The sequence below is a fragment of the Apostichopus japonicus genome, chromosome 19 (assembly GCF_037975245.1).
Source record: "Apostichopus japonicus isolate 1M-3 chromosome 19, ASM3797524v1, whole genome shotgun sequence".
In the NCBI taxonomy this organism is placed as follows: domain Eukaryota; kingdom Metazoa; phylum Echinodermata; class Holothuroidea; order Aspidochirotida; family Stichopodidae; genus Apostichopus; species Apostichopus japonicus.
Genome location: NC_092579.1, coordinates 1,824,852 through 1,957,145, shown reverse-complemented (window position 1 = coordinate 1,957,145; position 132,294 = coordinate 1,824,852). Strand labels below are relative to the sequence as shown.

Genomic DNA, 132,294 nt, shown 5'->3' with positions numbered 1-132,294 from the left:
AAGCCAATAACAGCCAAATTGTTTACTGAATGACTGTATACCTTAAACATGCAGTTTTACCATCCCATCTCAGGCTAGCAAAGTCAATATTGAAGCCAGTATTGGGCAATAGCCTATAGCCTACCTAACCATTGTTGATGTATTTAGGATGTATAATAATTACGGTACGTTCCAAATTGTGGACGTTTTCTAGCTCTCTTTTGGTAAATGATCGAAATTGTCCTATAAACCACGAGATGGCCGATCCAAATCAGGCTCAGTAGCGAATCATGGACACAGTGCATGTATACTGCGGTAACTATGTGACACGGATAAAAGCTGTCCACCTCGTGGTTTGGCCTATCAGTGGCTATAAAAGATTACCTCGAGTACAATATTAATTTGTATATACTGTGGACTATACTAAAACTCACTTCGATAGTCCCGGTTGGAATTCTATACCACATTTAATCTTTGAGGAATGACTCGATAAATCCTTTGGGGTTCATCAGTCAAAGCGACTGGACCGTGTAGTCTAATACACAGATCATTCGATCAGTTCCTCAGAAGGAACACAAACCAAAACTCAATCAGAAACTTTTGATGGTCTCAAATGACATCTTTGTAATGTGTTACAACTTTTTCAATTTACAAATGCCGGATGCGTGTTGAATGCCATCTATGGATCTTTTTTTGCTCATGTGAAGTTTTAAAAAAATGTTTTGATTGGGTTAATTAAAACTACTACAGGTTAGCAACGTATATACATTAACTGCAAGGCCTGCCTACTAAAAAGCTGACGTCATCAGTTTAGCATTAAAGGAGCGTTCCGGAGATGAAGCATAAATTTAAAGGTGACGATTTTGAAAACCGGAATCATTAGCCACATAGCCACAGGAAACATTATACTAGCAGTTAATTCCTCCTCCTTTTTTCTTTCTTTGACTATGATATATCAAATCTAAAATTCTGCCTAAAGTCAAGCTTTTATGATGGTTGGCTGAAATATCATACCTGTTTCCATGTGTTGTGCCTGCGCCCCTTGCCCGTATTAGAGATTACAATTGAACGTGTTGAGATTGTCTTCTCATATATGAAATATCATATATAAATTATCATCTCATAACAATAATTCTCCTTCATGAAATGAGACCCCATCCCTGCCTCCATCCTACCTAACGCTCTAGTCCCACTCTTACCCCCCCCCTCCCATACCCTCATCATAGAACGATTCCACCCATCACCTTCAGTGCCCACCTTCAATGTTAAATTAAAAATCCATCTGAAACGTGTAGCGCATGCTCAGATAGACCTTAACTTTACATGTGATGCACATGTCCTATATATCTTGCCGGCAAGTCCGAAATGGATTACACCTATGAATACGAGGGAAAAACTTAAACATACATATAGAGTCGGTTTCCCCGTACAACATATCTACTTAGTAGTTACAGTAATATTAAAAAGTAGGCTAGCCCGCTATGAAGTGCATTAACACATATGATTATTTACAATCAATATACAACAAATAGGGTATAAGACTTCTAGCTATAACTCTGCTGTATTCATTATATACTGTATACATTATACTTTAAGGAGTGTTAGCTCAGTGGTTAACGCCGGTGCCTTCCAATCATAAGGTCCCGGGTTCGAGTCAGTCCAAGATTACTGTATGTCCTCCAGTTACAGAGTTGTTGACAATTCATAATCATGGTCGTTAAAATATGAATCTAAGAGACTGCCTTCGGTCAGCTTGTGGCTTTGATAAGCCAATGAGGCTTCTTCGCGAGTTCCTGATTGCAGGAGGATCTAAAATACATACATACATATATTATAGTTTTGATTGACTGATGACCGATTCTACTGCACTAGTTAGATCGTCAAGTATTCTGTTACATCCAATAATAATAAAATGAATAAGCTTTAGTAAATGCATTGTAGTAAATTATAGCCGAAGTATACAATAGTATAGCAATGAATTCGAGATATTTTGCAATACAAAGTGGTGTTTAGTTTGCCTGATCAGCGTGACTATTTTGTTCTTCAGTTTCATCAGGAGTTACTGTCTGTTTTCTGAGAATTTGTCACACAATTATCTGACGTCGATCGATAAAATAAATACGTTACTTTGGTCAAAAAACGACGCTGATTTGGCTGAGAACTATATAGGCATGAACTTTGAAAGAGTGCAAATGACACAAACACATAATATTAAATATTGTGAGACACAAACAATATATTAAGATTCCAGTGTTAGTGTACTTGGACCACACGAAGGGTTAATGATGAACCCCCCCCCCCCCAATATAGGGAACAAAAGATTATTAATCACATCTCTTAGACTATAGAGGAACCCAAACATGTGCCACGAAAACACCAAACGTGCAAATATGATGCAATGGAAATAAAACAATGCCGAAAGTCCTGAGCAATATAGACGTAACTATTCCGTTATTTAACTGAACTAGACAGAGAACTGACCTGGGAATATAATGCCTCAATTATGAGCCGATTTAGCTCTATTATAAATGTGTCTATAAGCATCAATTGTTGATGTAGACGCAGTTTCATCATAATACCATAACCAATTGACTTGTCAACTAAAGTTCCTGTACCCTCATTGCTATGTATTGCTTCGAAAATAATGGAAAGGAAACAATATTTCTCAGTGCATTGTTCGAGCGCCGACATACAATGCAAATTAGAACATTTATTTCTTTTGGTTCAAAAAAGAGTTACTTGACATTGTTTGTCATTGTACCTGACGTTGTTTGTCCAAACTTTGTTACTTTTTTTCACATATTTTTTTATTATATTAAAATAATGAAACATTCATTACATTGCATAAGAAGAGCAAATTTCGCGGAAGTGATATAATACGACAAAGACCGACAATTTTGAATCTGCCATTCCATTGTTTTAATTTCATCAAAATGCAATTTTATGTTCATGTATGCAGTTTAGACTAAAATACCAGCTGTTTGGGACTTTCTATTGCAATCGTTGATGATTAACTGTCCTTTGTTTCTACGATACCAACTTTTTATCCCATTGTGTGACAAACTATCGGTGCTTACATTCCAAAGAAATGAACTTACAACAAACATTTCATTTAACGTTAACTTTTTGTCGTAGTGTACACCCGCCCCCCCCCCCCTCTCCCGCGCCCCTCCATCACCCAGAAAAGTCACGTGTACAAAACTCTTTCTTCTAAGATTGAAAGAAGAAGAAATATTTCTTGATATACTTTCCTTCATCAATTGGAGATGTGATAAATTAAGAATATTTAGAAGAAAAAAAACTGTGAATAAAACCTTTAAAATTGAGCTCCTTAGCTTTCTGCACTGTTATAACTCTACTGCGCATGTGTAGAATTTTCAGTTTACCCAGTAAATCACAAGATGTTTGCGTTTTCTCTCTCGCTTTACTTTAGATGTGTGTTTGTTATTGCATTGTTAAAATTGATAATTGTTTTGATTGTTGCCATAAGCACTACACCACGCATGTGCAGAATCAGTCAAGGTCTACAAGTGTCACATGCTGAGGAAAGTTGCATGTGATGTGTGGATGATGTAATACATAGGAAGAAAAAAGACATACCTTGCAAAAATTTGGGGATAAACAAAGTTATCCATATATATTATAGGTCAGTCTTATCCGAGATACGGGCTGGGTTCAAACCTTTCCAAGGTCACAAAGGAAATTGAAATGTTCAACTTTTCGTCTTTGAAAATTGCATGATAAGCCTATTTCATCTCAAATATATACCGGTTTGACTTCACACGTTCCAATTATACGTATACTAATATATTGTTATTGCATATTTATCAATTTCAGGATCAAGAATATTTTGTTTTCTTTTCATATTTGTCAAGGTAGAATGTTAACAGTGTTGACTAGAAACCAAATTTGGCGTTCTATTAGGGTTGTACAGCGCTATTGAATATTTCGTAGATTTTAGCGCTTTATAAGTTCATTTATTATTATTATTATTATTAATGTCGTCATTAGGTCATGTTATGAGGTTCAATATTTTAACTTTGGCAAATCCGATTTCCATTACAGAAAATATACATTATCATAAAGAAAGACAGTCGTAAGAAACAATTCAAGTATCTGATGTCACATTTAGACTTCAGCCTTGTTTTGTTTGATGATATTTCACGAATAGAATTAGATTTTTTTGTTTCTTAGCTGTTTGGTGCAGTTCATGATATCAGTTACTTCTGTCATTTACAGATTGATATTGATGGCTGGGTTTGTCTCCATTTTTACCCAATTTAAATGTTCATGTCAAATTCTCTTCATATTTCATTATGGCATATGATATATATGTAGAATTAGTACACAATTAAGCAACCACTTACGTGATTTGACAAGTAATCCGGTGAAGAGCATGTTTTAACATTACATCATGCCAATCGATAACAGAAAACTTTAAAAAAACAATCTGTGTGAGTGTGTCTTGTTTTTAATATTTTTTAGTCTGAATAAAATTATCAAAAATTGTTAATGGGTAAAATTGCCAATATTAATCATTTGTATTCAATATAATAAATAGATTAACATGGGAAGTTTAAAAGCGAAGCTACGAAATTATGTATAAAACGAGAGTCTAATAATTCAGAAAACAGACCTTCGTTCACGGGAAAGGTGAAAGGGTGAAAGAACATTCGCAGACCGGGCCGTGAGAGACACATCAACTAAGAAAAGGTCTCAGTTTTTGTCCTGAAAATTATTTTCAAAAAGTTTTTGAACCTGGTATATAAGTCCCGGAAGTAACAAAGTTTAATGAGAAGTGTTCTGTGATATCTATGTTTTTCTATTCTTTTATTTCTTTCTCTTGTTCACCAGGTATATAGAGAGGTCATATGCAACACCATGTGGAACTTGGTTTGTTTTTGTTTTTATGCGAAGGAAACTGAAGTATCCGCTTTAGTCTCCAGCGTGGTAGGACGGATTGCACCATCACTCTTGTCACGAGACAGTGTTTATATCATGTGCTGAAATCCCGGGGATAACCCTGGTAACAATTTGTAATAGTGACGACGATTTATGACGTCGTGGATATTTTCGAAATACATTCACTGAAAAATGATTAATTATATATAATTATGCACTGGGTGTTAGTATGGTACATTCTAGACCCCCCCCCCCTTGATAATGTTTGTGCAAACAGATATAAAACAAGTGACTATAATGCTTGTGTTTGTTCAAATCTGAGTAATTTCGGGCAAACCCTCTTCCTCTCCAGAACACAATTTTCCTCTCTAAGCTTGTTTTCTATTTTGTTTTTATCTGCATTGACATTTTTTTTTTTTTGCATTGACATTTTTTTGCAGTCCTCCGTCTTTTAGTTGTTTTCGAAGTATGCGCTCACAGTGTAGATATATTAAGGTTTATACAGTACTGTAGGGATATAATCATTAAGTGCATGGATGGATATACAAAATAACGTAGAACGTTTTCTATAAGCCTGTGACGTAAAACTGTATAAGGAGCTAATTTACTTGAGTAAACATCACTTGTCTTGCAATAGACGGCTATCATATAAGATAAATTCTTTATATAATTCTTGACATACGGATCTATACCTTAGTTAATATTGTAGAAACCCATGCACCCATATAGCAATGTTATGCCAACAAGCCTGCCAACCAAAGCAATAGGTGGTCATTGCATTCTTTTCACTGCCGGTACCATTGTTTCAAAGTAAAAAATATTCACATTGTTTGCGTAAAAGTTCATACAAGGTTCTAAAGAGTTACCAAAGTTCAAAGGACACATTTAGCAAAGAACAATCTCTCAATATTTTAGCACGACCTGTTGATATAACATAACGTGAATGGAACAGTAATTCGTTCTTACGCCGTGCGCCATTTTGTTTTTCAACGTACTACTAACCACATGTACGTATATATTTGGGGATACCAATCCGTTACATTGAGGCCCATACAATATGGAAGTCATATACCAGATACACGGTATACATCATCTTGACGTGGAGACAAACGGTATAGTACATGAATCAGTGCAAACTCAATAGCGCATGTATGTAGGATGAAAACTGATGAAACGACTGGACTAATGGCGGTGCCGTATTGGCCTACGCATGCTGACAAGTATTTGAGTAACCACATTGTTATATATGGACCCAATTTTGAGGCCACAAAAAACGTACTTCCTAAGAAAAGTCACCCAACATGTTACCAGGGTGCGAAAAACAACCAACAAGACCAATCGACTAGATCCACTCTCAACCCCAGTCCCCTTTCATCGAGACTGTAACCCTATGATCATAGTTAAAAGTTCAAGAACGATCTGAACCGTAGTCCTGTGTATCTACAAAGAACACATATTGCATATGAACTTGCCAAAATCTACGGCGTCACGCCGAGAACTTTCTATAGCAGGTTGTTCATGCTTGCTTGCGCAAACTGCAAGATAAAATCCAGTGGCCAATGAAACTAATGCTATTTATAGTTAGCACTGATTTCAAAGAATTCGTTGTTGATCTTGCGTGTCCGGGAACGCAAATAATAGCTCCCACAACTACGGAAGCGTAGAAGGGACGTTGCATTGACGAGTTACCAACTTGACAAAACGACAATTTTCTGCAAATTGACGAGTTGTCGAGATGGTAACGTGACAAAATTCAGAAAATTGACGTTTTGACGAGATAGCGGATCTCGTCAATGCAGCAATTTTCTGCAAATTGACGAGTTGCACACTTACTACCATCTCGACAAAACGACAAAATTCAGAAAATTGATGTTTTGACGAGATAGCGGATCTCGTCAATGCAGCAATTTTCTGCAAATTGACGAGTTGCACACTTACTACCATCTCGACAAAACGACAAAATTCAGAAAATTGATGTTTTGACGAGATAACGGATCTCGTCAATGCAACAATTTTCTGCAAATTGACGAGTTGCACACTTACTACGTATACCATCTCGACAAGATGACAAAATTCAGAAAATTGATGCATTGACGAGATCCGTTATCTCGTCAAAACATCAATTTTCTGATTTTTGTCACGTTACCATCTCGTCAACTCGTCAATTTGCAGATAATTGTCGTTTTGTCAAGTTGGTAACGCGTCAATGCAATGTCCCTTCTACGCTTCCGTACACAACAGATATAGATGTGAGTGCCAATGAACCATTCAAGAGAGGATACTTAATTTGTCGCTGTAAAGACGAAAACAAAACATACAACGTATATACCTGTACTCTTTACAGATTCTGTACATTAATCTTCATCGTCATCCCATGTTTTAATGGTACAACAAACCCTGTACAACGTTTTCAACCCTGCGCATGAGCTGATCGTATGCATACATTAGGAGGTATAGCTGAATCAGACTGGTTTGGCAAGCTATAAATAAACATTTCCATAGTAACGACATTAAATGTTTCCTGTAATTTAATAAGACTGCAATTCATATTATACCGCTTTGTAAATACAGTGAATACAATTATTATTATTATTATTATTCACAACTATAAAGAGGACAATCGGGGTTTACACTGCCGCATCCCACGCCTTCAAGTTAAGTCGGCAGGCCTATACGTCTTAAATTGTACAACCATGTATACCATGAGTCTCTCGTAGCGATATTCAATGCTGGAACTAAATAGACGATATGCTTTTGACCAATCAGGTAACGTTTGTGTGTGACGTATGTGTCATGTTGATTAACAGTTCCCAAAATACTATACCACAATTAGAATAATGCACATCCATCGAAATGGTTAAATATTCTCGGGCAAATTCCCTACATTTATTGTGTGTGTGTGTGTGTGTGTGTGTGGGCGGGGGGGGGGGGGGTACATGTTTCAATTTTTCGTCATTATTTATGATGCTTGGATGTAGAAATAAATCATTGTTGTTGGGGAGCTGACGTATGGTTTGGGGAGTACATATATACTATGCTTTGCTTTCACCTTCTAGCTCAAAATATGAAGATTCATGCTGGGTAAATTTGCAAAATGCCTTGTTATTCCAAGCCATCAGAAAATCCACTGGCATGCTGGAGGGGTAAGGGGCGGTGGGGGGGGGGGTAGAACATGTCAGTGAAACACTTCTGTACTTTAGTAATCTTGGATAAAGATGAAATTTATATATACCGAAACAATTCTTTGTAGAACGACATCCGAACGATCTGCAGTTTAAAATATCGGTGTGGTCTGATCCTTATCATCAGAAACAAATTTATCGATATTGGTCACGGATCTTGCTACTTTCATGGGGTAATGGTTGTCTCATGTCGCTAGTATAAACATACGAACAAACAGTTATCCTATCAGTGACACCAACCTCCTTCCTGCACTCATCTCATATTTCCTATCACAAAATAAATGATAAATTATAGATCTAGGTGATGAGGATATGAACCTTTTATAACCCTGTGCGTCCCGATAATGTAGAAACAGTAGCACGGGGGTGGGTGCATGGGGGTGGGGGACGCCCAAATGTTAACACAGATAGGATATCAGAGTGTTAGTATTGTACTTTACAGTCCCTTTTTGTGATAATGATTATGATGTTGAACTAATAATTATTTCTAACAATATTTCATATTTTGATTTTCTCAAGGTCATTGCAACGATTATTTTCCATTCATTGTGCGAATCCGCTCATAATACTATTTGAAAGATTCCTAAAGGGATCAAATCTGCACGTAACACACTATCTTATATTGCAGTTATGAAAATCAAAATAGCTATTGGTGACACATAAAACCGCTATTATGTATTATACATAGCCGTATATATAGAAGCAATTCTGGTCCTGACTTCAGAGGAGTACACTTAAAATGGGAAACGCCCTCATTTTCTTAGAACTTTTCATTTAAAGACGATATTTTTTAAAAGTATGGCAAGAAAAGGGTAACATAAAATGAGAACCCCACGTTAAACCCCAAATAATTTCTGGTAGGAACTTCGACAAATAGTGTTACGATATTTCCTTTGTTTAATCTAAGAATAACTCCACCCACTATTTTGAATAAATTGACAACTTTCATTGTTTGATTGGATGTTGTTTTTCTGTAAAACGTACTTTGCAGTTACAAAGAAAATATGACAAACCCTGGTGGAAATATCGTTCCGGTTCATTTGTGGTATAATTCCATTTTCTTTTCTATATTGAGATATTTAGTTTACGTCATATACGTTGTGCTGCTGTGACGTCATACACGGCAACTTCTTTCATAGAATTTTTGTTGGTGTTGTTTTTGTGCATGCTCTTGTTCGAGAGCGCATTCATTTTAATGCTGATTTGAATACTTAATAAATGACGTGTAGTAGTGTTACTCGTGGAGGTTACAATGTCGATACCAATAACAACCCTTTGACATTTCAAGTTTTGGCGAATGGGCAAAATCTAGACAAAACTGAGAATTTGTAGTTACTTTCTGACACGGTTCACCTGGAACTGAGCGCCCGAGATCTTTAATGACTATTATAAAATATAGCAAACAATATAATATTGAATTAATACAACTTCGTAACGAGGACAGTCAAATAATTGAAATCAGAGACAACCCTTGCATTTCTTTTTTTTTAATTAACCTTTCAGCCAAAGTGTGTTTACAGAAGTTTCCAGTTAAGAGTATAGGATAATAATTTGACAAGTAATCGCCTAACGCCTAACACATGGTCTGATTTACCTAAATCAGGTTATCAAAGTAAATGCGTGGTGCAGGGATTATAGTATCCGCCTGGCGATCTCCCGGTTCAAAACCTCACACCAGGACACAGATTCTAATGACCTGTTCGGAATGGCAGTATTTTGAGCCCAGTCTTCCTGTGGGACTTGCTGTTTTAGCTTTCAAGTTTGGTTTTTGTTCTTGTTGAGTGGTTTATGTGTCCAAACAGTCGAACTAACATTGTAATCGAGCAAATCCAATGACTTCAATACGCAACGTTGAAAAATAAAAGCAATGAACATTTTTTGCTGAACTCAGAACAGTCTGCGCATGCGTCTGATGATTTTTTTGGTTCGACTATTTTTGTACACAAAATAGGATGCTTTGGGTTAGAATTTGTCATTCAATGGATCTCTGGGAATGGGCCAAACGTTTGGCAAGAAAACGAAATATATCGTAGTGATTTTATGTGATTATATACGCCACAATAGTACTAAAAACGGAATACATAAAGAGGTTTCAATGCTAACGAATTACCTCGACCAATTCTTCTTCCTCTTCGTGTTAATTCTAGTGATCTCCGACCCTCTCCCACCTCACCTCACCTTTCTATTCAAAGTGCAGCACCAAATTCGGTTATTACCACGAGTATACCCCAAAGTCAAAGTTCGTGTGATTGCAAGATATTGATACTGAAATTAATTAGTTTTATATAAGTGTAATAGTAATACAGTTTGTAACGCAGTCGCGGAACAATGAATTGAGTGTAGTTTATTCCAGTTTTCAACCAGATACAAAGCAAATTTGGTTTAAATGTTCATCAGAATGCACCATTAGACCATTAATAAAGTCTAATTGTTATTTTTATATCTGTACATATTTTGTTTTGGGAGAATATATTCCTAACCTCCTAGGTTACAGAATCGGTTTTGAACGAAACAGGGTCACACCCCTCCCTGCCCATGTTTATGAAATCCAGGATCATCCAATGTGACACCATTAATTGAACTGCTGAATAAAGCAGGGTCTCGGTGTGGGAAACACAAATCGCATTCTAGATCTTTTCAACGGTTTGAATTTTTCTTTCAAACGTTTTTGTTTATTTTTTATTAAGCGCTATTGTTTGCAGCTCCTGAGTGGGTAGTAAGTTTTTTTCCACGTGTCTATCATTGATTGCATAAATCAATACTATTTGTTTTTCAGATTTTTGTTATTTTTCTATTGATGGGATTTTGCTACGTTAGATTAATTCGTTAACATCTACAGACAAAAATTGGTGTGGGCTGAGGCAGGCGGGAAGGGGGGGGGGGTTGGCCATGATGGTCATGGAAGAGAATATACAGTAAGTTGATTTCTCACTGCAGAACATGTACTTCATAAACAGGTCGCTGGCATATATAAACTTGGTTGAAGAATTAACGTCAACTTCTTTTGTTGTATGTTTTCTTTTGCAAAAGTCTTGAAACAGTTGACCCAAAATCCCATAACATCGTCGTTCGTTATAGTTTAACTAGTCCAAGTGTACTTAATATGCTGAAGCTACAGTCAAAACTGTAGAATTTACCCAGTTTCCTCTTGAATATGATTCATTAGTGACATGAACAACATTGTTGAAACATGAACAACATTGTTGAAACTATAGTAACAATGAAACTCGAAATTGGATGAACGTGGTAGACACATCTGGGATCGCATCTTAAGTTCGCCTTCATTATTTTCTCAATCAGTATTTTGCATTTAGTGGACAAACGGAGGACGTCTTAGTTCCAATTAGTTTATTTAATTACTCAACTATACTAGTAGTAATTACTTAGTATACATATTTAGAGTGGTGTCTTAGTCACAATTCGTTTAAACTGCAGTGTCTCTTAACCTTTTCCACTTCTCATGATACCCTTTAGCAATTGAACACAAACTGATACATCCGTTTACAAATATATAGCGGGCACTGGTTAGGCTCCAGAGACTGATTTAGATGGTACACACCAGTACCGGACATTGCGCTTTGGGACCTACGTAACATACAGGAATTTTGTTGTTTAATAATACGGATAATTTTTGTAAACTTATTTATTTTATCATATTAATTACAAACACAAACTATATGTTACCTGCTGACTTTCTTATATCTGTTTATGAGAGAAGTTGGTCGATTGGAGTTGTTATTACCGCCTTTCATTAACTGGCCAGAAATTAAATATGTACTTGAAATTGGTATTAAACAAATATGTTGAGGCGTCTGGATATGGTTATGGGTTTTTGAAATGAGTTGTTAAGCTTGCGATGAATTCTGTGGTACTGCTTTTTCTCGATCAGGAAACATTTCGTTTTCTGTACATAGCTTCGCATCTCCTAGAGCCCTGCATGACACCACAGAAGTTATGTACCCCCCCCCCCCCCCCAAGGAAAGTAACAAAGTAACTGTTTATAGGTTGAGACTTTTCATCTATTCATTCCCATTGATGCAATCGAAAAGCTGCCAGTATATGTAAGGTAGGTCTGTGTTCCTACCTATAGATATAGATTGTATGAAAGAAATTGTTGCCAGATTCATAAAAATCTTTCTACGCCAGAATGGAACAAAGTGTTTATTATATGTAGTGACTTTTAACTATTTATAGGTTGAGGCTGTTCATCTATTCATCTTCTAATTGATGCAATCGAAAATCTTCTAGTATATAAAAGTAAGGTAGGTCTGTGTTCCTACCTACAGATATAGATTGTATGAAAGAAATTGTTGCAAGATTCATAAATATCTTTCTACGCCAGAAATGGAACCAAGCGTTTAATATTTGTAGTGACTTCTAGTCCTTACCTATATTACTTTCCTGTTTCGTTTATATCGCAAGCAAATGCAAAACATTGAAACATTTGCAAAATACAGAGTTTTTTGGTTTACAAGATTATTAACATTCTCTGTAGATGAAACAATTTGTAAGTGATAGAAACGAACTCTATAATCTAAATGATGGTTTCATTCACTCAGTTGTAGCCAGATAAATGACTTCCTTAAAATATCAATGGGTTTTTTTTTCTTCAAATGTTTATCTTTTTTCCGTCGAAAATTATTTATTATTATAAAATTGAGATGAACAAAAATTAATTCGCACAAAAAGAGTCTACACTAGTTCGCTTGTTTTCTTGTTTCGGGTATTTTCAATATGTACAGTTTTGGAAAGTGCCTCACAGGCGTAACTACACAGTCCGCACCAATGGAGCGAGACGGTTCTGTGTCGAACAGGCGTCCGTTACCTCAACGAGGATGTATAACATGGCTAGGCAACGCATACTAGTTAAAACCCTGCAATAATTTAATTGGCTTTTCGTGTTCCTAATAGTCTACACAATATCCAAACGGTGTGGGTGGAATACGTAACACAGTATAATTTAATTTATTACAAAATGTAACAAAATATAACGAAACCAACTTACAGGCAGAACTCTTTTGTAAGCCTGCAGTTAACACTCGAGATATTATTCTCACACAGGATGCATAGGTATATGAGCTCCCCGCCCTTTATAGTAGCTAAACCTAAACTCTTGCTTCTTAACGTGTAATAGTCCACCCAGTATGAACGCACAAGCCTTTGTTAACAAACTTAGGCATTTAAAAAGCAAAACTACCAAAATATACCACAATAATCTACCAAAAAACAAAAAAATGTTCCTATTAAACATCTGCATTGACTGGACATGTGACACAACCACCCCCTCCCCTTCCCACACCCTTCTCTCACAAGGGGATTGTTTACAATTATCCAGCACATAAATACAAGTTCAGTTCAGGCATGTGACTAACTGGTAAAAGACTAATTTCGGGATTGAACTGATTTCATTCACTCTGCTGTTGCCAGACACATTGATGAAACATTAAAAAATAAACTTGACTAAAAGTCAGTATTTTGTTTTTATCAAATGTTGTAGGAAATTTTATAGACCTTTTTCTGCAATTAACTTGTCATATCATAATTTACATCAATGTGCATGATTAAGTATAAATGTCAATTTCCAATGCAATATTTCCATTGTTTATAAATTTATGACGTGATTTAGAAGACAGAGATATTACATACCGGTATTGATCAACTGGTTATTCCGTATCGGTATAGGCTATAACAGCCTACCATGATATGACACAACTTGTGTCATATAAAATACTAGATATCTAGACAAGCCTCTGTCATGATTTTACAACGCTAAATTAACCTATAAAGCTAATATTCCAATCATGACTGCAAGCCATAACATTGTTGATTTGCTAATTCATGGCATAATCATCTCTCTTGAACAATTTATACTTTTATATTTCATTTTAACGGAATTCAGTGATAGCCTGTTCAGCAAATCGGATACATTAATCTAAATAAGCCAGTTTCCTCCAGTAGGAAAAAAAGAATGAAAATTAAAACTATTGAGTTCTCCTCTTTGTCTCTCAATAAAGAAACATAGATGTAAATATTATCCATATTTAAAGGAAGCGCTACAGGAGGCTTCTTACCATTTCCTGACAAGGTTCTTATTGATCTTACTCCAGGCTCTCACCCTTCTTACTTTTTCCGCCACATTTCTTTTTTTCTGTTTTAATGAAAGGAGTATATACAGCATTAAGTTTCCTTTTGTTTATTTGCGAGGTATGTTGGTATTAATTTCACGTGGGCCATTATTTCCTTATTGTCTGTCAAAATAAAATATGAAATATATTATTATATGGAGTCAAGCGATAAACTCATGAACTATCGCGGTGACGCTTCAAATATAAATCTATAAAAAAAACAAGAGGGGGGGGGGGGGACAAAACTAAGAACTTGTGTCCGGCGGTAAATTGCTAATTGTCAAAATCTTGTGGACTAATAATTCAAGATTAAAATGTTTCGCCGATATATCCTTTTAACATTTTAAAATAATTTAAGCCAGGAATTATTAGTTAAAGCTTTAAAAATATAGAACATGAGCAAAAATGGCTTGTTTATGACTGTATATCAGAAAGATATTAGCTATCAAACTAAGCCAAGGGTATATTACAATGGATTGCCACTATCGGGGTCTGGACACTGCTTTATTTTGAAATAAGATCAAGCAAGATGGATCTTTAAAGGCCCCTAGTTGTGATATCACGGCAAAATTGCCAAAGTAAACTATATTTTACGCCAAAGACAACCTTCTTCGGAGACACTAATGGATACATATATCATTGATAGATGATGGTTCGTTTGAACTGTCCAAGTAGAATGTCAAAGATTCAACATGGCCTATGAATTTTCTTCGAACTTCAAAGCTCACGTTTTGAAGGAACTTATATTTTATTCTATCTCTAAGTGATAATTCTAATTTTCGATGTTATTGGAATCAGCTGGGTAAATTTATAAGTTTGAAATGATTTATTTTTTCTGCAATCAGGAGGCGCAATTCACTTGTGTCACTGACAGGCGTAACGTTTCAAAATTCATCCTATTAACAAAACGTGGAGGAATATGTTGCCCTCAATAAGCATGATAACAAGTGTAGCAGCAGATTTAACCGTGGAAAACTGTTTGATAGGTTCAAATTTATCTCAATATTTGAATAAAAACCAAAACTATATTGGCTGTTCCGCGTTCCATACTTAAATTAATTAAGTTCCATATTTGAAAATACTAAAAAGTAGATCTTTGTCAATCGCTGCACCGCGATTGTGGAATACCTTATGTTACCCCTTGAAATCAAGATGGCTTAAAGTGTTTTATTCCTTTAAAAAGAAGCTAAACACTCGTCCTTTGCGCCTTGAGCGCCCTTTTCTGTGTGGATACGCGCGCATTATAAATCTTTGTTGCTTAATTAATATCTTGTTGTATAGGCCTAAGTCCAGAAAAGTTCAGATATTTTCGTATAATTTACGTTCTTCCAGCAAAGTTAAATATTAATATATTTACGGTTAAATATTCATTCTGATTATTTCAGTTTTCCTCTGCAAGCCGAACGTAAAATAAATTATTTCAAGTCATTTCTTCACTAGTTTAACGAAATATATCAGGTTTTTGCTTAAAATGTTGCATTTTTTTTAATGGTGGGTGGTGGGGGCTGTAGACCGTCAAATGTATCTGCATAGCAAGAACCTCACTGACTGGTAACAGTGTCGAAAATCTGTATTATTTTGGTCTTCACCCCGGGTATTCAAAGCTGGTGGGGGGGGGGGGGGGCGTGACCCTGTTTTGAGACGCCAAATAATTTGGTCGGTCGGTAAAGGAAAATTCGCCAAAAAAAATTAAATTGCCTAATTTGCTAGCTAAAAAAGATGTGCTAACAACAAAAAAATCTTAAACATAAATGACACCATTTTGCATTAATCATATAAAATTTTCTCAAATGGGGTTGATATTAACATTTGCCTATGAACGAGAGTCGCCAACATGACTGATTCACTTGTGCTCGAAAATTCGATCATATCACCGATATTATGATGGCGCTTCATTGGCTACCGGTTCAACAAAGGATAAATTATAAATTACTACTAATTGTTTACAAACTTTTTCATGGCCTGGCATCTATAGTTACTTATCTTCTTTCGAGAAAAATAAAATTCGCATTCGGAAATTGCGTGCATGAGAGGAAACCATTGCTTTAAGCTAAGTCTGTAAGACAGTCCATATCATTCGGTAACAGTCCTAAAGCATTGTATAGTGATCGCGTGTTCGAAAATTTGGCGCTGCGTTTGTGGAACGATCTACCCGAGAATAGTCGTCTATCAGCCCTTCCCTTCAAACATTTAAAAAGAGACTTAAAACTTGCTTTTTTAACGCAGTTATGGATTGTATGTATGTATGTATTTTAGATCCTCCTGCAAGCAGGAACTCGCGAAGAAGCCTCATTGGCTTATCAAAACCGCAAGCTGACCGAAGTCAGTCTCTTACATTCATATTTAACGTCCATGATTATGAATGTCAATTGTCAACAACTCTGTAAATGAACGACATACATTAATCTTGGAGTGACTCAAACCCGGGACCTTATGATTGGAAGGCACCGGCGTTAACCACTGAGCTAGCACTCCACATTGTAGGCCTAATTGTTGTTTTACACGTTTTTACTGATTTTTTTATCACCTATTTATTTATCTATTTGATTGATTGATTAATTTATTTTTGTTTACTAGCCTTTGTGCCTTTTGATATTGTTATATTTAATGTATTTGGATTTTAATTAACTATGTTTTTTTTAATGGCTTTAGGTTTATTTTCAGTTTTAGTATTACCTTCTTCTTCTGTATTATATATAAATTTTATTTTTTGTAGCGCCTTTGATCATGTTTTAATGCAATTGTGTGCGCTTTATAAATATATTTTATTTATTTATTGTTATTAAGTGCCACATTCCTGAATGTGACTTTTTTTAATAACTTTATGCCTAGATACCTAGCAGACGTTTGCGCGTGAGTACATAGAGTAACAATGAGTCTCTTCGGACACGGATGTGTTGGACCCGACTATACAAACTTATTCTCTTTGGATATGTTTTTTGAAGCATTTCCCAACCATAACAACAAAAGAAGGTGATATACTTGTTGTGAGTGATTTTGGCCTGTTTGAAGAATAAAAACAATAAACTTGAAGATAATCTATGGGTTTAGTATGGACACATGAGTCCAGATGTAATTAACACGACAATGATACGATATTAGTTTGACAATATTTCCCCTGTATTATTAATATACAAAGAGTATAGTTCTGTAGATATATACGCCTAAACATTACATTGTCATAACCACATTCGGTTTTCTAATGGGAGAATGTTCGTCATAATATAAAAGCCCAGAGACCTTGAGTAAGGCAATTATAGTATGAGCGTGGAATACTTTTATAAAATATATCATAGGCGTGCAAAGAGGGGGGAAGAGTGGGACAGCGGGGACCTCCCCTCCCGTCCCTCACTTTCAATTTATGAATGCTCTTCGTACGTCAGTTATCATTAAACTGGAGTCTTTGTAATAGCAAGGGGGGGGGGGGGCTGGGGTGGTGTGCGGTGGGGCAATCAATTAATTCCGTTCCATATACTTCACAAAACGTCCACTATTGAATTTTCTCTCTCGAAATTCCGACCAAAATTCGAAATTTTCAAATGAAATTCGAAAAGGTTGCCATAAACATTAGAAATATGGATATGAAAATTATCCAAATATTCAATGTCCCATCTGAGCCGCAATAGGGGTCCCCACCAGTTTTTTGACCCCTCACTTTCGATTGCTACCTATACAACACTGTATGTACGTCATTATTAACATTGCTCTTTTTATATATGCATTAAAGTGCAAGTATCTTAATTAAACGATACTACCTAGCATATCTACAACACACCCCACACTTATAAATATTTAACATATAAAGTAATATTATTTGAGTATATGAACATTAGAACTATTGTCTACAATAGCTAATTCAACAGCTTATTTTAGGCAATCATCCCGTCATACTGTATAGCTGTTTGAACTTAGAAAATTTTCAAATCTTTTATAAAAATATCTATCATTATTATTATTTTTTTTTCTACACTTATAGTGCATGTTCAGTCCAAGATATTGTTCTTGATTTCCTGCACAAAATTGTTCCTTTTTCGTTCAATCACAGATCTATAAAGCAATCATGAAACATTCAAGTCACATCGACGCGCATCATGGTATATATATATATATATATATATATATATATATATATATATATATATATATATATATATATATATATATATATATATATATATATATATATATATATATGTATATATATATATATATATATATATATATATATATATATATATATATATATATATATGTATATATATATGTATATATATATATATATATAAATGAAAATCATAATGGGTTGGAAAATCAAGAACAGTGTAAAAACTTCCAGCCTCCTATATATAAAAATTTCTATAGAAACTAGTTCCTATCGCGAATACTTCCGAAAGTAGTTCCTCTTCTGCAGGGCTTAATCCGGGTTCGGAGAGTTACCGCTATTTTCGGCGGTGATAGTTCCCTGGTGTACCAGTCGGCTCACTTTCACCTCACCTTCACATTCACCTTCACGTTCTCTCCCTCTCCTTCTCCCTCTCATTCTCCCTCCACCTCTCCCTCTCCAACTCCCTCTCCATCTCCTTACTCAAGTTTGGCCCTGCTTTTCGTTCTGAAGACTGCCGATGTAACGAAAATGTCCAATGAGAGGCATTATCTGTCAATAATGCTATTTAGATAGCGACCAAATCATCCTACATTCAATATTGTACGTTGTGTCAAATCTGTTACATTCTGGTTATATTTTGGACTTCAAAGAAGAAAAGTCACTACACATACCGCATGAGTGAATGCACCTCATGGTTATGAGTGAATGCAACATGGTTATGAATGATGCAACATGGTTATGAGTGAATGTAACATGGTTATGAGTGAATGCAACATGGTTATGAGTGAATGCAACATGGTTATGAGTGAATGCAACATTGTTATGAGTGAATGCAACATGGTTATGCGTGAATGCAACATGGTTATGAGTGAATGCAACATGGTTTTGAGTGAATGCAACATGGTTTCATCAGAAGACACAAAAAGTTAAAGCCCGATGCAACTTACAGTTTTAACAAATCAAGTCCTGTAAATAGGTGTTGACAGCTGAAATATCAGGGAATTTTTCATTGATTTTGGTGACGAAATCAAACGATCTGATAAACCGTGTTTTCCTCAGAAAACATGGTAACATTCGCTTGTGAAAACGAAAGTAACCCGAAAGGAGCTTTAGCAAACAAACAATAAGTGGCTTTTGAGGTTTTAGCTAGAAGTCTTTCCACCCCCCCCCCCCTTTTTCTACCCTTTTCTTCGATCAGATTAGCTTGTTTATCTCTTAATTCGTTTTACCCTAACTAGGGTATAAGACTGGTACTGTTTTCGACTGTCCAGCGAATAATTGTGAAATCCGCTTTCTCTTTATCGCGAGGCCAGGTCATTCTTTTCCCCATAATATTCTTCCGTTTACATTAATAACACAGTTAATGCGTGATGTGTGTATACTAACTCGACAGAGTAAATTGTTATTACAACTGCTTGCGGTATAATCAAAACTAACGAGACCTGTAGTAACACAAAACCGCATTGTAAGCTAAAGGATAGAAAAAAAAAACATATATATAAATATATTCTTAATAAGTAACAACTAGTTGTCCATGATTTCCGAATTTTAGCATGTCTATTTTCAATATATTCATTATTTTCAAAGAATAATTGCCATGCACCATCAAACAATCCTATATAGATTATTGCGACAATAAATTAACAAACGCATCGTGAACGACGTGTACGCCAAGGTACTTTGAGGCAATTTGAGGTCATGTAGGAAACAAATTTATTCATAACATTTCCACAGAAACAAAATCAATTTATTAATTTCTTGACTAATTTTGTCAAAATAAGAACTATTTAGTACAGACCTTCATTGTATGCACATTTTAAAAAGACGTACCGTGACGGCCAAGCGCGTCACTCTTCCCTCCACTTCGCTTACTCCTTCCCCCCCCCCTCCCCTTTCCATCCCTCTGCCCCTTTCAATTTGTAGCGTTATTGTCAATCTCAACTTCAACTTGCTGTTTAGCGAAGGGCGATTGATTTGCAAATTTATGCAAAACATGTCAGAAACTAAGAAAAACAGTTCATTAATGTTATAGTTTAGTAAATCTCGCTACTATAATTTTTCGAGAAGTTGTTAGCCCGAAGTTAGTTGACATAGTGCTCACCTATATAAAACAAGACCATGATTGTTTTGTTTTTTTCTTCTCAACACCTTCTTCTTTAAACGTGCGTTGCATAAAGCCATATGCGAGATGTCCTTCTCCCCACAATTTATTACTAGTTCTGGTAAATATTAATTATCTTATTATATATTATTCCATATCTTAAATACTCTCTAAGTTTGATTAAGAAATACCATTGCAATATTTCGTCACTGAAATGTGCAAAGTGTGAAAACCAACCTTTCAATTCAATGTCGGTTGTCAAAAGTAATAATTCTCCACGAGGCAATAATGGGTTTGATGTCTCCTGGTTTCGCCAACAAATTGTATAACCTTCCCTCTCTGAAGTAAAACGAGATTGCCTTGCAGGTAAAAATACTGATTAAACCTCTTTACAAGATTTCTACCCTGTTTCTGCTGATGTGTAACTTCTAGGTGGCCAGTTATTGTTCACTTTAAATTCTATTTCACTTGCTGTTATAGTGGACTGCTGACTAAAGTACACCTATTCTAAAGACATCCTGGAAGGTTTTGCTAAGGAAAGCTAATTTCATAAATATCAGTGAATTTATTTCAAGAGCAAAACTAATGCACATTCTATCCACAGAAGAAGTTTATGGCTTCATATATGCTTACTTCAGTGGCCTAGCGTTATTGTATCTATAAATGTAGACCTACCAACAACGTTATAGCAATAACAACAAAATGGTGAAAGTGGAAACGTAACCATTTGTGGTTAGATCATGTGAAAACATGGAATCAATGTCCAGAACATCATATGACCTTGATATATTATAAAAGTGACTTTGCGATTTGGGGGACGGTAGTGACCAGATCAGTAGAGAATAGGACATCCGGCGCATCCGCCAACGTGGAACGCGAAACCTCAGAGATGGAAAAGTATTAAACCAGACGAGAACTGATTTTTCGGTACAAACTCTTAAAATATGACCAAAAAATAGTGGAATTTATAATAATATTATATTTAAATTCAGATAAACTGCACTGTAAGTGAAACGACACATAATGCAGCAGTGAATCCAGGTAACTGCAGGAAACGAGCCCTCTTCTGAAATTTGCTGAATTAAAAATAAAATGATACATAGCTTCAAGGCCATAGTGTTGCCCAAAACGAAGGAACTTATATTAACAAAGATTAACACGCTATAACGTGCGAGCATGCTGTACTTTTTATGCCGTAACGTCGCGTGATCATATACCGTTAGTTTCGGTAGATACTGTTTTTAAGGACGGTACTTCAAAACACTTTACCACTCTGATTTCCGATAAATTTTTGGGATCCGACTCTGTTATAAAGTACTAAATGTTCATTATTTTTGTCATTATTATTATTTTTTTATTTTTGAGATATGCAACTAAAAAGAATTAAAATTATTAAAAGCTGAGTACTTCATGTTACACGAAGACGAAACTTATAACTAATAATAAAAATTGTAACTATAGAGCGCTATATCACCCATTAGTTATATTCAACATGATGTAGGCTATACTCATATAATACCGTACCTATTGAAAAGGTTGGATGTCATTCTTATAATACCTATTAAACTGGGTGTATGCCCTTAATAATAGCCAATTAGTATACGATGAGGTAATTTCCCCACTTTCAGTACCCTTGCCAATATGCTTAGTCCTATACACCTACACGTTCAGTTTAGCAATAATAGGCAAATAAAGTCAACATGGTGTTAGTCATTGCTATAAACAACTTAAATCAAACCATCGGTCGATACAGAAATACGACCAATCTCACAGCTGTATATATTAAAGCATAGACGAAGAAAAAATTATATATTATTAGTTTTCACAAGCAAAACTCTTAAATATGATCATTCAATTAAAACTTCCAAAACATGTATTTAGAAAGGAAAAGGAATGTTAAGCTAACTCAAGACGGCTCCCCTTGTTTTTATTTTAATGTGTTATAGTATTGATGTATTTGCTACAAGTGTTGTTGATACTACTGTTGATGTTGCTGTTGCAGAGAAAATAATGTTATTTGTTTTCACTACTACAAGAAAGAAGTATGTATAATCATTCAATTTAAACCAACAAAACATGTACTTAGAATGGAAAGGAATGTAAATCAAAATTAAAACGGTCTCCTGTTTTTGATTTTCGTTTTTATAATATTTTATATATTTGAAGTTTTTTTTAATGTGTTATATATTGATGTATTTGTATTTGATGCTATATACAACTGAAGTTGTCGTTGCAGAGAAAATAATATGTTGTAAGTTTTCACTTACTGCAAGAAACAAGCAAAACTCTTAAATATGATCATTCAATTAAAACCACAAAACATGTACTTAGAATGGAAAAGGAATGTTAAGCAAAATCACGACGGTCCCCTGTTTAATTTTTTTTTTTTTTTAAATGTGTTATATATTTGATGTATTTGCTACAATTGTTGTTGATACTACTGCTGCTGTTGTTGCAGCGAAAATGATATGTTATTAGTTTTCACTTACTATATACAAGAGACAAGCAAAACTCTTAAATAAGATCATGCAATTAAAACCCCCAGAATATGTACTTAAAAAGGAAACGGAATGTTAAGCAAAGTCACGACGGTCCTCTGTTTTTGTTTTTTCTGGTTTTTTTTTAATATTTTATATATTTGATGAATATGCTAAATTGTTGTTGATACTACTGCTGCTGATGTTGATGTTGCCAGTTTTAATTGTTCATTTTTTCTCTTGAACTTTCTGTAACATTACTCATCTCGATGAACTGATTTAGGACGGGGTTATATTTGCTTTTAACGATTCCTTTTGGCATTTCCTTATTTTATTTCCTTCTATTATCAAGTTGATTGATTATATTTCATGAATTTTTGTGTTTAAACGGTCATGTCAACAACCGCCTGTGTTGTGGTTTTTGAAGACAGAACTATATGTGAAGTTGAAGGACAAAAGCTGCATAAGTACGAAGAGAATGTATACCCATCATTGTACACCAAGCGTGACAACTTTGTACACCAAATTCTTGAAATCGACATGTGTCGAATTATATTGCCAACGGCTTACATCAGTGTATCGTGCGAGAAATCGACATCTGACGACCTCCCCACAATCGACAGTTCCATTGATAATTAAAATTATTGAGTGTTGTTCTTTTCATTTTTTTTTCTTGTCATTGGAGGACTGTGTCACATGTCCATCTATATAACGCTCTTAATTGGAAGAAACTCTCTTTTGTGAGAGAAATCGAAACATGTCGAATTATGTCCTCCAAACGGGAGTGCGAGAAACTGGCAGGTGACAGTTGAATTCGACATATGCCGATTTCTTAATTCGAATCAGAATCTCTGAATTTTAAAAGAGCCAATGAAAACACGAGAAACACCCTGATTGTTATCGTAACTATGAAGATTTTGTCCAATGAGAGCACGAGAAACTGAAATATACCAATGTATTGGACATATGTCGACTTCAAGACGTAGGGCACGCTATAGGCTCACCATGCACACAGACATTGTGTACAGTGTCGAATTTTACTATATGATATAGGCACAACTTCCACTATAATGAAACTCGCCATTACTTTTTTGCAGGTTCAGACATTTATGCATCATATTTCGGTGTGAACGCGAATTGCTACGTTGAATACTTAGATTTCCCTTAGTTTGGGTTTTCCTCAGTTTTATGCAATCCTCAGCATTGGAGTTCCCTTGAAAGGAGTTTTATTGCAGGACACATGCACTCACATTCATATGCATCAAGTCACATATACAACTTGTAACATATTTAAACATATGTACTGACTGACAAGACTGACAAGATTACTTTTCGTAAGACAAATGACAAGGTTAAAGACATGAACAGTCCCAACAGTTGATGATAGTGTAGAATCTACTTAATCACTTAACACAGACAGACATCATATCCCCCATTAAATGAAGTCTTCAATGAATTCATAGCAATATTTCCTTTCGCTTTGGTTCAAGGTATAGTAATATTTCTTTTGTTTTAGTCCAAAGCTATTTTTTTTTTGTCTGCCATTGTCGAGAATCTGCCGACTTATAAGTACCTCTATTCCCGATACCCTTGTCTTTCGAGTACACGAATTTGTACAGGAACAATAAGTGGAAACTATCGATAGTTGAATTATAAAGTTATGACATTATAAGAGCTGAAGGCCCGAATAATAGCACCGCACTCAATACAGTATCGTTTTGTTTGTCTATTTTCTTAATTGGCCAAATCAACCATTCAGCCCGTCTCACATTACATATAAAAATGCAAAAGATATTAAATCTTATCACCATAAACTGGTAGAATGTGAGCCTTTATGGAAGCCAAAGGAAGGAAATGTTTTTTGCGTGTGTTAAATTCTGCAAGTCTCAACTTGTTTGAAAGTAATGACATGGCAAACTACCGTGGTCATCTTAAATCTATGGTGACTTGAAAAAAAAAAAGATGTCCTGCCGAGATATAGGTCTACTGGTGAAGTATTTCTATTTAAAAACTCATATTCACGAAACTTGATACAGACTAAATCATCAAAAATTTGGAAACTTTTCGTTTCATTGCAATGCGAAATTTTCCTGACATTTCCTCCCTTTATCAAGCTCTTCTAGTAGGCTAAAGCCTTATGTGATAATATGGACTGAAATATTAATGCAGTCGGTTGTGTTTCCAATCTGTGACTTCCTTTGTCACCCAAATACGCTCAAACCAAACCTGTACTTTGGGGGGGGGGGGGGACTGCAGTATTATTACAAATTACGTATCAGACGCAACATCAATGTTAACTTAGAGCCTACCGTACATGTTTCATGTAGATGATCCTAGCCTAATTGGTATAATAGGAATGCAGTTACGCGCTAATTAGAAAGCTTATTTACTCTTTTAGAAGCAACAATGTTTCCTCATACAGTTCGAACAAAACATCGTGCTAGTGGGCCTGACTATATGGGAGGGGCTTTCAGGGGGGTGCAAACCCTGAAAATGGGTTGGTAAGTAAGCTCACAAAATATGGAGTGGCCTGGAAAAGCGAAATATGAAAAGTTGTCCTCCAGTAGTCTACTCAACAGGGTTATTACGGAGAACAGTATAGTTGAATCTATCAGGTGAACAAACCACACAACAGAAAGGATCATAGACAATCATATTTGTTTGTAAACCAGTTCTGGCGTTTCTATTAAAATTCCTTGCTGTATTAAATCACAAGTGGTAACATATATATACTGTATAGAAGGTACGTGACCAGCACCATACCAACCTGTTCGACTAATAACACGTTCATATTATATACATAGCAAAATTTGATCGTCGATAAGAAAACATATATAATAACACCGAACATAAAGAACAAAATTCTACCAGAGAATAATATCCTCCTTAGAATACCAACCCCCCCCCCCCTCCCCCCCAAAAAAAAACCTTAAGTAAATATAGAGGTTTTCTTTACATGTGGGATTCAAATGAGAGCAAAACAAGAAGAAAAGTATTTAAAACCAAACAATAAACAATTGAAAATAAATGAATTCTAACATTACAGTATACGGGAACTAGTGGGCTTTTTTTTTTCTTTCTTCTTTTAAGAAACAAAACAAAAGTTATAGAATACCAAGCTGGGACTTGGATGGCACCCACTGTCAAAGTAATACTTTCTTTACCCAAAACTTAAGATTTTGTAAATATAGGCTTCTCCAAATTTAAAAATAAACCGTCATGTTTCGAGTTTATTTACATGTTTCCTTTCCTTCCTTCCTATCTCTCTTTCTTTAATTTTAATTCAGTTTAAAGTTTGAAATTTTCTCGAAATCCTAAGAGTCTCTAACATGAAGTATCATCAAGTTATATATTTGATGATGAAGACGTCCTGCCAGTTATTTGATTTCTTTGATTTCTAGGACAGTCTTTGCTCAGTGTCCTGCTAAACTCTACATACAGTATATAAAACAATGAGAAGATAATCTGATAACCAAGGCACAGGCAATGTCAATAGATTAAAATAAAACGGCCCAAAAGACAAAACCAAAAAATCTCAAATCCACACTTTTCACGGAATTTTTGCTCTTTCTAAAGTTCACAAATTCACAACAAGTGGAGTTATTATTATTATTTTATTATTCTTGGTTCTAACACTATTCAGAACTTTATAAAAAATGACTTTGCAATGAGATAAATTGATATAAATAGTACTGACATTTACCCACATTACTGATATAAATAAAATAACTGCGATGTAAATCAACTTTGTATACATCAAATGGATGACACTTGAAAGGGTAAGTCCAACAAAAAGAGTTTTTAATCATAAATGTTATCAAGTTTACATTACTCAAATCATGTCTTCGGAATGAAATTGATGCACAAGCACTCAAAAAAAAAATAAGAAAAATAAATACATGTTTAGCAATTGCGCTACACCAATTTTCACACCCATTTTTTACGGTTAATATAACTATAGTTTGTATCTCCCTAATGGGGTAAAATCGTTTCACTGAAACTACAACATTTTTTCCAAACAGTTAACTTTTCCATTTTACTGTGTCTATTATGAGAAAAAAAAAGAAACATTCTTTGAATATTTCACAAACGGAATCAGTTTTGAAATTTGCATAGCAGTATTAAAGTTGATGAATTTTTATTGTGTTATTTACAGACAAAGAAAAATACAACATTGCAAGTGTAACGGCACTGCAATATTTTGTATTTTCTAGATTATCTCCAAATTTATTTTGGACAGCAAGCAGGCGACCGAGCTAAATAGATGGATTTTGCTTTGTTTTACCAATGGAATCTAAATTGACAATTAATAGAAGCTATTATATAGCTGATACATACATGCATATTTTATGCTTCATTACAGCGGATACCGGTCGCAAGGCTTAATTTACGCAAACGAAACTATCATTAAAAGCAGTCAATATTCGTCTGAGTGTTTGATATTTTAAACACGGTTTGACTGGTCGATATTTTCTATACACAAGCAGCAGGACTAAAAACTAACAAAATATTCAATCTGTGGTAAAAAAGATCGCTATACGCCATCAATTTGTAAAAACCATATCTGACTGTAAAGCAAGGTGACAATTAAAAGGGATTTAATTTCTGTATTTATTTTTTACTTATTTATTCATTTTATTTTATTGTATTCTTTCTCCTGGCTTTTTGTTTCTCCTATTTTAATAAATTGGTCTGCAATTCCCTGCAGTGTGTGCCACGCTCATCATGCAATGCTCACCCTGCAGTACTTCAACGAGACGGCGACAGGCAGACCCCGCGATGTTCTACGCGATTGCTAAGCATTAATACGTTCCATTGCTATTTCATGCCCGACATATTTTCATGTGACATTGAATTCAAATATAACAACCAAAAAATTATACAAGGCGTTTTTGGTTGATATCGGTCAATACAAATGAATAACAAATTGTTATTGAAGTTTATACCTAATATGTGACTAAATGAGAAAGAGGTTCTTTCTTTCATTTTTTTGTGACTAGTGAATCTTAAATCAAGCCGTTTCATTACATATTGAACAAACTTATGAGATTCCTTCACCCTGTAATACGTAAAAATCATTCCTGGTGACTAAAAGGACCAAATACTAGTGGTGAAGTACAGTAGACAAAAATGCCAACATTTGTGAATGAAAACACATGAAGGAAAATAAATATGAGATATCTGTTAGAAGTTACACCCCAACTACAGGCATTGCCTTCGTCGTAAATTCATTCTGCCATTCTTAGCAAATATATACCGCTTTTGGTTTTGGTGATAGGGACCTTCAAATCAATTTTTTTTTCTGTGGGCAGTTTTTGGAAATTCACTGGTGTATGTATATATATATATATATGTATATGTTTGAATTATTTTATGATCCTTCCCATCTGCATTTACAACTTTTGACTTGATGATAGAAATAAACTTAAATAAATTCAGCAAAAAAACTGGATCTGGTTTTGCAAGAAAATACGGTATTTTATAGCATGTGTGAAACCAAGATCAAACTATCATCTCAAATCCACAACTGGGCAATTACAGTAGATTCCATTCATGCCTACAGAATTAAATATGTGCTGATACGTCTCGGTACGAACACCATTTTACAGACAATTACAAAGGCCATTAATTACCAGATAGTGGTATAGTTTCTTGCACGTGTTTCAATGACTGGAAAAAAACAATCTCATTAAACAATCAACGAAATGGGAAGACATTGGGGAAAGGTCACTTCTATATTTTCTAATTTAGTTTTTCCTTCTTCTCTGTCATCTGTTTTATAATATTAGATTTCACCACTTTAGTCTTTTTCTAACCAATTATGCGAAGCTTTCAAATTTATGTAAGATATGCCTGTAGGGAAAACTTGATATATTTAGTAGGCACATGTTTCCCAACCACTTTCAATGACAAGATTGTCTTTTTGCTTATTTTCGAAAGGGCTCTCAAAGAATAAACAAGCAATGTAAGCACAATGTAGTAATATCCATCCTGCACTGAGTGGGAGTTTGTTAATGTAACTATCAAACCTAGCATAATATGTTGGCAAAAGTATCTGTTTTAAGGTTGACACAAGGTCTAATTGGAATGTACAGGTACAACCTGTGACAAACAGACAGACCGTTCAACAAATCACAACTTTCAAACTCTTGAGCAAACTTACCTCTAATAATGAATATCCTCAGTTTTGATGACACAGACTGTTAGCTTCTTAAAACCTCGTTTCATTTCTTGACAAAAACACAGTTCTTGGACACTAGACATACATGAACAGTATTATATACAGTACAATAAAACACTGTGATATTGAAAGTCCACTCTTTGTACTCAGATTCTTATGGAATTAATGGTCATACTGTAGGAACAGAAGGGGGGAGGGAGGGAGTGGGAAAAGGCGGGGAGGGGAGACTAGCGTCGACTCTGGTATAACGTGTCATACACGGATCAGCCAGCGATTTGTACTTGTTACTGAGTTTGTATATATATATAGTTTTATTTTATGTATAAAGACACTTCTCAGAATCCAGGCTCTTGCTTGAGTGATAAGTTCATATCTGTCTTAAGATCCAGGGATAGATCTGAATCGAGTAAACTTGAAGCACGCTCTGACGCATCCGTACTCTCTCTGCCCCTGATAGCTTCTGCGACCGTGGCGAGTGTTTCCACTCCGGGGGCCCTCTGGAGAAACGTGGAAGTGTCAAGGAGTGTGTTGCTCATTGCAAACTTTAACAGAGCCTTGTATTTGAAGTTAAGATTCTCCAACTCATCTTTCTGCTCGGCGTTTTCTTCTCTCAAGTCTGAGACTGTGTCCTGTAATTTCTTTGCGACACTCTCTAAGGAATCTTTCTGGGTGATTCTCTTCTCCCGACAATTTGCGGCGTAACCACGGTTCTTCAGGGTCCTCCTCCTCTGCTTCAGGAGTGACACGGTCTCCTTGGAGAGGGTCCGTAGTCGCCTGTTCAATTCTCGCACCGAGCAAGCCACCAAATCGCTGTCGCTGATATACTGTTCGGAATTAAAGGAGCCAGCATCTTTTCTGGTCACTGGAGTCTGATGAGGTAAAAAACCAAAAGGAAACGAAAAGGTGAAAATAAATGGGAATTTTCACAAAAATTGTTCTATGGTGACGAAAAATAAAAATAAATAATAACTTTGTCTGATGTTCAAACTCCAGTACAAAACTTAATTGAAATTTAGATATAATACAGTGCATGCTGGATGAACTTGAGATTTGCACCAAACTAATCTCATTTCAACACTAAATGAATTTCATATTTTATCACAAATAATGTACAATGTGAAAGGTTCATTGCAACACACAATTGGTTTTTTTTCTTTTCCTTTTTCTCTCCTCCGATTAAACATTCAAATTCCAAGAAGGAAAGTTTGATACTAAAGAGACAGAAATGGGTACTTAGAGAAGTTGAGTAGCTTATACAGTTACAACTGTACAGTATCCTAGCTACCTATACAGTTATTTACTCATGAAAAATTCTGCTGTCTCACTCCAATAATATATATAGTAATATAATACTTTACATCAACAAATTTACTGTATGAGGGGTTTCATTTAAACTGAGTTAATTAAGCAACATTGTCATGGATTTTAAGTACTTGTTTATAACCCAGTTGGTTGAATGTTTTTTTGTTTTTTTTTACAGATCCCTACAGCATATCAGCAAATATACCCTGATGTGTTGATGTGCACTAATGGGCTAAGTTCTGAAAAATTCAATGCTAGATGAATTATATATATTTCTTTCAAAACATTCACTTTGACTTACAGTAAAATAACTTCTTCTTTTTTTAGAAATATTATATAACATCTAGCAAGATCACCTCTCAGAATCACATGTTGGCATGTTTTTATTTGCTTTGTTTCTTTGTTCTATTTTGATTTATCTTTTTTGATTTAATTTTAAGTGCAGGAATCATAACTATGAAAACCAACATATTATTACACAGTACAAACACTTACTTAGTAAAGTATAATATGAAGTAAAACCATGGTATGTTTGTCAGATCATAAAATAGGTTATTTTAGTAATTATTTTAATTCAATATAAAGCTAATTATGTTTATATCTGACAGAAAGATATGAAGGAAACTCTGTTTATTTATTGTTTTGCATAATTATTCAATAATCTCTTTCTTAAATCAAGTCGGCTGATTTCCTGATGTGTTATAACTGAAAGATTTGTGAGAAGTGCATTGTTTTCTACATAATGTACAGTAGTACGTACTGTATATATGGTATTTTTATACCTGGTTTCTTTGAGGATGCAACAAACAATGCTAAGTTTGGTCAAATCTGCCAGAAATATTAGCCTGAGACTAATTCAGTGGTTCATATTTTGTGTAGCTGTTTAGAAGGCTCTTATCATTGTCCCTTGTTAACAATACTACATTGTTCCTGTGAAAAAATACTGCTTAGCAAAATTTGGACTCGTACGAAGAAAATTTGACCGTTTCGCGTAGCGTCTTGCGATGTGAAGCAAACGATTCGCCACTTGTTTGCTTTTTCTTGTACTTTAATTGTCACAATTTGCTTTTGTTTTGTACTTTAATTGTCACAATTAGGCTACTTGTAGGCTGTGCTATTTTATGTTTCATTTTGTTCCCCACTCACTATACAGTATCAGAAAATGAAAGAGCAACAACAACACTAACTGACAAGTAAATAAACAACAGAAAATGGCAAAGAAACATGTTACAGTACTTAGTACTACTGTAGAACAGGATTCACACTACTGTACATACAGTTTGATAGTTAAACTCAGGGTTACAAGACATCTGCTCCACCAACAAAGCTAAACAGGCTAGCCAAAGATATCATTTACTCATTTCATGTATTTGCACTCTAACAGTAAATTAATTCACTGCTTGACAGTCGGCTTCTTTTCTGCTTGTTAACTATAGTCAGTTTGCTAAAAAAAAATGTTCAAATGATTTTATTTTGAAATTTGAAAGAAATGAAAGTCTTACAGCAGACACTTCAGGAAAGATTAGCTGCTGATAAATAAACTTGTACTACAGTCCTAGAATTAAGTGTGCAGCATAGTAGAATTTAAAAGATATCTCTTAGCAGTGTTGGCAAGGTATATTAGTAAAGATTATATCTTTAATTTTGTATAAAAATCATGGTGCATTTGATCAATTCTGATGAATGACCGTGATAAATATTGTAATCGTAATTTACAAGATAAAATTGTTTAACAATTTTTGTCTGAATACTGATGGCAAACTGGCAAAGAAACCCTCTCTCCAAGTCCACAAAACATGAATTAATGTAAACAAAGCATGTGTGTAGTTCGAGCAATAGATGGTGTTTGAAACAACTATGCACAAAACCTTGTCAATTTCTGGAGATGTAGCCACAACCAAAATGACACCAAAATTAAACTTTCTAAGTATTTCTCAGATTTAGAAGAAATCGCAGTTAAATTAAAAATGCATTCTGGGAAAAAGAAAGGTTGAGTAAACACAAATTTGGCAAGAGTATAAAATTTCTGGAGATGAATTTAAAACATCCGAAATGATACAAATGTTATTTCTGACACAAAAAAAAACAATCCAATCAAAATTAAAAGGTTAACTGGGAACGTAAAAAGCTGAGTAAACACAAAATTTGGCATGAGTATATCGTCGCAAAAACCTGTTACAAATAAAACATTTTCAATATACTTATGAATAAAATATATCATTAGAAAGACCAAAACAGAATCAACTTTATCATGAAAAATTAATTAATGAAAAAAACCATAACTTAGCTAAATTTTGCACAATGTTGAAAAGACAAAACATTTCAAAATTATACTATAACTCTCTTTTCTGAAAATTAGTGGAAAAAAAACTTTATCCCATAAAAATCATGAAATTTGCAAATTTGACTTAAAGAATTTACCTGAGGTATGGTAAGAGGTGGTTGATATGCTGGTTGCATGGGGTAGGCAGGTTCCTGCTGGTAGTTACACTGCTGGGGTGGGGGAGGGGATGGGTACAACTGCTGTGGTTGCCCATACATGCACTGCTGAGGGTATGGGAATGATGTTGGTTGTTGACCAAAGTACATGCTCGAATCGAAGGTATCCATTTATCACTGCTAAAAAGTGAACTTCACAATTCCCAATGGAAACCAAAAAAATTGTATTTAAAATTCCCACAAATATTGGAGCAGCTCAACTTTAAATATGAAAATTGTACAGGAATTGCACAGAGTTTTTCTGATGGAGTGAGAGTATGTGTCCAAAGTCAGTTTCAGAAGTGCCGCAGTCATAAAACCAAACAGGACTTTAAAAAGCACGCAAAACTTTTCAAACAATAAACTTCATCAACTCGACTGTGCTCTCTGATCTGCCTTCATACAATCGCCAAAACAGGGCATGATTGGCTACTTCTACTCTCCAACAGCCAATAAGGAACTTACGTCAAATGACCTCAATCGCTGTGACTCAAATGAAAGAAGGATATATTTAGTCAGTGGGTGGCTGGCTTGCTCTGTACACTAAAGCTAAAGCTATCTACGTAAGTACATGCTTACACAGGAACTCGAAAAAGGAAACAAAGGCACCATACATGGAGATAGTCTATTTATATCGGCATTCACAACCAAATGCTTCGGTGGGTCTCTGCTGTCTATTCTCAGAATATTTTCAATGGTTGGAATGTACTATATATGTAATACTCCAGGATTCAACTCAAAATCGAGCTACTTTTGTTTAACTATTTTTAATACAGCGCGGAAGTTGAAAAAACTTGCTGTAAACAACTTCACCTTGTGGGCAGCTATGCACAGTTTGCGGTTTATAAAACCATATACAGTAAATACGTCCGAGCCTTAATCTATAATTAGCATTTAATCTTCTGTTCCCTTGTGGGTGGGTGTGTTGTCCCACGATATACAGTACTAATATCTCAACCCAATCTGTTTAATACACAACATTGTACCCGACGAGAACAAGCCATTTTGTTTAAGTCGCACTGATTTGCACGTACTTTTCTATAGGTACAGTAGTTGTACACAGAGAAAACTTAGAAGTTACAGAATCTTGCGACATTTCAATTTTATAAAAATGGAGGTTATATTATAATGTCTGCTTCCCACTCCACTTCAAAGTTTAAACCCTAGAACTGTTATGCTAGGTGTGGCTAAAGGTTGTTAACCTCAACAGTACAGTATATATGACACTGCTCTGAATGCAACATGAGACCATTACAATCATAAACATCCTTTTCTACAATACTTTATCACATATCCATGACATGGTGATTAGAAGAAATGTACAAATCAGTTGCAGATTTCCTTACAACTTCTAGCAGAAATATTGAAATCTGGTAACAACAGCAACATTCTTAACAGGTGTTACTGTACAATCTAGAGTCGTACCACAGTGGGGCAATCTTTTAGGCCCATGAGCCAGGATTTCCCAGGCAGAGTGGGTCACAACCCACCAGCCCACCAATCCTCAGAGTCAATGTTCAAAAAATACATGAAAGCTACAGTAGTTGGGACTATGGGATCTTCACATCAAAGAAAATTAACTTAATAATTAATGTCAAACTCCAAAAACTGTACTAGACAGTTTTGTGTTTTCAAATGTCTGGCAAAACTCCAGCGGCCGACCCCAAAGATATTCCCAACCCACCTATTGGTCTCGCCCCATACAGTAGTTTGTGGTCTGTTAAATACTGTACTTATTTATTATACAGTATTGATGAGGCACTGGCTAAGTTACTTGAAGACGATACAGATCCTAACAAAGTTATAACCATTCGCTTGAAGAGAATCATATCACTTAGATCGACAAAGTAAAGTTTAAATATCAAAAGTTTGCCAAAAAGACATAAGTCGACCTCTTGGATGATATTTCGAGAGACACTGTACCAGGAAACTATTTAGTCTGCATTAATTACATCATGGTATAATTTTTATTCTGATGATGTAGATCTGAATGATATCGTGTCAATCCTTGTAAAACTTCTTCCCTTTGCAACCCAGTACTTCCTCAAATTTTAATTTTACATTTATTCACCAAAAAGTGACGAATAAGTGTGCCAGAAGCTATATTGCCTAAGTTTTCTCTCGCTTGTCCTTGCAAAATTAAAAAATACAAAGAATATACCGGATGGTTTTTAAACCGAATACTTCTATGTGGTGCAGGTTGTTGTGATGAGAAAATCAGATCATTTCCACGTTTTAACACAGAGGTTTAAGTTTCTACAAAAGATCCTTAAGTTGTTGGTATTAACAAGCAAAGAAATCAATAAAGTTTGGCAAGTCTGCTAACAAATGAGTTTCATCAAACACATCTGTTCTTTAAGAGTCAGGGCTTATTCAAGGCATTATAAACATCAGGTGGCACAAAGAAATTTACAACCTGATCAAAAAATCCCACTTTAAGCGCCTTTTTCAAAAAACATAGGGAATGCCTACAGTACAGTATCGGTCAAAGTGCTTACTCAGCATATTTCTGACTAACAGGTACGGTTAGTGTCCAGACTTCAGCAACTGTTATCAGCCAAACAAAGCTCATTTCCAGCAGTAAGGCTTCATTGCACTGCATGAATTGGGAAAAGGTTTCCACATGAATGGGTAATCAACAGGAACAGCATCCTTGTCAACGCAGACGAAGGCTGGTGACAAGTAAACTACAGTACCACACTGTTTGAACTTACAACTGCGGTTTGACTGAATCACACCTCTCTGTGTTCGCTGTACAATTGATATGACGTCAATCAACACTGTGTGCGTAATACACCAGTGCCATAATAATACCTTACATGGTCAGAGCTGTGTCTACAGTAATGGATCTAAGATTATCCACACTATAAAAGGCTGAATGCTCAGCTCACAACAACCATTAATGGAAGAGACATCTTTTAGACAATTTAGACAGTTCTTAAGAATTCCCTACTGTACACAATTTACTGTACATAGCAGCATGCATAGCACTTCTTAAGAATTCCCTACTGTACAATTGACTGTACACAGCAGCATGCATAGCACTAAGAGTACTAGAGTACATCGCCGTTTATCGATCAAATCAACTCTTCTCGTTTCAAGAAGATTGAAAAAAAAATCATCATAATAATAATCTGACAAAACTTGCTACTTCCTCAGCTCTCACTTTGAGAGACCTAGCTGAAACTTAGTTATATTTGAGATTAAATAGTTTATACAAGTCCTAAAATAAGTCTGCAAATTTTTTAAATTAATTTTGGTAATTTTCTGACACTGAATAATGACAGAGAAATGTACTAAATCAAGGAAAAACACGATCGGAAAACACACATTTCTGTGTATAAAATACAGTTTTATACAGTTTTTTACATCTGAAGACAATACAATTTGTACAATTTTGCTCACAGTTGTGTACAACAAAATGTACACTTAATACTGTATGTGCATGCCAAGGTACAGAAATTTTTTGTCATATCCTATTTAACAAGTGGACCAAGTCAATTTTGAAAGAAATATTTCCCCCCCACGATTTCCCCTGTCCACATGAAGGACAGTAAACTGAAACAGCTGGAGGTGGGATTATACTCTCATAATGTTGTTAAATATTGTCAATGTAAATGTCAGTTTACTTTTTGAAAGACAAAAGGGATTTAACAGGAAGAGAAAGAGCTTTCAAACTGCGGCATTTTTGTAAATGTCATACACTGTAGAATTATTTGATAATTATGTGGGAGGGAGGGAAAGGTGTGGTAATTTGATTACTTTCATTCCTTCTGAGTCACTTTTCTACTCCTTGGTTTTTTATTCATATTTCTCGCCCATAAATTCATTACTTGCACGCGAAATCGTTAGAGACGTTACTTCCTTGATCGTTAACGACTTCCATAAGACAATGAGAATAAATGATCGTCTCTCAGGTAAGAAAATACGGATTTTCTTTATAGTAGATAGATACATGTATGCAAGTTGCTGGCCAATAAAAACCTGCCAGATTTTTCCCTCCCACTTAACGATAATGAGTCAAGAAACCTGTACACCTTTTATAAACTGAACTCTTAAACTTGTGAGTAACTGCGGAGCCCTACTATTAGATTAGTTAGATACTAAGAAAATTCCATAAAGTTCTCAAATAAACAGTGCTGGAGAATTTCACAGGGTTTCGAATCCAGTCTCAGACATCGAGACGTGTTAATCAGAAAAAACAATACAGAAAGAGGGAAGTACTGTACAAACCCATCAGTTTAAATTATAATGATCTTTCTTTCCTTTTTCTATTGTACGGGATACAAAGCGAGATTTCAGTTCTCAAGATAACCACCTTTTTTTTTACGAGGGTTAAAACAAAAGCTCACCTGAAATCTTTGATAGATTTTCAATGCCGTATGAGAGTGAGAGCAGTCTTAGAATACATGGGAACAGCACACATTGCACTATTATAACTGATACAATGGCCGGGAAATTAAATCAACTTCCCATTGTCTATTAAATCGCACTTGAGAAAGCTTTACAGTATGAATCGAAGAAGTGGAGAAAACTATTTCAAAAGAGAAGTACTTTTCTTCAGACAACACAAGAGTGCATGCAAAGAAATTAAAAAAAGAAAGAAAAAGTAGCCTGAGAAAAAAAATCATCTCACTGGATTGTTAAATCAAAAGGAAAGTTTGACTTCCAGTGAAAGGAAAACTGTCAAGGAAACGAGCTTTTACAGAGAACTGCTTCCTGTGCAGAATAGAATGGACGTCAATAGATGCCATGATTTCCTGCTATGCGCAGAGTAGTGTGTACCTGTGTGAGAGTTAGAGAGAGAGTGCCGTTTCCAAATAAGGCATTGGGTTCCCCATTCACAAAATTCAAATTGCAAACAATGACGGCTGCGATCATCAAAAGAGGTTTCAAGTGGCGCAGTTTCCGCTTATGTCTGATAAATCATTAACGAGGGGTTTTTATTACGAGATCGTTCGGCTTTAATGGATGGGTTGAAACACAGGAAACTTACAACAGTTTGCCGTGGTGTATATAATTAGGGTAGACTATGATTGAGATTGGTCATTAATGTCCCATTTTCTTTTTTTTTGTTAAACCTGTGTGAAACTTCCTTGTTACTGTTGTTATGTACACTTTTTAGTACTTCATATCCATTCTTCCCAGCCTCAATTTGAATGACAGTTTGTCAGATGACAAGGAGAGGTACTTATGATGAATTCTGCTGTTCAGTAACTGCAGTTAAATTTAGCTCAGATCAATCACAATTCCGTTGACCTTGGCTTTGTTAACCCAAAATAAAGCCAATCATTTCTTTTTCTCTTTTTTTTTCTCTCTTCAATTCATGTTTTCTTTCTAAAACTAATCTGACATGTGAACATTGATTATTTGCACTGTATTCCCTAAATTGTTTTACAATATTACTTTTGACAAAAGCATCTTCAACTAAAACAGAAGTGAAATGGACAGAAGTGCCCACAGAGGCACACTCACAGAACAGAGAATACAGTACTGCATATATAGCTGGATAATAAGGCGCTATGGCAGGGGTGTAACAGTTACCCCATTGTACTTCCACAGTTCAACACTTTAACAAACTCCATGCAGAGTATAGAGAAAATCAACTTTCAGACTACTTTCTTAAACACTATGAAGAGATGCAATGACCTATTCATGAGCAGATGTGAGGATAATACTGATAAACCAACCAAAGAATCAGCCAAAAATCTTGAAAAGTTTTCATTTTGGGGACAAAGTTCAACACAGTGTTTGTCCAAGAAATCTTGAAAGCTGTTAACCTAGACTCTGGGACTAAGCTGTTAACCTGTACTCTGGGACTACGCTTGTTAACCTAGACTCGGGGACTAAGCTGTTAACCTGTACTCTGGGACTAAGCTTGTTAACCTAGACTCGGGGACTAAGCTGTTAACCTGGACTCTTGAAATAAGCTGTTAACCTGGACTCTGGGACTAAGCTGTTAACCTGGACTCTGGGACTAAGCTATTAACCTGGACTCTGGGCCTACAGTAGCAATAAACCTGGAGTCAGCAACATAGCAGCCCACCCACAATCTGAGGCCTACAGTGGCAGCAAAGATGGGAGTCCAGGACAAAGCAATAAACCAGGACTCTGGGACCTAGCACCAAAGCTGGACTCTGGGATACAGTATAACACAGCAAAATCTTTTTATAGAATGTGCAGAAGAAACAGCATAATCACAAATATAAAAACAATAATCCCAAAATATTTATTAAGTTCTCCTAAAATCAGATGAAGAAAACATAAGAGGCAAGGATTGGTCCAGCCATAAATGAAACAGGAGTCATTTTGGCCTTTCTATTGAACGAATCTTGATCTAGATATAAAGAAAAACAACTCTAAAAAAAAAGGTTTCATACTGTGCAAAAACCATCCAGCTCTGGTATAAAAATGTACAACGTGAATGCCACGGAAAATTTCATTGATGTGATAAAATGAAAAGATTCTTTTACAGGACTATCTGCAGCATACTAAGAATCTGGGCGGTCTGGCACATAGCCGGAAAAGAAGACTTTGGGACCCTTGCTGTAAACCTGGACTCTCGGATCTAGTAAACCTGTACTGTCAAGGCAGTACAATCAGTGCGGACCAAATGTCCATGTATTCAATAAAGTATTTGAGACACATACTTACCATTAGTGTTAAACATTAATGTTATATAGTAAATCAAACTCCTATGTAGGATAGTCAACTTGCTGCACAAATATCAAGTGCCTATGAAGCAATTTTCTTTCTTTTTTTTGGGGGGGGGGAGGTATACTCTTGCATACTCTAAAATTGTATGAGAAATGCAAACTTTTACAAAACTCAATACTTGCTAAGTTCTTGAAGTCTACTCACTATATGGGTTCATGGTAAATGACTAGTCATCTGAAATTACCATATGCAGATGAGTACACTAATACGGTTGTTACTCAAAGCAAACGTTTTCCAGCGACAATATCCCTGTTCACGTCAACTCACAGATCCTCGAGGTGATCGGCCATTACATCTCATCATTCCTAACCTTCTTCCGTCCAGAATTTGATAAGCATAAATTAGGATAAAAATTTGTATGAAAATAGAGCCTTCTTTGTTTGTGGCAAACAATGAAAAGTATGAAGTATATAACTAACCTTTGACTTTTGACCTGTAGGACCTGCCTTTCTGACCATCTTTCCTTCAAAGGGAGACAGACTTGCTATAATTTCAAGTATTTCACAGGATAGATGAGAAAACTTCTCTCCGAATATTCACCAGGTTATCCTGTCTGAAACAAACAAAAATAATGAAAGGAAATGGGTCAAAATTTGCAGACTTTTTCTGTTACCTTTAGCCACAAAGTCCAGGTCAATAAAGCATATACAGTGTGTCCTTTTATATTGGCAGAGATTGTTAGAACTGTTGCAAACCCTGTGATGACAACTCAGTTCATTAACACTAGGCTATACATCCCAATCTTCATGTAGCTCACTTGGTACAGAATTTGTACCTTGGACATTCACAGTTGGTGATACAGTGTATCAAAACAGCAAGGAACCATATGATGTAATGTGTTATAAAGGATTTGTACTAAATAAAGGAGCACTAAACTTATGCTATAATCAAGGCATCAAGCCCTGTGCATAAAGACAGTGCTACTGTATGCATATGATCCCGTGATGAAGTATAGGAGGGTCTCTGGGTTGACAGTCAGGCTAAAAAAGATGTTTATTGTATAATAGCATGGAATTAAACCCTTGAAAGGAACTGTTTAATGAAATACAAGGGACCGATAAAATTATGTAATGCCACGAACAGTTCACTGATATTTCCCCCATTCTTTTTGGACTTTACTCCGCAGTTTTTAAAAGCCAGACGGAACACTTTTCAAACTATGCTCTCTTTCTGATTTAAATTTGAAGGCAATTTCCTTAGACAGTCTTTGTCTTTCACAAAAATGACCCTCACTCGTTTTAAATTCTGTCTTCTTTTATTTTCTTTTTCAACTTCTATTAATAAACAGACAAAAAAGTGCATGATCATTTGCCTATATCGTAATCAAACTCTGATTTGTGAACTTTATAGCTTTTTATTGTAGGTAGCACCCAATCTGATTACCTCTGTGAAAGCATTTCACTTTTGGTTGTCAAAATCCTTATCAAAACTTCAGTGCATACAGTAGTAGCTTTAGCACAACTGAAACCGCGTCACAGAATTCACCTCCGGTTTTATTTTCCAGTACATAAGGTCAATACAAACGGGAATCATATATTGCGTTGAAGTTACCACATGAAAGTACTCCTGTTTGTAGTGCAGACTATTGTAATACGATCTAGGTCACTTTGGGAGTGGAATCATATGACACTCTCTGTGCATTTCAGCAGACTGCTGTCCACGTAACTGCCTAATTTATTTCATTTCCCAAGTTTCCACATCCTACTTTGGTGCATGCATGACCCAATCTCAAATGACCTATCAATCTATTTAATTTTTTTGAAGATACTTCTAGTCTCCCTCCTCGACCCAACAGATGAGTGTGTGTCAAATACTAGACAATGTCATGTGATATGCAACTAAGGTCCCGATGATATTGTATATGTGTCTATGAATGTATGTATGTATATATGTATTAAATTAGACCCAGAGCTCAATGTATAAGAAGTTGAGGTTTCTTTACTACAGTACACCATCAACCTTGTGATGTGCAGTGCTGCTTCTACTGCCTCAGATTATGTGAGAAACAAACAACGACAATGGAAGTAATGGTCACCGCTGATCCCAAGTCAATCCCAAGCTGTGTTTACCTTACAAATTATGTAACACTGAGCACAGATCCTGACCTTCCCTTGATCCCAGTCTAACGCTGGTTTCGAATGGCCGAGCACCGGTCAACACTGTGCTCGTGGTCAAATGTTGATGGGGCCTTACAGTTTAACACATGCAGCTCAGCCTTTATTGCCCTAGGGCATATAAATGTACCTGTGATTTTTATTTAAATGTGAGGAGAGCATTTGGCTTCGGTGGTATCAAAAATTGTCATAAAGTACTTCTGATCTGTTGATCTTGCACATGTCACATATCCCACCACACAAATGCATGCACATCTGTTGATGTGGTTCTTCATGTCACACATCCCACCACACAAATCCATGCACATCTGTTGATGTGGTTCTTCATCTCACCTATCACACCACACATATCCATGCACATCTGTTGATGTGGTTCTTCATGTCAAACATCCCACCACACAAATCCATGCACATCTGTTGATGTGGTTCTTCATCTCACATATCACACCACACATATCCATGCACATATGTTGATGTGGTTCTTCATGTCAAACATCCCACCACACAAATCCATGCACAACTGTTGATGTGGTTCTTTATGTCAAACATCCCACCACACAAATCCATGCACATCTGTTGATGTGGTTCTTCATGTCACACATCCCACCACACAAATCCATGCACATCTGTTGATGTGGTTCTTTGTGTCACATATACCACCACACAAATCCATGCACATCTGTTGATGTGGTTCTTCATGTCACACATCCCACCACACAAATCCATGCACATCTGTTGATGTGGTTCTTTGTGTCACATATACCACCACACAAATCCATGCACATCTGTTGATGTGGTTCTTCATGTCACACATCCCACCACACAAATCCATGCAAATCTGTTGATATGGTTCTACATGTCATACATCCCACCACACAAATCCATGCACATATGTTGATGTGGTTCTTCATGTCATACATCCCACCACACAAATCCATGCACATCTGTTAATGTGGTTCTTTGTGTCACACATCCCACCACACAAATCCATGCACATCTGTTGATGTGGTTCTTCATGTCACACATCCCACCACACAAATCCATGCACATCTGTTGATGTGGTTCTTTGTGTCACATATACCACCACACAAATCCATGCACATCTGTTGATGTGGTTCTTCATGTCATACATCCCACCACACAAATTCATGCACATCTGTTGATATGGTTCTACATGTCATACATCCCACCACACAAATCCATAGACATCTGTTGATATGGTTCTACATGTCATACATCCCACCACACAAATCCATGCACATCTGTTGATGTGGTTCTTTGTGTCACATATACCACCACACAAATCCATGCACATCTGTTGATGTGGTTCTTCATGTCATACATCCCACCACACAAATTCATGCACATCTGTTGATATGGTTCTACATGTCATACATCCCACCACACAAATCCATGCACATCTGTTGATATGGTTCCACATGTCATACATCCCACCACACAAATCCATGCACATCTGTTGATGTGGTTCTTCATCTCACATATCACACCACACATATCCATGCACATCTGTTGATGTGGTTCTTCATGTCAAACATCCCACCACACAAATCCATGCACATCTGTTGATGTGGTTCTTCATCTCACATATCACACCACACATATCCATGCACATATGTTGATGTGGTTCTTCATGTCAAACATCCCACCACACAAATCCATGCACAACTGTTGATGTGGTTCTTTATGTCAAACATCCCACCACACAAATCCATGCACATCTGTTGATGTGGTTCTTCATCTCACATATCACACCATACAAATCCATGCACATCTGCTGATGTGGTTCTTCATGTCACACATCCCACCACACAAATCCATGCACATCTGTTGATGTGGTTCTTCATCTCACATATACCACCACACAAATCCATGCACATCTGTTGATGTGGTTCTTCATGTCACACATCCCACCACACAAATCCATGCACATCTGTTGATGTGGTTCTTCATCTCACATATCACACCATACAAATCCATGCACATCTGTTGATATGGTTCTACATGTCATACATCCCACCACACAAATCCATGCACATCTGTTGATCATGTGGTTCTTCATGTCACATATACCACCACAGAAATCCATGCACATCTGTTGATGTGGTTCTTCATGTCACACATCCCACCACACAAATCCATGCACATATGTTGATATGGTTCTACATGTCATACATCCCACCACACAAATCCATGCACATCTGTTGATCATGTGGTTCTTCACAATATGCGTGGTTAGTTCAGTACAGTGGTTCTCTAACCAGAATAATTTTAAACACAAGTTACATTGTTATTTCTTTATTTACAAAACAAATGGTTCAATCTAACAGATGCAAGATGTCTCGAAAAACATGGACATTTAACACGATATTTACATCAAATAAGTTTTTACGTACACACATAGCTTGTATAAAAGCTCTCTGCACTGGATTTGCTGATTCACTAATTCACTAATGTTGCAGTCTTGCTGAGTGAGGCAAGTTAACCTGAGTAAGAGGATGTTTTTTTCTTTGTATTGCTTGCTTCCATGCTTCTCTATCAAACTGTTCCTAACTTTTGTATTATAAGTACTGCACTATAACTTTGAGTTCTTTTCATGTATCCCTCTTGCCAGCTGTCTCGTCGTAATTTTTTAAGCTGCTCATTATGTTGATTCCAATGAGTATGCTATTGACTGATGTATATTTTGAAAACAATTATGTTAATGTTTTATGGATGAGTCAACGAGAGTTGACTGGTGAAAGTCATATGAGAAAGACAGAGTAACATGCTGGAGTGAAAGCACCAAAATGTTCGTTACAAGATTTGACAAATTGAATGAACCAATTCAGGCAAGAACGACACCCAAGATAGTGAGGGAGACAGAGAAGATGAGATAGTTGCAGTAAATTATTAAAGGCATCACTTGATCAGGAGCAAGTGCATGATGTTAGAAGCCTAAAAGGTCTGTACATATAGTTTTAGAACTTGCAAGCAAGGTTCTTTAACACAGTACATCTACATTATTTTTCTCCCATCTTGTTTTTAACGTTATAAATGCCTGTCCTCCAAATCATTAGACGCCTGGAACAAGATTTTAACAGCAGCCACATTCTTTTGACCTACACAAAACATTGCTGCTCTTGGTAGGTGGTGGTGTTGAGTCTTTTGTGTATATTGCTATTTCTGGTGAGTTTGACTTTCAAAAAGGTGAGTTGGTTCCTCACTAGTTTTGCAAACAACTTTGCTCACAATGACAACACTGCACTGATGTATGATGGAGTGCTTTCACCTCCCTCGATGTTTGAGAAAGTGGTCAGACGCTGGGGTTCATTCTTTTATAGCCCATCAAATGGAGATGTTAAATGGTGATCCAGGGGGGAGGAATGGATTTGAAAATTGCAATTCTCTGAAGACTTGCCCAAACTTGAAGGCATGATGCTATCACATGACCCTGTAAGCCTGTTCTCAGCCAAACAGAACTGAACTAAACTTACCTAAACTACAGTATAGTTATTTCATAAATAAAAGTATTTACATGTGGAATGATGTTAGTGATGAGAACTAAACCCAAAGGGCTTCTCAGACTGTAAATAAACTACAGAACAGGGGGGTTGTGCATTCTCAAATTTATTCTGTATACAAACATTAATGTTGTATTTTGAAGTGTTTCCTGTTTTGAAAGCACTGACAACTCATGGGCATAATTTCCTGCTTTTGCAACATACTTGTCAATCTAAACAAAGACCTGTCAAAATTGCGACAACTCTACATGTATCAGTGCAAAGGTCTACTGAATTAAAAGCAAGAGCGAAAAGTAATTAACTGTATACATCAGGCCTCAATTATTTTTATAAGTTTTCTTGCCATTTGGCGACCGTGACTACAAATTTAATCATCAAAAAGCCAAATTTCACTCGAAATATTAGTTCGTTAGTCTCTATTCCTATAGTATAGTACAAAACTACAACATCACTTACTTTCTGTAAACTAAGGTTATAAGGCCAATGCATGGTGCTTTGTAATGCACTTTACAAATTATGTACTGTGCAGTATGAAATTTAACCTTTTTCTACCAAAAGAAAGTAGTGACCAAGGTAAAACATGTTGCAGAATCATTAAAATAGGCTTCTGTAACATTAAGACTCCGGTAGTACAAGGCATACAGTATATACTAGCTAGGTGTGCGAGAGTATGCCTATACAGTACCTCACTGCAACTCTAAACCCCTACTCAATTAGCGACTTTGTAAATTTACCGTCTTTTAACTGACGTCTACAAATGACGCACTGAAAGTGTCAAGTGATGTTACTTCACGCCATTGCCTTAATCAAAACTATCTTTTCCGCAATGAAAATCTACGGGTTTCTCCCACTCACAACCTGTGTTGAGTTCAAATCTGAAAACTCAGGACTTGCAAAAAAAATCATGGCAGCAAACTTAGAATATTTTGGGAATTATGACCGTGGGATGTAGAAAATGCCTCAAGCTATAATGCTCCTATATTTGTCTTTTAGGTTTCCTGTTGTATGTGATAGTACCTAGAAAAAGACCAAAAAAAGTTCAGATGGGGATTTCCACACGTTTATTGTTAGTAGTCTACTTAGGCCGCTAGTAGTTTACACTACTGTTTAGGGGATGCCTGTGCATAACAAAGAGTTCTGTAAGATATTGATGTTCAACAAACAAATATTGAATGCAATATGTTTTATGAATGCTTGTAAAACACAGTTAGTACCCTGTAATCTCAACCTGTTCCCTGTATGAGATTTTAATTGTTTTTCGCTGTTAAGTGTATAAATGGAGGGAAAGCTCCCTGAAATTTGTGAAAAAATGCCACATATGAAAAATTCCTGTACATCATGCATGTGCAGTCAGCAATCCATTTTACACAGTTAATTCCAATTGAGGTTGGTCATTGACGAAAATCAGTTAAACTTGTTTCAAGTTCACCAAGGTACTGCTTTCATCATACTGTGATGTTTGCAACCATAGTATTGATAATATTGGGGTTCGACTAGTCCATGAGTCCTGGTATACATCATACAAACTATAGCCAGGCCTTCACCCTACAATGGCAAGAAATGGAGAACAGTCTGCAACCCATAGCATGCAGGTCATACATTTGGAAAGGCCATGAGTTGAAAAAGAAAAGGCTAGGCTGAAGCAGATATGTAGTGAGGGAAGCATTCACTTAGTTTCAATTAGCTACAGGATTATAGAGTAAAAATGCAAGCTGTCTTTCCTGTGGGAGGCAGTCTTTTTTAGACATGGCAATGTCTACATTGTCTGTCTACAGGAGTATAGCAGGCCTAGCTACTTGGTTCAGCCTTAAGTACTGTATGTGGTATATAGTTGCAAAGTAGCCAAGGCCCTATGACCTTCTTTTAGGCCAAGAGGTATGGTTCAAATGGCACTTGACATTTACACACAACTAACCATTTCTATTTAAATTTGTAACATTAACAGGAGACTGAAACACAGCGTGTAGGAAAAATTACTTGACCTGAGGCCTTGCCATATATGTCATGCTACGCTACCAAGTAGCATGGTCACTTCGAAGTTCGGACACCTAAGCCTTAAAACACCCCAAAACTAAATCTTCTGGTATAAATCACCGGAAAATATACTTGATATGGTGGGAGAATTGTGTTATAGTACGATACACGGCCAAACTTTCTATCCTGCAAACTGTTTTCACGTTGTATTCCAAGAAGATTCTTCGTGATTGTGGAACTGGTATTTCTTTGCTAGAGTATTGCGAAGTTCGGACACGCAACCCACAGTGTGGCGCTGGTGATAAAATTGGTGGCGCAGTTGCTTTTTCAGTAATTATAACAGACTTCATAGATCTCCGTCATTTTATTGACTAATATGTAAGTAATTTCTTGCACACGGGCCATTTTGGAGAGAAAATAACTGTGGCTTCGTAATTTTTGGTGAAATTTGGCTCTTCCTGTAAGTTGTCATGGTAAAATCGTGTATTTCTTAGGGTGTCCGAACTTCGCAGTATGCCAAAACTTCGTACTACTGACTATACAAGTTGCTGCAATTAATTTAATTAGGCCTAGCCTAGGAATAAGTTATTACTAGGCTCAGGTTACTTACTTGTCTTCAAAACTCCTGGAAACAGACTAAGGCTAAAGTGAAAAGAACTTTAGTTTTGGTCAGGGAATAGCAGTTGAAAGTGATCAGTGTCTACCTAGGCTTTAAACTTCTATAATAAGGACTAACAATTACAGTCTTACAATGCGTTAAATGTGTAGGATAGGTTATATAAACTTATAATATAAGTTATATTGTAATTTACTATTAAGAGCCTAGCTGTCCTATTTGCACACCATGAGTACGTTAGGCTCGTGACGACAGTACATCATTTGTAGTAATATATGCCATAAGTTTTGTGGAAACCTTTCGCAAAATAATGCTGATACCGATAGTAGCATGGAATTATGCTTAAATAGAATAAAACTGTACTCTTCCGACAGTGTGTAACATTGTGATAGAATTTTACCAAGTATTTCTCGTACTCGAAATGCCTGCTCAGTTCCGCCTTACTTCCTGCTAGTAAACAAATGGATAGGATTATACCTTAGCCTAACTATAGTATTGGAATGTTCGCAATGACGCAAGCAATTCTGTTTTTAACGTTCTCATGATGTCATTAACCTGTCTATTTTTAGTAACGTAGGGGATTCACCCAGAGTTCGTTACGCGACTACAAATTATTACTCATCGTAAACGTACGATGTAGTCATACTTTCAAAATTGCAGTGTAATGGGGGTTTGCAGAAATAAACAAATAAACAGAACCAGCGCCCTTAAGAAGAATGCAATGAAATCAACCGTATTGGGATAAATATTGTTTGAAAATAACTAGTGTAGCCGAAGGACTTATTTAGGAGCACTTACAAAAATTTCATAAGTTTTCCATATCATACCAAAATTGAAAGATAAGCTCAAAAATTGAAAGAAAAAAAGAAAGAAAGAAAGGAAGAATATTTTAATGAACAAAGAAAAACATAAACAATTGATGATATTATATTTAGACATTAGCAATTCTTCTTCCCTGAGTTATCTGCGATATCTCCTTAATGGTATTAGAGTTTTCTTAGTAGGGAATTAAGTTGTCCATGACAGTTAATTTGTCAAATATATCAATAATGACGGTTATTGGCTCCTTTATTGTGATCATATATAAGCTTAAAACACCTAGTCAGATTCTGATGTAAATATTGCTTCGACTTTCACAATTGCAAACGTTCTCATTACCTTGAAATATTACAGGGGTTTGAAATCACTGGGCCGAAATCTCAATTTGGGAAACTATTTATTCATATTTGTAAACAGCTGACAATCCTGATTTCCCAAGTTGAGTTGAGACAAATTCAAATCTTCGAAATAGTCTCATTAACGGTCATATTCTAGTTTTTGTTTCTTTCTTCTTTCTTGCCGTTTCTAACTCTTCACTTTAACCGTAATTACTGGATGCTGCCTGACGTACTGATTGTCTTATCTACATCGGAAAGGTAGACAGGGAAATCATTGGAATAAGTAGATGAGAGACGGAAAGAGAGAGAGAGAGAGGTGGAGAGAGAGGAAGGAGATTGCAAAGCGGGCAACCGAGCTACAGGGCAGGATACAATATGAAAGGGTTCAAAGATCCCCTTCCACCAGGCCTCCTCCCAAGTCTCTCTCGTTAACTCCACCTCCACCAAGGCTTTACTAATGTTGTTACCATCTCACGAAGTGATGACGCTCTTGACTAACAAATTTCTGAGCCTCATCTCTCTATACACGACTCTGGCAAACTTCAGAGCCCGTCGTTAGAAGTCTACTACCCAGACTAGGCTTTACATTATGAGCCCGGTCCCCCGTTCACGAACCTTGCCATATAGTAAACATGACATTGTGCAACAGCGTCCTCACTTGAGCAAACGCGTCAATGGCTACGTGTAATTGATAATCAGTGATCCGTAACCACGAAGTAGTTAGTAAGGAGAAATACCGTTTAGATTTTTCAAAGATCCGGTTGTACTTTCCAGTAAACCTTTGTTTATTAAATATGTTATTTACATCAAGGGCGGCAGTTAACTGAAAGCCACTTGCTTTGACGTATTTAAGTACATATTATAACAAATATATACTATACAAGCGTACAAATAAAATTAAACTTGGGCCTACATATGTTTTTCTTTTTCTTCCCCCACCCCTTTTATTTCGTCTTGGTTTTGTCGTTATTGTTGCTTATGGTAGATTATTTGCACAAGTTGTATCATTATACGGTATTAGTTTGTTTCAATGACACTCTCACTAGAATAAAGGATTCAATATTTAACAAACTTGAAAAGTTGGTGACGATCACAATAACTTGTTATACAATCTATGTATAGCCACAACTTGAACTTCAGGGCACCAGGATATGATGCACGTCCGGGTACTCTGAACCGACATTGAATGTTTAATAGTTTGTTTAGCTATATCATTACCTATTATCGGATTACATCACTTCATTTTGGTCACTTCAGACCGATGAACTCCTACAGAAGTTCCGTTTCTCTATCCCCTCCCCTCACCTCTCTTCCCCTTCCCTTCATTCCTTCCATTCCCCTTATAAATACTTTCCCTTGCATGAAAAGTGAAAAGTAATGAAAAGGATAATTGAAATAACTGTGAAAAAAAGAATAGATGTCACTATCACAAACATTCCAGTTAATTGGCATAATTTTTTCGGTTACCAAATTTGACAGCAGTACGTACGTGCCACTCTATTCCCCCCCCCCCCCCTGTCACACATCCGCCTGGTAACATGTAAAACGAGTACGGTAACTGTTCAGCGTTCTATGTCCAATGTTTCACATTTTGTAGCCTATAGTAGCGGCTTTTTACAGTTGAGTTTTGTTCACAAAGCAAAAAGAAACTCTACGCAGTTCATTAGCTTGACATCCGCGAATGGATTTGTATATTGGACAACAGGTGGGACAAGGTGGTAAATTAACGGTACACTCTGATAATTAAATATATCGTCAGTCGTTTAGAGATATCTCTAATTTAGTCAAGATAATTTCAAATGAACTAAGATACCTTCAGTTATAATATCACAGCTTTACATCTTTTATTCGCACTTGGAGGAGAGGGCGGAGGGGCGAATACGGTTTGCCATTGGTACGGATATAGCTTACAGAGTGAAAGATATTTCATAGTAATAAACAATTGCATCATAACATTAGTGATTTCCCCTTCATAACATTTATACCTTTGGATCGCTAGAATATGATCATTATAACTGTTACTTGAATATTATTGATAGAATATAACCATAATAAATGTTACTTGATAATCATATCTGCCGTTAACCGCGAACGTTTAAACTTATACGAGATGTTTACAACTAATATTTTTATTTCCGTTCAAAAGGCTGTCTGTGTCCATTGTAGATATGCATACCTTTATTTCGACAGTTGAAAGATTTAATGGGATGGCGCTATTTCTGATCACGCTATTTGGGTCATGAAGAAGTGGATGTTTGGTATGCGTTGCGTAGTGCAATAGTTAACACCATTTTATTATAATTTTTTGTTGTATTTGTATGTATGTGCGTGTGTATACGTGTGTACATTGTTGTTGTTGTTGTTTACATATTAAAATACAAAACGATTCCTGTAAAATAATTTGTCAATAAATGATACCGGAATTCTAACCATTCAGGAACTTGGAAATTCTTTCGATTTTAATGTCAAATAACTTTTGTTCTCTTTCCAATAAGGATAACAGTGACGTCCCGTACTTCAACACCGCTGAAAGCATCAAATGAACTGATAAATTAAATTCAGTTGGAAGTGTTTCACACCGTTGGCGAATCGGTGTTCTCTGACCTGGGAGAACATTTTCACGAACAGGATCTCATGATAGCATATAAGGATGATCATTGCCATATAGACAAAAAGCTCGCTACACCCCTTTATATATATATATATATATATATATATATATATATATATATATATATATATATATATATATATATATATATATATTTCTATCTATATATATATATATATCTATATATATATATATATATACATATATATATATCTATATATATATATATATCAATATATATATATCTATATATATATTTAGATATATATATATATATAGATATGTATATATATATATATATATATATATATATATATTTATATATATATATATATATATATATATTTATATATATATATATATATATATGTACAGTGGCATAGGAAGGTACTTTTGAGTGGGGGGGACTGAAGACTGATGGTCGGCCTGAGGGGAGGGGGTGTGGAATTTTTTGGCATTTCCAGGTGGCATCAGATGCCATTTGGTGCAATATAGCACACTTCAACACCCACTCCATTGTTGTAAATAATTTTGCCTTTTCACCTGGCCTTAGATGCAATTTGGTGCTCCAAATGAGATTTTTATCATTTATTGAGAAATGAAAAAGGGGTTTTCTGACTTGCAAAGCGGGGGGCGGAATGATACTTCCGCCCCCATATTTTTCACTGGGGGGCCGGCGCCCCCAGCCCCCCGGTTCCTACGCCCTTGTATATATATATATATATATATATATATATATATATATATATATATATATATATATATATATATATATATATATATATATATATATACGTGGCAAAACCGATACGTGGCAAAACCCCCACGAAGAAAGAATTGGCCGAATTAATGCAACTTATCTTGACCAACAATAATCTGGTATTTGGCAACAAACACTACCTCCAAATTCATGGCACCGCAATGGGTACCAAAATGGCACCGTCTTTTGCCAACATCTTTATGGGAAATCTCGAAAAAGAATTTTTATCTCGACAAAACTTGAAACCACACACGTGGTTACGTTACATTGACGATATCTTTATGATATGGACCCATGGTGAGGCTAATATAAAACTCTTCATTGATGACATAAACTCGTTTCATCACACTATCAAATTCACTGCTGATTTTTCTGGACATGGCGTTCACTTTCTGGACACCACCGTGACCCTACAAAATGGTTCACTCAAAACAGACTTGTTCAATAAACCCACGAACAAGCACAACTACCTCTTACCAAGCAGTTGCCATCCACGTCACTGTACCAGAAATATTCCGTACAGTCAAGCGTTGCGCATTCGACGCATTTGCTCCTCTGAAGTCGATTTTGATTCACGCACTAAAGAACTGTCACAACACCTCCTAAACAGACAGTATTTTCGGGGTACTATTGAAAATGCCATCAAAAAGGCTAAAAGCAAACCCCGTACCGAAACATTGACGTACAAAACTCGTCAAACCAGTTCCAAAAGGGTACCATTGCTTACTGAATTCCACCCTGGTCTCCCACCACTGGCTAATATCATTCAGAAGAATTTTCACCTACTTCAAGGCACCGAACGCCTGAAATCAGTATTTCCAGAATTACCTGTCATCGCTTTTAAAAGACCCAGCAACCTACGGGATATCTTAGTTCGGGCATCCTTTCGGGATGACACCCCATTAGGGGAAAGCAAAACAGAAACTACAGGATCATCGCCCTGTACACAAAATTGCAAAACGTGCTTACTTGTCGATTCGACCGGGGCCTTTCAGAGCAACCAAACCAAACGCACGTTCCAAATTCGGCACAAAATTAACTGCCTATCCAAAAATGTCATTTACCTCATCTACTGCAATATTTGTAACTTACAATACATTGGAGAGTCAAAAAACACTCTTAGAATGAGAATGACACAACATAGATCGGCGATCAAAACAAAAAAGATCTACCAACCTGTTGCAAATCACTTCAATCTCCAAAATCATTCAATTGAGAATTTGCGTGTTATTGCCATTGACCAGAACGATTCTTGGACAGATAAATCTAGGAAAGCGAAAGAAAATTTCTGGGAACTAAACCTAAAGACCACGGCACCATTCGGTTTAAACATCAGAAACGATTTGCCGTCCCAGATAAACCAAAACAATTCCTTTACAATTACGACGGAATCGGATTAAAATAATCCGACGCGGATTAAAATAATCCGAATTTCTAATACTTCTGCTCTATTCAGCAGAAATCAGTAAGTCGCTTTGCCTTTACAACCATGCCGACATCTTCTCTATAAAACAGTTTCAAATCCTGCTACTCCTTGTCACTTTCGGTGATCATGCACTGAAGAAGAGCTAGTTTTGCTCGAAAGCTCTGCAAAAACCAAACATTGGCTGTTTTACTTCCAATCACTTACCTAATTCAATTATTGTATCTCACTCGAGATCCAGCCTTTCTCTAAATGCAGCATAGTTGTTTAACAGTTTTTCCGTTATTCCTATATATATATATATATATATATATATATATATATATATATATATATATATATATATATATATATATATATATATATATATATATATATTTATATATATATATATATAACAGTGAAAGTTTTTTCACTGTTCTTGATTTTCCAACTCATTACGATTTTCATTTATATATATTCATTTGCCTTTGTCGTTTACCTCCATTGCATATATATATATATATATATATATATATATATATATATATATATATATATATATATATATATATATATATATATATATATATATACATATATATATATATATAGGCCTATATATATATATATATGTATATATATATATATATATATATGTATATGTATATGTATATATATATATATATATATATATAGGCCTATATATATATATATATATATATATATATATACATTGTTACAATTAACGCTATGGATAAAGGAAAACAGTTACCATTTTCATCCGGAGTCAACTCTTTGAGAAGAAAGAAAGATCTTGACCGTGAAATGTACACGCCTAATTATTTCATGTGGAATATCATTTCGCGAAATGTGAATAAACCAGCCGCGGTGTTATACTATAGTTTGTTTTATGGAGGAGAAGTCGCTACTTTCATATGCATGATTAAATTATTTAAGAAAATGTAAGATCTTGACAGTCAAGTGTAACTAATTAATCCAAGAAAATTTCTATGTGGATCATTTCTTGAAAATTTGGATTATCCGGAAATATGTTATAATTTATAGTATAATATAATTTGTTCTGTTGATCAAGGAAATTTAACGTACGTGTCACCATTCCATATCGGATTATATCCTTTGTGAAAATTTCGCACAGTTTGCTGACATGGAGGTAAGATGCACTGTCCTTTTTTTTTAATTTACGAGGGCTGTGGATCATCTCTCCTACTTATTTTGGCTTTTGAAGGAAAAAATCGTTTGAGCTAGCCTATAGGTCGTATACAGCTTGTACACACATACGCGCTCAATATGTTGTGTCTTGCCCGGTTTGGTAATCGCGTACGGGTTGGTTCCCCATGGTCGCACAGTGGCTTTGCGTTAGCGATATTATGAGTCCGCCCTCTAGTTCATATATTCTGCTCTAAGTTTTGACCCCAGAATTGAAGCAGGAAGCCAACAAGTCACAGCTGTGCATAACTGAGGCTGCTCACATTTGCGCAGCAATCTGTTTTTATTTATATATGTTATAATGTTGGTGTAAGGTTAGATAACAAAGATCTGTACAGTGATTCGTTTTGCAAAGTCGCGTCTGGAGTTAACTGCTCTCAGAATGAAATTTGGTAGCATAGTGTAGTTTGCATCTGCTATCTTGAGCCACCAACAACCCCAGGATGTGCGGACAAGGGTTGTTCAGCCTGGAGAACAGGAAGGCGATGGTCGTACTTGCCGCAGTAACTTGGCTGTATATGTTAATTTATGCGCCGCTGACTGTGTTTGCTGTTCTATTTGTGGCCTTAGAGGAAGAGTTCCAAGCCTCTTCTACAGTAACTGGTAAGTCGCACTCTAAAATTCTCTTCATTTTTTGATAGATTCTTGTTCAGAGATGAGGTGGAAAACGGAAGGAGGGGAAGGGAGGGGAGTAGTTGGAAATGGACGGAGAGGGAAGGTGAGCATTGGCGTCGCCAGACATTTCAATCTTGGAGTGCACAGGAGGGAGGGGGGGGGGGAGGCACAGCACTTTTAATTATGGGGCACAATGTTTATTTGTGAATGCCATCCTGGGGGATGGGTCTAAGGGGAGGGGTGAGAACTGTTTGATTAATTAAGGGTCTTTAGATGCAATCTGGTGCAATATTATGCAACTTGACGTAACTTTATGTTCAAGAATTTTTCGGGTTTAGTCTGTCCGATATTAATGTTTTTAATTGAGGCGGATAAACAAGTTATAAAATATGAAATTAACCCTTGTACTTTGATAATGTTTTGAAATAATTAAGGATCATAAAATGCTATCTGGTGATTATCAATTATGAGAGAACAAGCAGATGTTTTTTTCGCTTGAATAAATTGGGCGGAAGCATACTTCAGCCCCCCCCCCCCCCCATCTCAAGACGGTTTGGGAAAGTTTACAACATGAAGAATGGTGTTGAAAATTTAAATTTAAATTCATGCAGGGTAGTAGTGAAGTTTAAGCACTAGCGGTTCACGCCGGGGCCACTGTGACCTTGTATAGTGAGAAAACAACTGGTTATTGTGATGGTCGGTGGGAAGAAGTTTTACTGATGAACATAATAGGTTTGTAAAAAGAAGTTTTTTTTTGAGTATGTGTTTAACACTACAAATTTCGGGGTGGGGGGGGGCACAGGACCCTGTGGGCACGATTTATTTTGGGAGGGCTCGTGCCCCCAGGCCACTCTTTGGCGACGCCACTGAAGGTGAGGGGAGGAGTAAGGGGGATAGGGAGGGGAAGAGACAGGTGAAATGAATTGATTTACTGTCTTATCATAGTGTTCAATTTCTTTCTCCGTACTATAGTCAATACAGTTAATTTAACCGTCCAATCAACGAATAACCGCCCTACCACTTGTGTAAAGATTATTGGTCAGTGAGGTAGGGGTGAGGTGACTGGGCCAATTCCCCCCTCCCCAGACTGACTTAGACATAGGTGGGTGAACCTTTATGGAAGGGGTTCCAAGGTCCCGAGGAAGGTGTAATTGTTCCCTACTGAATGTTTGACCCCAGACAGTCGATGGAGGCGGGGCCCTTTTTTGCGCATGTCATTGTGTTGGTTGTGGGTCTCGGAGATCAGCAGTAGATTATTGGAACGATACAAGTTATTGGATATTAATATGTAATATGTAATATTTTAGGAGGGGGTTGGTAGGGGCTTTTTCTTAAAAGTTCTCCAAAGTTCCTCTTTTCAAAAGCTATAGAGAAGCACCACTTGTTGTAAATGGAAAAGACACTTTTTCCATTTTTGTACTAAAAAAATGTTCACTTCAAAAGCAACGTTTTGTTATAAGAAAATGACGAAAGTGTCTTCTGAGTTGAACGACAAAAAATAATAGGAATTAAGAATTGCAGTTGTAATAAAAAAGCATGCAAACATTGGAATGAGGTCCATGTTGTCGGGACGTTTCAATGTGATTCTGATTGCTTCCACATATCAAACTCACATAATTATGTAAATTGTATTCATCACATGACGCCTTGCTAATTAGTTAACATGCCAACTGTAATGCGGTCACGTAGACCATGGAGGTAGACCATGCGTAGACTAAACTAGTCTAGTTATTTATCGCATCCAGCTGCACCTCCAGGGTTTACTAGGCCTGGAGACGATTGTCAGGCATCGCTATTTAAACATACCTCTGTAGGCACGCTGTGACTGAATGCTTTAACGCAAAGGTAACATCTCAGGGACTCGTGCAACATACCCATTTTGATATCTTCAATTGCTTCTAGCGTATGTTAACCCACATAATATAGTCTTCCAATTATTGAAAATATTCCATTCTTCGTTGCACCCTAGGTAGAAGAAAACAATTGTCTGCATAGGCATATATAGGCCTATTGTTTTCTTTGACAAACTCAAAGTGACCTTTCAACGCACCCTTTGTATGACAACTGCAGGTCAACCTGTGCGATTTGTCAGTTGAAATGATTGAGCCGCGGTATACCCAGATCCTGGCTGGAGGGCAGTATGTTGCTGCTCAATTTGCATACAATCATGACGGATATAAGATCCAGCATGCATTTGGGCAAATGTCTATTACTTTGTCAGTTGGTCGATCGTTTTGTACGTACGTCACATTGTGCTGTCATAGTAACGCAGGTTCTTTGGAACAGCATATGTGATGCAGGTAAGCTAATCAAAACTACAGTATATGCAAGGATTCCCGAAAGGTAATGAGGGCGTTGTTGGTTAATATTATGGATGTGCGCGCTAAATTTCGAAAGGGAAGTTAGTCGAACAAGCACATAGATAATGACTCAGTCATTCTACTCGAGCAGTGGGGGCTCCCAAGGGCGGGGGATGTTACCCCATAATGATGCTCGCCCAGTTACTTCCCCCTCCTCCCAGTCGGCTGACTCTCCTTTACGTATGATACACCTTCCGGGGACTTTGGAATCTTGTTTTGAGTAATGCTCTGCAGCTTGATAACCACCTCGCTTTGGCCTCTTCCCGATCTCCTTTCCATCGCCTTTTCACCTTTCCCTTGCACATCTTCCCCTGTTCCGGGCCCTCTTCACTAGGTGCCTGCACAACAATTCTCATCCGAAGAAATAACACCTGCACACATAACATAACATGCACTGACTTATGGATAGTTACGTAAAATGGTCGCATGCCAAAATATAATCCTGCCCTCTTGATGATCGTATTGAACCCCCTCCCCGCAGTCCCCTCCCCTCCCCACCGTGATTCGTTGACCCTACCGAAGTTGCGTGATTGCACTATTACATACGAAGATGCTGATCGCGGATATCATAGGAAATCTTCCAAAGCAGCGCTTTGTGTTTTGTCTGCTACAATTTACATGTTTATCATACCTCACTAGTTCTCGTGCAGTTCTCATATAAGCATGTGGATTCCCTATAATTAATACAAGGACCATATTGTTTTAGGTGGAGGTCAAAGGTCATTTGACGTCAGCAGAGGAAAAATGTGAAAGTCTCAAAAATGTTCTATCGATCATAACCATCAAATGAGCTCATATATGTATGTTAGAATAGCCTTATGCAGGTTTAAAGGTTTTACACAATTTGGTGTAGGTCAGAGTTCATTTAAGGTCACCGGGAGTCAAAGCTTGAAATCCTTATAAACATGGTATCTCCAGATAGGAGCTTTACTAAGTTTATATTCATATTTTGCACAAGAACCATATTGGTTTTGGTGGAAGTCAACGGTCATTTGGGGTCATCAATGGTCACACTCTGTAAAGCCTTATTAACACAAATCTTGTAAACACGATATCCCAAGATAGGTTACATCACATAGCTCATATTTGGCATGTTTCTTTCCTATAGTGAGTACAGAACCCAATAAATTCATTTGGGGTCAGCAGAGGTCCAAATTTAAAAATATCAAATGGATCTCATCAGGTTAACTATTACGAATGCAACTTATGCAATTGTTGTTAGAGTGAGCATGAAAAAGATTCCGTCATAAAACCATGTCTGCAATGATTCTGATTCATAGGCTTCATAGCCCTATATATCAATCTGCAATATGAACTACAGCCAATGTTAGCTTGCAAACAACTCTGTGTAACAGCTTATGTAATGTCTTTAAAGGCAAATATCAGCATAGATGGGTTTCCCCACTGGTTCGACAACTAAATTGGTTCAACTTTCTTACTGTAATTTACTTGTTTTAGGGGCAAAACTTTTTACTAACGTTGATTGAATACCTACGTATATAGCCAATGTACATAAATATAACATTGCAACTTCGTTATTGTACCACTACAGGCTTTCAGAAAGAGTCTTTCTTGCTAAATAGAATGATGCTTCTGCCTACGTCTAAATAAAATGTCATCATATGTAAAAAAGTTAATTGTTACTGGAAAGCGTGTCTTTCTCTTATGAAATATTCAGTTTCTCGGCTTCAGTTTATATGCCCCTGAATGTGCCCTTCACCCTCACTTCCAGAAATCCTGTTTACTCTCCGCGGTATAGGTTATCGGGGTTCACCTTAATTGTTTGATAATTCTGTTACCATCATTAAGATTTAACCTCTCAGCAGTATGGATCTAATGTTTTTCGATACGTCTATGGCAAGCCATACGGGACAAAACATCGCATAAGATATCCTCGTAGTAATTCGAATATATACGTTGATTAATTCGAATGAAAATGCGGATTAATTCGAATACATACGCGTATTAAACAAACAATAACTGGCATGTATATTATAGCTTTCTCAATGAGTTTCGAGATTTATCACATTGTAGCCTCGTCAGTGCAATAAATGAGAGATTGCAAATATATGATTCGAATTAATACGCGTATATATTCGAATTAGTCCTCATATGTGTTCGAAGTAATACGTGTATATATTCGAATAAATACGTGAATATATTTAAGCCTTATGATTTGCTGTAATATATACGCGCATATATTCGCAATAATAAGCGAATATATACAAATTAAGACATATGCGGTGTTTTTGTCCCACATGGCTTACCATAGACGTCTCGGTGGATTGTACAATGTCATATGTGCGTATTGGAAGTATTTACTTCCTTCTTGCCTGACCTGTCATGGAGAAATTCTTCACAATGCAAGGTCACTGGGACTGATAAAACCAACTAACAAGTAGACATACAATACACGCAACCAACAATCTATCTAAATACGTGCTGTGGACAAGCGATTAAAGTACCATGACCACCCACATAACCAACAGAACAAGCAATTTGCCTGGTATTTTTACGGAAGCCGAGAAGTTCAAGGTGACATGGCCTCTCCCTGGCCTATTTAGTTGGCGGGAATTCGCTAAATCGAGGACTTTTTGCATTCAGCAGGATAACAAAATTTAGAACACTTCTGCGGGGGTACACCCTCCCATCCTCCTTGCTTTAAACCTCACAAAATTATTTTTTAGCAAAATCTTGCATTTAGAGCTGCTTATTCAAACCTAACTTATAAACTAAATATGCCTCAGTGTAGCACCCCTACTTGATTGGCCTCTGGCCCTCCCATAAAGATTAAGGCCCCTTATACCTAAATCAGTGTGGAATTTTGACTATTATTGTTTCTTTTTTGTAACTATTTTTATTACCAAAATTTTGCGTTTGGAGCTACTTATTGACCTAACTTAGAGTCTAAATATGCCCAAATCGCAGAATGCACCATTTACGTCTATTGTTTTTCTTGGGGTGGGATTGGTAGGGTTGGCTTCAGAACCCCCTATACGGAAGCCGGCTTCAATGACCCCAGTGCAGAACCGCCTCATTTGGAAATATTTCTCTGGTCGTCTCATACAGGTGTAGGCCTCTACCTAAATTAGTCTGTTGGTATTTAATCTATGCCCACACCCCTCACCCCTCACCCCTCGCCCCTTACCCCCTCACCCCTCATCTCTCACCTCCTCACCTTTGAAATCCTGACAAGGAACAGGTTTACTCCACAGCACTAAAGGTGTGTTTTACAAATACTGTAGAATCATGGAGGTGGCCACCGTGGAGTAGAGCGTTGCGGCCGACTATTCTTCTAGAGGCCAGATCTCTTTGACAAAAAATAGTTTTCCCACAAGGTTTTACCGCAATGGGGTAGAAAAATATGGCTAGGGAGTAACATAACCACTTTCTATGCAGAAAAGTGCGTTTACCGCATTGCACATGAATGTGTACACAACGTTGAATTCATTATGACTTTCCTATTTTGAACGATTTCCGTTAAGATGGTGGATGTTTTCCCCCCAGTGCATATATTGTTTATCAAAATGTCCATCATATTGTATATGTGGTATTGTGGGGGTTATGCCTAATTCAGGACAGGTTAAAACAAAAGGGAGGCAAAACTCAACATGATTTTGTTGTCAGTCAGCCTGTGTGCCGCTATCGCATCGCATATGATTGCTTCGAGTTCGTTCATAGTACAAACTTTTTACTTTGTACAGCTATTAAGAATTCAAAATATGAAGTATAGGTAAAACTTTGAATATAAGTTCCACCAGGATGTTTTGAATAATGTTCCACTTCATAAATTTAACGTTGCGCTATCCTCTTATAATAAATCCCGGATTCAAGGTAGTTCCATATCATCACGCAATCATATCATGGTGTATTTGTAATGAGAGTTTATACGGCATGCCCCATTATGTCTAGAAATAACACTACATTACACTACAGCGTGCACATTACATCAGTGCATTGGCTGTCTATTGGACAGAGTTGCATGTAACAACATGCATGACAGACTATATCACATAGTGGATTATCAGTAAGGCAATAATCAGTAGAGTTAGTTCTGGAAAGGTTATTATTACCTTTGCGAAAGCACAGATGGAAGACCGGTGTTTTCATCATCTGAAGGTCGAATTCTTCACATTCACATTGTACTTTGTACTACGTGTATCCTTGTATAGTTAGCCATGATAGAGGTAGCAGTACAGGGGAGAACATTGTACTAGACAACTCGATTCGTGCTTTGTCGACATTCGAAGACAACCTTTACTTCTTTAATGGTCACAGTATATAGCAAACAAGTTATATCATATTTGAATTTCATAAGTCACTTGGACATTGATTTACATAATAATTCATAAAATCATAAAAACAGGATAATTTGCCTGTTCATATTTCTGTAACAGTTAATGAGTTTCTATAGCGTGCTCTTTCATCGTGCAGTATTAATCGAACGTCCCGGCTAGCAGATTATGAGCGTAGTGGGATCGGAAAATGATGGTCGTCCTTTAGAGATTAACATGATCGGCAGAAACAGAGACATTCGTCAACCCTTACAAATCTGACCGACACGTCACTTTGCCTTTGAAGACAGAAGCTCCTGCCCGGATCGAAACGTTAGGCGCTCTAACTTAATTTATATATTTACCTACAAAATCTTTGTGCAGTATAGATAAGCAGTTTGATGACAGTGTTTTCTCTCTTCGACAGAATATCTGATTACAGAATTATCTAGAAATGCCAGATAAACTCTAACAATGGTCAGAGGTCGTCAGACGTGTGACCGTACTTTTAGGGGGCGAAGAAAGTCTTATCACTGAAACATCACTCCCTTTAACAACAACATAATGCCCGTTGGTGATTATGTCTATCATGTGAATGACAACATAGGCCGGGGTACTTTTACTTAATAATTGTGTAAAGCTTAAGCAATTCTCCATTTAGTTTGATATTCTGGACAAGATTAGCAAAAGACATAGTCAATGGTAGCTGTTTTCTATATCTAAGGGAACTATTATTTCAGTTATTGAATTAAACTATATATGAACTCGAGCTTAGTTCAATTCTATTTACGAACACGGCAGGCAGGCTTAGCACCGCCGGGATTGGTCTGCTTCTACTGAACTATTGACAACCCAGGAAATGAATTCTTGAAAAGGTCGCTTAACCTCATGTTGTTTCCAGACGAATTGGAATCCTCCGCAGGCAGAAAATATAAAAATTCCATTGTCTTTTACGATATTCGTGAAACTTAAAACGCCTACGCCTTAGTTGAAAAAGTAAGTCGGAAGGTCAAGCAAGAAGGTTCATTCTGCAATTAGTGACTGGGGGACTGGCCTCACGCTGATATGAGTAACTGACTAACCTGGCGGGCTGACTGAATGTTTGTCTGGCTGTCCTACTGAGCCGGCTGGCTACCGTGACTATAGCTATATCTGATTAATTGACTGGAGGACTGGCCGGCAGTGGCTGCCTGACTAACTGGGTGACTGACTGATTGGCTGTCTGATCGGCTGACTGACAAACTATAGCTGGTTGACCAGCTGACGTTCTGACTGAATGATTGAACTCAGCGCTAAAGTTAGTAACCGACTGACTAGCCAGCTGATTGACTGTCTGCATATCTTATAAGCTGACTGACAGACAAAATAGCAGGATGTCTGACTGACGGAATGTACTCTGAAACGAGTGTATCAAGTAACTGGCGCGCTGAATGTCTGAACGTCTGTGTGACTGACTTGTGGGCTGACTGACAGACTGGAGACTTAACTCTATGTAGTTACTGACTGACTGGCGAGCCGACCGACTGGTTACCTGACTAGCTGACTGACTGACAAAATGTCAGGATGTCTGACTGACGGAATGCACTCTGAAATAAGTGTCTCAAGTAACTAGCGCGCTGACTGTCTGAATGTCTGTCTGACTGACTTGTGGGCTGACTGACCGACTGGGGTCTAAACTCAAGCTGAATGTAGTAACTGACTGACTGGTTACCTGACTAGCTGATTGACTGACAGGTCAGCGGCTTGGCTGACTAACTGATTGACTTATTGGTTATCTGATCGGCTGACTGACAAACTATAGCAGGTTGACCAGCTGACGTTCTGACTGGCTGACTGTTCTCAACGCTAAAGTTGACTGAGTGAGTCAGTGACTGACTGAAGCTGATGGGGTGACTAACTGACCATAACTGACCATAACTGAACATAAATGACCATCACTGACCATAACTGACCATAACTGACTGACTGGCGGATGGAACATCAGTGAATATCGTACACATTTAAATGAGAGCCGGTATATGTTTTTAAAGCAGCATTTTGCGTTTGGTCGCTGTTTTCTACTTTTTTGACATGTCCTTCGAAATTTTTACATATATCAATCACAAAACAGCAAACTAAGATATTAGCCAAGTTTTTCCCTGCCAACAACGTTAATTAGCGAGTAATTAAGGATATTTGCAGATAATGAGGAAAGTGTCCAAGACAAATTCCACATTTAAAATTAATCGCATACAATTCCCCCAAACCCACTAGTTTGAATTCAACCAATCAGAGATGCAGGTTTAGTTGCGTTGGCACAACCAAGGAGTTGTTATGGAACTGCCATATAGACTGTACACAAATCAAGCATGGTGTTGTATTACGTATTGGTCAATGACGTTCGTAGTGTTTAAATATTCATGCTATGGGCGAGGTTTATTGGGATCCCAACGGAAAATATCTTGGAGAAAAACGATGTTTAAAGTTATGAATGTCGTTATGGCATAGTGGAGTCAGTGACTGAGGTTGAGAAAAATCATAGAAAAGGACGCAAAATGCTTTTTTAAGATGGATCAGGCTCTCAGCATTTTGGTGAAGAAGAAGGAACAAAGTCTGTTAAACTATTGATTTATCTGAAACAGTAAATAACTGTATCGCTGATTCGTGTTAAAAGATAACTTTATGCGAAAGCCGGTGGACAAACACTTTTTGCACTGTCTGTGTTAATTTAAGAGTAAGATTTCTTATACTGGTCGTTTTATTTTCAACTAATTAAATGAGGTGGACCATGACGACTTATTTCGCATAAAGTTTGCACAGATCACTGCAGCCGCCTATGGTATCTGGTGTATGAAATATGACATATTGTTAAAGAAGGAGTATTAGCTTGTTATTGTCGTTTGTCTATCCGTTTACATTTTTCGTTATGACCCCAAAAAACAAAAACAAAATCAAGTAAAGATGGTTCATCATATGTACTAAATAGGCTGACTTTCCCAATTCTTGTTTTCATTGCTTAATTTAAAAGGGTTAATATACAGCCAATGTAAATTGCAGATTATTGGCAAAGGGAGAAACTATCCCCATTCACACAAGAATTAGGACCCTGCACAACGGTAGAATACTATTTCACATGACCTACTTGTGAGAGAGGTTATCTTATTCTATTGTCTTTCCAATTTATAAGCAAGTTAAGTGCAATAGATATGACCGTGCCACGATTTACAAATATTGGCTCAGACAAAGATATTCGACTGGCGATCAGATTCAGTGATAACATTCATATTTATACGCATGATAATAGACTGCATGTAATTATATACTGGGAGAGCTAACACCACCCACACACAAAACAGTTTATAGGTCATCTTTAGTTGACTAACTATATACAATATTATAGTCTACGTATCATTGTATGGAAGGTTTTGACTTTTATGGTTAGATACTCCATGGGAGGTTAGTATTACCAGGGTTGAGGAAGCCTACCAGTGAAGTCAGCTTCCTTCCCCTCCCCTTCCTCTGGCTGACACTAGTTTTACTTTTGTCATTTTTTTTTTCTTACCGTAACCTCCAGGAGCTGTCCACCTGTCGGTATGGGTGGCTATTGACAAGATCTCCCTGTGTCTTCAATACAATGTTCTTGATTTTAAGTCGTTATTAGTCATAGTGTATAAAGATCGTATATATATATATATATATGGTCGTATAAAGATCAGCTAACATATTCAAAGTTGTCTGTGACATTTATGTGCGTGTTAATGCATCTTTCCATGTTTTTATATCAATTAGCATGTCAGCTAGGCTTTGCAATTTGTACAGGCTATGTATAGTTGTACCCCCCCCCCCCCCCATGCAATCAAGTTTAACAACACTTTCTATGAAATCCACAGTTCCTTTCTCAAAAGAAGGAGACTAGTTTATGAAGGCTACTGCTGTTGGAAAGTTTCCATCTGCCCTGAAAATCTGCTGACCAGCTCCATTTCAGTTTCTTACAAGACCTGGAAACAAAAGCTACAGTGGAAGATGTCCTGCTGGGCACATCTATATGTCTACCCAAACGTCCGACATTTTTAATGGCTATTGAAACTTTGAAGAAGAAAAAAAAATTAAATCAAATAAATAAATAAATAACAGGGGGAATGAAGAAGGGAGATTTTAATACCTATTTTACGTATCATCTAACATTCATTCAAACGTTACAAATCTTATATAGAAAACCCTCATGCAGTTATATATCAAGAGCATTGAGTGGAAATATGTTAATGTCAGTGATGACAACATAACATGAGAAATGAAGGCTACTGTGAATAAACTTAAACAGTTACACAGTACTAGTTATGTACAATTACATACGAATTACGATTATTATTATTATTATGATTTTTAAATTCCTGTGGACTTTGTTGCATGGGTAGACGATTGTAAAGCACTGGCTTTACATTGTTATATTATTGACGAAGAGAAACGAGAGAAAAACCGAGCAAGTTCGTCCTTGGTGGAAAATAAAAGAGGTTCCACTGTACACGGAAAAGAAGAATTCGATTGTGAGATGATGGCACGATTGTATGAATATACCTTCGTTATTAACGCTCACCATATACTAGGGCATCATCAACTTCGCTGTGATGCTGCGACTGATTATTTATAACTATATTGAAAAACAGGAAATATTTGGTGCCAAGTCCAGCTGTGGAAAGTATCATCAGTCCATTTCTATAGTTATAGGTCACATCTCTTAACCAAGTTTGATACATTTCTGCACCGAATGGATTTTCTATTACTCATTTTGCCGAGCAAAGGCAATTCCTTGAAGTGTCGCTATGAATTCAACCAACATGCATGGGTGAAGACGAGGATGTTGTGGAATTTCATCGGTGACCTGCCTTTATCATATTATTGGGGGTAAAATAATTATTAGTGCGGCCTCCAGCTTCCTTGAATGACTAAACTGAAGGTTTCATTTAATGCGACTACTCAAAACAATTAATAATTAATCGTGAATATTTCACTGACTCAAAATTAATCGGAGTTTCAAACATATTAGCGTGATTAGATTGGGCACATATGTGTGTGGGTGGGGGCGGGGGGGGGTGGTGAGGGTCTTCGTCATACTGAGGCCCTCTTGGCAGTGCATTTAGCCTATAAGACGAGCATTTTCTGTTGGCAATTACTTTTCTATATGTCGTAATCAGTAATGTAATAATGAATTATTTTCGGCCAGCGTTAATTGTGAGTAGAATGTCCCGGCTACTAATTCTGGTATTAAAATGGAGCACGGCTAAGTCATTGCCGTGCACAGTGTATTTTGTCAAGCACAGTGTATTTTGTCAAGCACAAGTCAAGCACAAGCACAAGCACAAGTCAAGCACAGTGTATTTTGAGACATGCATGAGCTAACCATGTAAGCTTCTATATAATCTGTTTGCAGGGTGCATTTATCCCTGCTTATACCTGTTATATTATACACTGCAGTTATAGTGGAGGTATTCATCTCGTTAACGATTAACTATACTATTTATTTATCGTAATGTTAGTTGACAGGTACCTGACTCCAGGAAGTCCGATTCGATCTCGCTAATCAATCAGTAATTGTAAGTTTTTTTTTCTGTGTGTGGCTTCACCGTTGTTCTTATTTGGTCATTTTGTTGACCAGCAGATTTATCTCGTCTGACCAGCAGTGAACTTAGATAAAGGTTTATTGAACAGTCAATTGGGTTTTGTTTAAATGTGCAACTTGAAGCTATCATGCCTAGGCTTTCTTAACATGTCTCATTAATTAGAGCGAAAAATCTCTTCTTTCATTTTATTTAGAATCACTCTAAAACGTTTGAGGTTATACGCTCTTAAAAGAGATATCTTCCAGTGGCTTATTTTTATTAAGCCCGGCTCAGGTCCATTGTTTCACAGAAGACGAACAAGTGGATTTCACAAATTACCTTCGGAGTGAGGGTGAGGCAATGTATAGAGTTGCAGTGTTCCCCTTCCTACTTCCTACTTACTTCTCACCCACCCGAATCCCCCCCTCCTTATCTCCCCTGTTTTAAAATAATCGATTCTCTTAAACGGTAGTGTTTTTTATATTCATCTGCAGTGTTCTTTGTAAAACCGTAACATTTTGATCGTTACTCTATGCGTCCCCACTCCCACCCCCCCCCCCCCCCCGACCATATCCCAACTTATGCATGATAGGCTTACTTTCAGCAAAAGTTTGACGCAATACTAACAACGTCTATCTGTTGATTTATTTGTAACGTGCATAACCAAATGGTAAATGCATGCGGTACTACTTCCATAGAAAAAAAACCATGCTGATATGTTTGGTATACATCGTTAGCAGTTGTTCGTTGTCTTTGAGCTAGATATGCCCATTAGCATGCTGGTCTTTACTATAGCATGCACAGTATAGCATATTCTATACATGCATGGGTTAAGTTACACTGTGATCAGGCCGCTAAGAACAAACGTGTGTCATTCTTATCTCTGTGAAGGTAACACAGTTGTTGACTATTATAGAGATAACAGTATACTAGCTGATTACCTTGGATCGGATTGCCGTTCATTTGATCTTGTAACGATTTGCGACACAATTTAACTTACATTAATTATGCCGGTAGTTTTTATTGATGTGCAATAAGAAGCATATCTTTATTGCAAGAGTGTGTCTTATGATGGGTACTGCCGACTGAGTATCGCCAGGGCAGTCTCATTATGGGTTTAGCGTTTCATAACGTCTGTTCCGACAGTAGATGTGGGGTTACAGGAGGGGGCATGGGGGGATTTGGAGCAGAATATGTGGGTTGGATCTGAAGACCAATGAAATGCAATTACAAGTATCTGGTTGATTCCCAGGCGGGAAACATACATAAACCTGTAGTGACTTACTTGCGAGATCAGGATAGTATTATTTGGTCTGATTTTTTATATGATATTTTTGTTATTATATATGGTGAGACCGCGAGAGTCTAATAACCCTGGGGAGACCTTGATAGTCATTCGCTTTCGTGGTGTTCTTGTCACTTCCATATAAGTGTATATAATAAAATAATAAATTAATAAAGATCAACACACCAGAAAAATTCTACTTCACGACCGGTTTCGTCCTTTTGGGACTTTTATAGCTGTCATACCATTTGCTACACATTCATTTCTTATTTACTTGGCTTGCCTCTAGAAGGTGGTAATTCTGTTTAAATTGTCAGATTCAAAGCACCCGGGTGCACTCATTACAATCATAACACTTGGGTAATACGCCCTCATTTCAGTTATACAAAGCCTGCAGTTTATATACACATACATACACTATGTATATCTGTTGAAACGAACTATATATATATATATATATATATATTCCAGACGGAAGTTTGTTCCAGAGTTCAGGGGCTGCTACGGAGAATGAACGACGACCATAATAAGATGCAAGCCTCCATTTGGGTACCACCAGAAGGCTCTTGTTCGCAGAACGAAGTGAGCGAGAAGCTGGAATACGGTGTGATCAAATTGTGTAGGTACTGTGGGGCCAAACCGTTTAAAACTGTATATGCCATAAGCAGGAGCTTAAATTCAATGCGATATGACACAGGCAACCAGTGTAGTTGTCGCAACACCGGAGTGATATGGTTGGATTTTTTACTACGTGTGACAATTCTTGCTGCGGTATTCTGTGCCCGTTGAAGACATTGGACATGAGGCAGGCCATACAGCAAGGAATTACATTAACCCAGCTTCGAGGAAAACTCGGCATGGACACATTTAGTAGAGCACGATTTCGTTGAAAGAAACTTTCTGATCCGCCCGATTTTCCGTAGAAAGAAGGATATGGCGCGGCATGTACTTGTTATTGGTTGTTTGAACGTGTACGTATACGTAACGTGTGCGTGTACGTATCGTCAAGAAGGACACCAATATTCCATGCAGAAGGAGATGGCACAATAACACTTTAGCAAAAGAGAGTCATTCAATTTCAATCTATTCTGAGTCATCCATTTCTTGATGTCCATGACGCATTCCTGCTTTGTTTTAATATTTCGAAAAGTAGCAAGGGAAAGTTATTAAGATTTATTCTATCCTTGTAAATGTTTTTATAAACTATTTTAACATGTATTTGTTGCATACTCTTATTTTAATCTTCATGTTACGTACTTTACCAGCACTGTTCTGATAAGTCACTTTGAATGAAATTGAAACGCATAACTTTATGGAGCGCCGACAATACATTTGAAAAGCAACAAGTCGTTAGTAATGGAATATGCTAAATTCATATCTAAAACAGAGGACTAGTATATGATACCAAAATTTTGGTACTAACGAGACCGCGACTGATTTTAGTGCTACATGAGTATGTCAAATGTGACAAATCATAAACATTCTTACTGCTAATACATACCATATTTTATTATTATTATTTTGTTTATATTGTCTTGCGATTTTTTTGTGTTTCTGTTTTGTCAATCCACAGGTGAGATTGGTTCAGTAGCATGGGCTGTTTGTAACCTTTCTACCCCTCTACCAACCTTCCTGAACCAGAAATGGGGACCTAGACCCGTTGCTGTCATTGGTATACTTATGGTCGGAGGAGGTCTCTTCCTATGCACGTTCTCGACAAAGATCTGGATGATAATGTTATTCTACGGAGTGGTACAAGGTCTTGGACTTTGTTTCATTCAAACTGTTTCCACACAACTAATCACGAGTTTCTTCAAAGGGTCAGCACTAGTACGTGCGTGTTCCTTCTGCGCCATTGGCGAAACAGTGGGTGAGAGTATTCCACGTTTATCTGCATCGGCGCCGATCCTTAAAACTCACCCCGCCCACACTGCACCCACCCAAGCAATAATCATAACAACTATAATGTTCCGAGCCCCTTGATATAATCCTTCCCCCCCCCACTACCATCAAATGAATTTTCCATGTCCCCAAAAGAGGTAGAAAGATACACAACTATTTGACTTCTACTGAGTATGATAAGAATACGCGTACCTCCAAAGTTCTGCAGATTTGAAGACTGATTTAATTTCTCGAAACGATGAAAACCTCATGGTTTCAGGGATTGCACCGTCTTGACCTCCACCACGGGCCCATGGAACCCACGCCGACATGGCTTCGCGCTCGCCGCCTCCGGCCCCAGCTTGTATTACCGGCATTATGTGACCACCCCCACCCCATATTGCTCTCAATTTGCTTCTCCCCACCCCTCATTTACAAATGTCCCGGCGACGCCACTGCTTTAACATTACGCTTCTAGATGAGACATAAAATCACCAGTCTTCAAGGAACATAAGGAAATGTCTACGTGAATTGCCGTCACTTCTGTTATGTCGTTGTATATACTTCTTTATAATCTTCAGGTATGTTTGCCCTCTGTCCAGTTTTCACAATTGGAGTTACAAACCTCGGTTGGAGATTGGTTTGTCAAATTTCTTCGTTAGTTATCATCACACTCTGCCTTCCAACCTGTTACGTCCTCGCCAGTACTAGCCGCGAACAACTTCCAATTGAGGCTGATGAAAACCAGAGTGATTTCGTCAAAGAAAAGATCGAATCTGACGTTTTACAGAAGGGTGAAATCAGAGTAGTGAGGAAGAAAGATCTAGCGCATACTCTGCACGTGCCTGCCATTTGGATTTTCTCCTTGACAACCATTTTGTTCGTTCTCTGTATGGCGTTTGTCATGATAAGTTTGGTAAGAATTTTGCGAGCTAGAAGCATGTCGTCGAAAATTGGAAAAAAAGCCCAAAATACCGGCGTTATAATATTTCTGTCAATAATTTACAAAGGGAACAAATCGGCATTTCCAATATTTCACGCATGGAGTTTTTGTTAGATGAGCGAGATGGGTGGGGGGGGGGGGTTGGAGGGTCCATATACGTACGACCGTGCTGTGTCTTCATTCACAGGCGTAACACGATATATTGTTTTACGCAATGTCATAATATTACCTCACTATAGGCTGTGTCCAAGTCTCTAAAAGTATGAAATCAGTGCATGAATGAAACTATAGCCAATGATGGTAGGGTGGGGGAGGAGGGAGTGGGGAGGAGGGGGGTTGGAGCGGCGAAAAATGCCTCTTTTTGCAAGAGGATCATCTAATAGTAGTTTCAATGGGTCATATCATTTACTATACATTGGTGATCAACACAGGTATAGTCAAAGTGAAATTCATGACTGCATTACGATCCTTTCATTCCCAAAATCATCTTCATCGCTATTTCTATCTTTCCAGGTTGAAATCTTGGTAGTACAAGGTAGAAGTGTTACTGATTCATCTTGGTTTGTTACAATCTACGCCATGTCACAGACTGCAGCGAAAGTGTTAAATATTATCATCGGGAATAGACTCTTTATGAGCAACATGATGCTTACGGTATTCATGTGCATCACTGGGGGTGTGATGTCACTAGGAATGGTATACTGGGAAAACATTACAGCCTACATTTTTGCCTACAGTATAGGTAAGTTCGTTAGGACAAACATTGACTGTATCACACGTAAATTATATCCTATATACTATAAGGTGACAACTCAAATTTCATTTCAAATGGGTAATAATTACAAACGGTGGAAAAAAAAATCTTCTTCACACTTGTGATTAATACTAACAAATAACAATAATATGAAAACGTCTCTTTATGACTTGTTTTCTATAAACCAATGAAATGTCTCTTATTATGTCATTCCTTAGAACACATTTTATAATATGTTCTAATTTGATCAATACTTGTGATTAATTCAATACTAAGCATAGATCTAACCTTTATATAGGAAATTTGGAAGAAGCCTTACAGAGCTGCTTTGACAAGAAATTGTATGTCTGTGTCTATCTCGCCTTTAAAAACTTTCAAAAACTAAATGTGGAAATTAATATTTTATAGCCTACTAAGTGTTATTTTGTTTTGGTTCTTGCGGCTCCTGCTCCAAACTACGTATTAAACAAACGAACGTAAGTTCAAATCTTCAAATACCAATGTGTATACAGATGGCTAGTCATAAACCGAACACTTTTATTGTTAACTTACTTTGTAACTTATTTACGAAGTAAATAATGACCGACTTTAATTAGTTGCCTATCTGATGAATAGGTTATCGGTACTTGTAATAAAACCGCAGCTTCTGACAATGGGGTTTATTCAATTCAGAGAGCAAATCAGGTCAAATGTGAGTCTTGGTCAGGTTGAACCCCAACAAAATATCAAACAAAAGTAGCTTTTAGCACATCAGACTATTGTTTTTTTGTGGAGGTCAAAGGCCATTGGAGTCACCAGAAGCCAAATTGTTGAACCCCCAAACCTGTTTTATAATCTACCGTATCTTCCACCGACCAGCCTATCCGATAACATGTGCTTTACGCCTCGTTAGAATAGGAGGCTGTTGGCAATTGGAAATTAGCTTATGGGCATCCGTAGAATCGAATAAAAAATCGCGAACAAAGTTCCGTGGGCCTCAGCGTGTCGCTTGGCTGCATACTTTCGCTACATACGTTGTGTGAAAAAAGGTGTACTCTTTGTACATACAGCGATGCTATTGGAAGTTTTCAGTCGTATTTCTCGATTGTCGAGATTCAGTGCCAAATAAAAACTTCAGGTTTGGATGTAGTTACGTTGGGAAACGGCTATGCGCCGGGTACGAAAATTGACTGTCGCCTAGTTAGAATTTTATCAATGACTGATCTCAATGCTGTGTAAAATGGTTCGCTATCTGCACGTGCTTTTTGTACGGGGAGTTTTCATGTGCGGAACATTTATAAGCATACAGCGAAAACATAATTTGAAATCTAAAATAAAATGTATTAGAGGGAAGGGTGTGATGCATACGAAGTACGTAATGTGTTTTTAAAGGCATTCATAAATAAGTTTTGTTCATAGATTCATTTCTCAACCAATTAAAAAAACAAACAATTAAACGTCGATATAACGACGGCTTGGTTATGCGCAGGCAACCCCTGCACAGTAGAGTATATGCTACTAACAATAAGCATTGTAGCGATCAATATGTACGCTGAATACAAGAAAAGTGTCCATCTCGGTTATCAGCTGCCAATGTTAATATTGTTTGTCATATATTAATGTGTTTTACTGGACTCCTTTGAAACATGTTATTCATCCTGGCTGTACCCTACAGCCTAGTGTGTCACATACATATCACATTATATATGTAGCATCATCGAAACCACACTGCAGTTTTGCTGTCTGGTTTGTTTTGTTTGGAGATCCATCCGTCCGTTTTGTAAGACAAGTTAACGACTGATTAAAGTAAAACAGAAATAGTATTGATGTTTGCAGGCATATTAACAATGATTAGCAAGCAATACATACATATCATTGTAATATTTTCGTCGCCCAGATATTGTTCAAGTAATATATTTATCACACACTAAATTGAAGAAGACTTTTCTTCACTGAGTGTATAATGAAAATGAACTTGCCTAGCTAGGTAAGCAACTACATTACTACGAGAATGTTAGTGTCGAATTCATACCAAACACAGATCTTAAGACTATTTTTTAACCTTGACTTTCTTATACTATACACACCATGACTATCTATATGTTCTTCACTGACACAAATTGAGATCGTGTTACTAACATAAGTTTATCTGGAATACCGTAATATACACGCTATATTTTGACTTACGTATATTTTCTGAATAAAAAAGGGCAGTGGTTTTTAAATTTCATTTTTTTTTCTCGCAGTGAACGGTCTAATTCGCGGCAACATATCTTCGAGAAATCTGGCTGCCGCCATTGAAGTCTTCGGTCAGGAACTTTCACCAATTTTAATTAACTTTATGTACATTTCTGTTGGAGTAGCATTCCTCTCTGCCTCTTTAGTGGGTGGTAAGTAAACGGTCGTTAGAGTTTTTACATGGGCGATTTTGCATTTTGAATAGAGCGATATATGTTGTTAACATAAACTAAACCGTTGATGGCAGCTACGGCCATCTGAAAATATGAAAACCAAGAAACATCGAACCCTTTTGTGTTCACTGTGAATAACAAGCGCTTATATCAGGTCATTGACATTGTTTTGTGCCTTATAGAGAGAAAACAACCAAGGGGAACAATACGATAGGCTTTAAATTTATAGTTTATAGTTTTCACCCCTCCTACCTTCTTCCCCTCCCCCTCCCATCCTCTCTCCTAATCTTCCTTTCCTCACAGTAGGAGTAACATGTGTGTCTTCGATATTATTTCGAAAATGTCGTCTCAAAGCGAACATAAAGTTCCGATTGTACGATTTTGGAATTAGTGCAAGGGGTGATGGGGTTGGGTGGGGTTGAGGGGGGGGGGGAGCGAGGAAGAGCGGTGCTTTCATCCCTCAATGACAGAGTGTATTGGTATAACTGTGTAGACATTCATGGCTCGTCTTGTTCAAATAGCGCTTCCAATGCGTATAGGATATCCCTATTTAAAAAAAAAATGTTACAAAAAATGCCTATACTTCGTGACCTGTCATAGAACCTGTCATAGGCAAACCATTCCACTCATTCACAACGTTACCCTATTATGAAAAATAGTTATGCCGAATAATAATCCTATTTTGTATCTTATGAAGACAATGACCCTAGAACAACTACTATTAGCAAACATGCAAAGTCAGTGAAGGATAAATTATCAAAACCATACACAATCTTGAAAAACCTGAATCAAGTCATCACGTAACCCCCTAAGCTCCAGTGTGGTGAGATTCAGCAGCTGTAACCGCCTATAATAAGGAACACTCTTTAAGGAACTAATCATCCTAGTAGCCCTCCTCTGGACCTTCTCGAGTATTTTCTTATCCTTAGCAAAATATGGGGTCCAAGTCTGCATCTGTTTAAGAGTACAAGGGTTTCAAAAAACAAACAAAAAATGGGAGAGTATTACACAAAAGTAAAGCAAAATAATCAAAGTTTTAGATAGTATGAGTTTAAAGTTCGTCAATGAATTTTACACATTCGTTAATGTTTTGTTGTTGTTGTTGTTTATAATTGTAGGTTTGAGTTATGACCTGACTGGGTCATACCGTGTCGCCCATATATCCATCGCTGCTTGCTGGTCATTGGCAGCTGTACTGCTTATACCTCTCGCCCTCGGGTCGCCTTCCTTCATCTTTCAACCGTGGTATTGTTGCCACAGAGACTACACAACTGTGCAATCTAGCGAAGACTTGCGGCATAAAGACACTGGTACGTCAGCTAGTACATACCTGCACTTTGAGAGACGAGATGACGAATCATCCAGCTCTAAAGTCTGAACATTCTGAATATTCATCGGAGGAAGCCGATATCGCATGTTGAATGAAATGGACGATTATAAAGGTTACAGGTACGGAAGCGTAGAAGGAACATGGAACGATCAGATGCATCAATTTCGTCAAAATGACAAGTATCTTGAAACTGACATTTTGTCGACCACTTCCTAATTCATCAAAGTAAATAACAAAATCTGAAAAATTAACGATTTTTTTCTCGAGATGCATTAACTCGTCAAAATGTCAACAAGTTGAAAATTGGCGTTCTTTTTGCGGTCGAGATGCATTAATTAACTCATCGAAATGGAATATATCTCAAGATTGACGTTTTGACGACATTATACCAGACTTTGTTTCATTTTTTTCCAGATTTGGAAGAGGGCAAGTCGGTAAATTTCGGGTTGGGTCAGTTTTGACGAATTGATGCATCTCAACGAAACGCCATTTTGTAGATTTCTGGCATCAAACGTAAATTTCAGATTTTCAATATTTTGACGATTTAGAATATGTCATTAAAAAACATCAATTTTCAACTTGTAGTCATGTTGCATCTCATTAAAACATCAATTTACACGTCTCTTCATCGCTTCCGTACGGTACCGACATTGCCCGAAGCGGCGTGTTCGATTTGTTACTTGCCTACACTAAACAGGGCATTGAAACAAAAGTGCAATTTATATCGAAGCTATGATGTACGCACTGAAGGTAAGAATAGGCCCAATTAAATGCATTGAAGACTCGCCCCAAACCACGTGCCGCCCTCTGAAAAAAGGGTTAACTTTCCGTTGCTTGCAAATGAAGTTTTTTCCTTGTAGCTACAAAATGCAAACAGTAATGAAACGTGATACCTTGTTATCTTTTATCTGGACCTGAGATGTCCATCGCTGCTATGTACACTGTATTGTGGGTATTGACCTTAGCTGTATGTATTGACTGTACTCTAGTGTCTAATTACCTACGGTAGCATGCTGTGTGTATTTTCTGGGATTGATGGTGGTGTCTAACACTTCTGTTACACCTCATTCGAAGCTAGGTCAGATTACCGGCATCAGACGTTTCTTTGTGCGCTGTTCTTCACTCCTTTTAATACTCACAACAGTTCGTGTATTGAGGGTATGTCGTCCTGGTTAATTAGGTTTGTCTTACCTTATTCTTCAGATCGCAACTCTCTGGTTTTGCTGGTTTCATAAATATGAAAAAGCACCTATCGGAGACTTGCGCAAGTAGATTAATGCAAACGGTTTAAGGACAACATGACAAGCTGGATAAAATCATATCAAGTATGTTCTACGCACCTAAGTTAAAGTTAACGTGACGGTAGAAGTTTTCAGTCGTGTCTGAGTCTAATGGCTCGACACACTAAGCAATACTTCTTCAACGGTATGGATGTAGTAACCAGATGAGGGTTCTTAAGAAATTCCAGTATGCAAGTCATATTATGTTTCAAGTATATTCGCCGAGAGTATAGATGACTTTGGCAGAAAAATTAATCAATTAGTAGCTTTAAATATCACTCGAGACCATTGAATACATTTAATAAATATGTGAGGTTAAAGATTTACGGACACCATAGGAACAAAATTGTCCTTTATCACTCTAATTGGCAGTATCAATCATGGAAATGGCTGCAACTCCCATCGAAATCCATCAAAGATTGACCATTTTACAAGTCTTTTCTGAATTCTGGTTTTATTTATGAATAAACATTAGCTAATTATGCACATTGATGATGTACAGGGAGTGACTGCCTAATTTTCATGTTATGTTACCTCTTTGCTTTTACAAACTTCGCTTCAAAGACACTGACCCAGGATTGTGGCCTAAATCGATGTTTTGAAACATTTCAATGTCTTCTTTACCAAGAGGAATATCACATTAATTCAAATGATACTTGTGGGCTTGGAATTAGGATTTGACTTATTAATTAAGGCCTAAAATAAGAAACTTTGATGATCGCAACACTCCACGTCATAATTTGTATATATTTGAAAAGTTTCCCAATTTATCAAAATTTCAAATGTGTATATTTTGGAAACGCAGAGAGCTTTTCGAAAACAATTCAGCAGAATTATGAATGAGATTATCATACACAACATATATACTGAATATGGAGCAACTTGGGTATAGTGTCCGTAACACTTAAAAACATGTTGAAAAGTACTAGAAATGTATATACGGGGTTCACCCTTCAATTGTGCATGTCGAATCCGCGGTCGTCATATCTCAACTCTGAATCTATCTTCGAGTCGGTCAACAAACGCTTTAGTTATATTTGACGTTTTTACAATTATAATAAAGATGGTTTGATGGTTTTACATAAGTTACAGGACTTTAACTGTAGATAGAGAAGTTTATAAATAAAAATTTTCTCTCTTTCATTTGTAGTTTTATGTATAACTTTTCTACTCCCTTTTTTATCTTGAGAAATTTAAAATGAAGCGCGTGAGGTTGATTTAAATTATTTTTCGTAACAATAACGTAAAATGAAGAGAAAATCATTTTGTACAGCTATATGCTTAAAGGTAGAATAATTCTTACCTGGAGCAGATAAAATTGTTTTCATAATGTTCATTGAGAAAGCGACTTTGACTTTAGAAGTTACTGAATGTAGTGCCTTTACATATTCATGTGTGTGACTGACTTCAAAGCCTACCTAATTATTATCATATTTTATAATTATAATTATCATTATGAAACTATTCAACAATTTTGTAAATGAACGAATCAATGCTGAAATAAATACGATGAATAATGATGTCCATTCTTTAAGATATTACAGTTTTTCTATTTTTCCTTTTTTCCCCAAATAAATATGTACAATAAGCAAATTATTTTAACTAATTGTTCACCCCCCCTCCCCCCTTAAATTTCGTTCTTTCGTTATTATAAGTGACCGGTCACAGATGAACTTAATTCGCATTCTCCTTACATCAAACCAGCGTGGTTCGGTATGAGACCTTTTGATAATACCTTCATTCGATTTCTTTTTGTTGTTGTTTACATAATGGCTGATCCAATTGCATAACCGAAGTCGCCAAGTAACTATACATCACGGAAGGTCACTTCATCTTTAACTTATGCTCAGACTTGCACAGACATGTTACATCCTCTCAGACCTGATTAGAGAGTATGTGTGTGTGTGTGGGAAGGGAAAGGGGGGGGGGGTGATTAGTTGGACACATTCTTGAGGCCGGGGGTCAATACGTTGAGGGCCCAGGGAAGATATGGAATAAAGAATAGTGTGTTACTTATTTTCATGATATATGGTACAGGCGCGTAGCCAGGAATTTGCGAAGGGAGGGGCGAAAATATAGGCACACTATCAGAGCCGTAGATACGACATAGCAAACTATCTAAGCGTAGCGCCACCATAATTGGCGCGAAGCGTACAAGAAAATTTTGGCTGAAAATGCCTCCCAGATCGCTGGAAATGGCACTTCCCAGGCCTTGTAAGTTGCATCTTAGAATTTTCTCTTTTGAAATTACTAGCGATAAACATTAACAAAAATGCTCAGGGGGGGGGCGGCTGCCCCCTTCGCCCCCCCCCTTGGCTACGCTTCTGATACGGTACTGAATAGTGCAGAAAGGGGCACGGTGGTAATTGCCCTTGTGTCCCGATCTGAGTCTAAACACATCTACATCCATCCTCAAACCACTTTCTCTCACTGAAAATCGACCTTAGTTCTAGCATTGTTTGAAGAATGAGTGAAAAATGTGATGCGCTGATTAGAACTTGGGGATGGGTGGCCATTACAACACTAGGAAACCTCTACTCTGGTGGAAAGCTATTCTCTTTTCAGAATGCTCAAAGCTGGGACAACATGAATGAACATCAATTTGTTCAGATCCTAATGAGATTTGCGATCTCCATGTCTGCTTCAAATTGAACTAGGTTAGGTTTTCGGTTGACTTCCCTTGGTCGAAATAAGTTTTGTAATGTTATGGTTTTCAGAAAGCCTGCTTTGTTTGTTATATAGAGGGCCCAGACTAGGAGTCATAGCCTATATTCCAACAATCACTTGAGTGCGCCTTCACTTCTGCTAGGGATTTTTATACATGATACGAGCTTTCGTTTATCTAATGTGGTCAAAAGTTTCTTCTCTGGCCTAATTTGTACACCCCTATACTTGTAGTAACATATATGCAACTTCAACCATAATTTGTACACTCCAATATTTCAAATAACGTATAAAGGCTACTTCAAGCCTAATTTGTACGTCCCTATACTTCAAATAACGAACAAAGGCTACTTCAACCCTAATTTTTACACCCCAATACTTCATATAACATAAAAAGGCTGCTTTAAACTATAGTGACAATAATAAACAAAAGCCATGCAGTCTTATTATTAGCTAATATCATGTTAGCATAGAAGACCATGCCACGGAGATTGGAACCAACTATTAAAGTACCCTAAACCGGTCTTTGAACTCACCCACCCCTCTACCGACAACCCCACCCCCAGGACATAATACAATATCTTGGATCAACGACTGGATGCATGTATATGACTCGACTCAAGTCTACAAAATCACTGGTAATCACTTTTACCTATTAGTGACTGGCCAAATCCCTGCCTGCAATAGAGTCAGTGATGGATCCAGGATATTAAAACAAGAAGGGGATGTGGATCTGGAGTCCTCTCCAAGAATGAATTAAAATTGAGATGTGAAAGTGCAGGGAGAGGGGGGGGGGCTGGGCTGGGATCCATGCCTGCAGTCTTTTTCCTAACAAGTTCCAAAGAATGAATAACTGCAAGAAACGAGGATAATTCATTTTGAGAATATATTGCATCGAGGTTTGTCAATTGTAAAAAGTACAAACGTAATATTGGAGGCCATTATGCTTCTGTTAATATGTTTTTCTATCTCATTTTTTCACTTTTTTTTCATTTTTTTCAATACAAGTTTCGATGAATCTTATATAAAAAAAATTCAATGTACATGCAAAGGAACCAAAATAACTTATTAAAAATTATGAAAAAAATTGATAAAAGGCATCTTCATAACAAAGTCCACATAAACAGGTTTTCTTTTTCTTTTTTCTCTCTTCTTAATGTACGTTGATAGAAACTTGCATTACAACTCGAAGATTAGCGTTCTGTTTCTTGCTTGTTGAGAACGAGGACAAACGGGAGAAAAAACCAAAAAATGAAAAGAGAACACACATAGTTGACACAAAGTTTAGCACAACAGATCCTCTGGATTATTTTGCACAGAAGATAGATGGACAGACTTACAGGTACATAGGTATATAGATTAACTACTTGAAAATATCTCATTGAACTGACAATTGAGTAGGAAGAAGACTTCCTCAGTATTAGAGGAGAAGTCGAAAGTTGCCAGCATCTTCCTGACTGGGTGATTAACATGTTACGACGATGTCAATAAACACAGGATTAACGTTATGTAATGTATGAACATCGCTTTACCAAGCCAGATAAACCTTAGAAAATAGAAGCACAGTGATGTTTGGACTAGAATATGTTACATTTTGGCACATTATAATATATAACAAGATAGGAAACGAAAACCGAATGATAAAGGAGAGACTCTTTTCAATTCTCTCCCATCATCGTTGGGAATGGCCGGAGAAAACTGAAATGGGTTTGAAAGCAAAACCTGTCTCGTTGGAAAATCCCACACTCAAAGACAACTGTCAATGTATTGTCCAGCCATTATATCATCATCATCTCTACGATATATGGTGTGCTGAATGTTTTTCTGGTTTTTTTTTCTTTCATGAACTCCATAAATTCCAGAATTTCTACACCTAACAATACTTTTCATCATTCCTTTGGAGGGTAGAGGAAAAGATCACGAATTAGTAAGACTACAAAACCCAAATCTTCTTTCTACATTTACAAACACGTCGACGATAACAGATTCGTGCCAAATGATTTTTCACTCTCAGAGAAAAAAGTAAACAATGAATTGAAAGTCAATGATGGATTATAGATAGATTAATAGATAGGCAAGTTAAAATGAAATGAGTTGATCATCTGGACTGGCACACAACTAATAGCATCCAAGCAAATGTACACAAAATAACAAATAAAACTGACACGGTTTATACATGTTGCATATAATAGTGTGTACAGTTTAAACATGTTATGAACTTCTCTCCTCTCCTCTCCACACCCCACCCCCCCAAAAAAAAAGTAGAAAGAAAAACCAAATATTGAATGAAAATTAAAGTAAATGAAAACATAAATAATGACTAGCTATGCTTGTTATGAATAGTTTACTATGAGAACAGCGTTTCCCTCCTCTTCCTCACACCCCGACTCACCCACGCCTTGCTCCAATCTCAATGCCACTGACTCACAACCCTGACACACCCACACCTTACTCCCCTCTCAATGCCACTAACTCACACCCCTGACACACCCACATCTTGCTCCCCTCTCAATGCCACTAACTCACACCCCGACACACCCACGCCTTGCTCCCATCTCAATGCCACTGACTCACACCCCTGACACACCCATGTCTTGCTCCCCTCTCAATGCCACTAACTCACAACCCCGACACACCCACGCGCTGCTCCCCTCTCAGAGCCACTTACTCAGGAGTTTTACAAATGTACAACTTAATATGAATTTTGTGAACCAACTACATCACTTTCAAGGTGACAGAAAAACCCAAAACAGATAAAAGGAAAGAAAAGCAAACTATTTTGTCTGCATAATGTTACTGCTGACCTTCACCACTATCCTCCACCAAACACTATGTATACACTACAAACCCCTCCCCCCCACCGGTCCCCCTCCTCTCCCCCTCTCCATCCCTTCTCTCTCTCAACAATCCATTAGATTATATTATCATTTATCGATCACTACTTCCTTTGTACTTTAATACCAGAGCTTGAAAAAATATCCTACGAAGTAGAAAAAAAAAATTGAGTTCTTGCTTATTTGCTTATACTTACCCCCCCTCCCCCAACATGTTGGTTTTAAAATCTAATTCTACAACTGCATGCAATTTTTGCGGTTGCAACAACACACATTAACCACAAGAACAGATGATGGAATATATTATGTTTCTTACAGGGAAAAAAACAACACTTGGCAAACTAAAATTGAGAAACATTGCAAGGTAAATTATATTTGACAAACTTGGAGTTATTAAATATCTTAGAAATGATTTTTTTCCCCATCTGTTCACACCCTCATAAAACTACCTATCAAGCCCCACTACAAGAAAAAAAAAAAAAGAGAAAAAAAAAAGGAAAGAAAGTCAGAAGAAATATTTCATCCCAAAAACGAAAGACTAAATATATCAAGTGAACTTTGGGCAACCAGGACAAGGTAAAATGAATCTTGTCAAGACCTTTCATAAAAACTGTCAAACAGCTTTCAGTTGGAAATTCAATGCATAGAAACTATGGGATCACCAAAGCCAGTTGTTCAGAAGCTTGTTTTTCTCCTTTCGTGGTTCTGTTCAATGACGCTTTTGGCTGGCCATCATCACCTCATATTCAAAGAGTTATTAAACTTCTTCTCACAAGACAAATCCGGATTCCTCTTTCATCTTTCTTCGTCACTTTTTGCATTTCATCGGAGACTTTAAAGGAACCAGGCTCTTTTTGCTGGATATCGTGTAACCTCCGTCACGCTGCAGTCTTGCCTTTGTGAATTCTTTTTGTTGCCTAAGGAATGGAAGGTTTTCCGTTCAAGCAATCTATGTCCGATGCTGTCTTATTCTTGAACCTCTATCTTGAAGAATCTAATGACAAATGAAGACAGAAAAATTTCATAAAAATCTGTTTTTGTCATCCACAAATAACTTCCTCCGTATTTCGGCTTCCCTCTGTCCTTTTTTGTTGTTGTTGTTGCTAATAGTTACAACCAGAAATCATGGACCATCAAAGTACTCTATGGCTGTGTCCCTCTGGTATATTCCTTATAAAATGGGCTACGTTGCTTGGATCTCCACTGCAGAGGTCAAACCTGTAGCTATATGTAGACGGTAGAATAATAACCAACAGAAAGCTTATTGGCTTAGCGAGTTCTTCCCCAAATTTACTGTGAGAACATTCAACAGTAGCAATAACCACAACATCTGTTTTGTATGGAACCATTATTGACTTCAAGCAATGAATATGATTCTTGCACGGATGTAGACTGACACATGTATATCAAATTCATTCATGCTTTACTTTAGGAGGTTACAAGGTTTCAGATTTTGCCTTCTGCTGACCTCCAATGACCTTTCTCCTTCACAGAAAACAATAGGAGTCCAACAGTACAAACAAACGAGGATCTAAATACCAATAATGAAGTCAGTAGTAGTAGCAGTATTAGCAGTAGTTTATTGCATCTCATATCATAGCCCAAAAGACATAAGAGTAACTGATAAAAAAAAGATAAAAAAAGGGGTCGAACAAAGTTAACAGTTTGAGTAAATATTGACTTTACAAGGTACCCAGAGTTTGATCTCTGTGGATATCGAATGACCTTTGGATTCAACAGCAACAAATAAGGTTCTTATACTCACTAAGGTGGATCGACCTACAAAGTATTAAGTTCTTCAAAGATTTGCATTAACAGCTATAGTTTTCCTAATTTTTTTTCTTCTGACCTTTACCTATGTTGATCTTCAAATGACCATTGACTTCCACCAATGTCAATAGAATTCTTGTATTCATGTTATTATGTTTATAAGCTATTCAAACCAAGACCTCTGTTATTTTCAAAGGACAAGCAACTTTTCACCAGCTCTTATACTCACTAAGGATGATCTACACACCAAGTACGAGATGAATCTAAGCTTCTTCTTCAGTTTTCCTTTCACAAGGGTTTTCATACTTTGACCTATGTAGCCCTCAAATGACCTCTGAGTGACCTTTATGGGAAGTAACTTTCTGATACTCACGCCTACTTTTATGTTGAAGTTCCTCCAAGCTTTAATTTATAGGGACTCATTGTGTTTTTGGACCCATCACGATCACAGATTAAGTTTAAATTCTATGGAAAACAGCAGGTCTCTACCACTCACTAAGATGAATTGACATATCAATTATGAAGTTACTTTAATCATGTACTTTTAAAGTTGTGTTTACAAGCCAGGGCCATCACATACATACATTCATACACACACACATCACATCACATAGATCCTTCTAAATTTGACAAGGAATAGAAATGCCAACGATGTACATAGCAGAATTGTATCACAACTGTAGCTAGAACAAGAGTTGTACAGACAAAAAGGAGGTCGGTGTTGTACTGCAGTGGGCAGTATTAGTTTATCAACAATTTAGAGGGCAGTATTAGTTTATCAACAATTTAGAGGGCAGTATTAGTTTATCAACAATTTAGAGGGCAGTATTAGTTTATCAACAATTTTACTATTTTGGTTTGATTGATTTTTGATTATTTTTGGTTGATTTACTATTATGGAAATTTGAACTTCTGTGATCGACTGACTAGTATATATTTGCATTAGGATTAGCCTACACTATAGTACCACTGACTGAGTGCAGACATCTAACCGCATGTTTACCCTGGATTGATAGCAATGGCTCTGTTGCAAATCACTGTATGAAGTTTCTTTATAGTGCAAAGCAAACAACACAGGCACTTCAAAGATTTTTTTTTTTGGTACTACAACTCCAGTTAAATACGAGTCTCTACAAGTTGCCTTCTGTCTCTTGTTGAGCGACCAAATCCATGATGCCAGACACCAAAGACACAAAAGGAGTTTCAACTAGAAAACAGGAAGAATTGATCTCTTCCATTTTATCCGCCCTACTTGAAAGCAATGATCTGAAAGTCGTTATCCAGTCTGCACTTAAAGAAGCACTTAAAGAATCCCTTGACAAAATATCTCATGTCATTGACCTCCATGTAGGTCGGATCCTGGATCTTGAATTCCAAATGGACAAAAGCAACAAAGAATTAGCTGCATTAGCCAAGGAAAACGAGAAATTAACAAGTGACTTAGATCAATACAAATGTGAACTCAATTTAATGGAGCAATATTCTCGCCGCAACTGTATTCGCATTTTCGGTATTCCAGAGAGTACAGGCGAAAATACCGATCAAATTATTACAAAACTTGCCGAGGAAAAACTTGGTGTTGATCTCAAACTGTCCGACATCGATAGGAGCCATCGTATTGGAAAACCCAACGGAAAAGGATCATGATCAATCATAATGAAATTCACCAACTATAACATAAAGTCACGTGTGCTAAGAGCAAGACGCAAACTGAAATCATCGGGCATCGGCATCCAGGAGGACCTGACTGCCAGAAACAAGGCACTCTTACAGACGGTTAAAGACCATCTCCGTTTCTCATCCGCCTGGACCATAGATGGACGGATTTTTGCCTTAACAAAATCTCCAGATGGAGTTGAACTGAAGAAACGAATAAATGGATTGAATGACTTGAATAATTTGTAGTTCAAGAAGCAATTTGTATTTTCTTTATTTCGAGGACACTAGGACCTAATGAATCCAATTAACACTTTGGACTCGAACATTTCCAATGATATTTCTACAACTTTGGGAAATCCTACTCTTCTGAACCATATTTTTTCTGAGTGTGATTTAATCTCCAATGAAGATGATGATCAGGTTGATAATTATTCATCTAATTTTGATTCCTCTTTATATTCTGATGTAAAGTGATTTACATAATCTACACAATTTTTCACAAAGCACCTTTTCTATTATTCACCTTAATGCCCGTTGCTTAATGCGTAATTATGATACTATTCACGATTTCTTAGCATCTTCATCATTTAAATTTACAGTTATAGCTATTACAGAGACCTGGTTGCATTCCGATACTAATCTTGATTTTATTCAAATCCCAGATTATACTTTTACGCATAGGGACAGGGATACTAAACGGGGTGGTGGTGTTGGTTTTTATGTCCATGATTCAGCATCTTTTACTGTTAGAAATGATTTGATGTCCAACCCTTTATTATTTGAATCTTTATTTATTGATGTAAAATTTGACAACAAATCTCTTTCTATAGGAGTTATTTATAAGCCCCCAGACATTCCAATATCCAATTTTAATGATGAACTGTCAAGTCTAATGATTAATTTAAGTGTTGTCAGTAAGACTTGCTATATCTGTGGTGATTTTAATATTGACTTGTTAAAAAGTGATCATGATTCTAATGTATCCAATTTCTTAGATCTAATGTATTCCCATTCTTACTTTCCACTTATTTCAAAACCAACTAGAATTACTCCACAATCAGCCTCACTCATTGACAACATCTTTTGTAATGATACTTTTGTTAACTTAAGCTCGGGGATTCTATTATCAGACATAAGTGACCACTTGCCTGTTTATTGTTGTAGGGATTTTAAGGCTCACTCATTACCATGCTCCAATAACTTTTTTTACCATAAGGAGGACCAGTAAAGATTCTTTACGTAATATCAATTTAGAACTTTCTTCTTTTGATTGGAACCTATTATACAATCTCCGAGATGTTAATACTGCATATAACGTTTTTGTCGATAATATTAACAATATAATTTCTAAGCACTGTGTAGTTAAGCAATTTAAAAGAAAATCCAATACTATTCGCTCACATTGGATAACATCAAGTATTTTAACTTCAATTTCAAAAAAGAATAAATTATATAAAAAGTACCTTCTTAATCCTTCCAGTACCAATAAAAGTAAATATACTCTTTATAAAAATAAACTGACAAAAATTATCAGATTAGCCAAGAAGATGTATTATGAAAACTGTTTCAAAGACAATAAAAATAATTTAAAGAAAACATGGTATACGATTAATAAAATTCTTGGTCGTACTTCAATCAATACTCCAATTGATGAAATTAAAGATAATGATTTGTTAATTACAAATAAATTTGACATGGCCGAGAACTTTAATGACTTTTTTGCTAATATAGGTAACAACCTTGCAAGTTCTATTCCCACTTCTCAAAATTAACAGATTTTCTTACTGATAGTACCCCATCATCTCTATTTCTCTCACCAACCAACTCCTCTGAAATTATCAATTTAATAATGCAATTGAAAAAAGGCTCTTGTGGTCTTGATAATATTTCTGTTCAGTTTCTCCACGAAAATCGTTTTATTATAGCTGCCCCTATTACATATATTTTTAATTTATCAATATCTACAGGTGTTGTTCCCACTCGTACTAAAGAAGCTAAAGTTACTCTTTTTTTTCAATTTTCAAAAGTGGTGATAAGCTATCTATTAACAATTACAGGCCCATCTCAGTTCTTTCATCTTTATCTAAACTTTAGAACGTATAATATATAACCGTACTGTACATTTTTTAGACAAGAAAAACATTATTACTGATAGACAATTTGGATTTCGTAAGGGGCGTTCTACAGATATGGCAGCTTTGGATGTATCACAATATATCAATAATGGCTTTAACAATAAGGAATATTCTTTGGGTGTATTTTTAGATATCTAAAGCCTTTGATACTGTCAATCATGGAATTCTCTTCAACAAATTGTATCATTATGGTATAAGAGGGGTTGCATTTAACTGGTTTGTTAATTATCTATCTGGCAGATGCCAATGTGTACATATTGATAATCATTATTCTAATTTCAGTAAAATTACATGTGGAGTACTGTACCACAAGGGTCAATTTTAGGTCCACTGCTTTTCTCCTTGTATATAAATGATATTATAAATTGTTCAAACACCTTGTATTTTACACTTTTCCCAGATGACACCAGTATACTATATAAACACAAAGATATAAATCATGCTGCATCTATCATAAATTTTGAATTAGCTAAAGTCTCTACTTGGTGTCAAGTAAATAAATTATCTTTGAATATAAACAAAACCCACTTTATGATTTTTCACCCAAACCACAAAAAAATCAAGAACATATATATATTTATTGGCAACTCACAGTTAAAGCGTGTTGAGGTTATAAAATTTCTAGGTTTATTTATTGATCCTGCTCTAAAGTGGTCTTCTCACATCTCCAAGATTAAAACTACCATCTCAAAAACTGTTGGAGTCCTTAATAAAATCAAAGACTTTGTTCCAATGTATATTCTCCAGAACTTGTATAATACTCACATACTACCTCATCTTAATTATTGTAATATTGTTTGGCGTAATGCCTATTCTACCCACCTAAAGCAATTGCCTTTATTACAAAAGAAGGCTGTCCGTGTTATTACACAGTCTGATTTCTTAGCACATACCCCACCACTATTCAGCTCACTGAACTTACTAGATATTTTTGATTTACATAGATACCATTGTGCAGTTTTTATTTTTAAGTCTATTAATAATAAATTACCAGTCAATTTTAATGATTACTTTAATTTCAATTATAATATACATAACTACTACACCAGATCCTCTGGACATTTATTTTCATTGCCCATAAATACCGATGTCTTTAAACGTTCCATCGTCTGTTATGGTGTTAATTTCTGGAATAGCCTAAGTCATACATTAAGAAATATTAAGTACCTTAATTCATTTTCATTCAAGTTGAAAAATCATCTTTTATCCAAGTATCAACATCTATAGATCTACATTTGTCTCTGACTTTAAGTATTTCCCACATTATCAAAATGCCTTTTTTGTTTAATTTAGGGGGTGGGGGTATAGGTCTTCTTTGTAAGGGGCTTTATTATCATGCCCATATACTTTATACTTGTTATCTTTATTTTTGGGGGGCTTCTTGTACAAGCTACGGCTTCCAAGCCCTTCCACCATTTTCTCTCCGTAATTTCCACTATTTTTCTTTTATATGATTTATTACTTATTATTTATTATCATGCCCATATACTTTATACTTGTTATCTTTATTTTTGGTGGGCTTCTTGTACAAGCTACGGCTTCCAAGCCCTTCCACCATTTTCTCTCCGTAATTTCCACTATTTTTCTTTTATATGATTTATTACTTATTATTTTCTTTGCATGGTATTGTCTTCACAGTCCTATTATTATATAAACATTGTGAGGAAATGGAAAAATAAATGAAATGAAATTTAGAGGGCAGTATTAGTTTATCAACAATGTAGAGGGCAGTACTTACTTTAGCTCTGTCGGTGGATTCTGGTCTCGCCGTCGGGCCAGAGCTATTACTTATTTCCTTTGAGACTACGCATAGAAATTCTGACTGGTTCTCTTCCCCATAGTTATAGGATGAACCAATACTGACCAACTGAAAACAAAATTGAAACAAAATTAGTGACAATGACATGCTGAATGTATATCGTAAAGACACTGTTGTGAGATTAGGTCATTTCTGTCATAGGGAGTATCATTTTCAGACATATTTCTGGCATCTTTTGCTAAAAATTGAAGTTTCTGAAAAACCCTAAATATAAGTTAAAAAAAACATCAAAACAAAAGCAGCAATGTCACCTATAGTCGTAAATCTTCAAGATTGATTAACAGTTTAAGTCTAATATATATGGTTCAATTTATTTTTCCAGTAGATATTTCCTTCCTATGGAATATATTACTACTATTACTATTACTACTTCACACAGTGCCAATGGGACCATGTGCAATACATTTTGTTGACATCAGTAGTCTGGGTCTCCTAAACATGCAATGACAGTATGCCACATAGCGAAGAGTTAGACATATTGACAACCATCTAGGAAACAAGTAACCAAACTTGGTACAGTGAGACTGCAACTGTTATGAGACAGAGATGTGATCTGGTGAAGCAATTCTTCACTTCTACGATATAGTACAGATTTCATAATTATGCACACTAAAGTAGATTAATAAACACTTCTATGTCTCACATTACTCATCAGTAATCAGTCCTCTGAAATAACAGAACATTGAATATTAGACAAATTGATTTACATATTTCTGTAATATCTACAACAGTAATACTATGGCCTTCAAACCTGGTTCAAAGTAACGTCCTCTGGGAAATAACTCTGGGAGTTTGACCTACTGGTCCTGTATAAGTTGATTATTGTAACGTTTCCCGTTATGCCAGGGCACTTGAATCCCAAAACGAGAAATTCATTGGAAATTGTCACTGCTAATAAACTGGACATTGCCTTATCAAGGCATACAGAGATGAACATGGCTCCTGTGCCAATAACCAGCTGAATTAAACTTGCTTTCAAGTTATACGGGACAAATTTCTAGCTACATGCCGGCTACCAACATTGACTGATTACGATGATTATGATGACCAATCACCTGCTCAAACCTCCAGCCGTCTGACATCGTTGAAATCATCTGTGTGAGTTCCCCTTCTTGAGACTGGATTACACGATAGACATGTTTTCTTGGAGCCTGTCCAGAGGAAAAGAGAAAACAAAGTCAGATAAATTAATATTTATGATAATGATGATGATGATGATGATGATGTTGACATCTTAATCTTAGTCAAGTTGCAGTTTTTTAAAATTTTTATTTTTCATTCGTCAACCAGTGTCATTAACTTCACCAAGCCCATCCAGTATTACTCATCACAGAATATAAATTGCAAATGGTCTAACTAGGACAACTTCCTAGATTGTTTAAACAAATGAACGTTATTGCCATTAATGAAAGATTTGGGTTTACAATATTTTGGAAATGATGCAGATGCTTAAACAGTCTTTATATCTAGAGTTAAATACAACCCTTACCCCCCCCCCCCCCCCACCTCCCAGTGGTCCTCAGTTCCTTTTGATAAATTTGTTAATATTCTGATTACTTGACCTTTAAACCTGGCCATAGGGCTGACAAAGAAGCTGCTGACTGTGCTAAATAAATTCACAGTAAGATGCTGGTAGGGTAATGGACACATCAGTGATGTACAGTATACAGTATTACACACACTATTGAGGAGTGATTTGATAACTAAGTATGTAAAACTATACAGTAATGTAGTTGTGCAAGTAATAGTAAACAGTACTGTGTTGTTACCATTACTATGCATTACTGTATTGTTTCTATTTCTATGCTGTATTGCTCGTTACTATTACTATGTATTACTGTAGCGTTACTATTACTGAAACTGTTAAATGGCATAGAATTTCACCCCTTTAGCTACTGTACCTGCTCAAATATGCCTGTGCTAACAAAATCTACTGACTAAAATCACTGGCATTTTCCTAAATTAGAACATGCATCAGTTACTAAATGTACAGGCTTTTGAGAGTAGCCCAATAACATTTGCTGGTAACACGCATAAATTCATGGCTTATGTTAGCTACAGAAATCATGCCTAGGTACAGTAGTCTTTGACTGACAATTGTCCACTGACTTACTGTACAATGTGATTTAAATGTTCTTCATGTCTACTGGCAGAAAATTGACAATTATGACTTTTCTTGTTCTACTGGCAAATGGCAAAAATCCACTTGCATTTAGCAAGTAAATAGCCCAAATTTGGAGGCCTGTAAGTTTTTATTATGCTGTGGTAAATAAAAATGTTCAGCTGTTCAGTTATCATAAAGTTAGTTACATATAGGCCTACCAAAATAGGCTTCAAGTATGTGGTATACTCTAAGTGTAAACTCCAACACTCACTCAACAAGGCTACTGTAGCTTTGAACCAGTACAAGTTTGTACATGAACCAGAAAACTGCAGCAGAAAGCTTGAACAATCAATTATTATTCCCTGCACGACTTTATCCCAGATCTATATAAAAGGTTACATAGTGAATGAAGGCCTTTAATGGCAAGTCCATAGTGATGGGCGTTGTGGTAATTAAAACTAACTCTAGAGAAGAGTCCTTTGCTTAAACTGATATTGTGTTCTATTTTTAGGGTGAAAGGAACATTATAATCACAAAGATGGTATGATACCAAATAAGTAATTAAACAAACATATTCTGGTTATCAAACACCTTTCAAGAAGCAAAGTAAGATGTGGCTCAGTTTTTTTTCCTTTTTACAAAAGTAAACAAAATAATGAAGAGACTATAACTCTCTAGTTTACAGATCATCTCATAGACATACTGTTTTTTGTTTTTTTAATCTACTATAGCTGACAATTTAAAGAGGATCAGTGTTGGGAACCTGAACTTTCAGAAGACTATTTTTCTGGTGGTGTGCAAATGTTGAAAAACGTGCCTTTTTGTAAACCTTAGGCAAAATTGTGAAGGTTAATAATCTGAAATACTCCTGCTGAGCTGTGAACAAATTAAGCTGTTTTGGCTGTCTTTACAGAAACATATAAAAAATATTTTTGGCCTTGTTTGAAACTTTCGTTGCTTTGAGTTTGATCAGCAATTTAAACATCCCTACGTCATTGCTTAACTGTGAATTGCTCTAAAGTATACTGTAGGCGTAACTCCAACATCCTTGTGCCCACTTTCAATCCTTCATTGTGTGGCTATATCAAAGATCTAGACACACTGATTCGAAACTGTTATTTCTACTGTATATACATGTGTAACAAATGCAGAGTAAAATTAATATACTTAAACTCTCTCGTGCTCCACAGAAACATTGATTCCTTCCATCATACCAATAGTTTCTCGAGAAATTTTTTCAATAAAACCTTGCTTACCAGCAAAAACCAATCAAGAATTATAGACAAGGCCACAGAAATGATTATTGCAAACTGCACAGTTTGTATAGACAGACAAAAGTGAATGACATTAACTGACCATTATCCCATTCTGGTATATTTGCTAGATGATTACAGACACTACAACGCTTGCATGAGCATCGCTGTGTTTGTTGTCACAAAGGGCTTATAATGTAAATAGTGAATTACAAAAATCTACAGTTTTGGTACAGTTGGTATTTTGTCAAATTAAGTACAAGTTTTAAAGCTTTAAAGACTGACATTAGATTTGCCAATTTACATATATATGATTGAGATATGCTATACATATTCTAAGATTAGACCGATGGTAATACTGTACAGTATATTCCAGGTACACGTGAACACAGAAGCAGGAACAACATTAAAAGAACTTATCATAGCCCAATCATACTGGTGCTTTTTCAAGATTGTGAAAGGGAGGTTCATTATTTTTGGTGTTAGTTAGAACACCTTTATTGACAGGAAAAGTCCACTTTAGAATTATCTTATTGTTTGTAAGAAAACTTATACTCTACGAGTCTACGATAAGGACAACACAGTTGAAACAAAGGTCCTCCAATATTAGTTTTACAGAACAGTTGAGCAGTGTTAACCAATTCCCAACTTAAAATACCTCAGAATTACTAAAAAGAAGGCCATTTTTTTCCTCCAGTTTTTGTGAAACATTAAAGAAACAAACTACTTATTACAAAAGTGATATCTTGCAGTGTCCCCCCCCCTCCTCACCCCCTGCCTAGAGAGAAATCATACTGTACCGGTGGATTTCCTGCATCTCGTTCTCGTATCTTCTCCTTGATCATTCTTATCAGTGGTGTGACGTTATAGAATTCAGCTTCCTCTAATACACCTGACCGAACACAATTAAAAGGGAAAAATAAAATAGAAAATGAAGAAATAATTACTAATCATGCATCTGTGACATATAACCAATGAAATAGAGATGTACAGTAAGGTTTGCTTCGATGGACAAAGTAAGAAATAGGATCAGTTTGAACGCTATCACACGTACTACTGTAAGTGTTTTGTGTTGAGTTATGCCCATGCTGTACATATTCAGGAAGGTGTAAATAAACTATCACACTGGAGGTACTGCACAGTACAGGATATATGAAATTCTTGTACAGTACAGGATACATGTAACATTCTTGTACAGAACAGGATGAGTAACATTCTTGTACAGAACAGGATATATAACATTTGTTAACAATTTTTTTATAATTCTCACAGATTACATTAAAACGTCCTGTACATACACATTTCATGAATCTTAAGAAAGTTTAAAATGTTCAACAAATGTTCACAAATTGAAGATATTTCACTTTTTCAATTAAAATTGTTTCTGTTTTGTACTGGGCACATTACTATAACATATACACAGATTTCTGTTAGGTCAGTTTGCCTGGTATATGATTTAAAACAATACTTAATATAAATGTAATTGTAAAGTACATTAATACGGGCCACAGACATACAGACAAGTCATGTAGATACTGTTAGTCTGACATAGCATATGTTCATATAGAGCTGCCAGAATCCTTCTTTTATGTAAACAAAGGTGGATATGCCTCCTTCATTAACGTGACTGTTCTAAAAATAGCCCACGGAAACTGCAATTGATAAGATGGAGAGAAGTCTTTGACACCAGAAGCAGTAACCCGTTACCGCAGAGTTTGACGGAGAAGATGAGACAACAGTGACTAAGACAAGTTTGAAATGTTTACTTGCTATGATAACAGGGAGAGTTAGGGCGTTGTTAGAGGGGGTGGCCAAATGAGGCTGACCAATAAGAATTAATACAGCGCTATACAGTACAGTAACATACTGGTTTTCATGATCATATTCATCTATAGATTTACTGCAACAGCTGTTCAATACTTTGCATTCATTACTCCCAACATTAAATTATTGCATTTCCAATGACAGCAATTCTTTCCTGTGTCATTAGTGAGAGGTTACAAAGTACAGGACTTACTGTAGAAGACACATTACTTTTTCCAAACCAACCCCCTTACTGTAGATGCAGTAGGGATGTTCTTCACACAACATGTGATGTAAAAAGCCCATTACTTCTTCAAACCCAACCCCCTTAGATACGGGATGGCATTTTTCTGCAAATATTCTTCACACAACATGTAATCACTTCTTCATAATCCTGCATTTTTGTGCATTGTCATTGTTATATGCAAGCTGTGGAACTCTCTTCTTTGCTTCTAGAGTATGATTCCCAATATGAAATTGGTTGTATTAGTACAGCTCATATTTCTTAGTTGATTTTAGCATGTACCAAAGGTGCTTGTACAACTTGCTCAACAAAATACTCTTGTGTGCTGCTTTTAGATGTACCCTGCCTCACCCCTCAACTTACAGTATGGAGTCACCCTGCCATTTTGTTCATTGAGCAGGTGGTCCAGCAGGATGTTCAAGTGCCAGTGATACAAGTTAAGGTAAGAGTACAGTTAGCTGTGCGAGGAGACAGGTAAGGTGACGGCTAAAATGATCCCAGGACAGTCCTCAGATCTAACATTGCAATGTTGATGTTTGTTGTATAAATGCATGTATTAATGAGTAGGTTCGCCTGCCTGATCTGTGTGGATTCATCCTGTTGAAGTGTTGAGGAGATGGAATCCTGGCTCAGAGGCCTGTGTACACTAGATTGCAGCCTGAACTGCTTGACCAGCTTCCCAATCCTATGGCAGAAGAGTTACAGGAAGCTACTGTACAGTATGCTTATTTCAAAGCCAACAACTCCCTTCAGAAAACCACACTGCATGCTTTCTGGTGGATTCCAGGAGAGATACAGGTAAGTTTAAAGTGAAGGGTAAGGCTCCTGTAAATGGGAAGACTAAAGTGCTCAAAGGAAACAAAATTGGGTCCCACGGAACCAATAGCAGGGCGAGGTCCAAACAGCAGGGTGCAGAACTACTGATGGATGCCACCAGTAACAACCATTGAAAACCTTGTAGGATGAGCGATCTGACATTAAAGATGAACGATAGTGATTTTTCAGCATCGACGAAAAAATACGATTTTATTCAAGAGTATTCTAGTTGGTTTCCATATTACACATGTGAAAATTCAAGTCAATCCGATGTTGGGAAAGGCCTTAAAAAAATTCCTAAACTCGTTGATTTTTTAAACAAAAATTGGGCTTTTCGCGAAAAGCGATTTGATGATCACGTGATCTACAGTGACATGTGACGTCATTTTGATGATAACAAAGTGAAGTGTACTTCAGCAGTGTGCACTTAGTGCGTAAGTTTAGTTGCAACCTACTCTATATTGGACTCGACAAACAACTTAAACCACTAGCAAAATGCCAAGAAATTGCGTTGTAGGGGGATGCAACAGAACGAATGTGGACTCTACAATAAGTTTTTTCAATTTTCCAAGCGGAAAAAGTGGAGAGAGATATCGGAAACTCTGGATACGATAGCCCCTCATCGATTTTTTTTAACTTAAACGTAAACGTAACATTGAAAGGGAAGAGAGGAGATTTGATACACTGCTTGAAACAAAGGTGTTATTGTTCCTGCTTTTTCTTGTCGTTTAAGTGAAGCTGACTGCCCCAGTGTAAATTACGGAATAATCGGTCATAGAGCCATCTCGGGCCAAATTGAAATTTGCGTGTGGCAAGGTCACTAAAGTAAAAAAAGTTTGAAAGATTGATGCTTTTATGCCGCATTATTTATATATATCCCGATAAATGCAACAGTAGGTGTTGGAATTGGAAGACATGTCAGACGTGAACAACCTAATGACTATGTGAGGAGAGAATAACGTGCAAATTTCAATTGGGGCATGGACGTCGCTTAGGCACTTTTTTTGGGCAGAGATGTGTTCATACCCTCCAAACCACTTTAAATGTAATACGAATAGGAAATATGTGTATGCTCGAGCGAAACAAAACATTGTGTAAGTATTACTTACGGTAGCGCACACTGTCACTTATGTTTGCACAGTGTGAAAGTACCGTTTGCGGACCTACGTGAAGTTGGGCTAGATTACGATTCCTCCTAAGCCCAAACCACGAGGCATGCATGTGAATAAACGCAAAAGGCATTGCATGTAGTGAGAAAATTTTTCGAGCTAGACTAACTACTCGATTGAGTTCAAATGCGGTTGTATTTCAAGCTCAATGAAACCTTTCTGTTGGATTTAATGACGCACGGAACAAGGAACGTTTATGTTTTACAGTAGGCCTAGTGCATACAAGCGAATCTACTTTGTTTAGAACTTTGGATTTTCTTTCGGATGTTATACTAATCTACGTTTAGGCGTGAGACTATCATCACTATTGTTATTGTGCCAGTTTGACTGGTAAGTGAGCACATTCATACATCACTCTGTATAAAACCCGCCAAAAACGTGATCTTGAGATTAACGTTACTTTGGGTCAGCTTGCGAGTTACCTCTTCAGATATTGGGAAATCGTTGCGAAATCGCCGCAAATTTCGTAAAAACAAACTTGTAAACACGTGGTGAAGAAATCAAGAAACACCATGATATTCATTATCTATTTATGACTTGAACATTACGCCGGAAAATAACAGTTATGCTGACACGAAATGCACGCACAGCACCGTACTGAACAGTTCACAACAGAAAAGATCATCACAGTGACGTCATTCACTGACCTGAGGGCTGTTCAAGGTCGTTTCAGTGTTTGCAAATTCCTAAATTACGGAGACGAAAAAACCACGTTATAATTCCCTTTTTTATAACTTTCCGGTGTGCTATTTGGAAAATTAAAAAAATGGGTTGCTTGGTAACATATGAACTACATTATATATGAAAATGAGAGATTTTTTTTCTGTCACTATCGTTCCACTTTAAAGGAAACTGGAGCTTGAGGACACTTTGTCCCTGGTAGACACAGGCATGTCAAGGGGGCAGTCCTGAGTAAAAGCAGGTAGCGAGTTCTAAACCTTGTTCATGTTAAAGGGCAGAGTCATCATGAGATACCACCACCAGTTTCTGGAGGACTAGCACCATACGTAAGGATGGATACAGCTAGGTCAGCTGTTACTGATGCCAGCACACTCTAGCTAATCTCACATTGAGATATTTTCACTACTGGTTGGTATCGACATCCAGATGAACTTTTTACAATAGCAATTCTATTCAGATAGTCCGTACAATTGTGAATTGACAATGTTCAACTTTTTACATTTTTCTGTCATTGAAATGAAACATCACAAGTTGGGCTAACAATACTTGCATTGCTGTAATGGGAGCTAACAATGCTATAAGGTCCTAACCCTAACGGAACTTTTGTTAAGCATAGGTACTGCACATGTAGTTAATAAAACACCTATGAGCTTCAGTATCCTTCAGAATCTCTTGTACAGATCACCGAGATACTGTTGATTACTTGAAGGGATCACTTGTCATTTGTCTCCATGGCAAGATGAACCTGTAAACATCTCGAATTACGCACATAAACACACACAGGAAGAAAGAGAACAGGTGTGCTAAACTGAAACCCACCTTCTTCGACTAAATCTTTATTGATGACTAACTTTCCGTGACGTAGATAGTTGAGGACAGGTCCAAAGTATGTTGGGTCTCTGTCTATGAGATAGGCACCTGTATCGTCCTGTGAATGAAAACAAAATAGCGAAGGTCAAAGTAAATCAAATATTCATTCAGGGAAAAATTTATCCAATTATTATCCCATCGCAAAACTGCGATGAAAAACGGTCAAATTGCTGTAATGGTGCAAGACAAAAGATATGCATCTTTTGTTAACAGGAATCTTAGTACTGAATAATCTTTAGGAAAAGGTCAGAGCCTTCAAAAATATGAATGTTCACTAAGTTTATTCCCTGTTCATTGAGTCTTCTTTTAAAACGTACAGTTGCATTTACGGAATGGGAAGGTGATCAGACTGTTTGGACACCGATTGTGTTTACCTCATAAAATCAGCTCTCATAAGGGAACCCTCGATTATCACTTGGCTCATGACAACACAGCGAAGGAAATAAAAATGAAGAAAATGTTCGGGTGTTGGCCAACTTGAGGATAGGTTGAGCTGTCAGTCACAATGTTTCGAATACATATGTATCTCAAATACACTTAAGGAAGTGGAGCAATTCCGTACCATTAATAATTTAATACTGTGATTGTCCAAACAATACCTCTGTACTAGATACAGGACACAAGTTTGCTAGTTTTGGCAATACAGAGTAGTACAGTATTTCACTGTCACATATAGGATTAAACGTTTGCTTTTAAAACTGCCCTCATTGTTAACATTAGCAGTCATATATCTTATCCTTCTTCTTGTGTACATGATGAATGAGCACTTTACACACTGTCTATTGCCTTCAGGAACACTTGAAATTTGTCAAGAGTAACATTACAGATTGTATTTCACAACTTCATAGCAACTACAGTAGTAATACTTTTGTTTGAATTTCCTAGAATCTCTGAGATCACAAACTGAAATATCCTCAGCTACCTCAAGAAAGTACTACTGTAGTTGTTAAAAGCAGATTTTCTCGACTTCCCTTGGTAACTACAGTGAAGAACCTTCTTCGATATTCATATAAGCTCATTCAAAACATAGAAACAGGAAGCTGAAAATGTCAGGACTAAGCAGCGAGGAAGAATCACTTCATTGCAAATATTAATGTACAGTACTTGCTGAATCAGGAATAAAACATTCATGAAGAATTATGTAAGCAAATTAAACTGTCTGACTCAGCTAATACACTGTACAATGTATGAGCTGTTGCCAATATAATTAAGGTTGAAAATCCCAACATAAACATGTGTGATACATTTTCAGACTGGTAGGTTTGGAAGGAGGAGTAAGTGACCTTCAGACAGGGTCATTGGGGGTGCAGTGCAAGAATGTCACCAGTTAATAGGCTAGGGTAGATAGGTGGGTGTAGGTAATGGAGATTTGGAAGGAGGAGTAAGTGACCTTTAGATAGGGTCATTGGGGGTGCAGTGCAAGAATGTTACCAGTTAATAGGCTAGGGTAGATAGGTGTGTGTAGGTAAAGGAGATTTGGAAGGAGTAAGTGACCTTAGATAGGGTCATTAGGGGTGCAGTGCAAGAATTTTACCAGTTAATAGGCTAGGGTACTGTAGATAGGTGTGTGTAGGTAAAGGAGATTTGGAAGGAGTAAGTGACCTTAGATAGGGTCATTGGGGGTGCAGTGCAAGAATTTTACCAGTTAATAGGCTAGGGTAGATAGGTGTGTGTAGGTAAAGGAGATTTGGAAGGAGTAAGTGACCTTAGATAGAGTCATTGGGGGTGCAGTGCAAGAATTTTACCAGTTAATAGGCTAGGGTAGATAGGTGTGTGTAGGTAAAGGAGATTGGGAAGGAGTAAGTGACCTTAGATAGGGTCATTGGGGGTGCAGTGCAAGAATTTTACCAGTTAATAGGCTAGTGTAGATAAGTGTGCATAGGTAAAGGAGACAGGTAACAGAGTGTCAAGTAAGTTATAAATTTAACAGTTCACAAGTACAAATCTTCTCTGTGTTAGGTCCCTTTGTCCCTGCCCAATAATGTCAAGGTTTGGGTTGGGGTATTGCAGTGTACTTAGGAATTATAAATCATTTCTTAGTACGTTTAAGGATATCTACTGTAGTAGTATGGTTTCATTTATTAATTTGAAATAATCTGTTACACAGTAGACTTTTTGTTAAGGTTATATATAGTAAAGACAGGCTCAAATTCAACCTACTGTACAGTATTGTGTTACATGGTGTATATTACATGATAAACATATAAAAAATCTGTTTCAGCTATTAAAGTTACAAAGTTACATTATAACTCAGATTTTTCTCAGTTTTTTTACTATTGTTACTTTGCTTTGAAATTTTGAACTAAATGAAAGTTTGATAGATTCTTGGAGATTTACATTTAATGCTATTTTGCTTTTCTTCCCAGTTTTTTACTTCTTATTACCATTTTATTGACAAGTATTTCCTGCATTATTAGTAACTCTTGTGCAATATAAATGCGAGGCAAAAAGATTAGCTCAAAACATTGAAAAATTAAAATACAATGGTACAGTATTTTACGATACATTTACATGTGCATGTTCATAAAGTACTTTCGTCAGAGATATGGGACACTGAAGTTAAAAGCTAAACAAACCCTTGTGCAATGCACCTGCTGTCAAAATTCTCATGGATAGAAGAACTGCAAGAGAAGGCATCTCTCTATTTGGAAACTTGTTTATCAAAAATTAATAATTAATTCAGAAAATTAAATTCAAGTTCCACTTTTTATTGTTTGGATCTAGCTAACTATGTCATATCAAGGTTTCAATGTGCACACAGAAAAACAGCTGCACTGCAGTGGAAATCCTTGTGTAAAACATTCAGTGTTGTAAAGAAAAAAAGAAACAGATATACAGTTTTAACCAATGAACAGTCTAATGGAAACATTAGGTATCAACCATCTCCAGTTTCTTTACCAAACGTTTGCAATAAACAAATTAAAATAAATACCAAAAAGTCCAACACAAAACTCATTGCATAACTTTGGAGTTCTCTTTGTGACGGTTTGGTGTCTGGATAAACACCATACATCAGTTAAAGACATAATATCATATACTTTATAATCACAGGTAACAGAGAGCTAAACAAATGTGTTTAAACGCATTGAAGACTCGCCCCAAACCGTGTGCCACGCTCTGAAAAAGTTAACTTTCCGTTGCTTGCAAATGACGTTTTTTCACTACAAAATGCAGACATTAATGAAACATGATACCTTGTTATCTTTTATCTAGACCTGAGATGTCCATTGCTGCCATGTACACTGTGTTGTGGGTATTGACCGTAGCTGCATGTATTGACTGAACACTAGTGTCTAATTACCGACGGTAGCAAGCTGTGTGTGTATTTTCTGGGATCGATGGTGGTGTCTAACACTTCTGTTACACCTCATTCGTAACTAAGTCAGATTACCGGCATGAGACGTTTCTTTGTGCGCGAGTCTTCACACCCTTTAAGTAGTAAGACACATCAAATGCAGGCCTCATTATACATCCATGTACTGTACAGTAGTTTACAAGAGCCGAAATAGAAATGTCACACCATCACTTCATCACACCATAACATCATCACACCATTACACCATCACTTCATCACACCATTACATCATCACTCCATTACATCATCACACCATTACATCATCACTCACGACTCAAATTTTAACATTTATCAGTTAACAATGAAGTTTCACTTTAATTATTTTGCCTTAGATTATAAATGTATGAATCCTGCAGAAAGGAATGGTGCATTATCATGCTGACACCACATGTACATGCAACCCTTAGCAAAAAAGCTCTGGTTTCATTCACCCTAATATAACTTCCTGAAAATGTTATCAAATTTTCACTAGCTGGAGCAGAATTATGAACAAAACAATATGAACTGTAAAATGAGCGAAGTGTAGACCAGTACATGGTACTACATGGTCAGTACTACATCATGCATGGAAGCTAGATGGTCTGTAGTAGGAACTTATTATAAACAAACCATTGCATAACACTCTAAATCCTTCCAATGTGCGTACAATGCTTTACTTTATGATGGTAAAACTCACTGTAGTTGTGAAGGATTGTAAGGAAACAGATATACTGTATCTCAGTTAAATCATGACAGTTCACTTGGGAAATGTTCAGATGGGAATTTGTTGGAGGAAGGGGGGGGGGGGGTAGGGCTCTGTTATACACCTGATCTAGAGACTAACAAAACGTGTGTCAGAACGAACCAAATTGTTTGATAAGGCTGTAGTCTGCTACTGCTTACTGGGGATTATATTTACTGAAGTGTTACAATCTTGTTAACACAGTAGTATTCCTACAGTACAGCTTACTGAGTATATTATTTACTGTAGTGTTCCAATCTTGTGTACATACTGTACACAGTAGTCTTCTCTACAGCTTACTTGGTATATTATTTACTGTAGTGTTCCAATCTTGTGTACACAGTAGTATTCTACAGCTTACTGGGTATATTATTTACTGTAATGTTCCAATCTTGTGTACTGTACATACACAGTAGTATTCTACAGCTTACTGGGTATATTATTTACTGAAGTGTTCCAGTCTTGTGTACACAGTAGTCAGGTGCGTATCCAGGGGGGGCGTTGGGGGCGCACGCCCCCCGGGTAAGAAAAAGAGGAGAGAAAAAAAGAGAAGAAAAAAGGGAAAAGGAGGGGGGAAAAAAGAAAAGGAGGAGAGAAAGGAAGGGAAAAGAAGAAGAAAAAAGAGAGAAAAAGGAGAAAGGGAGGGAGTAGAAGATAGCCAAGACTTCGGGAAGAGAAAGAGGAACAGTCATAGTTTAAGCGCTGATCCCTATTATATACACAGGTTATATACACAGATCAAGGATTACGGAGGGGGTGTGCGCCTCACCCTACCCCTTACACCAACAACTCCATTTTTGACGTTTTTTTCCCTCTCTCACTAATGTATCTATATAAATACTATATATGGTCTATCATAACGCGTGTGTGTGTATGGACGCCTTAAACAATTGTACAATATATGGAACCAACTGTGGCTGGTCTTGAACTCGACGGGATCGTCGGGAACATGACGCATTTCGGGAAGGGGCGACCGCCCCCCCCCCCCCGAGCAAATTTTCTTTATGACATCACTAGTAATTTCAAAATAGACAATGCTTAGGTGCAACTTACAAGGCCTGGGAAGTGTCATTTCCAGCGATCTGGGAGGCATTTTCGGCCAAAATTTTTCTTGTACGCTTCGCGCCAACCCATGGTAGCGCTTCGCTTAGATAGTTTGCATACAGGCTTCGCCCCTCCCTTGGCAATTACTCGCTACATGCCTGTTCGAATTTGTAAAGCAAAGAGCAGATATAACATCATATCAGTGAGCATTAAAATGCCTGTTCCACGATGAACAGCCTCAAAAACTGTCTATGTGTGTAGTCGAAGGCGGAGCCCAATTGGATTTGGGGCTGTAACGACTTGCCTGAAAAAAAAGCCAAAATTTTTTTGTGCGCAAAGCGCGCGTTCAACATATCGATATTAATATCATATAATCAAGCATCGGTCATTACATTGCATGGCATCGTGTACCGCACGGTCCGTGAAAGTAACACAGTATACCGCCGGATGCTAATGTAAACAACCAAATGTCTTATGTAGATGGGGAAAAAGCATACAGATCCATTTATGTCAAACTCTCTTTTACAGTAGTAATGTCAGCCAATCTTACAACTTTATTTTAATTACCAAGGAGATCATTTTTAAGCTATTCATTGCTATTTATTTTTCTCTCAGTAGGTGCCCGAAAAAATAGGAACAAGATTGGTTGCGGGGGGGGGGGTGGGGGCTGCAGCCCGCCTCCTACGGGACCTACGCCTATGTGTGTAGTGTTCGGTTTCGATATACCTGATATCGGAAATATCTGCTATTTTTCATTTCCTTCAACCAAGTTTTATAATAGCCATTATAAGAGGTTGCAATATTTCTACACCAATAAATTAACTGTGTCTGAATTTTAGAAAATTTCATCACCAACATTCTTCATCATACTTTCCTCTACTTGTGCAATTTGTACCTGTCTATTAGGGGTTCAAGGAGGTTTTTCCCTATTGGTTGTCCATAGATTGAATTTTGTGCAACATTATGGGCATGTTTTGAAGTGATTTTTATTCACGAGAAATGTGAATTTTCAAATTCTCAACAAATAATGGGCTTAAAACCTTGAAAAGTGGGGCTTTCGGATATTGTGGACCGTGACGTAGAATCGCCTACAAAAGCAATGATCCATAGGACATGCAATGAGGTCGAACATGATGTGTGACTGGTGACAATCTTCAAAAAGGTTATGGATGGAAAAAAACTTTTGGGAAATACTTGGTTCTCAGGCAAAAGTGTACATTTGGTTGGTCATTTTCAAGCCCGAGAAGTGTCATTTCCGGTGATCTGGGGGGTATCAAATCCAGAAATTTTCTTGTACGCTCCGCGCCAACCGATGGTGGCGCTCCGCTTAGATAGTAATTCGCGCCCCCCGGGTTAGAAAATCCTGGATACGCGCCTGGTAATATTCTACAGCATACTGGGTACATATTATTTACTGTAGTGTTCCAATCTTGTGTACACAATAGTAACAGCTTACTGGGTATATTATTTACTGTAGTGTTCCAATCTTGTGTACACAGTAGTCTTCTACAGCTGCTGGGTACAATATTTACTGTAGTGTTCCAATCTTGTGTACATACACAGTAGTCTTCTAGAGCTAACTTGGTATATTATTTACTGTAGTGTTCCAATCTTGTGTACATACACAGTAGTCTTCTACAGCTTACTGGGTATTATATTTATAGTAGTGTTCCAATCTTGTGTACACATTAGTAACAGCTTACTGGGTATATTATTTACTGTAGTGTTCCAATCTTGTGTACACAGTAGCTTTGAAGGTTCTTGAATTTGGTCTGTTTAAAAGTAATATCATGTTGTGTCAGGTACAGTATACAAACAGTTCTTAACATCTTTTTGCTTCTATGACAAGTTTCCCATTTTTAGCATTTTCCGGATGTGATAACCGGTAAATATTTCCCTGGCTTACCATTCTAACAGTACAGTAGGTATTGTATCTCAATGTGCAGCATTAGATGTAAGTCTTGTAAATTTAGTACCAAACTCCACAATATAACTCCTACCTCATACTGTATGTTCAGGGGTATTGAGAGCCAGGTCGGACCTACAGTACACAAATTTGTCAGTGAATCACCTCCTTGCTTTTCGCCCCCTTTTCTTTAAGTATATAAAGATGAGAATGAGAATGAATTCTTTTTCACTCCATGTCTCCGGTCTCTCTTATTGACCCTGGGCTGTTTCTCCCAATCCCTGGCCATTTTTATTGTCAGTCCTACATATATGTTACAAGAACAATGTAGTTATATGTTAAGACTTTTCAAAATGGCTGCTTCTATAGTATGACTACAGTAGCTATAAGTAGAGTTTGTACAACAGTACAATAAATTTAATGCTCTTGGTTCAACAAACGGAAGCTACATTGATCAGAACAGACTATACATACACACTACCAGCATGGTGGTACTGTACTTCATACAATGGCAATAAAACTGCACATATATCTAGGATCAGGCTGTTATTCAGCTATTAATTATGCTCTTTTATACAAAAAAAAATACCCTGCACCTAGAATGATTTACCGTACTTAGGTAAGTTCTTAATGGTACCTTTAATACAATTCATTATGGGATCAGACACTCTGCATTCTTGCACAAAAATTCTGCACTGTATAAAATTATTTCTCAAGTTTACTAATTTGACACTATAAACAGTGCTGCCTTCAAGTGATATTCAAGGCCAACAGAAATACATTCATACTGCCATGAGTCATGACATCATGTAAGTGCTGTAAGTTGTAATCATTCAAGCTAATTTGGGTTTATTACACATACTGTACTCTAATGCAGCTACATTACAATTTTATGACAAGCCACTGGCAGAGTGATTCCTCCTCCATGTCAAATCATTCAAGGTTTTATATTATAATACTTACCTTGTGCCCATGCACAAACTGTTTATGTTTTGCAGGTTTTCCATGACTGAATATTAATTTGACTGACCTACAGTACAGTAGTACATACTGTAGGTACTGTACTTTTCACTATTGCTTTCAAAATCCAGTAATTCTGGTTATCTGATCATGAAATTTCAGGCTATGTTTTCTTCAATATCGAGTGCACATCCTTTAACCTTTATACTGTGCTTTTGTGGCTTCAAAAAGAGATGAGCAAATATTCATGTTAAGTACAGTACTACTTAAGGGCAAAATCAGGTTGCTTAAAGCCCCATAAAAAAAACAACTTTATTCTGACCCTCAAAGACCAACCTGGATAAAATACCCCCAAACTCCCAGGGTTGGGTAATCAACAGGTACCGTGTCTCCACTATATCGAATACACTTTCCCATCTACCCAGTATATTCACTAATTAACATTTTAGCACTGTACACCTATCGACCCTCCTCAGGGACGATACCCATCACCTTTCAGTCTTTCTGAATCTATGTGAATAAAGAAGCCAAATTCAGGTAATAGTGGAGCATGGTAAATGCAACTTGACCGCTTCATTAAGTTAACTTTGTGAACAGTCAGTGTATAACGGGAGAATGAATGTCCATAATATCTACTGTATCGGTCAAAGGACTTGGAGACCGAATCCTGTAATCGAGTTAAATCATGTATTTTCCAGACTTGAGGTAACAAACTAAGTATTACTAGAGTTCATCAGATCTCTGTTTGTTATACAAGTTACAATGCATGTTAGTACTGCAGGACACATGTACATACCATACAGTACATACCATGTACAATACATTACATATCAGCAACAGTATTTAACACTAGTTTCACTGCTCCATTGCTGAAGGTGTCACTGACGATGTAATTCATTTTCACATGTACTGTACATGTATCAAGTGAAAATGAAAATTTGAAAAAGAAAGAAAAAAAAATACCTGCAATGTTCTATATCAGGGTAGTAAAAGTAAACCCATTTAGTGAAGTGGTTTAGTATAATGGTCAGTTGAAATTTATGTACAGTACATCAACAGATGAATTAGAGAGAGATAAATATGAAAGATGGCCGATCACTTTGAAAAGTTTGTTTATAAACTTGAAACTGAAGTTTCAAATCCATTGTTAAATATTTGGTTAAAGACTAAGAGTCAATGAACACCCATGAAAGAAAAAAGGTAATCCAGTTATTGCACACATACAATGACCAATACAATGTGGATTTTATTGTTGGTTGTTAACAGTAAAATTCTGTTACAATGAAATTTTCATATCCAATTTAAGTAGGTTCTATTTATAGTTAATAATACACATATATACTTTATCATACAACAAAGAAAAATACTTGCTGACTGTACAGATAATTGGCGAATGTACAGCACAGGTACTTCCTGCAAAGCAAGACAAATCTCACGTTGATTAATTAAAGGAGAAGTAAATCAAGCCATCAACATTGATCCGGTTGCCAACAGAGACAGGATCACTCTACTAATGCAGAGCTCTGAGAAAAATCTCATTCCATTTTCAGCGATACTGTACCATGGAGTACTATGATGTTACTGAAGAGACCAGAGACTTGAGCATGTCGAATTATGACATCATTCAAGGGCATTTGGAACACTCATACCTGAAATTACTTTCCTTATTCACTGCTTTAAATTTACTTGAAATATATGGTTAAATTGCCAATTGTGAGCCTAAAATAATTGAGTTTTTTGTTGTTATATGAGCTAGTAATGACATTTTCTGCACTAACAACACTGTTCATGTTCTGTAACTTGAAAATATGAATGGTTAAAAGGTTTCACTTCTTAATGGCACCACAGTATGACAGTATTTAAACATTGACAACATGACAGGACACTGTCTATGAAACATTTAAACCTTCATCCTCCACCCAATCCCCCATCCCCAAAAGGATACAAGATTCTTTGGGGCAATTGTTTGTTGTATTAAACACTAGCATAATTTATTAAAGGTAATGATGATAGTTGGGTTCACTCCTCCAGACAAAAAATAAAGTACTGTAGAAATGTATATATTTCTTTCATTTTGTGAAGTATTGGACCTACCAAACAGCAATTTCTGTGCTGTAGGATGCAGCACTTACATCCACCGATTAGACACTTTAGATGGTAGAATGAGGACGAAGGTTGATCAAAGGTGACCGGTCACCATAAGAGGTCAGTCAGGTCAATCTAGCCACTACAGTGAGTGTCAAGCATAAGTTGTGGGTACTTTATGTACTATACACCTGTACGTAGAAGCCTCAAAGGAAGATTCAACAGCAAGAGGCTGTGGGCACTGGGCAGTGATGACAAAGTGGGTCTCCAGGTGCCCACATGTTACCAATTCTTGTATGGTAGGTAAGACTGAAATCTTACAAACTTGTAGGAATGTGACAGACTGTATGAGATGAGAGAATCTAATGAATTCATTTTTTACTACGATACTGCTTTAAGTTTCCACCACCAGACTCATAGTGACAATTACACACAACAGACACATACTGTACTGTGCAGTTAACAATAAGTCAGTACCGACAGCAATATATGCATGCAAAAGGAAATGAATATTGATATTTCATTGTCCAAGAAAATGGAAGATGTTTGAATGTCAGACAACTATTGTACAGTAGAACAAGTTACAGTAAATCCATGGCAGACAATAAAATATGATTGCTCAAAAAGAAATAGGGTGTTAGAAGGGGATCAGGATAGGAAAGGGGGAAGGGGGGAAGTGCACAGTGTCTATAAAAGGAGAAGGAATGGTAGGACGCTGGAACTTGATTTTGGGCAGTTGTGTACTGTAAGGGTTGAAGTGTTGAAAAGCTCTATCATTGCAGGTGGGATGAGATATTGTACTTGTAGGCCAGAAACATTGTAAGTCTCTGTCAGTAAAGGTGTAGAATCTTGTTTCAATTTTCCACAATACAGTACCATTAATTTCATTGTTTCCCAAATTGAGACAGAGAAATATACTCACAAAAGGAAAAAGAAAGTGAAGTGAGAAAACATAGAAACCAAAACATATATGAACAACTCAGTGTTAACTTAGCGTATATACTGAAACTATTTCCATAATTAATACACGATAAGAATTCAGATTCTTTGGAAACTACAGAGATATTGATGTAGTCATCTATACTGTGCTATGTATGGCAATACAGTATATATATATATATACGGTAGTCGTTTACTAGTAATAATTTACAGTGTACTGTGCTCTATGTGTGTTTAACTGTAAATACAGTTAGGTCAAATCTACCATTTTTTTATAGTTTTTTTTATCTTACCCAGAATAATTTGGCAGATTGATTATTATTATTATTAGTTCAAGTCAAGATATATATACTGTACATGTGTGACCCGCATATATCTTTAAAATTATTTTAAAAGATTGCAATCAACATTTGTCAAGTTCTCTGGTCTGTTGAATACAGACTAAAGTTTCCTGACAGTGTAGGAAGACTAGATAAAGCAACTCTGTAACAGTTGGCAGTGGTTGGGCAGTACAGCCAAGCTACCACAGACTTCATTCACACACTGTAGGCAAGCCTAATTGAGGAAAACACTTACACGATCTACAGTATCACTTGGTAGAATACCCCAATCCCCACCCCATGTAGTGTGGTAGAATATCCCAATCCCCACCCCCTGTAACATGGTAGAATATCCCAATCCCCACCCCCTGTAACGTGGTAGAATATCCCAATCCCCACCCCCTGTAACATGGAAGAATATCCCACCCCCTGTAACTTGATATCCTAAGCAACTTGAATAGGGTGTTAAATGGTAAAATAATTGATTTGTGGTTTCAATGACAAGTTCTTGTCAAAGGGTAGGCCTACAGTATTTTGTACTGGATGTTTTTTACAGTATGTCTACACCTGTACGTACTGCAGATACATTTGAAATCAAACTTTGAAGACAGAATGAGAAACTTGTGTTAAAATTTTGCAATTTTGTTTGACTTACATGCAGCATTTAATTTTTAATGTACAATTACAAACCAATCTTTAATTTGCTTCATACACAGCTCTTTAACAAAGTATTAACTAATTTACCTGATCACAAAGTTCTTTTTCTTAACTCCAAACAATACCATGATAATTGTCTCAAATGCTTTAGTATTAAGATCTTGTTACACGCCTACAGTAGAACAACATATATACTATCACTTCTGGCAAGTGACCTTCCCTAAACCCAACCTGAGAAGTAAAGTTTGATAAAAGTAAAGGTTCAACCATTTTTCAATCAAAAGTCTTAAGTATATAATTTGTTACATTTAGTACTGTCAGTAAATTTATTTTGTGTGTTGTTTTACTTTCACTTTTCAGGTATCCTTTATTCGCCTTCTAATTACTTATGTTGGGAGTTTTAGTTTCGCTGTTTGCAGAGCATCTGAACAACGGCATAGGCCATTGAATACACAGACAACTGACAAGCTTTATTGTAATTCCATCAAGAACTAGAGTTTTACCAAACGTCAGGATATCAGTGTGTTTTACTGTAAGAGTTCTCCTTCACCAACAGATGATCAAAAAAATATTTAAAAAATTATATGTTGGGAAGGCTGGTCCAAGTACTCAAGTGGACATATCTATGATGTCAGTATAATGAACTGAGATTTTGACCTCTTGAGGAGAAGGAAAAAAAAAAATTGTCTAGATGTTAGGATGAGGATTGTTGAAACTGCCTTTTACCTAAGTGTTCCTGCCACATACACTACTGCTCAAAAATGAACTTGGAGAAAAATCTCTCTTTCTGTGAACTTAACAGGTTGACCCACACCATTGACTCTCCTGCCGTTCTCTTATAAGTCAATGAACTCTATGTGTACAGTAATGTACCTGTTTTATTGTGCGTAGAGTACAGGATGTAAGTGTCATGTACAATTCTCATACTGTACCTGTATAGTATGCTGAATAGCTGCAATATCAAGCTGTACTGTAACACATTACTGTGGAGCTCATAGTTAATACAGTATGGTAGAGTGTGTATAGTACAGGCTGTATGTGTGTATGTACTATCATGATACTGTAAATCTGTACACTGAATAGCTGTAATATCAAGCTGTACTGTAACACATTACTGAGCAAATCATAGTATGCAGTACGGCTGAGTACATACAGTACAGGCTGTACCTGTAACATGTACAGTACAATCTTGACAGACCTGAATTTGTACAATGAGATTTGCATGCTAAAGTCTGTAGCTCTGCTTGTTATAATATCATGTACAGTACTTAATGGTGTATCACAAGTGTCCTTTAAGTTAATTACTAAAGTTGACCTAGTTCCTGTCATTCTTTCCTCCATGTTCACTATTCTGCTTTTAAAACATTGTTATCATAAAGCAGACAACTATACCTCTGTGGCAATCACTGCTAGGTCAACCTGTAAGACCTTCTGAAATTAGCAGGTCACATTTGATGACCTTAGTACTGTGTACATACCGCTGTACTGTATCTGTACAATAGTGTCCTGATAGCACTACAGCGGTTGGAAACCTCTACAAGGATATCTAATGAGTGTGATTTCCTGTCAGGTGACAGCACACAGTTCAACTCTAAAGTTATCTCTTCCAGTAAGACCTTAATTTCATTGTAAGAAGCAGCTAAATACAGTACTACACAACAGCCTATGTCATCTTCTAGAAATTATTTAGCCCAGGTACTGTAATTTCTAGCATGTTACTATATAGCCACTTTGGTCACTATATAAATAGTGACAATCAACATCCTGTTTTGGAATGTTTACATTCAGCCAGCGTTTTATTTTTATTATGAAATTAAAGGAAATAAATGGTGTGATGGTCTTTCCATAGCGTCGGGCACAGTAGAGGGTACAAAATACACATCTTGTCCTGTAAGTGGATTTCAGAGGAGTTAACACTTAGAGGAAAAGAAGGCTCTAACATCTAGAACTCTTCAAATTCAAGAGTAGAACATTTTCAACTTTCACTCCCTCTTTCTCTTAAGAGGAAAGTACTCAAGTTCAAATATATGAAAAATTGTGTAAAGATAATTGTGTATAGATTGCCTTTACTTAATAAGTAATGATTTTGAGACCTGATTGGAGAAATATATCAGATCTTTCCAAGGCCTAGACACAAATTTAACAACCTTGAAAGAGACTTTTATCTTTTATGGGATGTAATTTTACATGGTTAACAATCATTGGCAGGATTTAAGCAGACCCTAGACGTTATCCTCCTGTGCACACTAATAATTACAGAGTTGTTCCAAAGAGTGAAAGGGGAAATTCACAGTACTTACATACTTTAATATTTCATAAAGAGTCTCATTTGAGTTGCTTTTTGCAAAATTGTCAAGGTCTTTTCCAAAAATGTCTTGCTGCTCGAATCAGAACATCTCTTAAGTATAATGACTATTTGTAATTAACAAAGTTCTGTCTAATATTCCAAGTACTGTAAACTTCGCCTACAGTACAAGTGTACTATCTAGAAAAGAACACCTGATTCTGTAATTTCTGTCAAGATAGTAACGTGTACATACATAGTAAATCAAACATGCTTAAACAATTTCTTAACTGGTTATTTATATATATATAGGTGTGGGGAAACTGGATCTCTCAAACTGACTGAAATAAAAGCCTAGAGAGTTCTGGGAAACATCTCCAGGGTTGCTCTTTAGAAGGGAAGTTAAATATTAAAGGGATAGATTAATGACATGTATTCCATATGATCACATGACTTACTGTATCCAACAATCACTGATTGTGATAGAGATGCCGTCATGCTAATTGCAAGGGAATAACAAAAAAGAAGATATCTGAGCTCAAAATCATTTCAAGACCACTATTACAGTGCAATATATACTGCAGTCTACAGCTGTATACATGTATATTACTGGGACATACACAAACCTATAAATCAATAATATTTATTTTCTGTTACAAGTCACAAAAACCTTGGTGCTATTTCTATCTATATACCACATTACTGAATATGGGAACAGGATGATATGCATTGTATATGTACAGTAGCTGGTATACAGATACAGTATGTCAGAAGCCAATGGATCAAATTTATGTAAATTAATATGAATCATATTGTTTTTAGTTGAAGATTTTTATCAATTTCATCAATAACCTAAAAATGCAACATTTCTTCAAAGCTGAGTAAATGATGTCAGCTTTTTTTATTGAAACAATGTTACTGTAGCTTTGTTCTTTTCCTTCTAACTGTACATATTAAGAACCGGTCACACAAACATACAAATCCAGCACCTTTTGGTTGTAAAATCAATACATAGATACACAAACCATGTATGCTGATTGTGCCACTGTACCTCCACAATGCCTGATTGGAGGTCTACCAGCATTGAGGTCCAAATTTATGTCTGTAACGTATGTTCTTTCTTGGCTTGTGTTTACATAACTCTACATATATACAACAAAGTCACTTTATACTAGATTGTAACATTCACAAAGTTATGCCGAGATCATGACGGCCTACACCAGGCACTTGTATTCCAAAGGAAGAAGTCCCCCCTCCCCCCCCTCCCACTGCTAGGAGTGCCAAATATCAGGACTTTATATATGAAAGTCAACAACCATAGTTTTGGGAATTAAATACCAATTTTTTTTTTTTTATTATACTGACTCACAGATAGACTTTTCGAAGTCTCCAATCAAAATACTTTTAAAGGCTAATTGCAGGAATCGCTTTGCTGCTTCATAATGTGTGCTTAGTTAGGCCTAGCTAGCGACTGGTAGAAGTTTAATCTATACAGTATCTTCAAGTTCTAAACAGCCTGGTACAAATGTAGGAAAAATTTGTTGAGTTTGAATCTAAGAATACTTTTGAATGGCACTGAGCTGTAACATGTTCTTTCTATGGTCTAGCCAGTGAGTATCTGCAAAATTTGCATACACATACAGTTCTGGGTTCTAGTGAATTTCTATAGACACTGTACTAGCCATGATGTTTATTTACAGGTTTGTTTTTCCAATGTAATAATTATGTTACCTCACAGCCTTAATTATAACATTTAAGTTTGACACAGCAGAAGGGAACATCACTCTCTTTTTGGCAGCAATTTCATGAAAAATTTAATTAATTTACCAAATTTATAATTTGTCAACTTAAATGCATGTGCAAAGATATGGACATTTTTTCTTGGCTCAACATTTTTGACTCCAGTGTAATGTGTCACAATCTGGTAAACGTTGATCAAACCATGGTTGAAATCATTAAGTTGAGGATTAGAACCACACCTAACAGCAACATCAGAGCAACCATCATAACTGTGGTCTTCAAAAGCCCTGGTTTTCAAACTTGTTTGCTTGGAGACTCCAATTTGCACATTTGATCATCTTGGTGAAACTCCAGTGGCTGTTGGTGTGATTTGTGGAAGGTTTCTACAAGGTAGCACCATCCTCCTCCCCTATGAGAAATTACTATATGATTAAGGGTGTTTTAGTGCAAAAGGCTAATGGTAATGATAATATTTTGCAGTTTCTTATGTAATTTTATGTTCAAGATTATTCCATTTTTTCCCACAAATATCGGCAATTTCTCCGTTCTTCTGAATTGTTTGGAATCCCTCCAAACAAAAGGTCGCGACCCCCACTTTGAATACCAACATGGGAATCTAAGAGAACAACTGTGCTCTTAGCATCATCAAGTTAGAATATATAAATATTATACCAATAGAGCCTACCATCCTAACATAGTTCCTACACTATGGTGGCCTACACAGTACAATATAGTAACTAGTAGTAGGATAGCCTACAGTAGCTGAATAGGTATATAGCAAACCAAACTATGACATTGCCAAAAAGCCTTGATGTTCAATGCCAATTGAAAATATCCGTGCTTAGCCAGAAATGACAACATTTGACTGAAAGTCATCTGGATGCCTCCGTATTAATCAGATTTAGAATGTTCTTGTCTATAGGTAAGCACTAAGAATGACTAGGGTTGAATAACTTTTAATTGCCTTGAGGTACATCAATTTAAGCTTTTTCTTAGCTACAAAAGTATTTCAACCCTTGGAACTGAAACTTTTTATATTTAATTTCTGACGATGAAATCACAAAGTACAGAATTTGTAATTTCTCTAGTTGTATTCCAGTGTATTTGATCGAAAGAAACAAAACGTGGCCCAACTAAAAAAACATGGTATTCTATCTCGATAAACTGCCTACCTTATTGGAAACACTATTGTCTGACTGAATCACCTAACTTCACCCATTTTCAGTCATTTTGTCTAATAAATACTGTATCAATGACAAGTGTTTGTAAATTTAATGTGACATTGATGATTTGGTATATTGGTTTAGATGTTCGACTTCTAGTCTGCAGCTTTGCAACCTTGTATCTTGAAAAGTCCAACTTTAATCAAGATGTGTTTTTGTTTTCCAGTGGATGGATTATGATCGAAATTTCAGGAAATGTTATGGGAATCATCTACTTTGTTTGTGAGTAACATTGTAAATATTTCTTCGAGATTCGCTAAGATTTTGACAAAAATAAGAAATTGACGTTTGAGTTTTCGTGGTCTTGCTTTACTCATCCTTCTAATGTTGCCTGTAGGCTAGGCCTAACTTGGACCAATTGCAGAATACCCTTCAACTCACACAACTGGCTTTTCGAGAACGACAATACATTGTTTATAGAATAGGGATTTCATAATCTGTGGGATTCAAGAGTTGCGGAATATTCTGCAATTAAACAACATTTAGGACTAAGATATGATCACCTTCAACAAAACAATTTTCCTCTGGTCAAAGGTCTGGGCCTAACATTATTTCAGTCAATATTAGCCTAACTTATGCTATGAATACAACAGTATGTACCAACTTGAGCTAGGCTAGTTACCTTTTCAGAGCTAAGATCAGGGTCGTCTTGGCACAGCCTGCACAGAAATGATTTGGGATCCCGACAGAGCGTTGTACTCGTTGTTAAAAAGGTTGTTCCTCCGACGTTGAGACGAACCCACCTTGAGGAACTTAAGTGACATTCAGAACCGTAACCATTTTGAATTTCATTATGACCTATTTCTTCAGTTTCCATAGTAGCCTGGGATAACTTTTCGCCCTTCGTGTCTTCACAGTTCGTCGCCATTTTTGCTGAAGTGAAAGCAAATATATTGTTAGAAATTGGCATAGTAAAATCTTACTTACAAACCCAGGTCACTCATCAAATGTATTTTGATCTAGCGCCATCATATTATTACACTAGTTGGACGAAAATCCAACCCGGGGAATACAACATGTTCACAGTATAGTACAGTACCACAGAAATTTCTGTATCAATTTTTGTGTACATTACCAGCACGAGATAGACGTAACGCGTGTAGCCTAACGCGCGCATACTATACTACATGACTTACACGGAGTTTCGAATCTACGGAGAAAGTGGGCCAACGAGTCAACAACTGCGTTAGACGATTCCAGCCTGCCTCAACATTCCCGTGAGGAACTTGACTATGTCATGTTATTTTGCACTCAAGACACATAGGCCCAAATTCTCCTAATTTTATCGAACGAAACATGTACTGTACCGTAGCCCGTAGTTTAACTAACTTAACGTTAGGAATAGGAGTTAGCCAAGGCCTAAGTTAATGTTAAGGCTATAAGTACAACGGTATCCAGTCAAAACGTCCCTTTACCAAAACGTCCCCGCTTTTTTAAGACCAAAACGTCCCCGCTTTTTACCAAATCGTCCCCGCAGTCAAAACGTCCCCGTGAGTCGAAACGTCCCCGCTTATAATCAGTTGGAATGCAAGTGTGGATGTTTTTAGTTCAAATCAAAGAGTATTAGAGTAAGGATAAGTATAGTTTAGGTTGAAAACACAGATATATTTTTTACTTCAAAATGTCAAATATCAACAGGGGCACGTACCCGTGACATAATTTTACTTCGTAAAAATAAACGTAAAAATAAAGTGATTTCACTCATTTTAAAAAATTAGGCTATATATATTGTACAGTAAACGCATCCAAATTCTTTTTTAATTCCTCTTGTATAATATTTTTTGTTTTCCTTAATTCGTTAATTCACTGAAAAACATATAGCATATACCTTGTTCATACCAAATATAATTAAACGATATAGTCCTTCGTTATTTATTTAGCGCCTGTAATGCAACTTGCATGCCGATAACTTAGCCCAATTATAACTTAAAATTAATATATATTCACAACTGTGAATGAATGTGATAGACGGGGACGTTTTGACTTACGGGGACGTTTTGACCAACGGGGACGTTTTGACCAACGGGGACGTTTTGACCAAAAGCGGGGACGTTTTGGTACGGGGACGTTTTGGTAAAGGGACGTTTTGACTGGTAAGCAGTACAACAACATGCTACAACAGGCTAAGCCCGACTTAATTGGCCTAACGGTAACCATGTATGTTAGGCCATGTAGTTGCACATACATTTAATAATAGCCTAGGCCTACGGTGAGTCCTAGGCTCATTCCTCTTCCAACATTTCACTGATTCCATGGTGAAGGACCCTTCACGAACCTTTCATCGCCAAATCCTAAGGATAGTAGTTGTAGTAGTACTTCCTACTAGGTTAAAATAGAAATAGTATTTGGCTACAACTTTACAAGAACAAATTCCAGTCTCCAGAATAGACTTCTTCAAGCTACCCCACCATGTAGGGACTAGGAGTTGGAAGCAGGATATAGGCCAAAGCTAGTAGGCCTAGTACTAGTATAGTCAGTATTGCGAAGTTCGGCATACTGCGAAGTTCGGACACCCTAAGAAATACACGATTTCACCATGAAAACCTACAGGAAGAGCCAAATTTCACCAAAAAGTACGAAGCTACAGTTATTTTCTCTCCAAAATGACCCATGTGCAAGAAATTACTTACATATTTGTCAATAAAATGACGAAGATCTATGAAGTCTGTTATAATTACTGAAAGAGCAACTGCGCCGCCAATTTTATCACCAGCGCCACACTGGGTTGCGTGTCCGAACTTCGCAATACTCTAGCAAAGAAATACCAGTTCCACAATCACGAAGAATCTTCTTGGAAAACAACGTAAAAACAGTTTGCAGGAAAGAAAGTTTGGCCGTGTATCGTACTAAAACAAATTTCTCCCACCATATCAAGTATATTTTCATGTGATTTATACCAGAAGATTTAGTTTTGGGGTGATTTAAGGCTTAGGTGTCCGAACTTTGAAGTGACCATGCTAGTACTAGTATAACATATTCACATACTGCTCTCTCATTAGGTCAAGGCTGCCTCAGAATTATAAGTAAAGAAAAAGGAAACATATCGTTTGGTTTATCAGCACAAGTGAGGAGCTTTCCGGCACTGCTTAAGGAGAATTTGTCAGCCACGGCTAGTCCGGCTGCCAGTTTTACAAGTAGTGTCTGCCATAGTAAAGCATAGGTTTTCATCATAGAAAAAAAGTGCTTTCCGTCATGGCAGAGACTACTTTAGTTACCATATTTGTTAGGAATGGCATCAGGAATACACATTCAACATTTTTCAACGGGGTGTACAGCGAGTTTGAAACCAACTTCAGTGCTGCTCGAGCTTCTTTTCACTAAAGTTCATCTACAGTATGACATTGAGAAATTCAATATCTCAGCAGGGTATTGCAAAGTCTTAGTGAGGGTCCAGAGGGCAAATCCCTTTGAAAGCTTTAGCACTTGGTGGTATTGCTTATAGTCTGGTTGTGACTTCAAGCCTAAAGGTACCAAAAAAAACATGGATCAGAAAAGAGGGAATGTATACAGTTCTCTGGAAAGTATTCCATGCGCCCTTGTGGGGATCCTGTATTTGTTATACTTAGGTGTGCTTGAATTATTCAAACCCTGACAGGGCACCTTCCAGTAAACGAATGCTGCCACTTTAAATCTGCAAAGATCATGCAGTGGCTCAAGGGGTGAATGAACATCATACCACAAACAAATTAACAGCATAACAGCATAGTCCTGCTTTAGTGCCTCGCTGACCTGTTATGTTTTGAAGTTGAATGCTATGTAAAGTACTTTGTTGATTCTTTCAATCTTATGATATATATATATGTTTTGTTGTTTTGTTATAAAGGTTGACTGGTTTTGATCCAGTGATGAAATGAAGAACGGTAGAGGATCAAATGCACCTGGGTCTGTACCACTCAAGGTGTTCATATCCAGAGATTTACTCAATGCTAATAGTGGCCACTGCTTTGGAAGATGGATGCCAGACAAAAACCTTGCCTTCATCCTTGCCATCGAGGAATCATCGGCCGAGACAGATCAAGATTTAATTCCATATATTTATTGGGAAAACCTTTATATGCAGACAGAAGCCAAGAAGGCCAGTTCAGATTGGAAATGTAGTGAAATTGAGTTGATATTTGTACAGCACACCTTCAATGGTTTGCCTTCATGTCGGTATCAGAACACTATCCACAACGGTCTCGGGGAGGATATCATCCTCATTGTTTTTGATGAAGAAAATGTCAAAGGTCATAAGTTGACAAGCCAGACAATGTACAATGAGGGTCACACATCTGAAGTTAACATCTTGTCAGACCTATTGAGACAATCAGAAAGGAGAGAGCAAAGAGGGGTCAAGTGGAGGGGTGTTCACTTGACCCTGGCATGGTTGATGTTCTTGGTGAAGTGGCCTCTTTGTACAACCCTCAAAATCTTTCTCTCTGGATACTCTGCAGTGGAGCAAATGTAGGTAATTTCATTATTCCACTGAAAGAAATTTCAAACAGTGTAAAATCGATTGGAGTTGTAAGATCACAAATTGTTTTGTGCCCCGCCCCACCCCCGCCCCCCAAGAAATTTTCACCACAACTTTTGCACCCTCACCTCTTAAAAATAAGAAAACATGTTCCAACTGGCTGAGGGATGTTATTCTGTGTTACTGCTACTTCATATCACATCATCGGCGTCTCGCTTCTCTCATGATTACTTAAATTCCAAAATGAATTTTTACGTTAGTCTCTAGCCCAGAGTGATCTGGCGTTCATCGTCATCAAAATAAATTTCGTGCTGAAAATTAACCTGTGCTACATTCCCAAATTTGTACTAGTTTTTACTGTATGCCTATATAGGTATCCAAACAAATAACTTGATCAAATTTCATTTTGCATATATGGTTTTTCATCTGTTGTTCAGGTTGTCAACAGATTGGATCCAACATCTAGTGTCCTTGCCGATGCTAACCTCTCACCTAGCAACCAAAATCAACATTCTCAAAGGTTTGACGATGCAGAGAGAGGATGAAGACAAAAATAACGAAGTAGACAAACTCAGGTACTTGTCAACAATAAGAACATTAATCAGATAATCAGATAACAATTTTAAGGGAGATGGGGCTTGAAACCGTTTGATAGTTTGTTGAAAGCTTGTCTGTTATATCGTTGATGAACTCTGCAGCATAGAGGAATATTATAGCCAGTATCACATTGCAATATCAATTGGTAAAGTTGCTATACAAACTGTGTAAAGATGTACAGCTGCTTTCTACACAGAAACAATAACTTTCAAGGAGGGAAAAAAATTCAGAGCCATCCCAAAGTGCTATACAAAGTTTGATTACTAAATTATTCCCTGGCATATCCAACAGTCAAATTTGAAAAAAAAAACTTTATAAAAAGTGAAGAAAGACACTCAAGGCTGACGTTTAAGCTCTGAGGGCCTGTACTCTGTTTTATTTGCATTTTGTTAACTATTCAATATCAGATATATTGTTCTCTGTTATATATCTTTCTCTATTAGGGTTGGTAATTAACTATTCAATATCAGATATATTGTAGTCTGTTTTATTTGTATTTTGTTTTATTTATTTTCTATTTATTTTCAGGTATAATATACTCTGTTATATATCTTTCTTTATTAGGGTTGGTAATTAACTATTCAATATCAGATATATTATACTCTGTTGTCTTTCTTTATTAGGGTTGGTACAGTAATTAACTATTAATGATCAGATATAATATACTCTGTTATACAGTATGTCTTTCTTTATTAGTGTTGGTAATTAACTATTCACTATGAGATATATTATACTCTGTTATATATCTTTCTTTAGTAGGGTTGGTAATTAACTATATTGTACTCTGTTATATATCTTTCTCAATTAGGGTTGGTAATAAGCTGTTGATCCTGTTGGTGGATCTTGTCCTTGGCTGTCTGGTCTGCTACTTCATTCACAAATATCATCTTCAGCAAATCCTCTCCCACAACCTTATCAAATTCTTGCAGGTAAACTAGCAATTGTTTTGGTGGTGATGTTTTGGTCAGGAGTTATCATTTATGTTAGATCTCTCTTTCATCATCAAGTTTTAACTGGAATGAAATATTCGACTAAGATGCCAGTGAGATCAGAGGTGAGGTCTAGCTGTCCTAACTTAATGAATATTCAGTAGTTGCTGTGCTCTTCAGGAATCATGCCTGAAATACAAGATTGAAAAAAAGATTTCTAGCAGTTTTTGTACACTGAACCTAGTAATTTGTAAGAGTTCAAAATCTTTTAAATGCATACCCAAAATATCATCACTACATTGTTATCTGCAAATCAGACAAGAACAGGTTTTATCCTCCTAACAGGATTTCAATATGATTGCACTAGTTACAGAACATATTAATAAGCAACCACAACCATCGCTTTATGAAACAATGTCCTGTCATCATTCCAATAACTGTCACGATAAGAGAAGCAGCAAAGTAATCAAATTGTAAGGTTTGTGACATTATTTCACAACATTGCAAGAACATACAAGTTTGCCAAGTTTTTCCAGACTATTGAAGGTTCCCTCGCAATTATTTTAAAAAGTACAGAACAGTTTGCATGTCATTAGCAATGCCAGCAAATCATTGCCAACAAGACCTTCATTGATGCTTTAATTTAAGTGTAGTTTGATAACAGAGTGTTATAAGATCTCTCTTCTCACCGACATCTTGTAGAGCACATCCCTCCAGTTACAGGAGCTACTCCGGTGGTTAATGGGCGCCCCTGCCGGCCTCAAACTGAACAGTGGTTATGCACATTTCTTGGGACATTTCTTTCTATATCAAAGCTACTTATGGATTGGTGAGTGTTTGAACGGATAGTTCAATGGCAGGCAATGTAATACTCGTCCAGAAACAGATAATTATACTTGATTTGAACAATTGAGCTATTTCCACTGGTTTACCTTTCAATTCTACCTTGGAGTGGATCATAGTAAGTGGTCTGTGATGCCATTACAGGAGATGTTCTTCAGATGTTACATAGCAAGTAAGAACAGAATATGAGGGTTTGAAGAATATGAGGGTTTGAAGGGACATACTGTCCCTGCTTACATTGCATTGTAAAACCATAATCACTTAATGCTTCAATTATTGATCCTGTTTGGTCTTTCTGCAGGTTATCTTTATATTTTGTACCCTATCATGGATAACATTATTTGGGGTATGACCATCTCTGGTTGCCTAGGACTAACTGTCTTACTCGCAGTGGCCTCTGACATACTGTCCCTGCTTACATTGCATTGTAAAACCGTAATCACTTAATCCTTCAGTTATTGATCCTGTTTGGTCTTTCTGCAGGTTATCTTTATATTTTGTACCCTATCATGGATAACATTATTTGGGGTATGACTATCTCTGGTTGCCTAGGACTAACTGTCTTACTCGCAGTGGCCTCTGACATACTGTCCCTGCTTACATTCCACATCTACTGCTTCTACGTCTATGCTGCCAAGTAAGTAGATGTGGACGCTATTTAGATGTGGACGCTATTTACTTTACTTCTCTTTCGCTTCTGTTGATGATTTATTGACATCTTGATTCACTCTAGTTTATTTGTTCTCCTATGATATGTTTGAAAGTCTGGCACCAAATATGCTAGTAAGCCATAAAATGGTCACTGAGACACTGATCCAATTCTCAATGTGTCACCTTTAAGCAACTCACAGAGTTCATAACTTTGTAAAATATTAAACAGGAAGAGTAACTTCTCAACCAAAAAGACAATTGCGACATCACAAAGTCCTAGGTGTACTATTCCTCTCCTTTGCAGAATTTTCACTCTACAACTCTCAGCCCTAACCTCGCTATCCAGACTCTTCCGAGGCAGAAAGTGGAATGTTTTAAGGAGTCGTGTTGATTCTTGTATTTATGATATCGACCAACTGGCCGTCGGTACCCTCATCTTTACCGTCCTTCTGTTTCTCCTTCCAACGTCTCTTCTCTTCTACTCTGTGTTTACAGCAGTAAGTAAATTGTCAATACTCATCCACTCTTTTCATAATTTACTCTCTCATCCAAGTGGTGGTTGATAACACTACACCTCCTTAACCCATTGTCCTACCTCAGTGGCACCTCTCAGGTCTTCCATATCATCATATATTGTTTACCCCTACACCTCCTTGGGCCCTAGTCCTACCTCAGTACCACCCCTCAGGTCTTCCTGTCATCACATATTGTTTACCCCTACACCGACTTGGGCCCTAGTCCTACCTCAGTGGCACCTCTCAGGTCTTCCATATCATCACATATTGTTTGGCCCAACACCTCCTTGGGCCTTAGTACTGCTTTAGTTACATTTTTGTCTAAGAATGGTTGGTACATTGTTCTTTTTGTCAATTGGTTATAAATATGGAATAGTTATCAGTTATTTGTCAGTGTTACAGGGTTTGCTCAGAATAACTTTTAAGTGCCTGGCTAGTGCTTTTGGCTTAATATTTTCATCTCTTCTCACAGTTACAGATGGTTGTCCTGGTGATTCGAGGTATCATAGCATTGGTCATTCACCATCTTAGTACCTTCCCATGGTACACTGCTGTGAAATGGTTGCTAAGGAGGCCAGTCCTCAGAGACCAACTTTCGTTCATCAAGTTGAGAGGGAATCAGGACAGTGTTGTATGCCTTGTGTTACAGGTAAGACTCAGCTAGGTAAATAAAACACAGAAGATGATAGTGGAGCAGTTGATAATAACCTTTTGCTTGGATTTTTTGTCAATTTATGATACTTTGACAGTTAAGTCCCTATAGAACACCATGTTTGTTTCCTTGGATAACTATCACTAAACCTGATAAATAAGCAAATAAAAAACTTAATCTGGATGTTTTGCAGTATAGTAGGGCATTATTTATCCAGAGACACATCACAAAATGCTGTGCAAAGATGTATAGCAGTATTTGTTTTTTCACACAGGAACCATATTATTTTATAAGACACAAAGTGGAGAGCCTTTCGAGCTGCTACACAAAATTTGAACGCCAAATTATTGCCTGTCACATCCCTTTACAAACTGTTTTCTTGTCATTAATCATCAAACTTTGTTATTGTTCACTTCTCAAACAGTTGCAATTGATGTCCTTGACAAGAGCAGTCAGTTTGACCAGAGAAGTCTACCAAAAAAACCAAGAGCAGCCATCTTGGCCGGAACTCATTAAAAACATTCTGCAGGGAAAGGTGATATACCAGTGGAAAAAACTGACAGACAGCAGAGGGATGAAGAAGGAAACGTGAGAAATTATGGGAAGGCTGAAATTGACGAGGTGCTATCTTAACAATTTTCACTTTGTAATTTATGTACAAGTCCTCCCTTAATCAGAGCTCAGATGGAATCTTAAGATTAGAGACAGTTCTTTTTACGTTTCATTTCATTTTTTTCATTTCATTTATTGAAACCAGTATAAATATAGCATATTTATAAAAAGGAGTACACATGTCAAACTAAAAAATAAATAAATATGAAAACCATGATAGATAAGATGTTCAAATGATTGCACAACAAGAAAGCGTTAAAACTATGTACATTACTAGAACTAGGTGAAACAATTAGTAAAATTAAATGAAAGGTTCCAAAATACCAAATTGAATGTATATTGCAGCACGGTAGATGAAAGAGTTCTTATAAAGTTGAATTCTATATTTTGGCAAGATATGAGGGTTCCTAAGATTCCTGGTAGTTTTCACCAAAAGACAATTAAGTGGCCCATGTAGTGGGTGATCTTTGTCATCTCTAATTTTATTTGTCATCCTTACAAATTCATTCTTTGCAGCTGTGTTTACTTGATCCTTCAGTGATAGCTGGCTTACATTCAATATACCTGAAGTATACTTAACTTACGTACACTGCTTTTACAGCTGCATAAAGCATTCCATTGTAAACACACACAAACTGATGCCTATCATGATAGCCTCAGCAATCTCTGTCTGTTATGACAGGTTACCTACAATCCTATATGTAACCATGATGAGGTACTTTATCACACTAAATGACTCCCCTTTAATAAAAGGAATAAAATTTGTTCCCAAAGTCCTATACATACAATTAAGGTGTCAAATTAAAGCTCTTTGCTCAAAGAATGTAGTGAAGTAAATTCTTGATGTTCTAATTTAATTGAACAAAGTTACAAAAGTTAAGACATGTTTTAACATTTTTGAAAGCTAATTCATATGCAAATACTTCATATGCAAATTTCTTTGAAAAACATGTCATGAATAAGCTGTGAGAACTTTATACAAAATGGGACGTTGTTCTTTAAGAAATGAGGTACTTTAATCAGCTACTTTGCTAAAAATCAGTCAGTTTGAAGGCTTAAGTTTCAATCGGTAATCAGCAAGTCTTTTGAACGCTGCCCCTGCTGTTTTAGGTGCTCTTCTATAGTATTAGTAAGTAGAATTATGTTGTCCAGATAGACTTAGTGCTGTATGAGATTAAAAATCCTGAAGACTTCCACTAAACACTGGAAGGTGGCAGGTGGGTGGTTAACCCAAATGGCATCCTGCTACATTCAAAGAAACCCATTGGTGATGTGAAAGCTGTTTGATGTTTACTCATCAGCTTCTATTTGCCAGTAACACCTTTGCAAATCTATGGAGTTAAACCCCTGTGCCCTTTCTAGGACATCAAGCGACTCATCAATGCAAGGGTGGCTTTAAACATCCTTATAGTCACGTATTAAGATTTGTACAGAGACAGACCCATCATCAACAGAAAGAACACACTGAAGAACTCCTAACGGTGTACGTGGTTTAATCCAAACATCTTCCTTACCCAAATTCATGAACTGCAAACGCAATTGACCTTTAGACACTAGCGTAAGGACAGACACAACAAAAATACCTTTAGGCAACTGAGCAACAGGTCCAACAATAACCTCTTTTTCTGCAGAAACAGGTGGACATGTCATGTCTAAAATCGACAAACATTGAGCAGGTACCTTAACTTTCTCAGAACCGGCAACTCTCACTAAACCTTGTGTAGCCTTGCCACTCATCCCTGTCTTCACCTTACTACTTTCCACACCTACGTACTTAACAAGGGTTTCTGGGCTTAATTCACGCAAGACGTTCATGCCTACCAACATCAGGGGTCGAAATTAAGAATATTTACCACTATTCCGCTGGAATAGTGGATTTGAAAATACACTATTCCGTCTCATTTTACACTATTCCTTTGAAACTATAATAAGAGAAAAAAATAACATAACAAAATTATATGTTGAGTCTTCTGTTGGTTTATTGATAATCATATAAAGTGTTTTGTGTACTGAGGCAAGAAGGCAGGTAACCCAGGTCGCAGGTTGTAAAATTTGAAAAAGGGCCACTGTACTTAATCATCATCAGAATCATCTTCAGAATCAGAGTCATCCTCACTACTGGTCATGCTGTCTTGAGTAGACCTCTGCCTTGGTGCAAATGGCTTGTATGGCTTATGCCATGGTCGCGTCTGGTCTTCAACGCACCCTTCAACTACAGATCAATGGCAGCATTGGGGTCGTAGTCTGTGATTTCAGGGCCTTCTATGAATATGCGGAGGAGACTTGTGAGCATAACATCTTTTAGTCTGCTTCGCCAGTCTGTTTTGACATGTTTCATGTAGCTGAAGCCCCTCTCACATTCAGCAGATGTAGCTGGTAGTGAGAGGAGCAAGTCAACAACAGCTACAATGTTCTTGTAGTTAGAGCAATCAATTGTGCAGAGCACCTTTCCCACTTCATTGTTTTGATCTGTTGAAGTTCATGCTCTTCTTTCAAGTCCCTACAACGTTGTCATAATCAGGTGATGAGCCACCAACCTCTACTCCTTCCACACCCAGTTCCTGGCTCGCGGAGCTGGGTGAACCTAGTTTCCTTGGTCCAGTGATCTTTCTCTGGTGGTCTGAGGACGTCTTCCTCCAGACTGGGCTTGCTCCAAATTGTCCATGCAGGCGGCAAGTTGAGCCTGTTGCACTTTAATGCCTTGAAGCACTTCCGTCTGATTCAGCAAGGCAGTCGACAAAGTCTCCAAGGCCCCAGCAAATTCTGCTTCTGTCGACGAAACAGCAGCTGTCCGTCGCCCTGGTCGCCTTTTGTGTATAGAATCCTCCAGTTCCATTTCAATCGCCCAGTCCCTCAACTCTGTAAATGTAACCGAGGGCTTTTCCTTAAGCATACGCTTTATCTCCCTCCTCAGAGCTGTATCTTTCAGGCCGTCCTGAAATTGTTCTTTTATCGTGTCCTTGGCATTTGGTGCACCAGAGATTCCAGTGAGTTTGAAACTCAAGGACATTAATGAGTATGCAAAGTCCGCTATAATCTCCTCTTCATTCTGCACGCGTGTGCAAATGTCACGCATTACATTACTGAGGGTTATCCTCTCTCCAAAGGTTTTCGTAACGACTCATAATATCTTTGTTGCATCCTTTTTACAACTTTCGTCCCGATGCTTAAGCTCCTGTCAAGCTGCTCCCTCAGTGTGTGCCAGAACAAAGTTAGTAACACTGTCTCCTATCAGTTCTGTTAGGCATATTGCAGCCTCTACATCTTCTTCAAAGTTAGCAAACAGACTCTGCTGGGGTACCTGTAAAACTCTAACTTTCTTCTCCATCGGCAGAACGTAGACTGTTCCTTGTTGCTATTCACCCAGGGATATACTGTCAGTCGCTCCAGTTGTTCCTTAAGCTCCTCTATCGTCGTCACATGCCTCACTAAATTGGCTATTATTGAACAACGTTAGCTTTACAGAAACCATTGCAGACTGTACTCTGTACAAAGCGAAATCTTTGAGTACCTGGCACTTCAGATACTTTGTCAGGGAGTTCTATTAAATATAAAGAAAGATAGAACTTTATTGTCCATTTCAGAAAATGATTTCCTGTCGACAGTAAACCAAAAACAGTAGTGAATACAAACAAAGCCATACAATAAACAAGCTATTAGTGAACAACTACGAGAATAAAACTAAATAAGCAGAACCAGAACAGTAACAGAAGCAGCACAGAGAGCTGCAAGTCACAGATCACACACTGTGGCCAAATCGCTTTGCACGCCAGTTAAACAAGTGTATTGCCTCAGGCAAGAAAGAATTACGGAACCTGGACGTTTTAATATGGGGCACCTGTAATCGTATCCCGGATCTGTTGAACACGATAAGACTATAGAAAGGGTGTGTGTGATCTTCTTTGATATTATTTAGTTTCTTCATCAGACTCTCTTCATATACTGTATGGATGAGAGTGACGGAAGGCTTGAACCAATGCAGCGTTCAGCTAACTGCTGAACACCTTCCAGCTCTGCCCTGTACTTCTTCGGCATACTGCCAAAGAAACATGTTATATTAGACGTTAGAACACTTAGGATGATTGACTGGTAGAATAATTTCATGATCGTATAATTAACTCTGCATTGTTTTAATTTTCTAAGGAAATAAAGTCGTTGGCAGGCTTTACCCTTCACAGCTTTTGTGTGAACATTCCAATTAAGTTATAACACCACCCTATGGTACAAAATTGTTTCAATTGTACCAACCCTGGCATTTGCATACTCTGCAAACTGCTGAGCATTTGCTATGACTATCTTCCCTGCCTTTATGTCACTGTAAACAGCAGCCTTGTTTGTACCACCAATGCCATCCATAGGCCCTTTGCCATGGTGGCATAACTCCATGTTATGGTTAATCCTTTGGGGTACATGCTGGAGAGGAGATAAAAACAATACTTATTTTTAAATTGGGCTGCACAACCATCTGACCAGAAGTGCGGAAAAAATTTCCGATCCTAGAAACCAAAAGTGGACAGAAATCGATGGAAAATATCCGCTCGAAAAATAACGATGTAGACGCTTTGGTTGGTAGAATGAGAAGGATGGGCAGTGACCCGTGAAGCCGGGTCACAGAGGGTGCACAGTGTTAAAAGGTTACCAGGACATTCTAGGCGCGGTAGAATGAGGGTGCTAAGGTTGTAGCGAGACAGGTAAGCTCGTCACTCGTAAATATCCAAACCAGTAAGTTTTGGAGTTACATTTGGGTTAATTTTACACCCTTTTTGGATAATCAGTTAGTTGAAATGGAGTGCTGCATGCTTGTCATGAAACATGTTATCACTGATAATGCAAAAAATTTTGCAATTTACCTCTTCTCCTTCACTGTACCACACAGAAATATTGTACATGGCGAAACTTTCACGACCAAAATTAAGCACTCTGAATTTCATTTTTTTGGCTTGTTGGTATAGTTTTCACTAATGTTGACTTGGATGACACAGTCTTCTGTCCCAGGAATGGAACTCTTGAGATGTTGTAAGAGCCTTCTCTTCTATGTACTTTGTTACAATACTTGCTGCTGTTGTAGCATCCAATTGATGTAGGTCTCTCCTTTAACCAATCAATCATTTTCAGGAACCTCACTTTAACTTTCCCATTACTGTCTATGTAATGTGTACGTAAACCCATTTGTTCATGGACAGAACGGTCGGTAGATTCATCAAACTGAAAAGTACCTCCCTGTAAACCACAGCTGGTATCAAAGATGCTTCCGCTCCTGTGTCTAGGACGCGGCCTACCTCCGCCCCCTCAATCTCCGCAATGACAGTTGGACTTGAAGATATCAATCTCTCCAGCACCACTCTAACCTCTGCATCTTCTCTATATTTCCCGTTGACTTCTCCTACTCTTACTGCTATGGGCTGTCGATTCGTTGCCAAAGACTCTCTTTTTCCCGTAACAGCAGAGACTATTGGTTTCCCGGATGATTATTTCTTGGTGATGTTTGGGGATGCTGACCTGGTGACATCTGTTGCTCATTCCTTTGATTCCTCGGGCAGTTCCGAGCAATAAGCCCTCTACGCTGGCAAGAATAGCAAGTTGGGTTCCAACGTTGACCTATGTTGGCAGGTGGTGGGGCTGAGTTAATGAATTGCTGCATTGTGTTCTGGAGGGATGTTAACTGCTCCTTCAGACTCTTGACCTCATCACTTAATCCGCGTTGATTCTCCAACAGGGTAGAATAGGCTTCATCCTCTTTGACTTCAGCTGCCGCAACAGGGGCCTCGGGACCGTCTTGGCTGCATCTCGCTTTCTTGAAATAGCAAGATAGCCTCCTTCCTCATCTCTTCAAACGAAGTTACATTTGGAGATATATCAATCCGTCTCAGCTCCCTACGCACCCATGTCTCACTGGCTCCACGAATGAACTGTTCTCTAAGAGGCTTGTCACGGAGCTGCTTAAGGGCTTTGCTCTCCTCCTCTGATAACGCAGACATCTCCATTTTTCGTGTACAACCTTTTGAGGGACCTACTAAAAACCCCACAAGTTCTCACTCTCTTGTTGTCTGCGATTATGGAAAAGGCTACTCAAGCTTTGTACTGTTTCATATACATGTGCCAAAACAAAGATTTAGTGATGACACAACTTTGTCAAACTTTGATCTCTTGCTCTCTCCCAAACATGCTATCTCTTCCTTGGCTGGACCACTCAGATGATTTATCAGAGCACGTGCTTTATCTTTGTCCTCCAGCTCATAGTGCGCGATGATCCCTTCAAACTCTTCTAACCATTCAAGGAAGGAAAGATCTCCAGCTGCATACGGTGGTCCTTAAATTTCGGAAGACGACTCACTGGAATTCCTTGAAATCCCATCGCTCCTTTA

The 132,294-nt window shown here is 37.0% G+C and overlaps 4 protein-coding genes across 10 annotated transcripts; 2 read left to right on the top strand and 2 right to left on the bottom strand.

The window, feature by feature from the left end:
* Nucleotides 1–25,527: 25,527 nt before the first annotated feature.
* On the bottom strand, nt 25,528–48,276 carry LOC139960557 (transcription factor MafK-like). Of its 4 annotated transcripts, none has more exons than XM_071959008.1 (3): nt 48,191–48,276; nt 39,969–40,102; nt 25,528–29,921 (listed from the first exon to the last, which is right to left on the bottom strand). In XM_071959008.1, the coding sequence occupies exons 2-3, from the start codon at nt 40,005–40,007 to the stop codon at nt 29,388–29,390; spliced, it is 573 nt and encodes a 190-aa protein (XP_071815109.1). In that variant the 5' UTR covers nt 40,008–40,102; nt 48,191–48,276; the 3' UTR covers nt 25,528–29,387. The 4 variants fall into 4 exon arrangements, with proteins under 4 accessions (XP_071815109.1, XP_071815108.1, XP_071815110.1 ...); XM_071959007.1 differs by having other exon boundaries at nt 48,175–48,273; XM_071959009.1 differs by having other exon boundaries at nt 39,969–40,098; nt 48,175–48,262.
* A 6,888-nt stretch (nt 48,277–55,164) lies between these two features.
* LOC139959933 (uncharacterized) lies at nt 55,165–79,156 on the top strand. Of its 4 annotated transcripts, none has more exons than XR_011790260.1 (7): nt 55,165–55,537; nt 70,618–70,914; nt 71,507–71,841; nt 72,382–72,610; nt 74,848–74,991; nt 76,131–76,461; nt 76,757–79,156. XR_011790260.1 is itself a non-coding variant. In XM_071957879.1 (7 exons), exons 3-7 carry the CDS (start codon nt 70,725–70,727, stop codon nt 76,388–76,390), a joined length of 1,158 nt encoding a protein of 385 aa, XP_071813980.1. In that variant the 5' UTR covers nt 55,400–55,537; nt 67,974–68,111; nt 70,618–70,724; the 3' UTR covers nt 76,391–79,156. The 4 variants fall into 4 exon arrangements, 3 of the variants coding, with proteins under 3 accessions (XP_071813978.1, XP_071813980.1, XP_071813979.1); XM_071957879.1 differs by adding an exon at nt 67,974–68,111 and having other exon boundaries at nt 55,400–55,537; nt 76,131–79,156; XM_071957877.1 differs by having other exon boundaries at nt 76,131–79,156.
* Nucleotides 79,157–81,158: 2,002 nt separating this feature from the next.
* LOC139960472 (BTB/POZ domain-containing protein KCTD5-like) lies at nt 81,159–117,609 on the bottom strand. The gene is made up of 6 exons (XM_071958852.1): nt 117,300–117,609; nt 99,393–99,501; nt 94,661–94,752; nt 91,559–91,654; nt 90,423–90,551; nt 81,159–84,114 (listed from the first exon to the last, which is right to left on the bottom strand). The coding sequence occupies exons 1-6, from the start codon at nt 117,585–117,587 to the stop codon at nt 84,070–84,072; spliced, it is 759 nt and encodes a 252-aa protein (XP_071814953.1). The 5' UTR covers nt 117,588–117,609; the 3' UTR covers nt 81,159–84,069.
* A 129-nt stretch (nt 117,610–117,738) lies between these two features.
* LOC139960469 (phosphatidylinositol N-acetylglucosaminyltransferase subunit Q-like) lies at nt 117,739–126,105 on the top strand. The gene is made up of 9 exons (XM_071958849.1): nt 117,739–117,894; nt 120,501–121,120; nt 121,568–121,705; nt 122,536–122,656; nt 123,359–123,485; nt 123,983–124,136; nt 124,455–124,647; nt 125,138–125,314; nt 125,742–126,105. The coding sequence occupies exons 2-9, from the start codon at nt 120,528–120,530 to the stop codon at nt 125,907–125,909; spliced, it is 1,671 nt and encodes a 556-aa protein (XP_071814950.1). The 5' UTR covers nt 117,739–117,894; nt 120,501–120,527; the 3' UTR covers nt 125,910–126,105.
* The last annotated feature ends 6,189 nt before the right edge of the window (nt 126,106–132,294 follow it).

Bases quoted from the DNA above. Each gene is read 5' to 3' on its own strand.
- LOC139960557 (XM_071959006.1), bottom strand. From the start codon at position 32,964: ATGGATACCTTCGATTCGAGCATGTACTTTGGTCAACAACCAACATCA. The intron at 29,922-32,775 runs GTAAATTCTTTA...TTACCTCATCAG, and splicing joins CACCTCTTACCATACCTCAG to ACTCCAGTGACCAGAAAAGA.
- LOC139959933 (XM_071957877.1), top strand. From the start codon at position 55,378: ATGTGCGGACAAGGGTTGTTCAGCCTGGAGAACAGGAAGGCGATGGTC. The intron at 71,842-72,381 runs GTAAGAATTTTG...CTATCTTTCCAG, and splicing joins CGTTTGTCATGATAAGTTTG to GTTGAAATCTTGGTAGTACA. The intron at 72,611-74,847 runs GTAAGTTCGTTA...TTTTTCTCGCAG, and splicing joins CATTTTTGCCTACAGTATAG to TGAACGGTCTAATTCGCGGC.
- LOC139960472 (XM_071958852.1), bottom strand. From the start codon at position 117,587: ATGCCAATTTCTAACAATATATTTGCTTTCACTTCAGCAAAAATGGCG. The intron at 91,655-94,660 runs GTACAGTATGAT...TCCTCTGGACAG, and splicing joins GAGATGCAGGAAATCCACCG to GCTCCAAGAAAACATGTCTA. The intron at 90,552-91,558 runs GTGATTGGTCAT...TTTTGTTTTCAG, and splicing joins ACGGCTGGAGGTTTGAGCAG to TTGGTCAGTATTGGTTCATC.
- LOC139960469 (XM_071958849.1), top strand. From the start codon at position 120,528: ATGAAGAACGGTAGAGGATCAAATGCACCTGGGTCTGTACCACTCAAG. The intron at 123,486-123,982 runs GTGAGTGTTTGA...GTCTTTCTGCAG, and splicing joins TCAAAGCTACTTATGGATTG to GTTATCTTTATATTTTGTAC. The intron at 125,315-125,741 runs GTAAGACTCAGC...CTTCTCAAACAG, and splicing joins TTGTATGCCTTGTGTTACAG to TTGCAATTGATGTCCTTGAC.